The 103,173-nt window shown below is 49.8% G+C and overlaps 7 protein-coding genes across 15 annotated transcripts; 4 read left to right on the top strand and 3 right to left on the bottom strand.

Annotated features, from left to right (window-relative positions):
• Window positions 1–3,300: 3,300 nt before the first annotated feature.
• OCSTAMP (osteoclast stimulatory transmembrane protein) lies at window positions 3,301–6,423 on the top strand. The gene is made up of 3 exons (XM_053958894.1): window positions 3,301–3,364; window positions 4,257–5,295; window positions 6,058–6,423. Exons 1-3 carry the CDS (start codon window positions 3,321–3,323, stop codon window positions 6,421–6,423), a joined length of 1,449 nt encoding a protein of 482 aa, XP_053814869.1. The 5' UTR covers window positions 3,301–3,320.
• A 10,335-nt stretch (window positions 6,424–16,758) lies between these two features.
• LOC128796881 (thyrotropin-releasing hormone receptor-like) lies at window positions 16,759–21,025 on the top strand. Its single transcript, XM_053958930.1, has 2 exons — window positions 16,759–17,541; window positions 20,645–21,025. Exons 1-2 carry the CDS (start codon window positions 16,759–16,761, stop codon window positions 21,023–21,025), a joined length of 1,164 nt encoding a protein of 387 aa, XP_053814905.1.
• A 6,353-nt stretch (window positions 21,026–27,378) lies between these two features.
• Window positions 27,379–58,857, bottom strand: JPH2 (junctophilin 2). Of its 2 annotated transcripts, XM_053958795.1 has the most exons (6): window positions 58,242–58,857; window positions 50,293–51,076; window positions 36,140–36,258; window positions 32,040–32,830; window positions 30,822–30,919; window positions 27,379–29,897 (listed from the first exon to the last, which is right to left on the bottom strand). In XM_053958795.1, the coding sequence occupies exons 1-5, from the start codon at window positions 58,618–58,620 to the stop codon at window positions 30,839–30,841; spliced, it is 2,154 nt and encodes a 717-aa protein (XP_053814770.1). In that variant the 5' UTR covers window positions 58,621–58,857; the 3' UTR covers window positions 27,379–29,897; window positions 30,822–30,838. The 2 variants fall into 2 exon arrangements, with proteins under 2 accessions (XP_053814770.1, XP_053814772.1); XM_053958797.1 differs by lacking the exons at window positions 27,379–29,897; window positions 30,822–30,919; window positions 32,040–32,830; window positions 36,140–36,258 and adding an exon at window positions 39,709–39,878.
• Window positions 58,858–62,295: 3,438 nt separating this feature from the next.
• Window positions 62,296–68,247, bottom strand: LOC128796574 (oxidative stress-responsive serine-rich protein 1-like). Of its 6 annotated transcripts, none has more exons than XM_053958365.1 (4): window positions 68,164–68,247; window positions 65,771–65,887; window positions 63,851–63,964; window positions 62,296–63,104 (listed from the first exon to the last, which is right to left on the bottom strand). In XM_053958365.1, exons 2-4 carry the CDS (start codon window positions 65,848–65,850, stop codon window positions 62,417–62,419), a joined length of 882 nt encoding a protein of 293 aa, XP_053814340.1. In that variant the 5' UTR covers window positions 65,851–65,887; window positions 68,164–68,247; the 3' UTR covers window positions 62,296–62,416. The 6 variants fall into 6 exon arrangements, with proteins under 6 accessions (XP_053814340.1, XP_053814343.1, XP_053814341.1 ...); XM_053958368.1 differs by having other exon boundaries at window positions 65,771–65,884; window positions 68,164–68,183; XM_053958366.1 differs by lacking the exon at window positions 68,164–68,247 and adding an exon at window positions 68,063–68,156.
• Window positions 68,248–68,266: 19 nt separating this feature from the next.
• Window positions 68,267–73,373, top strand: LOC128796573 (oxidative stress-responsive serine-rich protein 1-like). Of its 3 annotated transcripts, none has more exons than XM_053958361.1 (4): window positions 68,267–68,329; window positions 69,227–69,347; window positions 70,986–71,096; window positions 71,742–73,373. In XM_053958361.1, exons 2-4 carry the CDS (start codon window positions 69,271–69,273, stop codon window positions 72,424–72,426), a joined length of 873 nt encoding a protein of 290 aa, XP_053814336.1. In that variant the 5' UTR covers window positions 68,267–68,329; window positions 69,227–69,270; the 3' UTR covers window positions 72,427–73,373. The 3 variants fall into 3 exon arrangements, with proteins under 3 accessions (XP_053814336.1, XP_053814338.1, XP_053814337.1); XM_053958363.1 differs by lacking the exon at window positions 68,267–68,329 and adding an exon at window positions 68,488–68,603; XM_053958362.1 differs by lacking the exon at window positions 68,267–68,329 and adding an exon at window positions 68,615–68,635.
• Window positions 73,374–77,301: 3,928 nt separating this feature from the next.
• Window positions 77,302–90,273, top strand: GDAP1L1 (ganglioside induced differentiation associated protein 1 like 1). Its single transcript, XM_053958497.1, has 6 exons — window positions 77,302–77,764; window positions 80,118–80,310; window positions 83,558–83,731; window positions 85,702–85,799; window positions 85,927–86,041; window positions 88,872–90,273. Exons 1-6 carry the CDS (start codon window positions 77,585–77,587, stop codon window positions 89,213–89,215), a joined length of 1,104 nt encoding a protein of 367 aa, XP_053814472.1. The 5' UTR covers window positions 77,302–77,584; the 3' UTR covers window positions 89,216–90,273.
• A 7,631-nt stretch (window positions 90,274–97,904) lies between these two features.
• On the bottom strand, window positions 97,905–103,002 carry FITM2 (fat storage inducing transmembrane protein 2). The gene is made up of 2 exons (XM_053958850.1): window positions 102,830–103,002; window positions 97,905–100,597 (listed from the first exon to the last, which is right to left on the bottom strand). The coding sequence occupies exons 1-2, from the start codon at window positions 103,000–103,002 to the stop codon at window positions 99,955–99,957; spliced, it is 816 nt and encodes a 271-aa protein (XP_053814825.1). The 3' UTR covers window positions 97,905–99,954.
• Window positions 103,003–103,173: the final 171 nt, after the last annotated feature.

The following is a 103,173-nucleotide window of genomic DNA, read 5'->3' as shown; positions in this document are numbered from 1 at the left end:
CTCCTGAGACACTCGGAAGAAAATAATTTTAGTTTATTTATAGTAGAAAAGCATTTCATCGTTGTCTTTTATCCCAGAAGCATTCGAGTTGCTTTACAAACTGTTCACACAGAGGAGCTGCTCTGTGGGTCCTTACAGCAGGGAGTGATTCCAGAACTGTGCTCCTCAGTTTGCACTCAGCGGCGATGCTGGAATTTCAGGAGAGGCAGGGAAAGACTTGTGAAACAAATGAAAGTCCAGCATGATAGGGAATTCAGCTATTACAGATCAGATAGCCCTGGTTCCCTTATCATATTTATCCCTCATAAAGGATATTGCTGGGATTTTCCTATATTTCTTTAGTAGTAACCTAAGAAGATATGATCTGGCTCTGTGTTACTGTTTCATTTGCAAGTGATTTTAACAAACAAAGAGCCACCCCTAATTAGTTAACCTTTCCCACACCCTCAATTTCTCAAATGGGCAGAATAATGTGATCAACAGGTGCTGATGATACTGCCATGAAGAATTCTCTTCAGACTTAAATAATTCTATTTTAGCCCTTCATTCATCTTCTTTCTCCAGCCATTTTCTTAATCTGTACAGTTCATTTACCCCACCCTCTGCCTGGGGTACATTATTGCACCCCCTCTCATCTCTGTCACCATGACAAGGTGACACTGTCACCACAAACACTGCAGTCTGCACTCAGAACCGAGTTTAAACCCCTGTCCTGGTGGGTACAAGCTCAGTGCTCATCCCTAGTCCAGGTAAAGCCAGGCTCTGTTTCCTGGCAATGATGCCAAAGGAATTCTCTGCAGTCTCACAGTTCCAGCAAGCTGCTCACAGCCATGTGGGGCTCGGGTTCCTCCTGTAGTGCTAAGAAGTCAAAATTGGTGATGTTATAAAATTTTAGAGCTTGGGCTCTACAGAGACTGGAGCTTATCAAGAAAGCAAATTCCTTTTATACCATCTGGAAATGACACAGGGTGGGAAAAGGCACCTTGAAGCACTCCATAAGGAGTGTTCCTCCTTATCTTAGAAGTCTCCCAGCCACAGAGTATTTTTTTGCAGAACTAAAATGAGCCAGACCTCAGGGTCCTGGAGCAGAGTGTGACCACAAGATGTCACAGTTGCTTTGCTGCGATGCGTGGTCCTGCCTTTCCCATGTCCCCAGTCCTGCCCCTTTCCCACTCAGCCTTCACCCCCCAGGAATCCCTATGAACACACACACTGGTATTTGGGTTTTTTGCTGCTGTGTTTTGTTTGTTGAGGCTTTTTTTTTTTTTTTTTTTTTTTGGCAAAACAAGCTTCTTCATTGTATTCTGAGCAAGGTTAGGCATTTAGGTTTCTAGCTCACTTACAGGTCGTTCATGGTATAAAATCGAAGTTTCCCCAGATTTATGCCCTTGCTGTAGGTCCAGCTAGCAGACAACAATTCTGAGTAGAGCCAGAGGAAAAAATCTAAGCATAAGTGCAAACAAACACTTCTTGGTGCTGCCAGAGTTACTGCTCAGTGTCCCCATAGGCCTCAGATGCCTTTGCCAGATGGTGTAGCCGACTCAGAAAACACCACGATGTTGTGGACTTGAGAGGTTTTTGTTCCTTATAGCCTATTGCTAAATTTATTTCTTTTTCTGCCCCAGAAAGCTGCCTGCATAGCCTGGATGGGGTCCCAGGGGCTGATGCTAATACCAGTTCACTCTGAAGTAGAGCAAGAAAGGAGTTTAGTCGTAGAAGAAGCTGATGAGCCTTGCAGGATCCAGCTATGGATCTTTTGGGTTAGTCCCTTCTAGTGTGCACATTGAATTAAAGACCTAATTCATGGCCTGTGCAAGCAATTGCTATGGATGCTCCAAACAAACAGCACTTTCTTTCCTGCCCGCCTGGCTGGTGCCTCTTCCCAGCTGGAGCCAGGCAGAGTTTCTCATCTGGCCCCTGTGCTCCAGGGCACCAGGAGGAAAGATTTGCTCCACCAGCCACACAGGAAAAACAAATCCCTCAGCTCTAAAGTGGAGCTGTTGAGTGGAGCAGCAAGGGCACCAGGGACCTGGTGCCTGCAGGAAGGGCAGAGGAAGCAGGCAGAGGTTTGCTCTGCCTTCTATGCTCATCATTCCTTGTCCTCCAATTCCTGCCACTGCCGTGGGATCCAGCCATGTCCCCTGGGGAAAGTGCTGCTCTCCCACCTTTCTCTGGAGGGCAGAGCCCCACGTGTTTTGTCCCCAGGGGTGGCTGGGACAGGGCTGACCTTGAGCCCTTTGTCCTTTCCCACCCAGGGGAGCATGAGAACATCCCGGGGGCCCGGTGGTTCCCAGCTGGCGGGGGGATTTGGCTTGGGACAGCAGGTCCCCATAGGGGATGGGCTCAGTGGCAGCTGGGTGAGCTGTGTCACTTTTGCCCACAAGTGGTGGCTTAGCATGAGAGCATCTGGCCAAGGAGCAGGTTTGGTGGGAGCCAGGGAAGGCTCCTGTAAGCCCTGAGCTCATGACTGAGGAGCAAACACTGTGGTTGGTCCACATCTCCAGGTGAGCAGGTTTGGTGCCTGGAGCTCTGCTGGGCACATTCTGGGGGCCAGGCAAGTTGGTCCCTTGGGAACTGCACATCCTGGCCTGTACATCTGTGAGCTTCTCAACAGTCTGGGAATCCTGACTGTGGCTGGGTTTTCTCTGCAGTGGATTTGCTGGCTATTGGGAATTCAGAAAGGCTCAAGATTGAAACTTCCTCTTCCTCTGCTAGGACTTGAGATGAGCCTTGAAGCCATTTGTGAACCCTGCACACAGTTTCAGCAGGGAGCAGCAGCCTGTCAGAACAGATGAGCAGTTACCAACTGGGTTGCTGGATCCTGCTGTGCCTTTTGTGCCATGACTGATGTCTGAAAGAGGAAAAGGTCCCTTTCACCCTGAGAGAGATGCCAGCCCTGCTTGCTGCTTGCTGGTGGGCAGTGTGAGGAGTAGTCATCTGATTTCCCCACACGGAATGATGACACCCTACGTTCCGTATGATCCTTGTTCCATCTTCGTCAGCCCATGTGTCATTGACTAATTTTTTTTTCACTTATGTGTCGTTAAAATAAGCCTTCTCTGCAATAAGGGTAAGACCAGAAAAAATGTAAAGCCCTAGCAGTGCTGTGCGCCCTGGCACTGTTCTGTAGGGCTGTTACTCCCTGGGCTTCACTCACCAGGTTTTGCACACTTCAGGGATTGCCAGTGTTGCTGATCTGAATTGCCTTAAAAAATCCTGGGTTTTGAGTCCTGGTTCTCTGGTGCTGCCTTGGTTTCCTACCCTGCCTCTCCCAACAGCCAAATCCAGGATCCACTCTCAGAGCAAGAAGGCACTGGAACATGGAGAGTTTTGGGGCAAGTGTGGGGCGCCTCACTGCCACTGGGTATGTAGAGTCAGCTTTATCTCTCTCTTTCCCTCTGTCTTGATAGCTATTGTATGTCTTTTTCACAGAAAACCCCCTTTCCTAGTTAAAATTGTCCCTCAAAGGATAGCTGAGGCTGGTGTCCAGCAGTGGGAGACAGAGATTGTCTGGCTGGGTTTAACCCTTGGGAGAGGCTCTTCTCCCCTCCAGGTTTTCTGGTTTCTGGAGAGTCACTCCAGATGTGAGGCCTGAGAAATTATATTCTTTCACAAATGTTTGTTGCCATTAGACATTTGAATAGCTTTATGGGACATTTCATCCTGTCTGTAGTGGCCAAATTCTTGTCCTTGGAGACTTCCTCTGGCACTGCAGCTTCAGTGTGAAACTGTTTTCTCTGTTTGTCACCCTTAAACATGTAGATTTGTGTTTGGCCTCCTCTTAAGAGGCAGGGAGAGCACCACTCAACTGCCTCTTGTCCATGTGAAACCTTTGAAATACAGAGCTGGTCTAACAATTTCCACAGGAGCCGGTAACCTCCTCTTTCTCCTTCCAACATCCCCCAAATAAACATTAAAGCCTCTACCACTGCCAATGAGGTGAGCCCTCAGAATGACTCTATTATGATTTTTATAGAATAACACAATGTTTTCCTGTACTTGCATTAACAGAGGAACAGTTGCATCGTACTTAGTATTTATTTTTCAATAAATGCTGTGAACTTCCCTGTCCTGTTGCTTCCAGGGGAGATCTCAGCCCCAGCTACTCAGGGAAGTTAGCAGGGAAGTAGAGAAGGGTGAGACCAGAGGCACCCAGAGGAGGACAATATAACACCCGCTAAGTGATCATCTCAAGAAAGCCCCTAACCAGTGTTTATGAACTTCATCTGCTAAAACACAGGTACTTGTTTTTCCAGGATGAGAGCCCGTGTTTACTGTGAAGAGTTTCTGTTCCCAAAGGTGCACAGAACTATGGCAGACCTGTGGTGGATTTACTCCAAACCTGTCCCAGCAGATGGCAGAGAGCTATGGACCTTGTTTCTGCAGTGTTCCTGCATTACAGCAGTGATAGGTGGCCTCTTTTACAACTGGATGTTTGTTTCCCTGGAGTACTCCTGGCACCTCTCCGTTGCCATGGCCATCTCCTTCAGCCTGCTCCTTCTCCTGACTCTCCTTTTGGTGCATCCTGCCCGTTGTGTCTTCAGCATGATCATGCCCACGTTAGGCACCAAGCAGGGCCGGAAGCTTCTCTTCTCGACCTGCATCATGATCGCAGTGGTGAACATAACACCCAACATCATAAGCAACATTAAAACCATACTGCAGGTCATTCAGTGCATCTGCAAGAATTCCTCTGACAGCCTTCTGAACTCAACTGCCCTGCTAGAGAAAGTTTCCTGGGAGTTTGGGGATGCAGTCCAAGAAGCCATTCCTTCCATGTATAAGCCTATGAATGGACATTTTCGCTTTTCATTACTTCAGAACAGCTCCTTGATTTACCAAAAAATGCACCTCACTGGTGAGAAAATTAGCAGAGAGTTCTTGTCTGTTGAGGTACTGGTCAAAGACTCTGTACGAGTAGCCAACAGACTGGCTGCTGGTTTCTTCATGCTCTATCTCTGTTTTGAGTCCAGCTGGTATTTGAAAAATTATCTCACCAACCTCCGCTTTGACAATTTTTACATCACCAAGAAGCTGGAACGTTTAGCCGTGGACAGAAGGGCAGCTCATCTCCTGGTGGGCTCATCCAAAAAACTCATCCGACCAACAGGCTTGAAGCTGTCCAGGGAAGAAGTGGTGCTGTGCCTCGTGCAAGCCATGCTGGTCACGGTGGCCCTGATGCTGATGCTGGTGGTGGTGGCCATGGACCACTTTGCGTTCAGCGTGGCAGACACGGCGGTGAGAAAGGCAGCTCAGTTCCCCGCCGTGCCCGTCGCTCTCAGCATCAAATACAAGGTGAGCCCTGGGGTGTCCTGCCCTGCCCTGTGCGGGGACCCACTCTGTGTCCCTTCAGGGAGGTGGTGGTGGGGATTGCAGTCTTTGTACTCTTATTTACACAATCCTGACTTCCCTCCCCAGCAGCCAGCGATGAGCAACAAGCATTGGGGGAGGAGGCAGTGCCACAACCTCAGCTGCTCAGGGGCAGCTGATGAACACTGAGAATGTCTCCTCATCCTATTGCAGGGGCTGTTTCTTCAGTAGAAATCCCCGCTTGCTGGCTTTGTTGTTGCCCTCTGCAATCCTTTCCACAAACCTCCCCAGTTTCTAATTCAATATTCTTTGGCTTGGTGTTTTAACTTCCCTCTTCTGCCACACAGCCTGCCTCCTTCCCCAGCCCAGGATCCTTAGTGCAGATACCTGCTTACAATGGAATTACAGGAAAACAGTCAGGGCTTAGAAAAAGCCTCTAACATTCAGATACTCAGCCACTAATCCCATGGTCTGGATGGTGTCTTTCACCATAAAACTCACACAGGGAATGCCTGTTTTGATGCCTGTTCCAGTGGATGAAGATGACAGGTAGGACTGGCTCTCAGCCTGCCCAGTGCTCAGTGCCTACACATGGCACTGTTACTCATCCTGAAGAGGTCCCACCCTTCAGTGTCCTTCTCTTGTGCTGTAACAGAGATTCCACACCCCCAGGCAGATATTTCTGTAGTAATCAGTTGATTTTGGTTTCTTCATACCCCATTTACGTTTTAACTCTCCTTATTTCAGGTTGAAGTAGGGATCCTGCCCTTCCTATTCAAAATTTTCTGGCGTCCCTCTGAGGCATTACTGCTCAGGGACTTCAACAGGACCTACCAGCATCACCTGATCTTCAGCTCTGCCCACTGCAGGATCAGCCCCCCCAGGCCTCCCAGCCCCTCTGTGCTGCTCGTTGTGGGGCTGCTCTTCTGCATCCTCTACGCCACCGTGTTCCTGGAAACCTACGCACGGCGCCTGTGCCGGAGAATCGCTGCCTCCTTCTTCCAGAGCTGGGAGGAGAAGAGAGTGCTTCACCTCTACAGGAAACTGTCCCGGAGGCACAGGAAGGAGCAAAACTCTGTGAAGGGTGCTTTGGGAAGTCAGGGGGATGTCTGATACCACAGCACAGGCTTCTGCCACAGGATCACACATTTAGTTTTTCCAGAGTTAGAGAAGTGTTTGGAGCTTTGGGAAAAATACTAAAAAAAAACCCAACAACTTAAGAAAAAAACCCAAAAAAGAAAAAAAGTTGAAATGTCACATTTTTGCATTAATTTGAGAAAAATGAGCTACATTTCCTTTTTCTGTGTTATTTTAATATCTAGAAGAAGGTATGGAGTCAGCTGTTGCATATCTGCAGCACTAGGCAAGGCTAACTGAGAAACAGATGGGAGTTGAGGTCTGGGAGGAGCTCATTTACCTTCTCCACTACATCTGTGCTGGAAGAAGTACATACTTCCTTTCTTTCTTAAGTTATACCTTCAGGCAACAAAAAGGGAAAGTCATGTGACTTGATTAATTTAATTTTCAATGAGTTTTTCTTTTCAGGTTTTGTGCATAGAAACCTGGGTAGGTCAGATAAATTTAGAAGATAGTTTATTCACCAAAGAAAGTGTCACTTCAGCCTGCTGAAGTAAATTCAAGATCAATATGACCATGAGAGGCACAGCCTGGGCATGGGTGGTGGAAATCAGCACATGAGGGCTTTACGAAATCTCTTCAAAATGGCTGTTCAAAATAAAATACAAATCAAGTAGCTGCAGGACCTCAGAAGAGAATGAGAACAGTCAATAAAGGTCAATTTGGGTGTCAATCTCTTTTCCCAAATAAGAAGTGATAGGATGAGAGGAAACAGCCTCAAGTTGTGCCAGGAGAGGTTTAGATTTGATATTGGAAAAAAAATCTTCAAGGTTTACCAAGCACTGGCAGAGGCTGCCCAGGGCAGTGGTAGGGTCACCATCCCTGGAGGGATTTAAACGACACAAAGATGTGGAATTGGGGACATGTTTTAATGGTCCCTTGGCAGTGCTGGGTTAATGGTTGGATTTCATGTTGGGTTGTTTCAAGCTCAGAAATTATGTTATTGCATCAGAATTCATAAATGCATCACTTGGGCAGCATCTGAAATGTGTTATTTTTGATAGAGAGGCAGATTGGACACCTCTGTAGGAGCCAGAGGAGAGGGAGATAAATCCCTGCCAGGTTAAAAACTAAGCAACTTCACAGCTTCATTTCTTCGAAGCATGTCTATTATTTTTCTTCCTTCTTCCATTAAAGTCTTCATTAAGGTAATTATTTGACATAATGTACCTCAATGAGATTAAATGACAGAAATTAAGTGGTAGCTGCTGCCAGATGCTCTGAATTTTCTCATCTTCTGTGGTACTTGAAACAAGTATGTTTGGATTTTATTTTTTAAGCATCTATCTTACAAAACCCTAGTGAATTAATCTCCCCAGCTTTTTTAATGTCCTGTTGTTTTCTGATGATTAATCCAATTACCTTTGTGCCTCTACAGCAACTGGGGGCTTTGTCATGGTGTTTCTGTAGAAAATGCCCTGTGCTCTGCTGTTTGGGTGAAAGCAAAATGATTTCCACTGAGTAGCTAAAATTATCTGGAGCTGGGGGTTCAAATAGCTGGGAGGAGAGAAGCCTTTCAGACAGCAAACCATCCCAGCAGCATGCTGTCTTCCAACAAGAACAACTTGAAAAGGAGTTTTTCCTCAGGAAGACTTATCTTTTTGACATCAGCCATGTTGTCCCTGGTGCCGAATTGGGCTGTCATGTTTTCCCCAGACAGAGGAGGCAGAGCTGCTGGAAATTGCTCTGCTCTCCTGAGAGGCATTGTTCCTCAGCCAGATAAAGGTGTGACAAAATAGAAAACATTGCCATTATAAAGCTGTATTGCCCACTGGAGGGGTAGGCTGCCTTGCCAAGGTTTGCTTGATGGTGCAAGAGAGAAATACTGAGCAAATTATCCAGCAGGAAATGTTAATTTATTCACATATTTTTTATTAAGTAGAACCAGTGTACAAGTCTCGTTATTTGCTGAGGGATTTTCATCCCTCAGAGCCCTTCCATACTCACACCCTCACTCCTGCTCATCAGGGCTCTCGTTGCCTTTGTTTTCACTCAGCACATCCCTCCCCTCCCACAGGCAGAGGAAATGGGGAGCAAGGCTTTGTCCTGTGTCAGTGTCCACCTCCTCCCCAGGGAAAATCCCTGCTGGTCAGTGCTGCTCCTACCCATTCACTCATTTGCTGTCCCTGGCTGCAGGGAAGTGTTTCAGCACCCCTGGCTTCTGGGTTTGGGCGTTGGTGAAGTTGAAGGTTCAGGGTCAGAGGTTGGTGTGCAATGAGGCAGAGGCAGGGCTGGGTGCCCCGAGGGGGCTGGGGAACCTTTGGTGATGGCTCCAAACTCCCTGGCTGTGGCTCATTGGTGCCAATGTCCCAGCTTTGCTGATGCCGTGGCCCTGCTGCCAGGGAATTGTCCCTCACTCAAATCTGCTGCAGCTGCCACCAGGAGATGTGGCCCTGGATCTGTATCCACAGCTGCCATTCTTCCCAGGAGTTACCACCACGTCAGGAGCTGTCGGCCTGGCAGGACACACAGTTCTGCTTGCCTGGTTTCTTCTTTGCACTTACTGAGATTTGAGGCTTCTTAATTACCTAGAGAAAAAATTTAATCACAAGAGAGAAAAGCCCCTGGATTGCTTTTTCCTCCACCAGTGAAAACCCAGGGACAGAAAGACACACACAGGACAAGTTCTACCCTGAAGCCCCTGATTCCCTTGGCATTTTGTGGTGTATTTTAGTGAAGGGATGGAGGTGAACTGACTCCATTTCCTCAGCCTCAGGTATATTAGGTAAAATAAATGCTAAGTTCCTGCTTATGGCTGGCTGGAAGGCAAGAATGAATGGCCTTAATATGCTGAGGTGCAAGTGTAAATAATCCAGCTCAGACAGTCTCTAGGAAAGATCTCATTCATAGCCACAAATCTGCATCTACCAGAGCAGACAGGCAAGCAAACAAAAACCTTTCTCCAGAAGCATTTTCTGATTTTTCAGCAAACTCCATTTTTATTTCATTTACCCTACCTATAGTATTTGCACTGTAATTGCAATGGAGAAGAGACACTTCCATGCACCAAATTTTAGAAAAGGAAATATTACTGGACATTAATAAAAGCAAAAAGCTACTTCATAGCATTGTGCATATGATTCATAGTGAGAGTTTCCCAAATCCTGGCTCTTTCAACTGTAGCTTGTGTCAGGGTTTCACTCTGAACTCAATGCCTCACATTTTGCAATAGAAAATTTCCAAACTAGTTGTAACTGGCTTTCAGCCTGCAACACAAACAGTGGAAATGAGGTAGAAGCAACACTGATTATCCCAGAAGGCTGCTAAAAGCTGGATTGTGGGTACAGAAACCAATAATCCTCCAGGCATGTTTCTCGGTCCCCTGATTTCCAGAACTCTGAGCACATCACTGATTCTCAGTGTTCAGGTACTCAGAGAAGCCCTGAGATGTGACTTCAGAAAGAAACTCCAGGGCTTCACAGGATAACACTGGCACGTTGAGGAGAAGCTGAGGAAATGGAGTCTGTTCACCTCCATCCCTTCAAGCCCTGCCCAAGGACTGAGGCAGAGGCAGTTCTCTATTTCTTTGCTGATGAGCAAAGACTAAATTGCCAGAAGAGATGTTTTCAACACACAAACGGAACATGAAGTATCAGGATTTCACACATTTCTTACCTAGGTGCCATTCCAGTTGAACATTTTGTAATTCCTCATCCCACCTGGAAAGATGTGGAGATGCTTTCATGTGTGAGAAGGGAGAGAGGCCAATTCTGTGAATTTATTTCCCAAGAGATTTAAAATAAAAAGGCCAGGGGTCTGACTAGTCAGGGGTGAGCCATAGCTGGGATGAGAGGTTTTCCTTTGAGGTAGATTGAAAAACTGAAGCAGCCAAGTTGAAAGGCTGAAAGCTTCCTCTTTTGCATTAGGAATTAAGCTGTTCAGAAAATCAAGTGGGAACTCTGTGAATTATAGGAGGGAGCAGGTCAAGCCAAGGTTGTGGCTGGGATGGGATGAATCACCTTTTCCCTTTACCAGGAGAGGGAAGAAATTGTTCCATGTGCTCAATGCTTTGTGCTCTGCACTGCCAGGGCATCAGCAATGCCAGGTTCACAACCACAGTGAGGGAGGGAGGAGCTTTGGTCCCATCTAGACCTTTCCTCAAAACAGATGCCTAAAACCATGTGAGTTTTGCTCTCTCAGGAGCAGCTGGTGATGCAGGTGTGGTCCTGGGCTCTGCAGGAGGTGAGTATGGTGCTCTTGATGGGGCTGATGGGGCTCTGGCATTAGAATAAATTCCTCTAAAAGCAGGGAGAGATTTGCCCCCTGTCTGGACACTGCAATGAGCAGTGCACACAGAAAAGACTAAAAAATATTTGAAACCACAAATTGGGTGGAGGCTCCTGAGCAGCAAGAGCTGCTGCAATTTCACCATCTTTTCTTTCAGACTAACCAGAGCAGCTCTGAGGAGTGAAGGCTGATGGATCAGAGACATATTTTGGGGGGAAGATCTGCAGCAGCAGGACCAGAGAGGTCAGCTTTAGTCGGGCTTTCTTCTGTCCTTTCATGCCCTAGTCAGCTGTGTAGGATGCAGGGATGGAGCTCAGTGATGAAGAACTTTACAGACACCATTTCCAGTGATGAAGAACTTTACAGACACCTTTTCCAGCGTTTCCTGGCTGTTTGCACCAGCGCCAACCAAGGACTTGGAGCATTTTGTCCCCTCCATTTTGTCACACCTGCTTGGTGTGACATCCAGCCATGGCATGAGCCCAGACCTGGACACCAAGTGAGGCTGGGCTCGTGTTTCCTCCCTGATGCATGTCATGGCTCTGCCTGCTTGGATGGGGAGCAGGAGCAGAGCTGGAGGCTGCTGTGCTCTCCCAGGGCTGTGCTCATCAGGTGTGCAGAGTGTGCTGTACCAAGAGCTTGTTGTTACAGAGTTATGGTGTTGACATTTAGATGTCACAGAATATGAAATAACCCATAATTACAGTCTAATTGTTCTGCCAGAGTTTTTATTCCTTCATTATATCGCATGAAGAGCTTTTATCTCCCCTCAGCATTATTGTGGCTATTATCCCCCCAGGATCCCCCTCCAGCATTCATCCACCCAGATTACTGTTCTGGGAACTGCCAGTCTCTGTCCTGCCTCCAGGCACATCCTCCCCTTCATGCTGTCCTCGGGATGAGCACTGGGATGGGAGATTGAGGTAGGATGTGCCACAGACAGTGCCCCAAAAGCACATCAGAAGAGGTGTCATTTTTCACAGCACACCTCTAAACCTTGTTGGTTCTGGCAAAGGCTCAGGTTTGGCTGCCCAAACCACAGTTTCCTCTTACAGACATCAAGACTCCAGAGAGAGTGGAGCTCCCAGTGCTTCCATTTCTTTGTGCTGCCCTGAAAGCCAATGCTTCCACCTGCTTCTCTCTTTTTGCTTATCCAGGCAGATTTCCTGGAGGACTGAGCACACTGGAGCAGAGCAGGTGGCAGAGTTTAGTGGTGACAGCAAGAGTTGTGAACCCTGACCTGATGCTGTGACTGATGCCCAAGTCCTGCAGGGCCCACGGGGTGTGCAGGTGATGCCACCCATGGATGTTGGGCTCACTGGGAGGGAAGGAGGCACTTTGGGCCCGTTCTCCCACGGCACTTCCAGGCTCCCACAGCCAGCCCAGAGCAGCACTGCTGGTGACACAGGGTGGGGAATACCCTGGGATGACAATGTTTGTTTTCACAGGCTTTGTAAAATGCACTGTGTCCCACGCACACTTGGCCTCACTCAAACAACCTGCACAGAGCATCCTTTTCCGTTCTGGTATTCTCTGCAGAGCTGGATAAATCCCCAGTGGTTTGGTTCACTGACTTATCAAATCAGTCCAATGCATGCTGCTGCTGATTTTTTTTCTTTTACTATTCAGGCTGCTCAGCCCTTCCAGGAGCAACTTGGAGCAGAGTTTGAAGAATGCACTTATTAAAATGTTAGTGGGGACAGTTCACAAATAAACTAAACTCAGAAATGAGAGGCTTGTGAATGGCTGGCCCTGGCCAAGCCCCTCATTTGCAATATCTGTTTTCATCTGTTTGATAATTTTGGGGCTGTGAGAGGCTTTTTCCTTGAGGTCTCAGGCTGTGAACACAGCAAGGAAGCAGGGGAAGGGCGAAGAGATAATTTTCCTGTTTGTGAAAGTGGCCTCACTTGACTTTCTTTAAAAGCTAAAATTATAGTTATTAGGTGAAGAAAAATCACCAGTTCCTTTGAGTCTTGAAGGCATTTGCAAAACATGGTGCATCAAGGATTTAATAGCAACAGATCTTTAAAAGAGATTATTCAAACTAGAGAGGAAGGTACCCAGAAGCCAGGAGGAAACTCTGAGACAGGGAAGAGAGGATCCTGAGATAACCCAGAGCTGCCTGTGCTCCCTGAACCTGAATTAACAAACCCCTGTCCTCATACAGGCATGGGGAAGCATCCTTTTCCTGGGACGGGCTCGATGTTACAAGGAGAGGCTGGAGCTCCTTAGGCCTGGCACCACCAGGTCCATCCTGTGGCTGCCCCACAGGAAATGCTGCCTGAAGATAGTCTCATCTTCAAGCCTGGAATGGTTTAACCCACAGAAATCCACATCACTGCCTTCTTCTTAATTGTTTTCCATTCCTTCAGTCTTCAGCGTTTTCCATAATGCTGCTCCCTTCCACGTTGCTGGCACAGATGTGATGCAGCCCAGGTCTGTGAGCTGGTCCCTCCAGAGCTGTTCACAGAAATCAGCAGAAAACCATCAGGGTTTTTTTTCCCCACATTTTGTGTTCATGAAGCACAAACCCAGACTGATTTTGCATCTGTTTAGTTCCTTGACAGCTGCCTTTTTTGCTTGATCTCTGAGGGCAATAACCCAGAAAGCCCCAAAGCAATTTACTTATTGGCTGTGACTCCGAAACACATGAAGGTGATTTTGACAGAACTTCTCTCTCCTTGGTCTTTCTGATCGAACAATAACTGCTGCTTCTGTCAGATTGACTCATTCCCTATCTCTAGTGGCACTTGTCAGCCCTCAGGCTGCTCAGCAGAGCCACCAGCACCTTCCTGCCTGGTCCCTGCTGAGCTGCAGGAGTGCAGAAGTGGGAATCACTTCCCCACCATCACTCACAACTCAAAATCTGGCCATTGTCTAGGGCCTTAAACCCTGTAACCAGTGTCTCAGAACCACTTGTGGTTTTTGTAATTACACTTCTCCACATTCACAGGCACCACATGACACTGGCACCTCCGTGCCCCAGCTCTAGCAGCAGAAGTTTTATGGGTTTAATATTTGTAGCAATGAAGCCCAAGGGAATGGAAAGAAGTTTTTCACAGATTTAGGTAGGAGGATCACTTTCTTTTAGCTTTGTTTATTTAATATATGAAGCCTCAGAGTTCTTTTCTGTTCATAGGACTAAGGGAGCTGCCCAGTGAGGCTGTGTGAGAAGGATGAGCTGCAAGAAGACTTCATGGACATCAGCCAGTGCTGAGCTGCCTGAGTACCCAGCCTGTACTAAGCTGGCCACAGAGCTGCACAGACACCCCTTTCCAAAAACAGCCCCGCCAGCACTGAGGGGCATGGCCATTCCCATATGGGGACCCCAGAAAAATGTTTTTTGTGATTTGTGTCAATTGGCAATGGCATCAGCAAATGCTTGTATCTGCTGTGTCGAAAGTGGATGTGTTCCCTGGGATAACTACAAAGAATGGTTTCGAAACTTTCTGTTTCAAGAAATAACCAAATAAAGTGTCAAGAAAGAAAACAGAAGAAGTATAGTAGAGTCAAGAGATGAGGTGGCAAAAATGACTCATGCTTAGAATAAAACAGAGGAAGCTGTGGTAAAGCTAAGGAATATTGCAACAAAGCGACTAAATGCTTTTGTATAATAAAAATCCTGATGCACTTGTACCAGACTAAAATTATTTAGTAGACACTAGTGAAGGACCTCCCTCCAGATGACCACGAGCAGGACAGGAAGCCAACGACCACCTGGAAAGATTATGAAATTGCTGGTCCCAGCTTATTGATATTTGCTGATTCGGACTAACACAAGCACACTGGAAAATGCTTTGTAGGCTTAAAAACAACATATATACTCTGGTGAACTTGTAGTGGTGTGTGCTGCTAGTGGAGGGGCGATTCCCTGGCCACGCAGCGCTGCTTGCTTTAAAATAAAAGATATAAAAAATAAAATTCAGTTTGGCCATCGAAATTTTGTATCAGGCAGACACAAATTCCACCCCCCCCCAGCCCAGCCCCGCCTGGAGATTGACACAGAGCAGCTCAGGGGCAGGCAGGAGGAGCTGCTTCAGTGGGGTGCTTTAATGCTGTTTTTATCTGCACTAATAACTGCTGGATTGTCTGTGCCACAGAGCAAATCGGCCAGGGAAATGATTATCTGCAATTATCCTGCACAGTGTTCCAGGTCTGAACCAAAACAAAGCGTTTTCCAGTGTCTGCAGGAGTCTGTCTTGGTTTCCTGATCCCATAAAGCCAATTCTGGGAATGGGTTTGAGGAAGCAAATGAACCCCAACTCCCTTCTCAGGACATTTGTGCCAGATTTGTCCCTTCTCCTCTCCCACACACAGTTGTATGACACAGTCCACATCCTGAGCACTTGCAGCATCACTGTGAGACAGAGCAGTGGGATGAAGTGCTGGAATTGTGTTTGTGTTAGAGTCACTCCAGAGCACCGAAATACACAACCCCTTGGATTATGTGAGCAAACACACGTGCCCACACTCCCAGTCCTTCCCACAGAAGTGCAGTGAGGGACAGGAGCTGCCATGCCTCCCAAACCCAGGGCTGTAGAGGGCAGGGGTGTGAGGCTGGCTGGGACACAGAGGGCCTGGTGCAGGCTGCCAGTGGAGCCCTAAGGAAACCAAATGGAAAGAGAAGAAGAGAATAATTGTCCTTTAAAACTTACCCAAAGGTGAATTAAATATCATGGGAAGTAGTGAAAAACAACATGGATTTTTTTGTCTGCCAAAGAGTAGCATAAGGTTTCCCAAAGCAAAAGGGAAAATATTATTTGCAACAGCAAGTCAAATACTGGGGACAGAGTGCTGCTCTTTGGGCTGAGGCAAAAGGCATTTTATCCACCCAGGTTTATGCAGCCCAGGTTTAAAAATTTGCCTGTGAAATGCTGGACTTGAATCACTCAGCATCAGAATGATCCTTCACACTTTGGATATACCACACCTCAGTGTCCGGGATTAACAGGACACCTCTGCCTTTAATTGAAATCTAATCTAATAAAAAAGAGAGTTCTCCCCTTGTCCTTTCCTCCACTCCACAGGTTAGGGGCCCCTTAGCACAATTGCTCTTTCAGTTTGAAAATGCATTTTCTGACAGAGATGTCAGGAGCAAGCATGGAGCTGGCAGCAAATTGTGGCTCCTGCTGACCACCACGGAGACACTGGATCTCCCAGCCTGACTACCAGGGAGATACCAGATACCCCAGCCTCATTGCTGGAAAGATCTGGAATCTCCCAGTGCAGGACTGGTTAAGCCTTTTCCCTCAGAAGTGACACTGTGCTTGTTTGGGACAGGGATGGCTACAGGAAAGACAGCACGAGGAAGTCACTACCCCATGCTCAGGGATGCCATTCCTCTCCCCAGCGCAAGGCAAACGGGAAAGGCTGTGTGGATCTCACTGGCATCGCTCTGCTCCCATCCTCCTGAGGATGAGGAATAAAGGACTCCTCACCCTCAGCTCCCCTTGCCCTGGGGGAACAGTGAAGCCTGTGCCTCGGCTGGGGACAAAGGCACCCACAGTCCGGGCTCCACTCACTGCTGGGGTACGTTCAGCCTCTGCGCCTCCCCACCCTGGGATCTCTCACCTGCACCCCCATCCCCTGCTTGGGCTCCTTTCCTCCTCCTCCTCCTCCTCCTCCTCCCGGCCCGGCTCCGCGGTGCGCTAGGACCCGGCGGGCGCAGGCGGGGGATGCCGGCGGGAGGCGATGCGGGGTCCCGGGGACCGAGATAGCCCCCGGGGGGCTGTGGGCTGTCCTGGGGGAGGCCTGGTGCTTCCCGGGGGTCCCGGCGGCTAAGGGGAGTCCTGGAGGGCCCCGGGAGCCTGGGGGTTCCGGACAGTCCCGGCTGGTTCACGGGAGCTCCTGGAGGGTGCCGGGGACTGGGGGGATCCCTGCCGCTCCCTGCCCCTCCAGGCAGAGAGTTTGCAGGGGAGAGGTGTGCAAGGAGCAGGGCGGCTGCGAGACCTGGGGTGAAACGTGGAGAAAAAGGGGAGGGAGGAGCCGGGGTGGGCGGGAAGGCGGGGAGGGGGCTCGGGGGCAGCCCCGGCTCCCCGCTGCCGCCGCAGGGTGCGCGGGGCTCCGCCGGCGGCTGCAGGCACGATGGAGAACGGCTCGGCCAGCCCGGGAGCCGCGCTGGGCAGCGGCAACCAGAGCCTGGGCAGGATGCCCCGGCAGCCCCTGGAGCTGCAGGTGGTCACCATCCTGCTGGTGCTGCTCATCTGCGGCGTGGGCATCGCGGGCAACGCCATGGTGGTGCTGGTGGTGCTGCGCACCAAGCACATGGTGACCCCCACCAACTGCTACCTGGTGAGCCTGGCCGTGGCCGACCTCATCGTGCTGCTGGCGGCCGGGCTGCCCAACATCTCCGAAGTGGTGGCTTCTTGGGTGTACGGCTACGCCGGCTGCCTCTGCATCACCTACTTGCAGTACCTGGGCATCAACATCTCCGCCTGGTCCATCGCCGCCTTCACGGTGGAGCGGTACATCGCCATCTGCCACGCCATCAAGGCACAGCTCCTGTGCACCGTGTCCCGCGCCAGGCGCATCATCGCCTCGCTGTGGCTCTTCACCTCCCTCTATTGCCTCATGTGGTTCTTCCTGGTGGACACCACCCAGGTCACCTTCTCGGATGGGGCGCAGGTCATCTGTGGCTACCGGGTCTCCAGAAGCCTTTACATGCCCATTTACTTCTTGGATTTTGCTGTCTTCTATGTCATCCCGCTGGGGCTGGCAACTGTCCTCTACGGCCTCATTGCCCGCATCCTCTTCGTGAGCCCCCTGCCCGGCACCCCGCAGCACTCCTTCCTGGGCTCCATGCACCAGGGCAGCTCCCTCAAGCTCTCCTGCCGGGGCAGCAGGGGGGCCCTGAGCTCCCGCAAGCAGGTAGGGGCTCCCCGCTGTCTGGGCGTGCCGGGCTGCAGGCAGCTCTGCCGGGCTCAGGGCTTTGAGGGGCATTCTGGCAGGGGGCGAGGTGCCACAGTTCTTCGTTTCCCTTCGTGGAGGGAGTGGGGACTGTTGGTTTGCTGCAAAGGAGCCCCTCAAGCCCAGCTGGGGTCTGGCAGCACAGACGGGCTTCCCGTGCTCTGGTCGGGCTTGGTAGAGCAGGACAGGGCTTCAGCCGGGGAGAGGCAGAAGTGCAGCCACTTTTGCTAGCTAATTAATTATTGATTGCCTCCACGAGGAGGAGAAGGCTGGGTCATGTTATGCCAGTGGGACTCACCTCTCAGACAGTGTCCTGCGCAGGTGAAGTCAGATTTAAAGGAGCAAAGAGAAGGGAGAACTGTCTTCCCTTGGAGCTCAGCCCTGGCTGCAGCCTCCCAGCTGGGCAAGTCACCTCGGAGTCACAGTGGTGTGCTTGAGTTTTGGTGATTCCTGTGTCTCTCAGCTGCCTGCTGTCTCCCCATGTCCTTCTCCTCCCACCTCCTTCTGTCCTCATTGCTCTGTTCACATGGACAATCGCTGCCTCGTGTCCCATCTCTTTGGACAGATCAGTATCTAGACATGGGACAGTCCCATTCTGAATAGCCAGGGCCCATTCAGCTTTCCTCTTAAAGGAAAGGGTTGAATCTGGGAGTTTGGCTTTAGTCCTTGAAATCTCTAGTTCTGTTGTGATTTCCAGATAGCCCAAAGCAGACTTCAGCCTGCCCTATAGTCCTCCTGTTTCCTGCTCAGTAGCTTGCTGCCTGCCTTGCACAGGAACCTCCATTCCCCAGGAGAGATGAGTCAGGGTCACAGAGGGGAAGCAAACAGCTCAGAGAATGTGTATTTCTTCATGAGCTTCTAAATCTTCCCAGTCCAGCTTTTCCTCCCTTTTTCTCTGAAAGGTTTAAAGCAAGTGATGACTTCTTCAAAAGCATTTGCCTGCCCTCCCATGACCACTGGCAGCTGCAGCAGCCTTGGGCATGGTGTTTGGCAGCAAAGGCTCTCAACTGGTTGATAGATCTCTCCTTCCAGAGCAGCTGCTGGAGGGGCTGTGCTGCTCCCCCTGCAATGCTGTGCCAGGGACTGGCACAGCTTGCTCCAGCACCATTAGGACAAGTGGCTGCTGGGGCATTCCAGCTCCTGGAAACATCTTGTGCTCTCCTTAGTGTACACCAGGAGTTTACTGGAGATTATCCTTACCTCCCAAAATATCCTAGCGTGCAAAGACTTCCCCTGAATGGCCTGACATCACAGTGCTGCCATCATAAGGAATAAAGATGGCCCTAAGTTTTTAAACTGTAAAGCAATTTTCCAGGGCTTCCAGCTGGGGGAGGTGTGTAGCTCTGGAGGTGCCTCTGAACAGAGGACAGGCACTCACATCAGCATTCCTGCTCTGGCCTCTCTTTATAGAGGAACTGGCTCTTCCAGGCCCCATGCCCAGAGTTCCCTGGAAAAGGTCCTAAAGGGTCTCTCAGAGGTGCCCATTTTCTCCCCTGCCTGGATGGCTGAGGGAGATTTTCTGTGGCTGTGCTCCTACACAGTCCCAGAACTGCACTGCTTTTGGGGTATGAGGATGCTGCTGTTCTCCCACTGGGGCTTCAAAGCACCTAAATCCTGAGCAGGACAACACAAGGTGTGAGCTTTGCTGTATTTATCAATCACTTCTACGAACACCTCCAAGTCTGTATTTCTCCTCCCGGAGAGGGACCACTAGAGGGAGTGACATTCCTAAAAAAAGGATGTGCAACTCAGAATGATGGAGCAGGAACAAGGAGGGAGGATCCTGGCTGGGGAGAAGCATCTGTGGCTTCCTGGACAGGGGCAGAGGCTGGACACAGCTTTGTGAGACATCACTTGTACATTCTCTCGTATCTTTCCCAAAAGACAGCAAACTGTGGCAGCAAACAAGCTTCAGTCTTAGCAACAACCTCAGCACTCACTGTATCACTTCAAGATCTTATTTTTGGAAGTGTCCTCACATTTCCATTAAACCACACACAGCAAACCCTTCTATTTTGGCCACAGCTTGGTAACAGTCCCTTTCTTCTAGGGAAAGTTTTGTTACCACACGCAATGACTCCCAGTTTCTACTCACGGCATTACAGGAAGGCATCATTTCTTTTGATGAAGTAAAAAAGTACTCCAAGAAAAGCTGAGAGACTCTAAATGTGATCCCAGTGCTTATGTCCATACTAAGAACTGGGTTATTGCACAACTCCCCTTCTGATGTTTGAAACACCACTGCCTAGACATGCATGTGGCATCATGTCATACTTTAATCATACTTTCCTCTTTGGGGATGTGTATATTTTGTTAGTATTTGTTTGAGGAGGATTGTCACCAGAAATAGCTGCTGAAATTATTAGGATGACTGGTGTTTCAGCGCAAAACCCCAATTTCCTAAAAAAGCTTATGTTGAGCTGAGGGCAATTATTGTTCACTTCTGAGTCCTCAGTTTCTTTTTGTTCCCAGTATCTTTATGTAGTACTCCCCTAGTGTGCTGAAAATTAAAGTAACCCATGGTAAGTAGCTAAGTAAGCCCTATATCAGCACAAGTAATATAAGATTCCTTACAGTCTCCTCTTCTTCCAGGGTTGCTCTGTACCAGGAGCCTATTCCCTGAAACAATATAGGTGGTGTAGGAAACCAGGAAACCCTAGGGAAGGAGATTAAGTGTATCCCATGACACCCCTAAAACCAAGGTCCCCACCTTTAGTCAAGTATTTTCCCCATTAATTTACTGTTATGTACAATTTTCAAATTTGCTTTCTGGTACAGACATTGCCATGGTTATCCCAGCCTATTTCCAGCGTGGTGAATACTATTTCTAAGGAGATTTAGATGCTCTTCAATGGTAGATGAAAACCTATAATTTCTGGTTTTATTTATGCAAGATTATTTCCTGATTAAAATGGTTTCAGCGAGAAATAAGCCCATGGCTTGGGTGTTTCTTTTAAATGCCTTAGAGAGAGAAACCATCTGCACCAGTCCTCCAGGTGGGAAAGTTCTACTGGAGGTTTAGCACCATCTGGCTGTTTCTCTTTTTGCATGTCCCCCCACCAAGGTGACCAAGATGCTGGCTGTCGTGGTGGCCCTCTTCGCCGTGCTGTGGCTGCCTTACCGCACGCTGGTGGTGGTGAACTCCTTCGTGGACCCTCCGTACCTGAACACCTGGTTCCTCCTCTTCTGCCGCCTGTGCATCTACCTGAACAGTGCCATCAACCCCATCATCTACAACCTCATGTCACAGAAGTTCAGGGCTGCCTTTAGGAAGTTGTACAAGTGCCAGGAGAAGAGTGCTGAGCACCCTGCCCCGTCCACCACCCGGGTGTACTACAGTGCAGTGAAGGACTGTTCTCACGACAGCTCTGACCACAACCTCACCGAGCAGGAGGATCTGAGCAGGCTCCCTGCACCTGCAAAGAAGAATAAACAATTCCTGTGAGCATGAAACAATGCAGGCAGTGGGAGCTGTGTGGCTGTACACACTGCGCTGGAAGAGTGCCAAGAGGAATTGCTTTGGCATTGCAGCGAGCTTCATTCAATACTTCTTCAGGGCATTTAACAAAACATATTGTTATAGGCAATTTAATTTGCTTTTCCTTAGGGCTGATTTATTCTTGTTTGGTGAAGTGTTAGGCACATGTCAATATTTAGAATCTCTGAAGCATCTGTTGTTAAATATACCAGTGCCACCCCATTTTGTGTTATGTGCAAGTGCTGAGCTGGGCCAAAGCATTGAAAGGAATACGAGGAACAGAAGTGCATTCAATGAAAAAATACACCTCTTTTTTAGAGTGAGTGTCTCCTACCCAGATTTACACCCTGTAACACAGACACCCCATGGAAGCTGCCCCTCGGGAGTCCTTTTGAAGTTAATGGGGGCAATTAGGCGCTTTCTCCTCTCATCTCAACACTCTCCTGTGAGGAATACACATCCCTAGAGAGAAGATGCTTCCAAGATATGAGGCTGTTGGCTGTAAATGGACTCTCAGGGGGAGACTCCTGCATCAGGAATAACCCAAGTTGGGTGTCATGAGCCTGGTGTCATGTTTCTGGAAACACTGCAGTGCTGGTAGCACAGAAACCCAAGGTCCAGACCAGATGGATTTGCTACAATGAACAAACTAATAATGAACAAACTAATCATGAGTGTTCCCTAATGTAACAGAAGTACTTCCAACGTTGTGGTCTGAGTTTCTTTTGGATAACTTTACCTTTCCTGTCCAAATTCCTCTGGTGGCTTCAGCTGGAAACTGCACTCTTGTCCTGTAAGCCCCAGTGTGGTATAGTCATTACCACAGAGCAGTGCTGCTCTCTTCCCCAGCTACAGGTGCATTTCAATGGCAGGTGAAGAAATTCTCTTATTTCCTGGGAATAACTTGTGAAGTGTTTTGTGATTAGTGACACAAATACTTATTGCTGCTGTTGTCTTGTAAGAAAAGTAGATATTCATACCCTGCAGCATCCAGGAGACCAGTCCAAGGACACTTGCTCCAGACTTGCAAGAGACTATCTGGACTATGAGTAAAATCAAAAAGATTACACATGAGCCAAAACCTAGGGCTCTTGCCAAATAAAACAAGTATCTGCCACCAGTAAACCTCAGGTGACTGTGAACTATTACTTGAACAGCCTCACTAGTCAACACTGGCTTTCCCCAAACTATAGTCTTAAAAGAACCTAGAATTTTGCATCCACTTGGGAAAATATGTGTATGGTATTTTCAAGGCCACAAGATGTTAATTAACCATTCTGAATCTACAGGAAGTCACTTCACTGGGTGAGTCAGGACAAGACCTCAAGTCCCCTCAGTGTGTTGGAACAGTCCAAGACCTATTTTGTTGTGTGTAGGGAGGTTTTGCATGTATGATTGTTATATTGCATGTTATTAAACCATCTATGTTGCCCCTAAAATAGATACAGGATGAAGGAAGAGAACATTGGCTTTTTGCAATTATTTTAAATGTAATGCATTTGGAATTTAAGGATTCATGCTATTTTGCACTGTTTTGTGTATATTGTATAATGTGAATTTAGGAACAGAGTTCCTATTTATTGTTGTTGAGAAAGTTCTGCACAGAGATTTGGGATTTACTTCTTGAAGAAAATGGAGTTTTTGCTAACGTGAGGATTTGCTTGTAACAATCTTTTTTATAGTACAGACCTTTATTCCCTCCTTAGAACAGATTTTTCTTTAGCAGATCAGAAGAAGCCATTGATAAAAGCATGTGCAGACAAACAGCAGTAAGGACCAGGGTAAGGTGGAGGAGGGGGAAGGGGATCCCTGGGTGACTGCTGGTGCCTCCCTGGGCCTTGAGCACAGGCAGCATCTTCTCAGGGGTGGGCTGTCCTGTGTCCTCCAGCCCTCCACCCTGAAGCTGCGAGTGCAGAGAGCTGGATGTGGGAAGAGGATTTACTGCCAGAGCTTGGAAACCCACCTGCATCCTGACCTAAGGCATTTCTCAGGCATGGGATGTGCAGCTTGACAGACAGCCTTGATGTCTGCAAACACAAGGAGCTCTGTAATTCTGAAGTATCTCCAGCAGGATGTTTTCCACCTCCTCGTCACATTTCCTATCTTCACTGTCCCCCTTTCTGCATCTCCCCCCAGATGGAGACACTCTAAAAGCATTATTTTCTTAATTCAATTTCAGCCTCAGGCCAACAGCTAATTGATAGTTCTGAAATATTTGTTCAACATACTTGAGATTCAATTAAAACCTGGTTCTCTTCTCCCCTTTCTGCTTTTAGCTGCCAAGTACTGCATGACCTTTTGCTATTTTTTGAGAAGTAATTGGCAGATAAATTCTCCTGGAACCACGAGATCTCCAACAAATGCACCAGAGTGTTAAACGCTGTAGATGAGGAATGAGTTCCTGGTCCTTCCCCCTGCATGTATTCTGACACTTAAGAGGAGCTGAGAGACTTTTAGGTGGAAGTGGAGGCAGAAGGTCACCACTCAGCTTGCTAAGGAGATGCTGCTTGAGAGATGCATGCTGCTGGGAAATAAATCACTAGCAGAAAGGAATTAAAATAAATAACTCATCACTGTAACTTCCTTTGGATATTCAGGGTCTGAATAAAAACCTTAATTCCTTATAAGAAATCAGAGAGCTCCCTTGAAGCTTCAGCCTGCATTACCTTGTACCTTGCAACATCCCACCCTGCTCGTAAAGTCTCAAGCTGTATTTTACCCTCAGCATTTATTTGTCTCAACAGCATGACTGTGGGCTGTGAGTTTATAAACATGCCAGGAAATAAAGAATCTATTACTCCTAAGTAATGTATCGCATTGAAGTGCAATTCAACATGATCTAACCTGTTACTCTCCTAATTAAAGCTCATTATTGCTAACCCTTGCCCTTTCAGGGGTTGTTAACCTGGTAAAACACCATCTGGTTTCTTCAATTACAAACAAGCAAGTCCCCTGGCAGGAGAGGAGGCATCTGGCAGTGCTGCAGAGCCCTGGGGTGAGGGGAAGAATTTGTGAGCACTGCAGAGAGGAGGTGGGAGGAGGCAGAGCCTTGGGAAAGAGCTGATGGCAAAGTGGTAAGTGAGGTTTCTGTGCCTGAAGAACCACAGGTTGGCTGAAGCCCCTGGCATTCATCAGGGAGTTTCAGTTTAGGAGACACCACATCCAGCACGTTTACCTGAACTTGGCTGCTCCCAGTGATAGAGGCCACACAGTGACTGCCTGTATGCAGGGCATGGATGGGACCTCAGCAGGGATTATTTACCCTGGCAAAACACACAGCTTAAGTAATTTACCAAAATCTGTAGTTCAAGCTCCTATCAGGTTGTCTTCTTACTTTGTCTCTAGATTTGGGTGGTGGGAAATGGGGCAAATAAGGCGTCTGTGACAGCCTGTGTCACAGGAGAATGGCCATGCAGGTGTTTTTTTGGGAGAGCCTCTCACCTACAGTGCTGGCCAGCATTCTGAAAGCCAGCCTGCTCTAGGGCCAAATTACAGAGTAACCAACAAAATACCAGCAGTCCCCTAAAAAAAGGGATGTAAAGACCATGAGGGCACCCAGCACATCCCTGCAACCAGAACAGGCTTCTCTGTGGTACCCAACCATGTTTCTCAGATAAAAGAGAGGTACCTTTAAATAAATAATATTCAGATCACCAAAGAGGTGATCTGAATAGGCAATTGCTTAAATTTTTAAGAGCCACAAGAAAGGGGGGACCACACATTAGGGAAATATTTGGATGCAGTCCTTTTTCAATCTGGTCTGGCCCCAGCTGCTTCTTTGAACTAATTAGTTCAAGCAGATCACAATTAAAAAGCTGCTAATAAAACCTGGGGATAATCCTACAGTGACATTAACATAATCACTCACAGTTACTTGTTTTTTTTTTGCAATTCCTGTTTCCCAAGGCTTCTGGAGAGCTCTTAGGCCAGCGCTGCCTCCAGGCTTGCACTCACTCAGGGCTTGCTCCTCAGGACTCTTCAAACCAAAGCAGGAGTTCCAGAACTGCCCTGGGACACAGAGTGGATCAAAGCTTGCCAGTCCTGTGTGACTGACTTTAATTGACTAAAATGCCCTCAGTTTAGCAGTTAGCCAGCCCTACACATTTCTGTCCTGCCAGGGTCTCAGTGAAGATTTCAATGGGAGGGCATTGCCTGTGCCCAAAATCTGGGGTGCTTTCCCAGATACTGCCTGAGGGAGGGAACATCATGGCAACACCACAGGTCCCTGTGCCATGGGTGATGGGCAGAAGTAATAAGGATAATTTGTGCTTTATAATTGATGAATTCTCTTTAATAACCACCCTATGAATTGGGCTCTGAGTGTGCTGTTTCTATAGAGACAGGGGATGCTGTGAGTGCACCAGTGGCTGCTCGCTGCTCTGCCAATAGGGAATTAAGGCCTGAAAACACAAGCTGTGAAGCCTATAAAAACTTTACCCTCTCAAGGAGAAGGCCCTGGGGTGGTCCTGGTACTAACATAGTTTTGAGCACCTCAGCAAGGGCCTACTGGGCTCCCAAGTTGGCTGATCCTGTCCTTAGAGGCACAGTGTGGGTGGTTGCTCAGAGGAAGTAAATTTAAAGCAGCTTTTTCGAGCTGTGCAGTGGCAGCATTTCTGACAGAAGAGCAGAGGAGAGGGTCCCACAGAAAGGCCCCAGGACCCACAGTAAGGCCCCTTGCTGCCAGCCCCAAGCTGGGCATGGGATGCCCTTGCTGGTGGTGCCTGGTGCTGGTTCCCTGATGTATTAATGCTCCTGGGGCTCAAGCTAGCTTCCTCCAGGAAGGGTCCTGAAGCAAAGGCAGTGGTGTGGAGCCAGACCCATTCCTGGCTCCTAGGCCAAAGAGGACCACAGTAACTCTTCTGCACATTTCAGCACCTTCTCAGTGTCAGGGTCACCTTCACCCCTCTCTGACCCTTCCTCTCATGCAAAGATGAAGACCAAAAGAGAGGGTGGCTCCTGAGAGCCCCCATGCCCCACAAGGACGGTGGAGTACAGCGTGGCTGTCCCCAGGATGCCTGGCCAGGTCACTGTCAAAGGACACTGAGGCTCAGATTGCACCTTCCCTCCCACCAGTGGAGGGTAAGGCTCCTGCCCTTCGACACAGGATCAGGCCAGTGCATTTAGCCTGGTTCTCACATATCAGACACCTCCCTGCCTGCCCTTGGGGACACTTGGCTGGACACTGTGGGGACGTTATCCCCAAAACCAGCAGCTATTGAGGCAGAGAGCCCTGCACTGTCCCCCCTACCCTGGGGAAGCTGCAGACATTTCTTCTGCCTTTATTAATACTTTAAAAGCAATGTGTCATTGCTTTAGCAGCAGACCCACCTCCCTCCCTGCTGCCTCTGTAACACATGAGCCAAGGACCTGTTCCATTCATCAGCCTGAGATTTATGAGGTGCACAAGGCTCCAGTTACCCTGCTGCCCCTGACTGATGAATGAGATGTAGTTCCTTCTATACCAGTAGCAAAGCAAGCCCAGAGGAGAGTAAAGCCATCATTTCATCAAACTCAGCTCCTTCAGTCTCTACCAGGGCATGAAATCTTCTGCCATGAGACCCCTCACACCCACAGAAGCCAGGGGCAGCACTCCAGCCCATGAAGGCTGAGCCCGTGTCCCCCCAGCCTCTCTGCACAGTCCGGCTTTGCTCATGTGAGACGCTCCAGAAATAGAAAAAGGATTGAAGGTTTCAGCTACTCTGGATTCCTCAGGCCCTGGGGCCCTGCTGCCCTGGGCTGGTGCTGGGCTCTGCTCATCCATCCTCCCCCATAAATCACCCTGCTGCCATTTCCCTCTACCTCGTGCCTGGCTTTCCTCTCACCCGGGCTGTCTCCAGAGGCTGAGCGAGAGGATGGGGCACAGTGCAGAATCACTCCTCCCCAAACCCAGGAGGAGCAGCCACTGACACACAGCTCAGAATGAGCCTGGCAGCAGCCCTGGGGTCGGGAGGCAGCAAAGGGACCTGTCAGCAGCCATCTGCATGGCCTGGGCAGGCTCTGGGCCAGCGAGCTGCCTTTCCTCCTCGCCCTGTGCAGTCCCTGCCAGAGGCCAGCACGATGGGAGCACATGGAGTGTTCTCAGAGAGTTGCAGAGTCCTTAAAGGCTGCCTAAAAGCATTTAGTGAAAACAACTCCCTTTGCAAAGTACCCCCATCAATTAAAAAAAAAAAAGCAAATTTTTGAAACAGATAATTTAAAAAAAGCTAAAAAACATCTAGATGCCACCAGTGAAATTCTGCATTGCTCTCTGCTTTAAAACTGGAGTGAATGTGTCACCATGGAAAGAAACTTGGACATTCCCCTGCAAAAATCCACATGGATAGAGTGAGCAGATAACTGTTTATTATTGCACATAATCCAGCAGAACAACCGACAGAAAACTCTGGACAGTAGTACACAGATTGTAGTAAACAGCTAGCAAAATCTGTGATGAAGGTACTTTTGTGTGAAGAGTGAAAGGTATCTGCATCTTTGTAAGACCTGAAAAGTATAACACAAAATCCTAGTCAGTTTTGAAAGCATGCAGTTTGAGGTAAATCTGGTATTTTGCATCTAATAAAATGAAATCCCTAAGGGGCTCTCTCTCTATGTATATATATCCATATCTCAGTGCAATATGGATAGTTATACGTCACATAAAAGCAAATCTACCTACTTTTCTCAGAAGGTTACTAGGAGGAAAGCACATTAATGAGTGCATATCACATGCATAAAAAAAAGGGGGGTGGAAAGGAATTACCTTAGCACTGTTGAAAAAGATCCATTTTTGTGCTTAGTGATAAATAAAAGCCCCTCAGGTCTCTCAATGGAAATTGTCTTGGTGGTGAATAAAAGCAGTTGGCATATTGAAACTGCAGAGTTGGCAAGTGAATGCCAGCAAATGGAGACAAAACGTTAAAGGCAGCAGAGCCTGGGGTTTGCAATACATTTATATTTAAGGAAAGAAAAAAAAAAGAAAATAAGCAATTTGCTACTAAACTATGCTCTGTGGAAGTGTAGATGATGCTGCACAGCTTTCTCAGGACTGGTACAGCCACATGGCTTTTAGGAAAGGATCACATTCACTTCTTCCACACTTAATATCACATATTTGCTACTGTGGCAATGTTCCTGAGCTCAATAAGGTTAAAAAATAGACTTGGTTCACAAAGAAAAGTACTGAATTAATCTCACTCTCTTATGCCATAACTAGAGTAGATAAATTAGGTAGGTTTTGCCCCATGTCTCCACTGAGTGTAAACCCCTGTGTGTCTGCCACTCCATCTCTGAAATCCTTTCAGACTGACCTTTGAAGCAGACCGGGCATCTGATTTTTTCCTTAACTATCATTTCCCCATTCTTTCCAGTCCAACAAGGTTTTCCCACCCAGTCCTGTGCTGCGGGACTTCAGGATACACAGAGGTGCACAACCAACTATAAATAACATCTCTGATTATCTTAAAAAGGGATAGAAAATACACATTGCTCTTAAAAGAAGGAAGAAACATGTCCAAGCACTCAGCCTCATACTAAACTGTAACTTCATCTGTGCCGACTTTCTAAGCTTACACTGCTAAGGATCAGAGCAGATCATGGTGGAAAAATCTCCTTCCAAAGGTCACTCCCTGTCACAGCTTTGGGAAAATGGGTGCAAATTGCCCAGGCCACTCAGCCTCACACACACGAGCAACAGCTACACTGCCCCACTCTACTCTGCCACTGCTGAAAGCCTGGCTGCTGCATATTTCTGAACCCAACACCCAAATACACTTCAGTCACTCACATCTCTGCACCTTTTTTCTTTCAGGAATAAGGTAGCCTCTTCCACGATAGCCACCCTGCATCCTCTGGCTGGAAAGTCTCTTTGTTGGGTGCAATGAGAGGCCAAGACCCCCCCCCGCAGCCCGGCACACCAAGGGGAGGAACCTGCAGGTGTACGGAGGCATTTCAGCAAGATCCTCCTTTTCACTGTAACTCACAACATTTTCATAGAAAAAAAGGGGTAAAGGGACAAATTCAGCACACCTACTGCCTTTCCTGTTACAGTGGGAAGCCACCCACTGCAAACTGCTTCTGTGCAGAGCATTGTTGGTTGCAGGAGAGCGCTTGGATGGTGCCTGGTCCCAAAAGAGGCCCCATCTCCACCCAGAGCACCCCCACAGGCACCAACAGCCTTGGATCCACCAGTCCCTCACACCCCACCCCGCGGCCCCGTCCGCCAGGGCCGCCGTGGGCAGGACTCAGGTCACACTTCAACAAGCCCAATTTCAACTTGCTCCCCCACTCAGTCCTCCATACATGGAAAATGATGCCAGGTGACAGGGGAAAGGAAAGACTTTTTGTTCATCCCTTTGGATGACTTCCAAGCACAGGGAGCAGCGCCGTCCACCCCGAGTCACGGCGCGGCTCTCATGAGTCATTCCGGTTGCTGTATTGCTTCATCTCCATGCCATGGATGACAATCTTTGGAAAATCTCTGACACTAAGTCAACCAAGGGAGTTACAAAACACATCAGTGTGCACGTATGAGACCTTCTCACTCATTTTCCTACAGCTACAGATAAATCCCTCATCCCTGGCATGGCAGGACAGTTGATGGCTTTGGTGAGAATAATTTAAGGCAACTGCTATTTTATACAAAGAAGAGGAGACCGCAGTGCAGAAACCCTGGCTTTTCCCTGGTAGATTGCAGAGGCCAGCCACAGCCTGAGAGCAGGAAACGGAATTGATCTTCAGACACTCTCGTTTAAGGTTGATGTTTGCAGTGCAACCTTGGGATCTCAAGTCCTCCTCTTAGGTGTTTCCAGGTGGCTGAGCTTTAATCCCCGCCAAGGTCTGAGGTCTCCACCAGCAGCGACACCTGTCCGGACACAGATAAATGGGAAAGTCAAGAGAGAGCAAAACACAAGAACAACACATGACCACAGCTGCCTGCAAGGCTTTCACCTGTGCAGGCTGAGTGAGGCTAGAAACATGACAGAAAGCAGTGCCCAGCAGAGCAGTTTTGTCCCCCAGGAGGTCTGGGAAAAGCAGCCCAATATCCTCACAGGGGCTTAGAGGTGTCTCTTGTGTTACGTTCACATGAGACCCAAGGGTCAGGTTCAGCCTTGATGGCAGATTTTGTTTGAAATATTTGAGCCCAAGACAGAAGTCTTGCGCAAGCTCAGGGCACTTTCCTGGCTGTAGGAGTACCACAGGAATGAGAAACCTCACAAGATTTTATTGCCACCAAATCCAAATGTAAACCCTTATCCCAATTCAAGTGGAAGACCTGAGCAAGCTCCAGTCTTACAGACATCTTGATTCATATTTATCTTTAGTAAAACAATTAAGTAACAACCTCAGCAGAACTAGTACTGGTGCAATTAGAGCTGCAGTTTTCACAGTTTCACATTTTTTATGTGTTCTTGCATCTTGCTGGTCTGAGTGCCAAGAAATACTATAATGCACAAGTTACCTGGGAGTAGCCATGTTGAAACAGCAAATTGAAAGTGTTTCTTGAAGCATTTGCAGCATTTGCAGTAAACAAATTTCAAATTTAACATCACACACTCTTGCAACGGAATTCTCACTCCATGAAACATGCCCATGGTACTGGGAAGGCAAAACTATATGGTGGGACTGTATCCCACCAACATGGTCTATGTTCTTAATTTTGAGAAAATGTATGAAATTATGACATAATTTCATGCAATAATTTTATGACATTTTTGAAAAGTGAGTCAACCTTAAAACATCCAGTGACATCTACAAATTGAGGATAAAATCTCATTCTGCTTCTTACCTTGTTCAAGGGGCTCATCATGTCAAAAAATGTACAAATAGGATGGCCAGACCAATGTTCAGTAAGATGACCATGCAGATCACAATTGTGTTAGGTCCCTGAAGGAAAAACCCAAAACAGAGTATTACACACCACAGCTCCAGACAGACATGGCTTGATTCTGCTGTTCAAAAATACCACAATCACCCCCTCTCAATGCACTGAAATCTGGCACTTAACAACCAGCTGGAATTTCAAACTAGTGGAATGTTTATCCTGTCCTATTCCTACTTCTTCTCTGCAAATTCATTAGAAGGAGGTTAAATCAGGCTTCTTTTGCAGCTAAATTAGATTAAAGGAGACCCTGATCACAGGAACATGAACTCCTGATCCCATGTCAGGCTGCTCCTCCCAACTCCCTTCTGCATCCACATTGCCTGTGTTTGTAAACTTGCCATTTTTAATATCATAGAATTGCAGAATGCTTTGGTTTGGAAGGGGACCTTGAAGATCATCTATTTCCAAACCCCAACAAATGAACCCATGTGAGATTGCTGTAATTTCAGACCAAAGCATTTCCAAGCTGTGCTTTTCCAAAGTCACATCGGAATCATTCATGTCCAAAGGACTGCAAGATGGGACTCAGAGGGCTAATAAAATGTCTGGGTTTCCAGCTGTATTTGCTAAGAGCAAAATTGAGTTTCAGTGACTATATTTTAAACCTGGGAAATTGGCTGGTGATTCAACACCACAGTTCAGCTCATGAGGTACCCCTACAGCAAAAATAGTAATGGGTAAAAGAGAAAACACACTTGAGCTTTTCCTGGCTTTGTTCCCCCCCAACTTTCACATCCAAGTTGGTTGGTAATGGGGTGGGAAAAGAAGGTCAGAAAAGTGGATAAAATTAATTGGAAGATGCCTGGTTTTGCACAAATTTTGAAATACCACATGTCTGAAAGCATATCTGCCCAGGTAAAGAGAGGAGGTCAAAAACAGGAGGGTTATGAACATCAGGGCAAGCATCCAGGCAGGGCAGGCTGGGAAGGCGGCAGGAGAGGGGGATGCCAACACTCCTCCAGCGGAGGATCCCAAAAAGAGCCCCTGGGCACCACATGGCACCCACTGCAGCCAGGCCCGGGGGGGGTCTGCATCCCTCTGGGTCCTTCCAGACCTCACGGGGAACAGTAAAGGAAAGACAAAGGTGGCTCCCAGGAAGCTCCCAGGGATGCCCCACATCACCTCTTCACACTCCTCCACTTTCTGTGCTGCCACCACTGCCGCCGCCTGGGCCGGGCCGCGCTTGGCCCCTGCCTTGGGCTCCGTCCGGCCTGGTGCCCTGGCCTCAGTCTTCCTGTCGGCCGCGGGCTCAGCCCGGCCCGCGGCCCTGCGCTCAGGGCTGGGGCGCTGCTGCGGCTCCTTGGGGCGAGGCGGCTCCGGCTTGGCCTCTGCCGCAACCGACAGCTTCTCCTCCCGGCCCTGCGGCAGGCCAGGGGTGCCCCCCCGGCGCTGGGGCTCCCCCCGGGGCTCCGGGGAGGGCGGCTCATTCTCGGGGAACTGCTCCTCCTCATAGTCCGTGGCGGGGGTGACCGGCGACGTCCGGACGGCGTAGCTGTGGTAGCCCTTGAAGAGCTCGACGTCGGGCTCGCGCGCCATGCGCTGCAGTGGCCCAATCTCCATCTGCTCGGCGGGACGGCCACGGCCCCGCGAGGCCGGGCGGCCCTCGCCCTCGGAGGGTGCTGGGCTCCCGCCGCCCGCCTGCCCGCCCGCCTCGGCCCAGCTGCCCGGACGGAGGGCCCCGTCCTGCCGGGGGGCCGCCTTGGCCCGCTTGGCCTCGGGAGGGGTGGCGGCCGGGCTGGGCGCCGGGCTGGTGCGGGGCCGCGGCTCCTCCTGCTCGTGGAGCTGGGGGCTCTCGGGCGGCGTGGGGGGCGGCGGGGCAGCCTCGGGCCGCGGCGCCTCCTCCTCCATGTTGACCGCGTGCTCCGCGTTCTCGATGATCTCCTGCAGCAGCTTCCGCTTTTGGTACTCGGGGCCTGCGGAGAGAAGGGCTGCTGTGAGGAGTCACTCCGGGACAGGGGACAGCAGGGTTCCCCAATGCCATGGCACCATCGTGGCTTCGGCAGCTGTGCCCCCAGCAGCAATGGGTTTGGGGACCATGGTGCAAGGGTCCAGGTTGGAGTCTGGGAGAAGAGGAACTCCCAAATGAGACCCTGCTGCCAGGAGGAATTTCCTCTAGGAACTCCTGAAGGCTCCAATAGATAAGGTTAAAGGAAAAAATGAAAATCTGCAGCCTAGCTTCATGTGGTCACACAGATGGGTCATGCTGGGGCTAAGGAGGATACAGCTCCCAATGAACTTTGTTTATTTTTTAATTTAATGGCTGGTAAACTCTTCCATGTGGCTTCCTTGGTGTCAAATAGCGTGGTAACTTCACAGGATACACAGGATGACCAGTGTCATTGGCAAAGGCAGGGTCCCCAAATTATCTGTGTGCCATCCATCATGATAGGAAAAATATGTTTCTTATATGTGGAACAGGGTTGGAAGTTATACAGCCCTCTTGTCTGCCCTGAGCTCCACAACAGCAGCAAAATTACCTGGCACCATCACGAAAGGTGACTCAGGGCTTCAGATTTCGTTTTGGCCTCATCTCACACACTGACTTGTGAGTTCCTAGCAACATTGCCTCACTTCAATTTTTCACCTATCATTAGATCTTTACTTCTTATTAACCTTACTGAAATTTGCAGCCCAGCCTGGGCCAGGGGAATTCAGACAGAGCCTGACACTGAAGATATCCACCAAAATGCATCACTAAAGAACTGGGAATATCCTGTGGAATAACAACCCTCCACAGTACTCCACATTCTGAGATGTGCTGGGAGAAGGGTCCCCACACATCACTGTGATGCTCATAGCAAATGAGAACAAGAAGAGCATCATGCTGCTCCTGTGCAGTGTGAGGTTGCAGAGCAGCTTCTTTGAAAGCAAAGCACCTGCTCTGGCCTCATTCTGCTGAACCCCAGTGATGCTGACGAGGGCTTGCTCCGTGCTCCTGAACAACACTGTAGATCCTGGAGCCACACTGTCTCTGGCTGCCTTAAGGTCCCTCCCCTCAGTTCCTTCATCTCAAGGACTGATGCAGATCTGAGTCTGGTTGGGAATTTTGGCTTGGTGCTCCTTTTGCTCTCGTAAGTCAGTGGTATGATTTGCACACTGCTACCTCCTGTCCATTCAGGCAATGCCTCCACTCGGAGGGGCAGTGGGGAAAAGGAGGGCACTGATTTCAGCTGCTCTGCTCTGCCTGCACACTCCTGTCAATCAGCAGATGACCCATTCAGGGCCATTTATTTCTGGCTGCAACTGAGTTATTTGGAAGCCATTTCAACAGTTGTTCAGACTCCTCAAAATAGGCTGCCTGCAGCTCCAGGCTCCTTGCTCTCTCCTGCTGCTTTCTTCTCTTCCTGAATACTTTACATCACAAAAAACCCCAGCTGCCTGGAGGGCACACACTCAGCTCCCTACCTTCATCTTCCAGCACATTTCAGCAAGTGCTTTGGCTTGCATCCTTCTCTAAGTTACCAGGGATGATACCCTGAAATTCAGGGCTCAACAGTTATTAGGGATATGGGGCTTGCTGAGCAGGATTGCCTGTGCCAGACACAGCATGGTCAATCTGCCAGGATAGCAGGGAGAAATACAGACACCAAACACAGCTAGGCTCTCCTGGCTGTGTGAGCAGCAGCTCTCAGTCCTAGCAAAATCCAAGGCTGGACTACTGTCTGTTTGTTCCTGGATGGTGCAACCATCCGAGGAGAGATAAATTCTTGTGCACTTGGGGAATTTAGAGGTTTAAAACAATCATAGAAGGATAACATGCATCAGGAGCTTAGAAGGCCACTGAGAGAGGCCAGGACCCAAGTGAGGCCCTACATAACAGCAGCAAGAGGATCCAGCACCTGAGGAGCCAGGAGTGGAGGTCAGGCTGCCCCAAGTATTTTACAGAAACTGCTTCAATTGTCTCATTCAATTGCCATGGGTGGAAAAAATAATCTAGCTAAATGTCCAAAACCTCCCCATAGGGACTCCAGTTTCCTTTGTTTCTGTTCTATAAATACCCAGTGTGCAAAGGGTGAGTGTAGAGCTGTGAGTGGCAGCTGGGGGGCTTATGTGAGGATCAAGCGACGTGTAGCCATTGTTAAATGAAGTGCCATGGGCTGGCTCATGCCCATGCCCGGGTGCTCTGGTGTTTCCCCACTCAAAGTCAGCTCCAACAGGCCTTGCTGGGCACTGGGGAGGAAGAGGCAGCCCTCCAGCATGGTGTTTCCCCAGCTCATAGGTGCAGGACAAGGCAAGAGTACAGGGAATTTAGGAAAATCTGTCAGCATGACTCTCCCCAACCAGCCACCAGCTCTGAGCTGTTCCCATTTCCCACTGTGTGCCCTGTGCTGGGAGTGGTACAGGAGATGCAGAGACACCGAAATCAGAGCAGGGGCAGGTGTCAGGTTTTGCTGAGCACAAGTCAACCTTTGGCTTCTACCTCCAGTTTTATCACTGTGACAGTCTCTTGTGATCTTACCTCAGTGACCATGGGACACTCACTCCAGGTTATACATCCTGGATATCCAGATAATAAGAAAGACAGGATGAAAATGTAGGCACTTGAAATTTTATTTTCTGCTCTGTTATTACCTTCCCTCTCTGTAAAGGAAAGTTTTCCAGGAAGAACATATCTCTAGTTAACTCAGTCCAGGGAAAAGTAATGGCATTCAAAATTCTGATTCTAACATTACACTTCTCATCTACTAATCCTCAGTGCTTGGTCTCACAGAAGGAACCTCCCAAGTGTTTACCCAGCAAAATAATTAGCAGTGATACTAACAAATTAAAAGAATCAGGAAAATTGTATTTTGTATTAGCTGCTGTCTTATAGGATATTACAGCCCCCAATTAGCACAGTCTGATTGTTCTGAGGCCCCACAGGATATGGGTTTGTGAGTCAATGTGCAAGACTGTTCCAAGAAAAAGCCACAAGGGATGTATCTACAGGAGAGATGCAGATAGCCACGAGCTTGCTGCCTGTCCTGCCTGGTGTTCTGAGGGCTTCAGTGTGTGAAAAAACATGAGAAGCTGAGAAACTGTGGGGTTTTCCTCCAGTGACTAAAACAGTGGTGTCACGAGGACAGCAAATCAGCCAGGACAAGGGGCTGGCTGCAACTGAGCAAAAGAGGATTTAGGATAGACAGGGGAGCATTTTGTGGAGTTATTAAGTGGGTGAAACACTTGAATGGATTCCCCATGGAAATTGCAAGATCCCTCTTGGAAGATGCCTCTGATCCTACCTGGCTGGTAGAAGTCTGGGGAGAGCTCCCTGGCCATCATTCTGGCTATGCCTGATTCGTTGTTGGCTGCCTGAGCTGCCTGCTCAGACCCTTCAGCCTTGGCTTTGGCATGAGCCGTCCTGCAGAGAGAAGAGGGGAGAACAGTGAGCGCTCTCTGAGCCAAGGTCATCCCACTCACACAGCAAACCCTGGCTGCCACCAAAACTGAATCAGCCCATCTGGCATAACAGCACTCAGAATTTGCCCACATGACCCAAAACCCTACACTCAGGGAGAGAAGAGCAGATTTTCAACATGGAAGGGGCCCAGATACTCAAGGGTAAGGTGGAAAGGCTGCACGTAGGGAACAGGGCAGGTGTATTTGCAAATGCGAGCATGTTCACATGATGCAGTGAAGCAGCAGGCACTGCAGAATGGGCTCGTTGCTGTGCTGCTCAGAGGAATGACCAGGGCATCACACAAGCATCGTTGGTGGCTGAACTCCTCTGTGTGTCACCAGCCCTGAGCTGCTGCGCCTTGCCAGAGGCAGTGTGCCCCTGCTCAGCACACAAGATGGGTTTTCCTGGAAATTTCTCTCTTGTAGCTCTCCAGCAAACAACATGCCTTGTCCAGGGGCTCCTTTACTCGCTGCAGGTTGATAGGCTGATCTCACTAGAGCTATTGTCTCCCTCTCAGCGTGGCTCTCTGAGTCCTTTCCACTCCTTCCCAGCACATCTCCTCCTTGCTCCACAGGGCTACAGGCTATGGGAGTTATTTTACTGGCCGGCTGTTATATTCCTCACATGCCTCATGCTCGGGGCCCTGTGATCTTTTTGCTAAAAGCAGGGATGGCTTTACAGCCCAGCTGCTCACAGTCTGGGAAGGAGCTGACTTTGAACAGCAACGTTGCACCTTAAAAATAAGGGTGGGTGAAGAACAGTATATTCAGCTGGTTTGTTGCACTCAGGTCTTACCAAGAGTTGCCTTCCCCGTGCTCTCACTGTCAGATTTTCCAAGACTCCCCATATTCCCCATTTCATGTACAAATCCACATATTTTTGTGTGATAAGCAGTTAGCATTCCTCAAACTCTAATTCACCCTAAATTACAACTTTTAATATGGTCTTAGGGTATCTGATGAGCCCTTTTCAGATGCAGGTTGGTATCTGGTCATGTTTTAGGACAAAAAAGGAGGAAAGATGCAGTTCTCATTCCTGCAGTGAAAACACTCCAGAGGAATTTTTGGCTGTTAGTCATGAAATGAGGATTGATTCCTTCCCATTAAACTGAGATGCAGTAGGCAGACCAGAGAAGCTGAAGTCTGAATACTCAACAGGTGCAATGAAAAGATGATAGAAATGCTGCTCTGAGACCCTTACAAGGGAGAAGATACACACATATGCCATCCTGAGTAGCTGCAGGGAAAGAACTGAAAGTAGGGCATCAATCCCAACTGATACAGGCAACAGTGTGACTTGACAAGGGGCCAAAAGCACTGCTCAGGGTTCTGTGATAGAGAAGAGGGTGCAGAACTGCTGTGGCTCAGCCTGTCCCTCCCTGGGATGACATCCCATTCTGCTGGAGCCATGATTCACCTCCCTGCCCACACTCGCACGTTATCTCCCCGCTTTCTCTGCAGGTTGAGCTGCCTGGGATTGCAGTCATTCTTGGTCTTTTTATCCAAAATTATTACAGCTCCTGAAAAACCCAGAGACATGATGAGGCAGAAAACAGCATTTTTAGGCTGCTGCTTGCAAGCAGGGCGTCTGAGCCAGTTCTGAACAGAGAAAGCACCTCCTTTTTTGGTAGCATATAATCAGCGTGATTAATTCCACTATAATCTGGCAGGGGCCAAGGGGAATGTGTCTGTGCTCTCCATGCCTGGGGGATCAGAGTGGGCTGGGTGTGCTGTGCCTGGGGCACACAGCCTGCCTGGCGCCGGCCCCAGGGAAGAGGCTTTCGAAGGGAGGATCCAGCTCTTGATCCTGGCAGGACGTGCTCCAGGCCCTGCCTTTGTCCTGCTGCTCCTGGAGGATGAGATTCACCATCAAGAGATAAAATTTTCCCTTTCAGTTGCTCTCTGAGCCAGGCAGATGCTATCCTGACCAATTCCCAGCCAGACAATCAGCCAGCTGGCCCCAGCTGGGGGAGCAGCAGGCAGCTCCTGGCAAGTGCTTTCCTCAAAGTAGCTCCCAAAGAAGTAACCTGGAAGTGCACTAGATGTGGGGTCTGCTCTCATTGTAAGGACATGTCACCAAGTGGGTGCAGATGGCTCCTGCATGCTCAGCTCTCTCCCAGCACCTGGGAACAACACAAGAGAACAGGGCTCTCTTGTGAAGGGCTGCGAGCAGCACTCCATCCCTTGGTGCCTGGGGATGTTGGAGGTTGAGGCAGCTCCCAGTTATGCTTTTCTTCTTCTGGAGTTTTGCTTTCCTCCAGAGAAGCTGCTGGATGCTATTTGACTACAATTCCTGCAGAAGGAGAGATGGCAAGACTAAGAAGATCCAGCCTGGGTTGCAGAGGGTGCAGTGAGGATGCTGTGGGTGGTGAGGAGCTGAGCCATTGCTGTGAGACACCACAGCCCCAAGGGTAGCAGGGCTCTACAATGAGGGGTGTGAGGGCAGGGACACTCTGGAGCAGCTCCCAGGCTGCACACACGGAGCAGTGACAAGAAGCTGAGCAGCACAGCTTTGGCATCCTGCACTGCCCCACAGCAGCTCTGACTCTGTGGGACACAGCTGACCTCTGCTCCTGTCCCCCTGCTTGTAAAGTCATGCAGAGGTGTTTGATTTGGGGGGACTATTGTCAATACAGCTGTACTTTCAAATCTGGCACCTCCAGCAGACCACATGTCGGCCCTGTCGGCATCCCAGGAGAGCACTGCTCTCCCAGCCAGCCTGGCCCCAGCAGGGATGCTGATGCCCTGTGCTGGGTCCCTCCGTTGCTGAGATCATTTATCTGGCAGTAGCCAGGTGATGAACGTTTGGCTTTCAGAGACATGGCATGGTGGCTGAAGTTCATCTTCCCTGACTGAGCTGCACATCCCCAGGGCACCAAGGGATGCAGTGCTTCTCGCAGCCCTCCAAAAAACCCACACTCAGCGTTTAGTAGCACTGTGACAAAGCCCAGCCTAGAGGAAAGGGTCCAGCCATAACAATAACATCTAACTGGCCTGGAGTATCCCTGAATTTATTATTTATCTGCGTGGCTGGCAGAGCCTGGGAGCTCATACAGAGGAACTCTTGGCCCTGGCAGCAAAGCAGGAGACAAACGCCAGCCACCCTGGGAGAGCCCAGTGCAGCACAACAGCCTGTCCCATCCCACGGCCTGGGGTCTGCCAGGAGCAGGAGCTAAGGAAAGAAAAACCCCAGAGAGGTTTGAGGGTGCCAGGAAGGTGATTTTCAAACCCCAGAAGTGAAACGTGCAAGAAGAAAAATTTCTTCCAAGGTTAAGATCTTCTCAAAAAGCAAAATGAGCTTTCGCAAAAAGGAAATACCAGGCTTGATAAATTTGATGCTATTCAGGCACACTTTAATCAGGGCCACACTTTTTTATTTCTTGCTGTTGCATTGTCAGCTCCCAGTAACTCTGCAGTAAACAGCCCCTGCAAAAACCAGCAGAGGACAAAGTCTGGAGATAGACGAGCTCAGCGGGAACCGAAACACAGACCCAGGGGCTTTAGAGCAGCCAGCAGCAGAATCCAAAAGACCCTTTTCAAGGCAGCAGTGGAAAATGAGCCACGAACAATAAACACATCCAGCTGGAGGAAATAAACACAAAGAGGGACCTTTACAAACCCACACCAGTGCTCCCCATCCCAAAAGGCAGTGCTGCCAGGATGAGTGCTTCCCAACTGCACCCTGAGCCATCTCCCTGGGCAGTGCTGTTAAAAATAGCTCCAGTGGATTCTTTGCAAGGAGGAGCAGCAGCTCGGAGCCGAGCTGAGGGGAGGCATGTGGGCAATGTCTGCAGCTCCTGTCCCAGCCCTGCTGCCACTGCCTCTCGGCTGGGTCACAGCAGCTGCCGGGCTTCACACCCCAGCAGGACGGGAGGGTTAAACGCATCTGCTGCTTTATTTGCTTCTCTGGCATGGCTCTAATGCTCTAATCGTTTTTGTACTTGTGCAGGACAGAGCACCACTCCTGTCCTTCCTGGCCATCTCCCAGCAACACTGCCTGAATCATTCCTCCAACTGCTGCTAAAATCCCCCACGGACACACGAGCCGCAGCTGAGCACCGCGCTAACAGGTGAGGCCCAGCCCAGCCCGCCCGTCTCTTTGGACACTTTATGCGGTTTTGCACATCCACATTGGATTAGACTGCAAATGAAATTGGAATTAGCAGGGAATACTGCAAATACCAGACAGGGCTGGGGTGCCTGAAGATGCAGCAATGACCTTGCAGCTAGAAATAGGGTAAGAGTTCAGCTCTCTGCCCTCACATTTGCTTATTGGGGGAATGTCAGACCTGTCCAGTGCTGTCCTTCCTTCTCCAGAGTCCCTCTTCTCCTGTTGATTCAGGAAACCCTGAGCAAGGACCAACTGAACACCCCTCCAGCCCAACCCATTTCTATGATTCTATGATTCTGTGATTCTGTGATTCTATGATTCTTGCCATTCTTGATATTAGGAGCTGTCTAGAAGACCATTAAGCAAAAGCAATTCATAAGTCAGTTCTAGGAAAAGAGTCTTCTGCTGATCTCCCCTCTCCTGGAAACTGGCTTTTCCACTCCCAGCCAAATCCCTGCTCCAGCATCCAGCAGGAATCATTTTGTCCTTCTGAAGAAACTTAATTGTTTGGCAGGAATATTTGCAGCACTCAGAAGGGATCAAGGGAAAGATGAAAAAATGTTTTTTTTTTTTTAATGGCAACACAGTCCCTTGTGTGCTCATCATGAAGGGCACGGGGACACAGACCTGACCAGCACACACCTGGGCTGGGGCTGGGACTGGATGACATTTAAAGGTCCCTTCCAGAATTCTATGATTCTACATCCTGACTAGAACTTTTTGGCTTCTCCATTTGACACACCATCTTCATATTTGTGTCACCTCTCTAGCTGGAGCATCCCTTTCTTTCTGCTTGGTCCCAATCCATCTCCTTTGTGTCTCTCCCTCTGCCTCCACATGCACACAGATACCAGCAAAACACTGCTACCCTCATTTGCCTTTAACCAGCCCACAGGACTGAATATCCCTCTTCAGTCCACCTCTCATGCCACTTTCCCTGCCCTCAGTCAAACCCATCCATCCCATCCCATGGGTGTCCTGTCCTGACAGACAGCTGTACCATTCATGTTCCTTTTGCTCTTTTTGCTTCATCACTATATCACATGGAGTGCATGTACCCACTCCACTTCCACTCTGACACCCCTGGGGTGCATAAGCCTTTGCTGCTTTATAATATGGGCTCTGCACCTGCAAGGTGTGATCTAAATTGTGAAATAAGCATAAATCAACACAATTTGCATCCTAAAGGAAACACTTCCATACTACTGAAGCAGAAAGCCAAAAAGAGAAACCATCCTGACTTTGCAGAGCAGCTCATGAGATGCCCCAGGCTTTTCCTTCTCAGTACCAGCACTTACACAGAAGTGGTAGCACTTTGTACATGCCCAGGCTACTTGGCTGGATAAATCAGACCTTTTCTCTTCCTTCCACAGAAAGGGAATGATCAGGCCATTCAGCCCAGAGAAAAGCATCCTTTTCTGTGCAGTGCTTTAGGAGCACAGGCCTGGCAGAACTCCCTGCCACCTAACGAGCTCAGCCTTTATGATTACTTGGTGAATTTTTAAAATACCGAAATGTTATCCTTAGCTCTAAATAGCTCTGAGCCACTTGCATCTTTCACTGAGGGACACTTCCCTTTGGAACAGTTAAAGTGATATTAATCTTTCAGCAGACAGATCTGCAGCTGTCTTCAATAAGAGGAAAACCTGCCCACTCCAGCCCCACGTACAGGAGGATCTGCTCCATCAGTTGCTGCCAGCCCGGGTGCCCCGGGAGCCGAGGGGGACTGGGTGGCCAGCGGTCAGCAGGGCCTGGCTGTGCCAGCCTGCACAGGAGCCCATGGGCTATGAGGAGCCCATGGGGCTGGCACAGCCCACAGCTGCTCTGTTTCCCCCACAGCCCCAGGATGCAGCCAGCAGCTGCCCTAGAGCCAGCTACAAAGGGAGCAGAGCAAGCCAGAGCCTGCCAGCTCAAAGGGCTGCTGGCACCAGGACGACACCATGATCCAGGGACACTGCACCATGGGCAGCACAGGCAGCTCCTGGACCTGCTGGAGCCTGTCCTGCACAGCCAGGCTGGGAGCAGCTTGAGAGAGCATCCACAGAGATATTTTTGGGAAAAGGGGGGTTTGCAGCTGCCACCTAGACCCTCTCCTTCTCCCCCTGCTTTTCAGGGCCACTCTGCTGCTCTGGGTGCAGACTGAGTAGAGCCCCCAGGTGCAGGTCCCTCAGAGCAGCACAGCCTTGGGGCTATGCCCAAAAGCCAGTGATTTATTCCAGCTTCCAGGTGTTCAGCAAATGCCCTGGGGACACTCATTTAATTAGGTACTACTGCAAGATGAAAGGAGCTGGGTTATCCCACTGACTAGGGCATCAAAACATCTTTACACCACATATGCAATCAGGGTCCTTCAGCCTTTCCATCTATAAGAGGAGTGTGCTTTACCAGACTGCTGGATCCACCAGCATTAAAATGGGTGAAAAAAAAGTCTGTTTTCACTGTAAGATTGTTGTTATTTTCAACCAAAAGTTTTAGCACCTTCTAAATCAAATGTTTTTCAGATTTCAGTAATCCAAACCAAAAGAGTGAGGAACTGTTTTATCTGTTTTGTGGGTTTTTTTCCCCAGTCAAAAAAAGAAAAGCAGATTTTTTTTTTAGGAAATGAAGGCATATTTCTTAAAATATTGCATTTGCTCAAACCCCAAATTACTTATCAAAATTTAAATTAGGTGCCTTTTTCTCCTAGTCCTGTAGGTCTTTTGAGTTGATGTTCACAGATCTGAGTCCAGGAGAAAGAAGAGATGGAGCTGGGAGCTGGGAGGTCACCCAGTCCATGTCCCAGGCTTCAGTGCCTGCAGCTCCCATGCACCTGTACCCAAGGCTGCTGAGAGCACCCAGGCAGATGGGACACCAGGTCCTTGCCAGCCCTCAGTGAAGAATCATCAGGCTTTGCAGGAGCAAAATGAAAAAACTTGGACTGAGAAAGCCAAAGGGCTCTGGCTCAGCACCAGGATAAGCTGAAAAAAATGCCCCTCCTCCAGGAGAAGGGAGGGTTTCTGCATCACAGGCTTTCTATTTAAATTGGACGTTTTAGTTAAATATTATTTCTTTTTCAAGATAAGGCTATTTCACATTCCACTTAAATGAGGATAATCTCTGAGCAAAGCATGGTTGAATTCAATGATTTCAAAGCCCAGCTCCCTGCTGGCTGATTGCAAGCATTTGGATGGGAGTCAGAGCCCTCTTGTTCCACGCAGCAGCAGATCAATTGAACGAGATGCTATCATTTTCCACAGTCATTTTTGCAGATTAAAGTCACACTTCATTTTTCCCTTTCTGTGTTTGTAAGCTATTGAGATAAGGATTTCCCACAAGGTCAGAATGAACAGCCCATTAATTCTACTTTCCCTGCCTGGCTGGCTATCTGAATTGCACCCATCCCTAGGGGTGACATCCTGCCATCCCCTCTCTGCTGCTCTTGAGGGGATCCCTGCAAGACAGAGCCTCACTTGCCTCAACCCTGATAACCCAGGAAGGCCTGGAGAAAGCTGTGTGCTGTCCAGCAGATGCCTTCTCCTTGGAGCTACTGAAAATGCATGTTCCCTCTTACCCTAATAAGGCATGAAAGTGCCTGAGGAAATTCATGAGAGGTGGGTGGAAAGCAGATAAGGCCGTGCACCCTCCTCTGGAGTCGGAGCACATCCCGTGCAAGGAGCACGGTGGGCCAAAAATGTGTCAGTGCTGGAGCTGCAGCCAGCCTGGATGAGGCTGTTCTGGGAGAGGGCTGGAAGAAGGGGGTGAAGGCATCACACCATCACTCACCCAGGGACACTGAATCCCTCCTGCCCACAAAGCCTCACACACAGCCTCCCTTTGTGGGGGGACACACTGTGGGTGTCCTGCAGCTGGGGTGGGTGCCTGATCCTGGCTCTGGACCCCAGCACTGGGGCTTGCTGCCCCCATGGCCACACCGGATCAGGAACAGAGAAGAGCTCACCCAAACCCTACAGCCCCCTCCCTGCATGGCTCCAGTGGATGGGTGGAAGGAGGACTGGGCAGAGGTTTGAAAACAGCAATATTTCTGCAGAGCTGGAGACTGCTGTGCCACACAGAAAGTGGGGGAGTCCCAGCCCTGGGCTTTGGCTGGCGCAGAAATAGATGCCAGCAACTGGGTTTCTTTTAAGCAAGGGTAATGAAACAGGATTATCCTCTTTATAAACACACCGAGCTCTGTGAGAAACATCTTTGCTGGGACAGCAGGACTGAGGAGCATCCCCTCAATGCTGTGTCCTGGCACTCAGCTATAGCAGGCAGCCACGTGGCTGCCCTTGTTTCTTCCTGTCCATGTGCACACTGACTCTCTGAACCCTGTCCATGGAATGTACCAATGGAAGTACCAAGTTGCAGATTCCCATTATGGGGGCTGTGAGGCAATCAGAATTCCTGGAGCAGCCAGAATACCCAGCCATCAAGGAGTTGTGCTCAGCTCAGGCCACTCCACTATCTCCAGGTGTGGTTGTACATTGCTAGAAGTGACCCCTTCCACTGGATCCCACAGGGAGGTGAGGGGTAGTCCTTGGTCCCCCTGCACCTTAAATGCACTTGTCATTTAAGTCCCATGAGAGCTCAGGCTGTGACATCTGTGATCTTCTATCTGCAGAAATGCTGCTCCTAACTCTTGTGTCCCTCCCTGGCAAATAGCAGTCAGTAACCCACCCGGGGCTGGGAAGAGCTCTGCCCATCTCCTGCCTGCTGCTGCCTCCTAATTACACACCCATCCCTCACACTCGGAGCTGTGGAGTCCTGGAGCAGAGAGACTGTGAGGCTGGAAGAGCACAGGAGGATCAGTTGCTCCCTCCTGTCCTGGCAGGGGCTGTCTTGAGCCACGGCTGCTGCTGCTGCTGCCCACTCTCACAGGGTGGCCATGAGCATCCTGCCCTCCTCTGGCTTTAGACCTAAAAGCTAAATGTGCTGAACTCCTGAGGTGTCTAATGCCTGTGCCTCTGGCTAAAAGCACATTTAAAAAAAATCCTTTTGCCTTTTTAGAGCAAACCCCAAGTCTGATTCAACAGACCTAAAATCCCAGGTCTGAAATTTGGTCTCAGGGGAAGCTGAGCTGTGCTGTCAGCCCCAGGAGCGCCAAGGCCACTGTGCCCACCAGCCCAGCACTGCACTGGACACACACTACCCCTCACCAAAGAGGTGTCTGAGGAAGATATCCCTTTGGTTGCCCACTTTCCCCACCAGCAGCCTAAAGCCCCAAGAGCAGTGTGGACAAGGGCAGAGCTGTGCCAAATAAAGCACCTTCCGCGTGGGAGCGCGCAGCCGAGCCCCAGCGGCGTGGGCTGCCCCAGCCCCAGCTCTCAGCTGTCACACTCAGGCCACGCTGATAAAGCCCTGCTCTGCCTGCCCTTATTTAGTCAGGAGCCTCTGCTGACTCCAGCGATTTTGGGACGTCATTTGCACCACACAGCCGCGTTCCCCAAGGAGACGCTCGCTGCTGCCTGGCCACGCAGCCTGGAAATGCTGAGCACAGGGAGACAGCGGCGACGCTGCTGGGAATGCAGCCAGGCAGAAGAGGCTTGGAAAGTGATACAGGAGCTGCCAAGTGCTCTTGTTATTTGAAGGGAGAGCTGAGATGTGCCCCAAAGTCATGGGTACGGATAGAAAACCAACTTGGGCTTCAAAACCAGGCAACAGCTCATACTGAGCAATGCCCGTGTGTTGGTGGCGGGGAAGCCACATCAATGTCATGCCTGACATTGGAGCTCTGCTGTGCTTCCACAGAGCCCAGGCTCACCTAATGAACAAACCCCACAATCAGGAATTGATGTTCCATACTTCAAAACACAAATTGCTAGATTGCTACAGATATCTATTGATACTACATTAAAACAAAAATAAATCCAAAATGTATTCACTCGCAGTTGTACTTTCCAGGTATAAACCACACAGGGGCTACAGGGCCAGCACACGAGTACAAACTGGTGAAGCACAGCAGCCATTATAGCCTCGAATATCTTGTTTTCCTGTTGATCCCATGACATCCAGCAGATGTATCTGAGGTGTTCCTGCCAGGACATCACCCTTCGAAGGATCTCAGAGCTTGGCCAGACTCGTGCCTTGCAGGACACATGGCCAAGTCCCTCCATTGATTTTGGTCCAAGTCACTGGGAAGCACAACCATGTGCAGAGGCAGATCATGTCAGATACTGCTGCAATGGGACAGAGGTGGGATTTGCAGTATTTACACTCATTTTGTCCTTAAAAAGCACCAGAGAGAAGGAAAAACCCTGTAAAAGCTGCCCAGCTATGGAGCACACAGGTTTCAAAAAATCAAAGGTTTCCCCTGCAGACAGTACTGCCCTTCCTCTTACTTTATTTTATTTAATTTTATTTTCATCTATTCTGAAGAGATGAAAGCCAACCATTTCCATGCTTCTTCTCCCTGTATTCTGTGGGACAATCCTCTCCACTTGACAGGCAAACACACGTTGCTCCCCAGGCACAAGGAGCTTCAAGTACCCGGGGTACAAAGCACCCTATTCTGTACCAGCCCATGTACCCAGAAAGCTGCAGGGCAGCTGTTTCACACCTCAGCATGGCTTTGAACCAGCTCACTCATGGCCTGGTGGTGGCTGTTCCCTCCTCACAGTCCTCCAGCCACTTTGTCTACTTCAGCTCCCAGGAGGTGAAGCCCCAGCTGTGATCCCAGGCTCTCCCCATGCTTCCCATCCACCCCAGCTTTTTTTCAAAGGAGTTCCAGTCAGGATGGAGGGTGGGAGAGGGGAGGTTGGAGGGACGCAGCAGGTGCCTTCGCCTGGCTCTGCAGGAAGAGCCGTGTCCCAGCTCTGAGAGGAGTCCCTCGGGACCACAGCAGGACAGGTCCTGGAGCATCAGCAGTACAGGGCAGGGCCAATGAACACCTCATGGTGTGTGTTCAGTGTGTTAAGCCCACATCCATCCATGGCTACCCCTGGGCAGGAGTAAAGCCGTGTCTGCCAGCTGCCACAGAGCCTGCATTCCAAGATGACTTTTCTCCTGAGTGAGAGCAGCCTGGGTGAGGATTGACACTCCAGCTTCCATCAAGTCTATCCCTCCAGATCCCCAGAGCTGCTGAGGGACGTGCCCAGGGTTTTTGCCCAATATCTGAGCAGCACCAATGGGCTTTTAATGGAGTGAAGCTGGCTGACCTGGATGGGCTGCTCAGGAGAGCTTGGCCCCCATGCCAAATGATTTCCACTGAAATAATGAAAAACAGAGCTGTTCTCTCAGCTGACAGTGAAATGATGTCCTCAGCTACTTGCACAACTGGGAAAGCAGCTGGATTGCCAACCCAGGAGGGTTGGCTATAATGAATCCAGGAGGATTCAGGAGGGAGCTGAGGAGGCCAGGGCAGTGCTGCAGGGGCAGCAGAGGCAGCAGGACAGGCAGTAGCTGGCACTGCCCACAGCCCTGGCTGGAACACCCAAAGTGAAACAGCAGGTGGGACAGGAGCTGTGAAGCACCTTGGTGCCTCAGACACCCTCGGAGCAGAGCATGGGGCAGGGGAGGTTTGGTGACTGCACTGACCATCGTCCCTGGCTGTCACCGCTCTCCTGCCCAAAGCTCCCAGGCAGGGCACCCCTCAGTGCTGCTGCCAGCCCCCGGCTGTGCACCCCAGGGCTCGGCACGTGCCTGGGATTCCTGAAGTGCAACTGGCCCAGGCAGCTTCCAGTGCTTGGGCTCGTTTTCCTCGGAATTTCTATCCCTAAAGAGCCTTTTATGGTGCAAAAGGGAGAAATCTGGCCTTCTCCTGGCATTTCACCTCCAGACAGCAGGAGGCTGGATGCTACAGCAGTTTAGTTCTGCAAGGGGCTCTCCCGAGTGCCACAAGCAAGAGAAACTCAAACATCCATGTACAACAGCACAGGTGTGCAGAGGTAGCTGGGAATTTGCACAGCCCACCTGCTGTGGCACTATAATTAGTGCCTAGTAATAATCTTACATACAGAAATGTCGTATCTTCCCCCAGGAATGGACAGATATAGCCTCAAAGGCATTTTTTGGGGTAAGGGACACTGCCAGCTGAGGAGAAACATGAATGCTCCATCTAGAAAGCTCCACCTCGCAGTTATGAGCTCAGGCAATGTTAATGGTAGTGCAGACCTTCTATAAACTGTAATAATCCATTTTCACAATCTGTCTGCAATTACTCTGCCCTGGGTGTGGAAATTGAGGCAAGGTTCAGGGCCAAAGCAAAAGTTGTGGCAGAGCTGGGGTTTAAGCTAAGGACCTTCGCCAGGAAAAATTATGTAGATTTACTCTCTACCCCAAATCTGAGGTGAAAGGAGGAGGGAGGAGTTGGATTTACAAAAGGCATCAGGTAGAGAGAGCAGCACTGCCCTGAGCAAGGTACACCAGGAATAAACACTGATGGCAATGCTGAGGTACAGTTTACAGGACAAGCATCCTGAATTCCCCTCTCCCAGCGGGTCCAGCTCAACTGGAAGCTGAAGAACAGGACTGGGGTTCCACACTGCCAGCAAGCACAACAATCCCTTCCCTGCCCAGCAGCCACACCACTGCAGGGTCTGCTGGCTGAAGGCTCCCTGGAGGAAACCAGCTTCCACATCTTATTTCCTCCAGCTCCAAGGTTTCCTTAATAGGAAATTATTCCCCGGCTGCACTGGGGAGGGATGCAGTCCCCCGCCAGGGCAGCGGGCGCATTCCAGCCCCTGACTGAAAACACTGCAGAGCCGCTTTTGATCCAACGTGTAAATAGTGTATAATAAAAAGAGGTTTGTGTAAACCAGCCAAGCTCTTGGGGAGCAGTGTTTGCAGCTCCAGCCTCCTTATTCACGCCATAGCCACACGCTTTTCCCGGGCACGGCAAAGCTGGTGTTGGGCTGAGCCTGCCCTGCCAGAAGGATCCAGGGCCCCACGCCACCCCAGCCTGTTATTTTTATCCCAGCTGGCCCTGCATGAAGCTTCAGTTGCAATCCTGCTGGGTTTTCTCCACCAGTCCCTGAGGCAACTGGGCTTTGTTAAAAAAAAATCAATCGTGCTCCCCACAAAAGTTTGGAGAAGAAATGGCCACCAGGAGAGTAAAGTGGGGGTTTCTCTAAGGAGTAGAATGGGGTTTGGGAATAGGTGTCCTCCTTGCCTATTTCCCTCCTCTGGTTGATAATGAGGTAACTGATAACTAAACAGGAATTAAAAGGTGTGAGACAGGACAGCCATGGAGTCACAGCCACTGCCCAGCAGCTGAGCAAAGCCTGTGCAGGGTGAGGTTTTCTTGGTGAGGTCAGGTGGAACCTCAAGGACTGTTACAACCACATTTTCCCAAGGAAGAGGAGAGGAGCAAAGGCTCCCAGATCTCTGTTCTCTGCCAGGTCAGCTCTGAGACTGGCAGGAATGCTGCAGGAGGAGTGTGCTGCCAACACAGCTCGGACACAGGCAGGGATGTGAGCTGGAGGAGGAGAATTTCCCGTGCCCTTTCCAGGCAGACCCTGAAGCCACTCTTATTTCCTCCCTCCTCCATCCCAGCAGGGACAGTGGAGCAATTACACTCAGCTGCTAAAATTGACAACCCTAATGCATCCCACAAACTTCCCTCAGAGCCACACTGGGGGCTCCAGGGCCAAACTGTGTTCTGCTGCAGCCCCAGTTTGTCTGGGACACGTCTGGCTGCTCATGAGCCTGTTGGATTTATCACCATCAAACCCTCTGTTTCTCAGGCTGCCCCATCAGTGCCTAGCGGCTCTGACAGCCTGGCACAGTTTCAGGATGCTCCCCATCCTGCTGCATGCCAGGGCTGGTAACAATTCCTGCTGTCCAGCACCTCCCCTCTGGACCAGGGCTGCAGGGGGACAGGAGAGGGGATGAGAAAAAGGACAGCTCCCAAACACATGGGATGGGGACCATCCCCACGGGGACCTGCGTGCTGGAGCTCCAAGCACCCACCTGGATGCCGCAATCTCTGACTTCTGCCGGGCAATGGCCGCGGCCCTCTGAGCCCCCTCCACGCTCCTGTCCACCTTCTGCCGGATCTTGGCGCTCTTGAGGGGTATCACACGCTTCTTCATGCCCTTCACCAGGACATTGTGGCGGTACTTGCCCTCCTCCTTCTTGCCGTCGGGCAGGGTGGTGCAGCCGTAGCCGTGGCGCAGGTTGTCCAGCCACTCACCCTCATACTTGAGCCCGCTGGAGCGCTCGCTGACGCCGAAGCCGGCGCGTTTGTCGTTCTTCCACTCGCCCATGTAGGTCTCCGTGGTGGTGGCGTCGATGTCGGACTCGAAGGGGGTGTATTCCTCGCCCTCGGCGCCCTCGCCCAGGCTGACGGTGGAGGTGGCATCGCTGGCAGCCGAGCTGATCCCGCTCTCGCTCTTGAGGAAGCTGACGCGGCTCTTCTGGCTGGCCAAGGATGACTTGGACTCGGACTTCTTCAGCTTGCCCAGCAAGGAGCCCCTGCGGAAGAGCCCCCCTTTCTTGGGCTTGCCGGCCTCCGCGTCCGCGTAGAGGCTGAGGGCGAAGCCGCCGCGGGTGATGGTGGGCGAGAGGGGCAGGCTCTCGGGGTTGGCGGCGGGCGAGTCCTGCTGGGGCAGGGTGCCGTTGCTGTGCTCGCTGCGCAGGGAGGACAGCGACGTGCGCAGCGGGGAGCGCACCACGGAGGCCATGCCATAGGGCACGCTCTGCCGCACGCCGTAGCCGTGCCGCATGCCGTTGGTGAACTGGCCCTGGTACGTGCCTGCGGGAGACAAGACGGGCAGCGTGAAAAAGCAGCTTGGTCCTGGGAGAGGAAGGGAGGTGAGCTGTGGGGTTGCACCGACCGCAGCTCCACTGGTGCTCACCCGCATGCAAAAGCATCAGTGCCAAGGGAGCAGAGGACACCAGCCCGAGAGCCTCTGCTGGCAGGTGACAGCTCGTTGCAAAGGGACTGAGGCACCGGGGGACACTTTGCAGACCCAAAGGCACTTACTGTACAGGATCTGGATTTTCATCCAGAGAATGGAGCGGGAAGCAGCTCCCAGGGGAGGAGTTTGGGCTGTGCAGAGGGTGGCAGCAGCCCCAGCGGGCACGTGAGCTGCAGTGGCACATCCGACCTTGGCTTGGTGACAGTCCCTTTCAGCCTGTTCCACAGTCTGTCACTTGCAGGCTGCCAGGACCAGCTCTAGGCCCCTGAGTCAGGATCCCACATATCCATGGACTGCCCTGGTGCCTGAAGCCACATCTCCTTGGTGCTGACTTATGGCTTCTCTGAGTTGCCAAGATCAAGGTTTGTGCCACACTGAACAAAGCAAGAGATGGGCAAAAAAGGGAGAAGCAGCTCTGTGTGGGGTTCTTTCAGCTCTGCCCCAGAAAGCACCACCCCTCCCCACTACTCCAGACCCAAGCTGGAGTGGGCAGATGGTGTCATATGATGGGAGACACAGAAAGGATCGTGTTCACCATGGCCAGGGCTGCACCTTGGGTACAAGACTCTGCTAAGAACCAGCAGGACTTTGCCAGTGACACCTTGAAGGACTGGGACACTTCTCCTTTCCATATTCCCTGATCCCAAAGGTGAGCACATTTGCAGGCTCCAGCAGAGTGGAGACCCCCAGTTTGACTTTTCTCACCAGGATGTCAAGAGACTTAAATCAGCTGCATCAGAGGCCCCCCAAAAAGAGCTCCTGAGAAGGGCAGGGGACAGCCACAGCACCCACCATGCCAGCACAGGGAAGGTCAGAGCATCCCTGAGCCCTGTGGGATGGGATGGGATGGGATGGGATGGGATGGGATGGGATGGGATGGGATGGGATGGGATGGGATGGGATGGGATGGGATGGGCCATCTTCCCAGCCCGACTCTCATCAGTCTCTAGAAGCAGTTGCCTCAGAAACCAGCAAACCACCCAAAACAAAGGCAGCATTCTGCTCTGCTCTTGGCATTACAGGACCTGGAATGGGCCACCCCAGACCAGCACCCTGTGGAACAGAGGCTGCCAGCAGCTCCCTCAGCCTGGGGCACAGGCAGAGAGTGATGGGGGAGCACAAATGCCTTTGGAAAGGCCACTCTATTCCTTTTCTCTCCCAGGTGCTGCTTCATGGAAGCGAAGGGTCAGCTGTGCTGGGGGTATTTTCACAGACATCTGTCCTAAACATGGTTTGCAAAAAGCAGTCACCTACCAGAAGACACATGATTTTGGGAGAGCAGGCACTCCCATGGTCCTGGGGAGGCTCAGCTGGGCTGGGCTGAGATGGAAGGAGGTGATCCATCTTCAAGGAATTAATCTCCCCCCTCTGACACTATTACTGAGCCTAGGGATGACCCTGCTCCCCAAGGAGCAAATCCAGTTCCTTCTTTGGCGATCGTGGGAGTGCATATTTTACAGTCTCCCAGGCCACTTCTGCAGCATAATCTCTCCTCCCAAGCTTCAGGTTTCGTTGAAATCCTCTTTGGACCTGCCTGTGGAGTGTTAACTTACAGTGCTGAGGGCCAGGAAAGACAAGAAGTGCCCGAGTGAGCAGCAGCTGCTGCCCTGGGTGAGCTGCCCCCAGCCAGCCCCTGCCCACCCTGCGACACAGGGGATTATGGGGTGCCTGTAAACAGTTGGTCTCCTCTACAAAAATGTAGGGGTTCAGGTAGTATGTGGCATCTGCAGAGTGCAGCCAGCCATGGGGAGCCATCTGTCAGAGCAAGGGGCCATTTTCCATTTTCTTGGATGAGTTATAACTCTTCTGGGGAAAAAGAAGTAAAAATAAGCATGGGTTTGGGCACGAGTCAGGAGTCAAGGACCATCACTGGAGATGCCAGTGATGTGGGAATGTTCCTCACCCTGCTCCCAAATCCCTCTCCATAAAATGATGATGAGTCTTCCTAGTGCAAACTGAAGTTATAGAGACCCCCACAGTGCCCCCATGTCCCTCCCTGGTGAGGTCAGTGCTCCATCCCACCCGCCCAGCCAGCAAGCAGGGCTGACACATGATCAGGGTGACATTGGAGACCTTCTCCTAGGATGGGAACAACTTCACACGTATCAGGCTGCAGCTGGTAATGCCGCCATGTTAATTCCCTGGAAAAGGAACTCTGGAAAATCTTGCAGGTTAAGGGGGTTCAGTCACTCCTCAGGGGTCAGGTCAGAGCAGCTGCTGCGCTCCAGCAAATCCCCCTCTGTCCCCCTCAACTGCACCAGAGCCAGCTGGGTGGGAAAGCCACATGGCACAATGGGTCCCCAGGGAGCAGGGATGGAGTGCCACCCTCAATGCAGTGTTCAGCTCTGCAGGCTGCTCTCTGCTCCCTGATCTCAGTCCCTACAGCACCAACATTGTCCCTGTGACCAGAGCTGCCAGCCTTGCCTGGATGAGTGCAGGGCTGACACAGCGCTGCCACGGCTGCCCAGCCAAGGCGGGGGTGAGCGGGCACTGCCATGTCCCTGTCGTGCTGCCATTCCCTGCCCAGCTGAGGCTCCCTGCCAGGGCAGGGCCATAAAGCAGCCCTGGAGTGGAGCCAGGGGCTGCAGGGAGCGGCTGGAGGCGCCGGCGGCCGTGCGTCAGGGCACGCAAGGTTTGAGCAGAGCCAAGCCCTGCCTCACCAACATGGCCCAGTGCAGGCAGTTCACAGAAAATGGGGCTCTGCAAAATCCCTCTGCAGCAGGGCTGCACATCCCCCAGCCACCACCACACCCCAGTTCCGACACAGCCGGGGCAAGGGGGCACGGGCAGCACGCAGAGCTGTCAGCCAGGCTGCCACGGGCTCGCGGGCGTGTCTGAGGTTCTTTAAAAAATAATTCAAAAGCAATGGATGTGGAACAAATAAATCTCTCTTTAGGACAGGGAGCCTACTTCCCTGCCTCCCTCATCAGCGCTGGTGATTCATCAGGGCAGTGGGACAGAGACACCTCATCTCATCAGGGTGTGATTAGTGGGGGACAGGTCCCCAGTAATCCTTTATTGGCTGCATTTTTACTTGTCCTAATGATGAAAACTGCTCCTCTGCACCCCCCAGGAATATGATTCATCACCTCTGCACAGCCCCAGCCAAAAGCAGATGATGCTGCCTGGGTAACTTCATAGGATGTGAAGGATTAAATTGTGGGATTAATAGAAATTACATCCCTGCAGCCTTCACCTCCAAGCACTCCAAAGGGGTGGCAGCACCCTCTGCTTCACCCCAGCAGCATCCAATGCAAAAGCTTCAGCTCCCAGTGCCCTCCGGCCCAGCAGCAAGATGCCATCACCAGCAGTGACACACTTCCCCCTCCCCGCCTGTCTCAAGGCTCCCATATAATTAGTGATGAATGTAAATAATACAAACAACCATGTAAATAATGCAAACAGCTCAAATCACTTCCCTGCCCTACAGTCCCCTGCTGTCACCCAGATACTGCGATGACAGGCAGGGTAGAACTCAGTGTGAGTGGCCAGGGACATTTAAATGATGCACAGCACCATGTGCAGGACAGGCCAGCAAAATCAGAGTGCTGCCTTTTGGTGCCAGCAGTACTGTCTGATGGGTTCTGCTGGAAAAGAAAGGCAAAGAAAACCACATAGGGGGGTAAAAAAATTCACTATATTAATTCATGGGTCACACTCAGCCAGGCAGGAGCTTTGCTACAGAGGCAGCAGATGAAAGCCAGCACCATGGTGGCTCTCCCAGGCCCCTTTCCTCCTTTCCCAGCCACAATCCCATGGATGCTCCTTCTGTCCTGGTACAGGCCCCTTTCCAATGCACTTGCCCTGCCACAGGAAAGAGTTGTGCTGCTCCCTATCACCCATTTCACCTCCCCAGTAAAGCAGTTCTGCATTTTTTTCCCCCTCTTCTGTGGTCTTGTGATCACTGACTGGTCTAATTGTTTCCTCGTGGTTAACTGACACCTGTTTTCCTTAGCACCCTCGAGAACAAATTGCAGTATCAAAAATAAGTTGGTTTTAGGCTGCACTGATTGCAAGTGATGTTTTTTCCCCTCCATACATACAGGCAGTTATTTGTACAGCACAGCCAGGCTTTGGGCTGGACCATGGGTATGCAGCATGATTCAGTGAGCATTTTTTCTGCAGTAAGACTTGACTCAGGGTTTTGACTCACAGTTAAATGCACAAAAGTATCCAAAAAATGAGGCCTTCCTTACAGCATGTACAAAACTCACCAGGCAAAGCCAAATAACTACATGTTTACTCATAGGTTACGCTGCAGAAAAATGAGTTCCTTCATGCTATGCCTTCCACAACCCCACTCACTGTCTGCTTCAGCCAGGGCATTCTGCCCCTCTAAAGGGCTCTGAGCTCTCCCCTGGTGACAGCAGCACACACGAGTATATCCAGCTTGGATACACAAAGAGATGTACCAGAATGTCACTGCATCTGCACAGCCACACCAGGAGCTCTGAACCCCTTGGCTGATTTCAATCTCTTTAAAGCCATCAGTCTCCCACAGCTTTTACAAAAATAGGCTTTTGGTAGTGGGGAGAAAAGCAAATAACCCACACAGTGCCTGGGCTAAATTGTACCATGACCCTGGTTCTTATCAGACACTAAAAATCTATATGGGATTTCAAAAAGCTTCACTCCAAATTTAGGCTTTTTTAAAATCTTGGCCAGACATAAGGTTCAAACACAGACAACCTATATTTTAAGTGTATTTTGAAATGTAAATTTTTATGTATGTCTATATATATGTATGTATATATAAAAAGTTAAAGTCTATTTTAAAACATCAGAATCAGCTACATTTCCCTGGAATCTGCAAACAGTCCAACTATGACCTAAAGTTTCTGACAACCTGGCAAGGGCTGCACATTCCCAGAGCCCTTTTCCTCGTGTGGCTGGCTTCCAAGGGGCTTGGGAATCATGTCCCCTACTCAAGGGACAGCAGATATCCAAAGCCTTTCCAGATGTTTATATTGGCAACCTCAAATTCAAACATGAACAGGTCCCATTAGCAGTCTGGTCACATCTGGATCTTGCAGGTGGTTGCTGTGTGCAGGTGAGGAAACAAAACAGGAAAAGGTCTTGCAGGTCAGTGAGACCATTTGATCCCTGTCCTTCAGATGTGATGCTGGATGGTGATCCCTGGCTTTGACTGAAGTTTTATCCATGTTGCTGTGCCATCAGAGAAGCTCATGTGTTGAATGAACAGCTCAGATCAGCCAGGGTGTGATGACCCAGCACATGGAGCAGCCACTGGGCACCTCAGCACAGCCCTCGTGAGCCTTGTGGGGCTGAGCTCAGTGTTTTGGCAGGGCACATCTTCACGGATCAGGGCTAAAGTGCCAGCCTCCAGTGGCACCAGGGACCAAGCAGCTGGCACGTTCTTGGGTGAGGGACAGCACCCTGGGGAGCGCTGTGCTGACAGAAGCAGGATGTTCTATATCCCTGCAGGAGAGAGCATTGGCTCATCTCTCCCACTCTTCTGTCCCATATCTAATCAAACCCCTATGTCACATCTTACCACTCAAAATTCTCCCCCAGAACATTAACTGGAATTCCAGTAGCCCTTCACCCTTAGAAGGATTTACATTTTAGGAAGCAGCAAGGAAGCAACCATTCAAATTCAAAGGAGACCTTGACATCTCCAGAATGAAATTCCCAATGGCAGCTGCTGCTGACAGTTACCTGATTGCTGCTCTTTACTCATCAGAGCACACCTTCCATGTCACCTAATCCTCTTATGGCCTCAAATGAAGGTTCTGTGCACACAACCTACACCCATTAAACCATTCCATGGCCACAGGACAGAAGGGGGAAAAATTTAAGGAGCTGGAGGGATGTGTCAGTTTGTGTCTGTACCTATGATATCCAAGGGGACAGGGAAAATGGATCAACTTCAAGACTGTATTCTCAATCTTAAAGTTAGCCACAAACCCAGACAACTCATTGAGAAATATTTATGAAAAACATAGCTCTGGAAGCCAGTCTTGAATTAGTCCGTTTTTCTACTGTCTATAAATGTGATGCTTTTCATTCTGAGGATTTATATTAATTTTGCTTTATAAACTAACTCCAATGCCTGTCCTAGACAAATATAGATGCAATTTTCATCCATATTTTGAAGGGTATTTCTTTCAAATCACCCTCTCTATTTAGCTATCCTAAATGTGGCAGCCCAGAACATTACAGTGCTGAAGAGCTACTAAATTACTTGCACAGAAATTCTTGCCATATTTCTAACCCCAGAATTGCCACTAATGCAAGAACACAATTAGACCAAGCATTTACAGAGTGCAACAAATATCTGACTACGTGGTGCGGTTGTATAGTGGCGGAGGTTGAAACCTTCCAAATAACCAAATGGATTTATTTTGGGGAATATGTGTGGCTACATATTCTAAACAGCTTAGACAGACTCAGTCAAAACTCTTTGGCAAAGCAGATGTGCAGGCAGCTCATCAGAGGCATGCAGGCAGTGTTTGATGCATAGGGAAAGTGTGCTGGGATGCTGTGGGTGGTTTATTTCCGACACGAGAACATTCACAACTCCCTGCCTGGTGAGCGAGCACACAGCTCACTGCTGTGGTGCACCAGCTGGGAATTTCTGGGCTGGTTCAGCCAGAAGCTGCAGTAATCAGTCCCTGTGGAACCAGGAGTCAAAGACTACACAAAATCAAGTTGGTTGGCATTAACTGCCAAAGCAGACACTTCAGGGCAGCTTGGGGCAAATGCTCCTGCTGCTCCTCCCTGATGTCTGCAGACAGTGAGCTGTGCATTCTGTACCCAAATGGGAAAATCGGGGCACACACACATGGGCGAGATGGCTGCAGCCCAAGCTCCCCCTCTTGACTGAAGCACCCCAGTGGCTCATTGTAGAACACTGTGCCTGTCTAGTGGGAACAGGACCAGGTCAGCCCTTCAGCAGCGACAACATGCAACCTCTGTTGTCACAGGCTGGGTGTGACACTGTTCATCCCCCTCCCATTGCTCTGGAGCCACCCTTACCTCCGTCAGCGTAGGTCTCGGTGCCGTAGCCATCCTGCAGGCCATTGTTCCATGTACCCTCGTACTTGGCTCCGCTGCTCATGCTCTGCCTCGCGCCGTACCGTCCCTTAAAGCCATGGGTCCACTCGCCTCTGTAAACCCACCGTCCTTTGGTCTCGATTCCCAGCCCGTGCCTCTTGCCTTGGGACCAGTAGCCTTCGTAGGTGTTGCCACTGGGCCACGTGTATATGCCCACCACCTCGAAGCCGTAGTTCCAGGAGCCCGAGTACTCGCCCTGGCCCTTGGGGCCGGTGCAGATGCCGTGCCCGTGGGCTTTGCCCCCCTCCCAGCCCCCGCAATAGGCGCCTCCATCATCGAAATCAAACCTGCCGCCGCTCATGGTGCCCTCCGGTGCCCCTCAGCCGGGCAGCGTTCCCAGGGGCAGCGCTCCGGGGCTCCCGCATCCCCGGAGGGAACGGGCTGGGCGCCGAGAGCGGCCGCTCCTGCCTCGCCTGGCCCGGCCGAGGGGCTGGGGCACGGGAGGAGAGAGAAATTGGACGAGAGGGAGGGGAGAAGGGCGGGCCGAGCTCCAGCCCCCCCGCAGGGGCAGCCGCTCCGCGCCGGTACCTGCCCCGCGGGCACGGGCATGGGCCGCCCGGGGAGCCGCCCCGCGGCCGAGCGAGGGACGGGGGTCCCGATCCCCGCGGTGGAGAGGGAATGGGGGTCCCGATCCCCGCGGCAGGAGGGAGGGATGGGGGTCCCGATCCCCGCGGTGGAGAGGGGATGGGGGTCCCGAGCCGGCCGCTCTCCCCCGCCCGGCCGCTGCCGCCCGCCCCGTCCCGCTCTCCTCCCCCGCCGGGAGAAAGGTCAGCGCTGCCCTAACAAGGCCATCGGATCCCAGGAGCTGCTCCCAAAAATAACCCCCCTGGAGCCCGGCCCCCGCCTCGGGGCCCTTTTATGAAGGAGGGTAGAGGCACATCCCACCCCCCCCGCCACAGTCCCCCGCCCCGGGCAAGGATCCAGGCGGAGAAGAGGCTGGGAAAGTAAATGTCTGCTTAAAATAGAGCCTGGGAAGGGGCCGCCGCTCCCCCGGGCCGGCAGCCGCTGTCCCGCTCCGCAGGAGCTCCGCGGGATGCGGGGACGCAGCGCCCGGGGCCAGGTCACTCACACCCTGTGTAACTGGGCAGAGGTAGAACAGGGAGTTAGAGCACAGCAAACAGCTCACTCAGCCCCTCTGCTACTTCCGAAAGTGACCTTCCAGAGCTGCCTTAGGGCAATCAAAGAAGTTCAGTAGTAGTCATTTACCCCTCTCTCCCAAACAACAAACTTCCCAAATTTCCTTCTGTTTAATAGCCAGCAGCATAATTCAGTCTGTGTGGAAAAGATGGTAGACAGCTGCAGACACACGGAGTAGTGACAGGACACCTTGTGTGTAAAAATGTCATCAAATACAGATGGCAGAGGACAAGGGCTGAAAGACCAGGCTAATCCAAGCCCCCTCTTCTTCCAGCACACCCATCCCACTCCTAAAGACACTGTCCCAGCAAGACCACGGAGAAATGCCCCTCACTTACTGACCACCACACTGAGAAGCTGCAGGAGCTGTGGGGTGTTATCAGCCCTTCCAGGGGAGATCCCAAAACCCCACCAAACTCTGGGGCAAAGCTGCCACAGACAGTGGTGGGTTCGGACTCAGTTTTTCAACTTTCAACCTCCACATTGGCATTTCTAGGAAGGAAAGGCACAGAGGAAGCACACAATATGTAACTGCAAGAGAAGCTCTGTGTATGGACAGCACATAAACACAGAACACCTGCAGGCACAGGTGAGAAGGACCAAGTTAGAAAGTTAATTACAAGGGGCTTCACTTTTATTCAGCCACAGGAAGGAATGAGCTCTTTGGTAACGGACTCCGACATGACTCAGAAGTGCCACTTGGCAGAACCAGCCCTCTAAAGCCTTCTTTAAAAAAAGATTTTGAAATTGGCTCAAGTTAAATTTTTTTGTTGTTTTAAACTAAGTTTTTGGACTACTTAGGCAAGTTTTCAAGGTTCTTGCTGCATGATTAAGGGCCATAAATTCACGTTTTCTCAAAGCAAAACCAGAAGGTTTTGCTTTACGGTTTCTGCAAAGACCAAAACATCTGAAAACAACTTGTGGTAACAGAAGAGAAAGCGTTAAGGCAGCGGTTGCAGCAACTCATGGTCTTCTATTCCACGGTGTTCCAGCACTTACAAGCCCAAAGATGTTGTAACTGTCCCAAGAGGATGCCAAGTTCAGGACTACGTAATTATTTACTTAGCAACTTTTCCTAATTACACAGCACAGTTGTGAACTGATTGCACACTTTGTTTAAACATTAATAACTTATGCAAATTTTGGCATTTAAAGAGCTTTTGTTGACCACCAACAAACCCACACAAACTTCAGAAAGCACTGATAGTCTGTGTGAACAAAGGCACCACACAGAAATAAGAGGCACCACACAGAAATAAGAGCTGCTCTTATTTCTTGGTTTTGGCAGAAAAATTCCCATTCTCCCCAAAGACTGAGCCTGCTGCAGCAGCCAGCCCCAGCCTGGGGCTGACCTCTAGTGGCACTGCTCATCTCCTTTCTCAGTCAGCACCAGCTCACATTTTTCTACTATTTTTACATCTCCTGGATTTCAATCCACTTTAATGCAGTACTGAGCAGTGGACAATGCAATCCTAAACCCTGCAGTACAGGTCTGTGGTCACTAAAGAATGAAATGGTAAAAGCAGTGCAGTCTTGAAAGGCACTTTCAGCCCCATGACAGTGCTGTGGTTGGAATTTGCATTTGAGAATAGTTAAGAATAATTATTTGAGAAATAAAGTAATTCTGCACTTTGTAGCCCAGTTTTTTTGACAACAGTTACCAAAAAAATTGCCTTGAATTCAGAACACAGGTGGCAGAAATGCAGCTATTGCAGAGCACAGAAAGAGATGTGGGACACAGGTACATCCTGCATGGTGTAGGTGACACTTCAGAACTGGCAAAATAGGTAAACTTACATGGCCACCTGTTCTGAGACACCAGGTGCTGCCACAGAAATTGCAAAAAACCCCCAAGAGAAACACCAAATGATTTTGCAGGAAAATGTTGTCTCCATTCCTTCTCCACATCTTACATGTCAGAAAGTTGAGGTACCACAAATAGTAAAGACAAACCAAATGCAACTTTTCTCACCCTCAACCAATTATATTATTTGATGGGATGCTCCTTTGCTAGACACTCATAAAAGAGACACTGTGTTGATGCACACTGTGTCTGGAGAGCTGCTTGCTTCTGAAGCAGTAAATGCCAGGAGAATGCAAAGCTAGACAGGGCAGCTAAAGTGATGATGCTTTAGCAAGACTGGAGTGGAGACAGTGCTCAAGATTTCCCTACAACTAACAACTGTTCACTCCAGTCTATGGATTTTAATGCCTGAAGGAAGGGTAATACTTGGTCCTACAGAGTAGGCTAAAAAAGAAGCTAAAAAAAACCCAAAACTGATAGGCAGTGTATGAATTAAGACCACTGAAATGAGCAAGTTCTGGTTTGGTCACCATAACAAATACAGTGAGCAGAGCCCTTGCCCTCACTTTTCCTTTGGTTAACCACAGCAGCAACTCCCCTGAGGAATGCAGGGTGTTTCTCTTGCACACAAGGCTCTAAGGCCTGTTGGAAATTCAGTGAAAGGTTTGCTTTCCACTTTTCCAGTAATAGTACGTAGGGGAGGATAGGAGATGGTCACGCTCCTTTATGAAATAAAATCAGAGGCACAAACATCCAAAACCACAAGCCTGAGTCTTACAACCTGAGGTCAAAGTGATTTCAAAGGAGCTTAATGACACCAGGTGTCTCACAAGAAGAGCTCTAATCACCAAGCAATCTAGGGACTCCTCTCCAACAAAGCAAAAAGAGGATTTTGGAAACAAAGTAGAATTAAGTGTTGGGTCTCTCAAGTACAGGCAGATAGGCTCTAGGTTCATTTACCACATTATCTATTCCAAGCTTAAATTATAATGCTGAAACTAAACTGTTTGTCCAGCTTAAACAATCAACATCAGCTGAGATGCAAACAAGTGTTTTTATTGCAAGCACAGTGAGCAGGGAGTGGGTTGCATATTCACATGATGTGCCTGAGGGCAGATTTAAACCAGCCGCTCTTCTGGTTTTAGTGCTGTTGCTGTCAGGTGTACATCATTTCTGCCATGTGAGACATTTTCTTTGGAATATACAAGTAATACTCCATGTATCCCGAAAGATCTTCGATTGTCACATCATCCACAAAGGCCCTGGCTTGCTCAGAGCAAGAGCGTGGAGAACTTGAGGGAGTTCTTGATGGCAAAGGCTGGGAGTGATCCTCAGAAACCGTTCTAGCAGGTGCCAGTGGGAGGGTGTTCTGCAAGCCAGAGAATTTGTACACTTCCATATCTTGCCACAGTTTGCACTGACAGGTTTTATCTGCACATGCACACGGCTCACTTGTGTTCAGCTTGGACATAGACTGGAAGTCAGAAAGCTCTGTAGTCTTTAGGCCTGTTTTGGATACTGGAGAAGCTGCAGCTGGAGAGCTCTCCTGTGTGTTCTCTGATGTTAACTGTGCAGCAGAAACTCCCAAAGACTCCTCAGCTCCCTTCTGGCCAACGTCCGGAGCGACACTGCAGCGTTCATGTGCACAAGGTTCCTTTGGGACTGGCATCCCAAACCCACTGCTGTCCTCCTGGGCATCAGCCTGGCTCTTCTGCACCAGCTGGCTGCACGTGGAATGTGATTTTGTGCTGCAATGGATAAACTTTGGGGGATGAAGAATTGGAGACTTGGAACGCCTGCGACGCTGGGTTCTCACACCTCCTCTTGAGGGTTTCTTCACAGACCTGCAAGGGAAAGACACAAAGGGAATGAAGATTCACCAAAATACTTATTGCTGAGTTAAAAGTAACACTGGGCAAAATCTCTCCTGCATTTATATTGCATGCATGAGCTTTAGGTTTGGAGTATTTGCTCAGATTAGTCTGCTGTCTTGGAACTTGACTTAGTTCTAGACAAGCAGTTGTATAAAATATAAAAGGAACAGCACAGAAATGCATCCGAGAGAGTGGGCTTTAAAGGTCAGAAAATGAGTAAAGCATGTGAGACATGACAAAATAATCACTACAAGAAGGACAAAGCACAAGAAAAGAGCACGAAACTAATGAATCAAGGGCAGAGGATGGTTTTGTTTCAGATGAGCATGAAGTTCTGCAGATTTCTCTAGAAATCAGTTCTTTATTTTAATCTAGTTTTCAAGGCACAACGACAGCTTCTGCAGTGTCAAACAATGATTGAAAGAGATGCATTCATGATTGTCTGATTCAAAACCAGCAGCTCACATTTGCATTGAGAAATATCTACAACGTTTAGCCACCTATGAGTGACCAGCATCTCCTTTCACTTCACCTAACTTAAAGAACTGCAGTCATATATGAAGTGAAAAAGCTGGTGTGAGTATTTCATAAAGTTCTTTGCTAAAGACAATTCAGGTCTCTTGTTTAGAGGGGCACCAACTAGAAACTGTCTACTTAATATTCCTTTTCAATGCAGTATCGTTGGAAATAGTCTGATAATCCCAAGCTTCTCTTACCCATGCCAGGTTTCCTTAGAAGCACACACATTCTTAGGTTTGGTTTCATCTGCCACTGTTCTAACTATTGCTCTGGGACTTGTCCCATCACCCACAGAGAGAGAAGTGGTACATCTGTGAGAGACAGAATGAAGAGTTAACAGCCTACACTGGTTAGCATTATGATTATGAAAATAAACCTTTGTGCATCTTATTTCCCAGAAAATACTGCTCCAAATCATTTAGAATACACCTTCAAAGACCTGCCCACAAAGACCCAAATCAGAAGGATGAGTGTTGACACGCTCCTATGCCCAAGGTTTGTGTAACAGACCCTTCGACCGAGAGATGCCGTTCCCAGCTCCGCTGCAGAGCCAGCCCCACGTGTCAGTGACAAACACACACAATGGCCAAATCTCAGCTTCCCAGGAGAGGGAAGGCAGAAACACCACCACTGAAGAAACACGTCTCTTTTTCCAGAGACAAATAAGCCATTCTTTCCTAAAAATAAATGTTCTTTGGACATAAATAGACTTTGTTTAGCTGAAGAACACTTAAGCCTCTGTCTAACATAGCCTGTCAACATAAGCTAAAACTCTTCATACTCCTGCAAGTTGAATCATTTGAGCCACAGAGTTGTGTCAGACCTTCAGCTTCTATTCAAGGCAGGGGCCTTAGTAGATTTACTAAATTTTTTGGGGCTATGTATTCATTCCACATTCCCATTTTGAAGGACTCACAATAACCCAAGAACAATTCTTTCAAGTTGTGACTTCACATATTAGACTGGAAGTTCCAAGAAAATTATTTTCCAAATCCTATGCTAAATCAGTTTGTACACAGAACGGATTCCCTGAAAAGTGAAAATGAGTTCCCACACACTAATCTAGGACGGGGTTAAGAGAATCCAAACTATTAATAAAACTAATTTCCATTTAAAGGACAATGAATACAGAACATAAGATGAAAAGGACCTAAAAACTCCAAAGTAATCAACTATGCCCAGCTGGAGGATGGTACTAAAGATACTGAAGAAATGAGAGGTAATTCATTACTAATGAGTTTAATTAATATAAACAAAAGATAACTTTAGAAGCCCATCTACTCACAATCTCAGCTCTGTGCTAATTCCAGTTACCACCTTGATGCTGCCTTACCTACCCTTTCATTTCAGTGACAGTGTAATTGCATCACTAACAACAGCTTATGGGATCCCAGATTCTACAGGTAATATGCAATGGTGCACATTTGTCAGCAGAAAAAGAAGCATTATTATATGGAAGCCTTCCTTTATTGAATTTCCAGTAAAAATTATCATTACCAACAGAAGACACGTGGTGCTTGTGTTCTGCCACCTGGGACAGTGAAGGTGAGTGCCATGTGTCATATCTCCACAAACCATGACAGCACAAAAAGCATTCCTTCCCATTTAGTGATTCTGATTATAAATAGAAATTTTGTGACAGCAATGAAAATAGTTTGTGTGGGAATCATGCACTGAATCTAACGCTCTCCCTTACTGACATGGAAAGAAAGTTTCTCTCCTGGGAAAAGATCTGATTTTATTCTCATGACAGGCCTTCAGAACCACGGTAATAGCCTAACTTCAACAGCAGAGTTCTAGTCCTATGGACTCTAGTACTGGTAACCTCTGGCAGCCAGATTCATGCCAAAATTCATTTCAAGCACATTGTCAGCTGATCATGATTGTGAGGTTTCTTTCAAACCTGCTGCAAGCTGACAATAATCAAACAATTTACAATTCCTTAAGAAGTGTAGTCTGCAGGTAGTCAATTTATTTCTGTCTGTTTAACTACAATGAAAGCTTTCTGTCCCAAACCTTTTGCAATTACCTCATTCCCTCAAATTTCACAGCAAGGGTGTTCCCTTTGAGTCCATTTGTAAGATGTTAGGTCTGTGTCTCCCTGTGGTGTTACTCACCCAGCTGTGTCAACTCTCAGCTTTTTGAATGCTGTCTGCAGGCTTTCCTCTTCTCCATCCTTAGCTTCTGATTTCATCATTGGGATGGCTAGGAGGTGATGGAATTACCATGTACTGCTACAATCAGAAAAAAGACACATGAAAATAAGGGCCAAATCCTTGTTAAAAACATTAGTTGCCCAGCAGCACCATAATACATGAAAATAAACTCAAAATAGCACACTGAGCACACAAAGCTGAGGTCATTCTAGTAGAACATTTTTGAAAGCTGACTCAGAACAAGCTTTATGATACCCAAGAATGAAAGGAACAGTCTCTTGTACGACTGCAGGTGAATTAACAAGTCAAAGTCAAATTTAGTGTCAACAGCATCTTGCACATACATTACAGCCCAGCCAGACTCTTCCACTTGTCTTACAGTGCTACCAGAATAATTGTAGAAGAGGTGAAAGTGAGAAGCAAAAACACTGTTAGAAACAATCAACCTTCTACAACTCTTCTTTCCAAATTTGGGACTCAGTGTTACATATGCACTTTAAAAAAAACCCAAACCAAGAGATTTTTCTTGAAACAAGATAAAGTTTTAAGCCAAACAAAAGTTTTTGACCTTATGTCTAGGTCGCAGCAACAGTTACACAGTCCTATCAGAACATGGTTACAAATAGTTGTTAAAATTTACCAGTATCAGCTTGTGCACAAGTACAAATGCAAACAAATATAAAAACCAATCAGAAAGCCTTGCTTTAAATAAAAAAAAAAAAAAATTGGCTGATGTATTTTTTTTTATCTACCTTGGCCATCATTTAATGTAGCTACAAAGGACCTCAAATCTTTCTAAATTTGATGCTCTTTGGGTTTGCTGGAGGTCAGGCCCCAGTGGTGTATCCCAGGGACAGGACTGTCCAGTCCTGTTTAACATCTTCATTAACATCTGGACGACGTGGCAGGGTACCCTCACCACATCTGCTGATGCCACCAAACTGGGATGAATGGCTGAAACACCAGTGGGACCTCAACAGGAACCTCATGAACTTCAGCAGAAGGAAGTGCAAAGCCCTGCACAAGCTGTTTTTCCAGCAAGGAAAAGAACTCTCTTCACCGAGTCCGTTTTTGTCGGCTGCTCTGCAGCTCAGTTACTCATGCAGAGGGATGGGGATAATCTCTGTTCCCTCGTCCTCTCATTGCAGCTGGGGTGGCAGCTCTCCCTCTCACTGCTGCTCTGCTGTGATTTCACCTGGCTGCCCTGGATTGCACACAGCTATTAATGACACACACAGAAGGATAATGTATCATAACAATTTCAAGGCACATGGTGTCCAATGAGTCAGACAGGGAGTAAACAGGAGAGGAAGCTTAAACACTGACAACATGATGTTCATCTGAGCAAGTTACTATTTCATATTTTCCCTTAGCCAATTATTACTGCTCTGGTGAAACAGATGGTCTCTACTTCACTTTTATTCCTTGGCCCCCAAGTCATCCTCAGATGATTCTTTAAAATGAAAAAAAAAAAAAATCAGGCTATGTAAGTTTGTTTTTTTTTTTTTTTAACAGCAAACTCCTGTATTACATAGCCTTACCAGAAAGATGAAAGTAAAAGTTTTAAAGTCACTGTACATTACTCAAAATAGAGTACCAGTTTTTAGACTAAGTATTTTATTGTGCTGCCCTTCATCACCAACACTGCAAACCCTCAAAACAATGCAGAATTTATTTAGATAAAAGTCGCACCGGGTGACAACAAAGTATAAGCTTAAGCATTTTAGATGCACGCGCCAACGAGCACACACGTAAAAAAATCAATTACTGTGAAAACCAGCTAAAGCTTACCGTGTCAAAAAACACACTGAAACTTACGGGTTTTACCTCCCAGGAAAAGACAGATCTTTCCTTTTCCATTTTATTTTCGGCTGTTTCCCAGCACCACCGCACTACAAGCCCAGCGGAGCGCGGTGCGATGGGACGAGGCACGGGCACGGCAAGGGGCGGCCACGGCCCGGGGGGCAGCACACGGGCCGCGGGACACGAACTTGTGTATGTTTAATTCTTGCAGTATTTTAACTCTGCACTTTTAACCGCTCGGACTTCCCTCCCCAGCCCTTCCCGCCCGCACCCCGGCGAGCCCCAGCAGCCCCCGCCGCTGCCCCGCGGCGCGGCTCCGGGGCTCGGCCGTGACTCAGCACCGCCCCGCGCCCCGGCGAGGCTCCCCCAGCGCCCTCCGCCCTCACGAGGGGACCGGCGGCGGGAACCGCGCGGGAAGGTCTCGCCGCGGGGAGACGGGACGGCGCTTACCGGCCCCCGGCGGGAGCAAGGAGGACCCGCGCAGGGGACTGGGCTGAGGACGCGGACGGGATAAGGAGGAGGACGGGCGCAGGGACGGCAGCGGCACTCACCGCGCTCCGCGGGCCGGGCCCGCCGCCTCCCGCCGCCTCCCGCCGCCCCCCGGAACCGCCGCCGCTCGCGCACGCGCACCCGGCGGGGCGGGCGGGGCCGGGGCGCGCCCCCGCGGCGGTGACGTCACGTCCTGTTGTGGTGCGCGCCCCGGGCAGGCGGCGGTGGGTGAGTGGCGGCCCCGCGGCCCGAGGGCAGCCCGGGGCGGCGGAGGGGCCGCCGCAGCGGAGGGGCCGCCGCGGGTCTTCCCGGCGGGGCGGCCGGGGGAGGTCCCGGGGCGGGTGGAGGAGCGGGGCCGGCGCCGGGCGGCCGCGGCTGTGGAGCCTCCGGCGGGCGCGGGCAGCGCGGGCCTGGCTCGGGCCTGGCTCTGGTCCCGGCCCCGCGCCCGTGCCAGCGGGGGTGTCACGGCGGGCAGTGCCCGGCCGCCCCCGCGCTGCTGCCGGTGAGAAAGGGCTCGGGAGGGATCTCAGCAAGGTGTGAAATGCCTGAAGGGTGGGCTCGGAGGGGAGAGTCCGGCTTTGCTCGCTCGTGCCTGGGGACCGGAGCAGGGGCCGTGGGCACACATTGGAACGTTGTCTGAGCATAAGGAAACGCTTTTCTCTGAGGGTGGCTGGGCACGCGCTGTCCAGGGAGGCTCTGGAGTCCTCCTTCTTGGGGTTATTCAAAGGCTACCTGGACATCGTCTGGGAAACCAGTGTGGGATGGCCCTACCTGAGCAAGAGAGTGGCACCTCCAGGGATCCCTGCCAGCCTAAACCGTCCTGTGACTCCTGAAACCTTTCTAAAGCATTGCTGCAGGTGCCATGCTCACAGCTCAGAGTTACGCAGGTTGCCAGGATCTGTGTTCACCCGTTGATAAAAAGACACTTTGATATTTCTGACACAGGCTGTGCTTGTTCTGAAAAACTCAGACTTTGGAGTTCACAGGGAAAAGCCCAGGGTGGGTCTGGTCAGAAGGCAGTGACACTGCCCACAGAAGAATGAGCACCCATCATGCTGTCAGTCAGTTCTGTACAGAGCACCTGTGTTCAGACCTCAGTATCAAATCCCAATGTCTGTGTTTCAGTTTATTCTATATGGCACGGTTGGTTACCCACTGAGAGCACATCCATGGACTTGGAAGCTAAAGATGAAGAGGAGGAGAGTCTACAAACAGCGTTCAAAAAGCTGAGAGTGGATGCAGCAGGGTAAGTGAGCAACAAAAAAGGCAATGTAATTCGTCAGGTTTCTATTAAATATTTGTATTTTTTTCTATTATTTTACATTTCAAAAAGTAAAAGCCATTTGGTGAAAGGTTCTTTGCTCTCTCTGAACTGCATCACTTCAGATGAAATACAGTCATTATAACTGTCTAGTATGCAAAGCAGTATTTTATTACAGAGTAATTTTGACTAGTATCCAACTGAAATCACACAGTGGCTGCATGGAAGCATGAAAAGACTCACCTAAAGCTGTGAACCCACTTTTAACTGTCACAGCTGTAGTCACCTGGTGTGATACAGGATTTGTTTGTCTGTCCCTCTAAACACTGGTGTGTGCAGCCACATTATAAGCCTTTATTTAGTGCACAAAATTTTGCTTGGAAGGCATCTGGACAGCAGCACCAACACCTCAGAGTGTGCTGGGGTGCCCAGCACTGGGAAGGGTCAGGCTGAGTATAAGCTCTGAGCATTCTGATTTCAGGGGTCTTTGTGGAGTAAAATGTTTGCAGACATTCTTACAATAAAAACTTACTCAGTAACATACTGGGTGTGTGATAATATGTAGTGTAAGAGCTGATAAAATTATGCAGTCTAACACTCTGAGACAGTTCACTTGAAGTCTTTTGGGAATTTACAAACACAAGAGGAAGTTTTATGTCGACAGTGTTACATTGTGAATTCATCCCCACCACCATCAACACTGTGAATTCAGGCCTTCCTCTGCATGTGGAAATATATTTTGCTTTGCTGCTCCTTCCCTCTACTTCAGGAGGTCTTCTGAGCACTGTGGAAAAAAATAGCTGTTCTCTATCAAGGAACTGTGGTTATTAATCATAACGCTTTTGATGTAGTACCACTGGCAGACTGTGTGGGCTTTTGGTTGATTCCTGATGACATCTTAGGCATGAAAAGATCTTGTTTTTCAGGCATGTGTTGTGAACAGCTCAGATCTTGTGACTAATCCGTTAAGATCAACTTTGGGCAGAGTATTTGGGTTCTTTGCTAGAATTTCAGCCTCATTTCTTACAATTTCCCGTGTTCCAAATCACACCTGCAGCCACCATAACTAAAAGCACAGATTCATGTGCTGAGGTGTTTATGTTTGTCATCTAGACCTCGAGGGTCAGATGCTTTTTTCATTCCATGCTTATCTTAAAAATTTAACGAGAACTAAATAAATCAGCAATCTGTCCTTGCCTGTTGTACCTCCTCCACTTCTCCACGACTCCCCCTCAGCCTGCTGCTCCAGGTGCCTGACTTAGCATTTCAGAGGAGTAGGAGGCTATCTTTAATGACTATTGTCTGACAAGAACGTTTGGAACCTGAGTTTACATTCCTTTAATGCGTCATTGTAGTACAAATAGGGCATGACATCAACCTCTGGGCATTTTGGCTGCCTTTCATTTCATCTCACCTATCTTTAGCCACTTGATGAGGCCAGTATAGTAAGAGGGGTTGTATAAATCGCTCTAAGGCCCTGTTTCTACCCACTGACCACAGAGGGAGTAAATGCAGCAAATTTGATGGGCTTAGCTGAGCATCCAAAGCACATAGGCTGAATGTGGGCCTCTGGAGCCGTATGTTCAGGCATTTCTGTGATGTGGCATTTCTCTTTTTACCCAGATGTATTGCAGCTCTGTCCGTGGGCGACGGGACCATTCTCAGAACAACGACAAGAGCAGCCACGGATGGAGCCAAGCAGCAGACTGTCAGCTCCAAGGAAGCATGGCATGGGTAAAACATGACACATTGAACAGTTGCAGGCTGCTTTCAGTGCGAATTGTTAATTAGTTGCTTGAAGATATCTTTCCTTTCTGTCACAGAATGTTTCTATAACTGATAAGTTGTTCTTTGATTTCATCAAAGTTTTTAAAAACAATATTGCATCTTCTCTTAGAGAGGGTTCCCAAAACTTTCTTTTCTGTTGATATCATCAGTAGTACTTTTCTGCAAGTCTTAAACCTTTGCAACCCCCTCTCACCTCACTCTTGGGTTCTTTTATTGCTTTTGAAGTACCTGGATATTCAGTGTGACTCTGCCAGCACCTCCAACTGACCCAGGTTCTGCACTACAGTTCAGTTTGGGATGACAGAGTATCATTTGCTTAAGGCAGAAGACTTGGGGGGAAGCACCTTGGATAAGAAGACTTGGGGGGAAGCACCTTGAATAAGGGTTCCTTGTATGTATCTTTCCCTTGGGGGAACCCGAATTTCTTCAGAGTCCTCCACGGTTTGTGTCAGAGATTGTAAGTGTCCAGACATCTGGTATTTCCAAGCAGAAAAATAATCTTGTAAAATGTTTTTAATCACATTTTAGAGCTTACTGAGCTGTTGTGTAGATTCTGGAGTTACCCACTTGCTCACCTCTTGAACCCTGCAGGTGTGTGAGGAAGCCTTCCCGAGGATCGGCGAGGGTCCCGCGGCGCCGGCGCTCCAAGTCTCCGGTCCTGCACCCTCCCAAGTTCACCTATTGCAACATGAAAGCCAACAGCCAGCTGAAACACAAACCCCAGGCAGACACTTCGAAGGGTGTCATCAGCTCAGATGTTTTTGTCCCAGCAGAACATGGTACGAAGGACGGGCAGGATTCTCACCTTGAGGCCAGTAACGACAGAACTGAACCGTTGGAAGCTTTCACCGCCGAAGAGCCTTTGCAGAAGCTGGAGGAGAATTGCCCTTCTCTCTGCTCATCCTTTGAGAACAGCTTGTGTTCTAAGCAAACCTCAGATTTCCAGTCCTTATCCATGCTTAGCAACGGCAGGCAGTGCCCCTGTACGGACAGGAAGTGCCAGTGCAAGCAGTGGCGCACCATGGAGGTGTACTCCTTCTCCGGCCTGCGGAGCGTCCTGTCCGAGTGCGAGAAGGCAGTCCTGGGGGTCCATGCCCACTCCCTGCAGAACAGATCTCCCTCTGGGACAGCCTCAGCAAGCTCTCCCAGGTCTTGTTCTGAGCAAGCTCGAGCCTTTGTGGATGACGTGACTATTGAAGATCTTTCGGGATACATGGAATACTACTTATATATTCCCAAGAAAATGTCTCACATGGCAGAGATGATGTATACTTGACTGTAAGCAATAGAGAATCCTGAAGCAGAGTTTGATACAATGGTTGGGCTAATTGCCTTGTCAGTGCCATGTTTTCACTGTTGTGTGTTTGATTAAATGTATCTTTGCCTCATACAGTTTAGTTTTCTAATAAAATGAAAAATTAAATATAGTTTCTGAGCTTAGTTCTAAAAAGAATGCACTAAAGTCTCTGAATACCTTAACAAAAGCACTCTAGATCAAATGAGCTCTGTTTGGTTTTTGGTTTGTGCTGTGGATATTGAAGCTCTGTATGCTGTTTTCACTATGTTTTGGAAAAAAACAAACAAAACCAAAAAAACTTAGGTTTTTTTCTGATATTTTGACGTGTTTGGAATGTTCATTCTTAATGTATCTCTGTACTTAGAGAACAGTTTCACAGCTACAGCTCCATCCTCTTTATCCTGCTCTAGAGAGAAGGATGAGAAGGCATTCAGCATTTTGGATAGGATGAATCTCCTTTCCTTGAACACTGGCTGGCTCCTTTTTTAGTTGGATCAAGTTGTGAATGCTTCTTCCGTACAATTTTTTTGGGAGGTCCAGAATGTGCGGGTGTGTACTTGGACCCTTCCTTAATCTAACTCGCTCACTCTTAAGCAGTTCTATTTTTCTGCAGATAAGTGAAGCTCTTAGAAGTAAAAATATATTTTGTTATTTGTGCTTTACAGGTGGAATAATTTGGGGGGGAGCGAAGCAGGCTACCAGGTTTTTTGGACTGTGCAGTCTCAGAAGTGTAGAGGGTGGAACCATCTATACAGGATGTTTCTGAGCACGTCTGATACACAGAGTGGTGTGGAAAGGGGGTGAACAGGACGTGTGTATCATCCTGGCTTTGTGCTGTAGAGCTATGACATTCCTGCTGGTTGAAAATACTGCAATAAAAAATTCTTTTGCCGAGACTTGCATTAATAAATGTTTGTCAAAACCCAGCAACTTAAAGTCTGAATAATTTGGCACATATTCATCTTCCCTCAAGACCTTTTTAGTTTAAAAAAACCTAACAAAGCTCTGGTTTCAGTGTCAGCTGTACATCCTCAACAACCATGTCTGAGTAAAGTACTGTAACTTTTACTTACATGCTGAAAAATGAGTGGTCAGCAAGCCAAGGAGTCACAAGCAGTTGTGTAAAAATGGATGAAAAGCAGATGTGAACAGTTGGCCTTGTATTCTGTGCTGGAGAAGGCTCAGACATTCATCTCAGATGATAATCACTGTAGATTTTCTTCTCACCATTCCTAAAATTTACAAGTCCAGGAAGCTGAGATTTAAAATCCAAATAAATCAAAAAAACATAAGAATACAACTAAAACTCATTTTGCTCTTAAGTTTCATGTGTATATTTAGCATGCAGCATTTGCTCTTACTCAAATTAAATGTAACTGATTTCTACATTTTCTCATGCCACCTCCCTCTTCCAGCTCTATCCTGCAATACCCACACATGCTTCAGGTTTTTCCACTTTCCCTTCTTTCTCCCTACAGAAAATCTGGTATCATATGTACTTTGCTTGTAAACATAAATATTTAGTACCAGCTATCTTTGCTGCTGCTATTTTTTGGAGGGTGTTTCTGCTTCAGCAGAGAGTATCTGCTCCTATTTTTATTCATGTTTTGGTTCTGTGCCCTCTAACACCATGGGAATGGTTGTTTCCCTGCCTCTTGGTGAGCACTGATCCAGAGTCCATGTGTGTGAAGCTGAGGCACAGCTCTTCCACGTGCACAAAAATGGTTATTTAAGCCTGGTATTGGTTGTCCCCACTCCTCTCTGCACCTGGAGCCTAGTGAAGGGGCACAGCAAGGCCCTTCTGTAGAAGTGTGCAGTGGCAGCCTGCTCAAGGTCACCTTGGGGCAGTTTCTGCTGTGCTGCTCTTTAATAGAGTGTGCAGAACCCCGAGAGGTGTCTGGACTGGTGTTACATAAACCCAGCACGGATGGACAGCGTTGGAAAGGCATGTTTTCAGTTGTGGAGCAGGACAATGTGCCACAGACCTGCTGTGTCCAGGGAGAGAGAGGAACTGGGCAGATCTTGTCAGTTAAACTAGTCCAAGATACACCCTGAAACTGAGGGATGAGAAGTGAATTTAGGTTGCCAGAACACCAGATGGGAGGGAAAGCCTGAGAGCAGGTTCTGAGGGCACACCTCCATTGTGTCCTGTGGAGGACTGGAGTAACTGCTAGTGAAGGAGGAAGGAAAAGGGCAAAAAAGACAGTAACTCAGTCATTTTGTTTCCTTCCTGAACCCCTGTTTTTGCTAGTGTTTAAACACATTTAGTGCTGCCTGTGGCAGAGCAAGGGCAGATATTTTGGTTCTTCACTGCAATTGTAAGGTTTGCAGCAAATGTACTGGAACATTGCTGGTGACATTTGCACAGCACAGACCAACCCCTGGGGGTGAATGATGGGCCCCTAAGAGAGGCCCAAACTTATGGTCTCCATCAAAACCTTCTCAATTCAGCTCATCCATATCACTTTGATAATGCAGTGATTTATTTTTGCTGCCTGCCTGAAACCTCAGGATTTATTGGAAAAGTGCATTTTCTCTGGGAATGCCTGCACAGCACCTTTAGCCTGATTGATGAGTAGAGATGCCCTGGTACAAACAGTGCTGAATGCAGCCCTACTGCTCCCAGCTGCTGCTGTTCCTGCCCCAACAAGCCTGGGGAATTTTTTCTGTGTGTGGATGCTCTAGGATCTGTTCCCAGTCAATCTACAGAATATGTCTGAAATATTCTGAGAAAGCACCAGTGGACTTGCAGTGCTCCCAGGACTTTAATCAGATCCCAACTCTCTCCTTCCTATCTCAGCAGACCCAGCCTAGGTGTTTTCCAGTAGCACAAGTCCTTGTCCCTCTAGTTTCAGGACTAGTTAAACTGAAGCAGGAAGCAGAAGGGCACCCTGGATCAATGACATTTCTTTCTTGTCTTTCAGAAGCTAAATCAAATCTGAGCTGAGCTTTACATTGGCAGACACTGAATCAGGCCACTGGGAAAAAAAAAAAAAAATCAGTGGAGCCATTTCTAGACCCTGTTTTCCACCCTCTCCTTCTAAAACAGGGAGGGGTCTTCTGTGCCTGCGAAGTCCCGTGACCGACTCCATCCTCCTGTTCTCTCATCTCTGTAACCTTTGCATCAGCTCTGAGATGAGACCCTCCCCTGGATTCAGTATTCCCAAACTGCCAGCAGCCACAATCCTGCTCCGATGGCACCTTGTGCCAGGGCTCTGCCAGTGCCGAGCGTCCCATGGGGCAGCCCCGCGCCGACCCCCCTGGCACTCAGGGAGGCTGTGTTGAAGAGCTGGGGATGATCTCAAGGTCACACAAGGTCAGGGCACCCCTGAAGGGGGCTGGCACCCCTCGTGCCCTTCAAGCCTTCCTCAGTTTAGCAAGCCAAAACCCAGCTAAATAAGTAGGGCCCTACAGAGGCACCGCGTACCGGCAGGACCCAGAGGGATGCAGCAGCCTGTGATGTTTTACTCCCCACGGCGCAGCACTAATTCATCACAAACTGTGCCACTAGATGGGGCCTTCTGGACAGCGATCCAGGGAGAGCAGCTGCTGCCTGGCCAACCTGCTCCCTGCCTTTTCTACACCCACCGTGTCCCCTTCCAGTGCAAGGAGCCCCCAAAGACGCCTGCAACGAGGGGAGGCTGTGGAGCACAGGGCGGGGTGGTGCTACATGGGGTGCCAGCTCTTCAAAGCTCAGTTTTCCCTCTTTTTTACAGCCCCAAAGCAGAGGCCAAGCAAGAGCCTGTCCCCGTGGGTGACCCCGAGGCCAGTTCAGGGACTTAGGAAGACCTGGGCTGGGAGAGAGGTTGTCATTAGGGGCTGTTGCCTATGAGGGGAGAGGACAAGGAGGAGCCAGGGCAGAGCCCAGCACATCCCAGCTTCACCCCTCTCATCACCTTCCTGCACACCCTGAGGAGCAGAACATCACAACAACCAAAAAATTCATTTCATCTCCCAGTCCCTAGAAAACTGCTCCTTGCACTATATTTATGCAGCTGGGTACCAGTGTGGCCCTGCTCCCTCCCACTGCTCCTGGGTGAAGCATGCCTCAGTTTCCCCACTTGAACCAGCTCTTCCAAACCTTCCTGTTTCTATCCTCACCAGCCCCAGTAGTTCACAGTGAGAGCTCTCACACAGCCCTGAGACACAAGGTGGCTCCCTGTGCCTGCAGGGCCTGTCCCCTACCCTCACCAGAACCTGCCCCTACAACACCCCTAACAGGACTGGCTTTATCCCCTGGCACTGGCAGTAGTTCCAAGGGTGGGAAATTATCTCCAGGCTCCCAGATTGCTGGAGATGGAGCATGACAAAGCCAAGTGTCATAAAGCACAAGTCCAGATGTCCAGGTCACTGTATCCAGCTGCCTACACGCCTGTGCTGCAAACCTCTGTGTGATGCTCACAGGGCTTGGGGAGCAGCAGCAGCTCCAGACGCCCCAGTGCTTCTGAGTCTCCTGGCCAGTTTGGAATTGTGACACACATTGCTAATTCTGGAAGTGATGCCCAGCTGTGCCTACTTTGTCCAGTTTGGGCAGGCACCCTGGGCTCTGGTATGCACCACAGGCTCCTGGGCTCTGCCCCTGTATGGGCTACATTATACCCAATAGGCAGAAATTAATTTGTGCACTCCTAAAATAATTGAATACCTTTAAAGAGCCATTGCTGCTTCTTTCCATGAAGGTTGCAAGGCAGGCACGACACCTTCTAGGCATTTTAAAGCCAGTGTCCATCACTGTGGCTATTTATCACACATCCGCCATATCTAAAGCAGTCAAAAAAAAAAAAATAATCTCTGCTGAAAAATGTTCTTAGGAAGCCGCAGGGGTTGGAGCTGCCCCGGATTGCCGAGCTGGCAGGCAGCAGGCAGGCAGGAGCCTCCGCTGCTGACTCCTCTCTTGAAGCGATGCCTGCACGTTTCCGTGGGAGCCCCGCCACGAGCGGGGACGGGCTGCGAGCCCAGCCACAGCCCCGGCGCCGCCGCCACCAGCCGGTGCTGTGACCCCGCGCCCACCGCCCCGCGCTGCCCACCGCGGCCGGGGAGCTGGAGCTGCCCGGAGCGATGGGCTGGCAGGAGCCCATGTGATGCTGGGCTAGCGCCGCTCGCTCCCCGTCCCTCTCCCGCTCGCTCGCTCGCTGTCATGGCGACTCCCAATAATGTTACTCCCACCAACTGCAGCTGGTGGCCCATCTCGGCGCTGGAGAACAGCGCGGGGAAATCCACGGAGGGGGAGGAAAATCACGACCCGACAGACCCCGCTCTCAAATCCCAGGACAGATTGGTTTTGTACCACTGGACCCAGTCTTTCAGCTCACAAAAGGTAAAGAAAACCGCTCGGCCGGGCTCCCGGGCGAGAATCACCTCCAGATCCCAGAGCATCCCTTTGCCTCGGGAGGGTGGATGGATGCACTCGGGGGAGAGCGAGGGGCTCAGCCCCGTGGCTGGCCGGGGCAGCAACGTGCGGCCAGGCAGATCTTTGTACCTCTTAACAGCATCTGCCCGGGGAGGGCATGGGGATGGCATGGGGATGAGAATGGGGGGGGGGCTCGGCCAAATCTTGCCTTTGCTTTGGTATCACGGCTTGCGCCGGGAGCCGCCTCGGTGCTTTTGTGCTCGCTCCCAGCCCCACACTGGCGCTGCCGGGAGCGCAGACAAAGGCAGAGCCGGGCCCGGGACCACCCTGCTGCTGCTGCGGGAGGAGAGGCAGCCCCGAGCCAGGCTGGTGCCCAGGAGAGGATCCCGGACCCCAGCACGCAGCGATGATTCACCCCTCACACTGCAGCAGTGCCCTGGAAATTCTGTTCCCGGATTGCCCCAGCAAGAAATCCCGCTTTCCAGACAATAGTAAATGCTCATTTCGCAGCACGGCAGCTGCGTAGCAAACCCAACCTTCTCCCCCGGCCCCAAACCCCCCATCATTCCTAAGCCATTAACACCATATGGAGAATGGGCTGTTCGGAGGGGTGGGTGGTGGAACACCAAGCTCCCCGGTGCCAGGGCCTCCCCGAGCTCCGCAGCCCGGCGGGCAGGCCGGGGCAGAGGTGCCCGTTCCCGCGAGCCGACACAAAGGAGGGAGGATGCCCAATGCAGCAGGGTGGCTGCACATGGTCGGCCCCGCCACCGTCGGCAGCACGGGACTGACGGGCTCGGGATCCGCACTGGCGGGGGATGCTCGTGCCCGGCTCCCCGCGGAATTCCCCAGGAATGTTTTGTCACCCCAGTCTGGGATCCCCCTTTGGGGTGCTGGCAGGGGGTCCCCGTGCCTTCAGGCACTGGGGTACCCTGGGACCCCGGGCTGCCTCATGCCCAGCAGCTGCCTCCTGCCAGGCCATCAGCTCCTGAAAGCAGCACAGGGAGCTTGGGGCTGGATACCCCAGGTGGTACCGGCTGAGGTTCATTTATTAGCTGGGAGGAAAAGGCCAGGAGCGAGATGCAGTTGAGGAACCCAGGCTTTCTCTTGTTTGACTTTAAAAGAAAAAATTAACTTGCCAGTCCTGTGAATAATTAATGACTAATTCCCCGAGAACTCTGAAGTACTCACAGAAACGGTTATATATGTTAAATTGTATTTTTAGCTGCTGCTAGTTGGGTGAAAACAAGTACTTTTGCCTCATTCAGTGGTTCTGTAAATCATGGCTTTCTCACATCCCCCGTGAGTTTTTTTTTTTTTTTTGTGTGTTTGACATACTTAGTTCATAATAGTCAGGTTTTATAACCCAGAAGCCTAAAATGCCATCCCTGAGTGCATATTCAACACCGCCTCATGGACAGAGCAGAGCAGCAGGATCTGCCCTGAGGGCTGGTGACTGGGGTGAGGATGGTGATGGTGTCCCACATCCAGCCTCACTCCTGCCTCCTCCTGCCCCTCCACAGGGCTGGACTCACCTTTCCCACCCCTGAGATGTGTGGGTGTCACGCCCGCAGTGCTGCTGGTGGGCCCAGGGCTGGAGGAGGGCAGGGGAAGGGGAAGGGGGAGGCAGCAGGTTTGACACAAGAGGTGTGAAGGTGCTGGGTGATGCCCTCAAGCTAATGTCAGCATGGAGGAAGAGGAGGAATGCTGTGCAGGGTCACAGGGGCTGGCTGGAACTTCCCACAGAACAGAGCCTTCATCTGGTAAAGGCAGAGTCCACTCCTGAGGGTGGGACATACCTGAGTCAGCATCCAGGTCTTCTTCAGCCAGACAGCAGCACTTACTGGGTGCACGTGTAAGGCATAACATTGCTGCAGCCTTGCTTCCTCCTCTTCCTCATCCTTTTCTTCCTCAGGTATGTGCTGGGCCATTCTGGGATCCACAGCAGCATCAGCTGGATCGCCCAGCTGGACAGCTCCTGCCTCCCTCCACCCACTGCTGAGGGATTGGCTCTCAGCCCTCCAGCTCCTCTGCCTGTCACACAGGCCACCAGGACCAGGGAGGATGGTCCATGATTCTGAGAAAACAGGATGGGTTTGGGTATCCCCTCTTTGCCAGGAAAAGAAATTCTTTCGTGGCTGCCTGGATTTTGCAGCTGTCCCATGGCAACAGCTGCTTGGCTTCTTGCAGGGCAAGCCTGTGATCATGGCATGTCACTGTGTTTAAGTTTTAGGGAAGGGTCTGGGGGTGTAATGGGGTAGGGGGGACTGGAGACCAGCTCGGTGCGTGGGGCTGAGCCCTTTTCCCTGGCTTCTTGCCCCAGGTGCGGCTGGTGATCGCAGAGAAGGGGCTGCCCTGCGAGGAGCGGGACGTCAGCATGCCCCTGATGGAGCACAAGGAGCCCTGGTTCATGCGGCTCAACCTGGGCGAGGAGGTGCCCGTCATCATCCACAGGGACAACATCATCAGCGACTACAACCAGATCATCGACTACATGGAGAAGAACTTCACGGGAGGTAATGCAAGACTGGGCTGTGCCTCAGAGGAAATTCGTGTCTAGTGCACATTCTGTTTACTAAACGAATCCACTTTTTTCCTTTAAAGTTTCATCTTCACCCCAGAAGATCAGCAAGCCACCAGCCCTCTTCAGAATTTTATGTTTTCCCATGAAATTGAAGAATTTCCAGCAGAAACCCATTGCTGGAGGGCTGTGGGGTGTGTGGTAGCTAAGTGCCCCCTTTTCTGTCCTGGAAGTCACGCTTCCAAACCAGACAATTTCTCTCAGTCCCCATGGTGCGTGGTGGCATTTCACCAGAGTCCCCACTGGGGCACAGCTCATGGAGCACTTCTGACTTTAGGCACATCTGTGCTTTGTCCCTGGGTAATTGTATAAAGGGCCTCTGCTGAGAGAATGTGGGTGTAAGCTGTTTGCTGCTGCTCCTCTCCCTGCTTCCTCCAGGATTCCTGGGCCATTCCATGGGCAGGGGACCCTGCTGTCCCTGCTGCTGCTGTGGCTCAGAGAAAACAGCCTCTTTAAAGTCAAAAACAGCCAGCAGTGCTGAGGACCATGGGAGGATGATGTGACACAAACCCAGAGGAAGGGACAGCCAGGAGAGGGAAGCTCATATTCCCTTGGAAAAGGGCTGCAGGCCTGCTGAGCCCAGCACACCGGGATGCTGAGACAGAGCTCAAAGTCAGCTTTGCTCAGCAGCTGTGGTGAGCAGCCTCTCCCTGGCATCTCACACTCCTTCACCCTCATTCCCCCAGTCCTGGGGGCTGCTGGGCTGGGACACCCACCGGGCAGGCTTCAAAGCTGAGCAGGGATCTCAGGCTTTGCCATCACGATGTTTGCCCCAGCATCCATCCCCTTGCAACAGAGACATCAAAAACATCTCAAAATAGCTCCGGAAGCAAGGGCGCCTTGCCAGCTCAGCTGCTGTCCTCTCCCGGCCCCGCCACTGCGCTGCTGCTCCGTGGAGGCACACAGCTCACTCCCCAGTGGGGCAGCAGGGATGGGTCCATCAGGAGAATCCCACACCAGCAGCACGTCCTAGGGAATGGCAGCTGCTTTCCTGCCTGGCAGCAGCCCCAGCACCAAGGGACATCAGGGGGTGCCAGACCCTGCACTTCTCTTGGTCTCTGCGAAGGGCAGGTGGTCTGACATATGTGACAACAGGCTGTCCCCAGCAGGAGGGGGACACAGAGCTGTCCCAGCGCTGGGAAACTCCTGTCGTTGAGATTTTCCAGCCAGGTGCAGTTTCTTACCTTTCTGCTGGGAAATGGAGAGGGGAAGCTCCAGGAAAGAGGGCCCAGAGCAACACTCCCTGCTCTGTGCTCTGCTCCATCCTATCACCCTGCAGTGCAGCTGCCAAAAGCATTACCAGGATGTGGCAGTGCTGATCTGAGGGGGAATCAACCACCTTGCAGAAATGTGTACAGTTTGAAAAGGCCTTTACAAGGAATTTTTACTGAGCTATGTTTTCCCCTGGGCTAAGGGCATGACCTTTATCAGCTGCTCACACACACTGGGGGCCAGCTATCAGTAAAGGGTAGTGTGTGGAGAAATGTTTTCCTTCCCCCCAAAATAGCAGTGAATAGTGCCAATAAGCCACATTTGAGGATGCTTCTCCCTAGGACACTGCCCAGCAGTGCCCAGAAACCACAGATCAGGGCAATATTTCTTTCATGCAAGAGTGTCCTCCAAGGTCTGTACCCTCTTGCACAGCCATAGAGTGCATCAGCAGCCCCTATGTGCAGGTTGCTGTGGCATGTAAAGGCAAGTCAGGCCATCCCAATGAAAAACTTCCCTGGAACGTGCTGAAGGACGTGGGCTGGTGGCCAGCATGCCGCTATTTCATTGTGGTTGCTCCATCTTCCTGCGGGATGGAGCAGTCCCCCTGGTTGTGCTGTTCCCAGCCTCAGCCCCAGCCCGTCAGGTGCTGGCCAGGAGCCCTGTGGAAGGAGCACACAAGCTATAGGCCAGTTATTGCTTCACTCATCTGGCCACTTTTCTCACTTTTCCTGATTTTCCACGAAGTGGGTGGAAAATCCCCACTTGGAGAGCTGGAGCCCAGGCAGTGCAGGCAGCGAGCTGCCCATGGCAGGGAGGAGCCACCAAAACCTCCCTTTGCTCAGGGGACAGTGACACTGATACCTATCACTGGGAACAACTCTGTGGAGCCTTCCAGCAGGGGCAGTCTGGGTCAGAGCCACGAGGAGATTTCCAGTACAGGAGGTACCAAAATTTGCCTGGTTCTCATCCAGCCATGGGCACCAGCAGGCACGAAAGTGGCATGGCCAGATCCCTGCCAGGCTGCATTGCCTGCAGCAGGGCTGGGCAGAGCACAGCTGTCACTTCAGGCCCTGAAACAAGGGGCTGCCCTGCTCACATCTGCCAAAGTCCTTCTGCCAACGTGACCCAACTCAGGTGGGGGCACCGGCACACGGAGAGCCCAGTGCTGCAGACGGGATGTGGTCAACAGAGTCCTGGTGGTGGATTTACTCACTGCCTCTGAACTGCTTTCTGCAGACACTATAAACATTTATGATCCCTTAAAAAACTGGGAGAGTTAAAAATCTTGGGGGAGACAAGAGCAAGGTTTTGCTTCTTCTGGTGTCACCTGCCATGTATTTCGATCTGACAGTTAATAAAAGGCACGATGCAAACCACCGTCCATGGAAAGTGAATAAACCCAACAAGGCAGGGAGGAGCAGAGCCAGCCAGGGCAAGGGATGTTCCTGCAGCTGAGACACTGGCTGAGCATGGAGGGAAGATACACTGGGCTTCTTTGGTCATCTACTCCTATTGCCCATTTTTGGGATTTTCAAGGAAGCCCAAGAAAATGAGGTACCTCACTGCCACTGGCGTAAAGAATACGTAACTCATCCTAAATTCAAATCCCCATCTTTTAGCTCTTTTCTGCAGACCAGGAAGATTTTTCTCCCATTCTAAGAGATGTGAAATTAGAGTGTGGAGACTCAGGGCTGGCTGCACTGACCCCAGGGAACATGAGGGCTGTGGGGCTGGGTAATGACATCCATACACTCCCCTGTGATCCCGTGGGTTTGCCCATCTCGGGGCATGGGCTGGCTGCACTCCTGACCGGGATGGGCAGCAGGGAGGGCGAGGGCAGAGCGTGACAGGTTTGAGTGGAAGCTCTGCCTCAGCCAGCCCCGCTGTCTCAGCAGGATTGCACCCTGCTGTCCGGAGCAGGCTGAGGAGCCCTCCCAGGGGCCGCTAACACCTTTGCCTTGGCCCTGCAGAGAACGTGCCGCAGCTGATCCCCGAGCCGGGCAGCCTGCTGCACTCGCGGGTGCTGCAGTACCGGGAGCTGCTGGACTCGCTGCCCATGGACGCCTACACGCACGGCTGCATCCTGCACCCCGAGCTCACCACCGACTCCATGATCCCAAAGTACGCCACCACTGAGATCCGCAGTAAGTCGCCTTTCCAGCGGGGCTGCCCAGGGCTCCCCAGCTCCTTTGGGCTCCACAGCCCAGCCAGCCACCGTGCCCCTGCTCATGTCCCCTTTCTGCCAAAGGACAGGGGCAGAGCTGGGAAATGGCAAAGCACAGCTGATCTGGGAATTGCAGGCATCCTAGAGAGACTTCCTAACTCGGGGGGTGTCCAGGCTCCCATGGGCTGTGCACGCTTCTCCTCAGCTCTTTCTGGGGCATGGGAATTTGCCCCTTTCCCTCCAATAACTCTAAGGGCAAAGGCAGGGGAGAGCAGCCAGACTGAGTTGCAGGCAGTGGATGAATCGGCATAAGTCTGTGTACCCGACCTTCAAGTGCTCATGAAACATTGACAATGCTTAATATAACTCAATGGCAGGGATTGCTCCTGGAGAGAATTCCTCACCAGAAAAGTGACCTTGTCAGGAGGGTATTGGCATGCCCCAGGTCTCTCCCTTCCTTTCGGCTCTGGCCCCAATTTGAGCCCGTAGAAAACAGTGTTCCCACCTCCATCCGTTTGGTGTCCTGGGTCCCAGATGGTCCTGCTGAGGTGGGATGCACTTGTGCACAGAGAAATAGGCAGTTCCTGAGGTGTAGCTTGTGGTCTGCCCTGCCTCTGCTGACACCCGTCACAGACAGCTTTCCCCATGTCACCAAGTGTCACCTCCACCCCCAGACCTTGGGCTGACATAGGCCAGAGCCCATCCCTTCCCCAAAGGGTGCTGCTGTGATGGCTTCAGCCCCCATCTGCCTCATATCACCTCCCCAGCACTCTGCTGAGGTCTCTGAACACATCTCCTTGTCCAAACCTCAGCACTGGTGGCATTTTTCCCAAGCCACGGGAGGGTACGAGCAGGTCCATGGGCTGATGGTGTCCTTCCTCCCCAGCCCATCTTCTGCACTCAGGCAATGGCTCAGCTGCCCTGTTGCGGTGGGTGCTGAGGGGAATCGATGTCGTTGTGTCCCACGGAGAGGGTGAACTGAGGTTTCCTTCCCAAGGGGAAGGAAATCAGGATGATATCCAGGTTTCCATCTGAGTTGCAGCCCCAGGAGAGCTGGTTGGCAGCCTTAACAAGCACAAGCTGACAGCAGAAAACAGGGGATTTCAGCATTCTATAGCAGTGCACAGCCTGCTGCTGGCTCCCACCCCAGCCAGCCCTGGCACCTCCTGCATCAGCACACTGGCAGAGCCAAGGCCTCCCTTGTTGGAGGGAACAAGGAGGGAAAGACAGATGGTCCCTGGCAGGAAGACATTAGCCCAACTTTGGGTAATTTATGCTATCCCTTAGGTGTTACTCTGCCTCTAGGATTCCTTTCTTCCTCTCACTCTGCTACTTTCCCTCCTTTAGCTCCTTTGCACAAAGCCCTTCCCATCCTCCCTATGCCCAGAGAGACAGAAGGGTGAGCATCTCTCCATGCTCATGATGGGCCCCACACCGTGGAATTGCAGCCCCAAACACCAAGCCAGGGAGGGACAGCTTCAGACAGGAGGGAGCACCCCCCCCGTGCCCCTCCCTGCCCCACTGCTCTGAGTGTACACCCGAGTGTGGGCAGCCAGCTCGGACATCCCAAAGGTTCAGCCTGCTGGGGATGGAGCTGCAGGAGCCCAGGGCTGTCCTTAAAACAGCAAGCAACAGACAGAACTTCCAGCAGCTCTAGTATGAATCCAGCAGGGGAAATAAAGAGCTGAAACTCCCCCTGAAACTCCCAGGGAGGGGGATTGGCCATACCTTGGAGCCAGCACTGCCCTGTGAGATCCCTGTGTGCAGGGACAGCTGACGGAGCCACACGCCCTCAGACGTGGAAGCACAGTGGCAGCAAGCTATGCATTTGGCCCATTTTAGCTCTCTGGGATGTTTTTTGTTGGTGCTACAGCAATATTTTGGCTGCAGGATGAGGTGATTTGCTATCAGACACTGGTCATCCCAGCCTTTCTGTCTGTCCCCCCCCAGGACATTTAGCTAACGCCAGCACGGATCTGATGAAGCTGGACCATGAAGAGGAGCCACAACTATCTGAGCCTTACCTCTCCAAGCAGAAGAAGCTCATGGTGAGTGGGTCAAAGCCACACACATCCCTGGTGCTGGGGGAACACGACCACAGACCTGCCATGGGCACCTGATGCTTTATGTCCCTGCATCCATTTATTCCACATTCTAACCCTGCTCTCCACCCAGGCCAAGATCCTGGAGCACGATAATGTGAACTACTTGAAGAAGATCCTTGGAGAACTTGGGATGGTGCTCGACCAGATTGAGGCTGAGCTGGAGAAAAGGAAATTGGAGTACCAAGGTAGGCACTGGGCTGTGTTTATGGGGTGTTTTTCCACACGAGGCTGAGGTGCAACACCAGAAACAGCCAAAAGCTTTGCACCTGATGAACAACTCCCATGGAGCAACCACTGGTGGGTCTGGGGCTGCCTCTGGGCTCTCCTGGTTTTAGGTACACTGATGTTGTTGCAGCCATGGTCTTACTAACCTCTGGCAAACCACCCCTGCACCCCTTGCCACAGGGAATAGCAGGACCCCTGTCCTCATGGGTGCTCTTTGAGAGCCCCAAAGTCATCACAGGGGGATGGCAGGAGCCCTCTACCCCAGCAAGGGACTGACAGTGACTGTTGTTCTGTCTGGTTTAGGAAGGAGCAGGCTGGCCCCAGGCACTTGCACCACGAGGAGCACTGGCTGCTGAAAGTGCACAGATGGGGACACGTGCCACAGCCAAGCCCTCACATCACCAGGCTGTGGCACATCCCAGAGGAGCATGGGCAGGGAAACCCAGCAATCTGAGGGGCCCTGGAGGGGAGAGCCTTTATAGAACTTGCGTCACATGCCAGCAGGTGGGAGAGAGGGACACCAGCCATCCCTGACAGCAAACACACGGTGCTGGGAGCCTGCCGAGAGCAGCCCTGGCAGCCAGGGGTGCCTGGGCACAGCTGGGCAGCCTTGTCCTGCCATCACCCCTGGATGACGCCGTCCTTCCTCTTCTCTTCCTCACTGCTGGCAGGGCTCAGAACCCCGGCCCTGGGAGGGCTGCCAGCACCACAGTGCCAGGTGCAGAGCAGAGCCCAGACACAGTCAATGGGGATGGTCCCACAGCTGCCCCTGCCCTCGGGGCCAGCCTCGGCCCTGGGGAGCCGTGCGTCACTCTCGGGCCCACGCTGGAGGGCCCTCGGAGGTGCCAGGGTCAGACCCTGCAGGGCATCGGGCTGGGGATTTGCCAAGAGCCCTGGTGTGCTCACAGTGGCATCCTGCCTTGCCCTAATTTCCTCAAACACCCTCATTAACCAGCGTGAGGGCTAGGACAGCAGAATTCAGCCTAATGAGGTGCCTGGAGGACATCCCAGGTGCCTGGAGCAGAGGGATGGCTGCTGCTGTTGGTGCTCCAATGCCTTCAGTCCTTGTGTGCTGTCCCTGCCCTCTGCTCCAGAACCCCAAACTCCCACACTGTGCCCATGGCCTGGTGAGGATCTCAGCTGTGGGCATGATCACCACTTTGGCAGCTTCCCAGGAGCTGCAGTGCAGCAGCTCCACTCCCACGCAGCCCAGGCTGCCGGCGGTGCAGGCGGGAGGAGGGTGGGAGCTGCTGCAGGAGCACCAGGGGACCCCTGCCACGGGCACCCCGTTCAGCTGGGACAGGCTGATCCCAGCTGGGGCTGCCGTGGATGCAAAGGGAAGAGCTGCCTTTGCCGGTGCTTCCACCCCACTCAGTGCTGGGCAGGCGTGCAAGGGGCTGGAGCAGCCACATTGGGCTCCAGACCTCAGCAGAGGTGCAAGCCCAGGGCCAGGAGAGACAGGGATGGATCACAGCTCTCTCCCGAAGTCACCATCCTCACACGTGCCTTCTCCTTCACCTGCAGCAGTGCCTGGAGCGAGGCAGCTGCCTCAGCCCTGCTCCCCTCACCGCTCAGCAGAAGCACCCACAAGGTCCCCACCACACCCAAGAAGCTCTGGCTGCAGCACCCCCACAAGCCATTAGTCACTGAAAATATTTATTGATTAATTAGGCACAGGCAATCTGTCCACTTGGGCAGTGCCTCCAGCAGGATTAGGCAGGCTGCCAAGCAGCTACAAATGAGGGTTGCTAATTACCCGTAATTGCCCCAGCCTGGTCCTGCAGGCAGCCCTGCAGCAGCAGTGCCTGCCCTGGGGTGCTACACTGGAGCCTCTCTTCTCTTTCCTGGTACAATAGTCACAGGACAATGAAGAGCTCCAGAATCAGGAATCTGGAGCAAAGCTGACTGAGGGTGGATTTTTGTGTCCCTTCTGATGTTCTCTACCTGCACCTTCTTTCATCTCCCTCAGCTCCATCCCAGCTCCTCTGTATTGAAAGGGCACTGAGGGAGTGCTTAACAATCCTGGCCTGAAACTGCTTTTTCCAGCCTAACAGCAGCTGGGTTTATTTTTGGATGTCTCTCTAGTGGGGTTATTTCTGGGATCACCCATTATCAGGGGCTCTCAACCCTTCAGTGTCTTTCTTCATGTCCTGCACTCACACTGAGCTCTGTCTCCCCAAAAGCCTGGCTCTGGCCACAGAGGTGCTGCCAGTTTTGGTGTCCTGGAGCAGGGTCCATGGTACAGGAGAGAGAACAAAGGCAGAACCTCCCCAGCAGCACACAAGGGAGAGCAGCCAGGCCATCCAGCAAATTGTTTTGATTCCTGAGGATTTCTCACATCCCTAAAATAGGCCAAGTTGACGTGACACTCCTGAAACAGCTCCTGGTGCGGCCAAGGGCAGACACTGCTGCTCTCTCTGCACTGGCACAGCAGAAGGGGTCACTGCACAGCATCTTCCTTCAAGGGGGGCGAAGGGCCCTTTTCCAGGGACCTCCTGGGTACAGGAGGATGCCATTTCCTGCTGCTCTTGACTTGGGGGAGAGGCAGCAGAGCTGCTTTGCAGCCAGAAATTTGTATATTCACCCAGGCTATCTCATATTCCCAGCTTTTGGCAGCCCCGTACTCTTCATCATGTAACCTGGTAGATGGGCTCTGAGCTCCTGGCCCATCAAAGAGCTGGGAAAAAACACCCCAGATCTACAAATGCTCCTGCCTGTGTGGACCTTTTGAGCAAGATTTTAGGTGCTCACCCAAGGCATTCTTACCTTTGCTCTGTCTCCTCTCTCCAGGGCAGAAGTGTGAACTCTGGCTCTGCGGATGCGTCTTTACTTTGGCCGATGTCTTGTTAGGAGCCACCCTGCACCGCCTCAAGTTTCTGGGACTCTCTAAGAAATACTGGGAAGATGGCAGCAGACCTAACCTACAGTCCTTCTTTGACAGGATACAGAAACGCTTCGCCTTCAGGAAAGTTTTGGGAGACATCCACACCACGCTCCTCTCTGCAGTGGTACCCAATGCCTTCAGGCTGGTCAAGCGGAAACCTCCCTCCTTCCTTGGAGCCTCCTTCCTGATGGGATCTCTGGGGGGAATGGGATATTTTGCTTATTGGTACTTAAAGAAAAAATACATCTAGTGCTGACTGCTTGGTGTTTAGTTTGGTGTCTCTGTGCTGTGTGAAATTATGATGAAGCCTCAGTAACTGTAATGAAATTTGAAGCAAGGTAATGAATAATTATATTGTTTAATGTAACATTCCATAGTCTAGAAGTAGAAACCTATACTGCAAGGAAATAAGACAACAACAACAACAACAACAAAAAAGCGTCAACTTGTAAATGCCTTTTTTAGGTTTAGGTATTCAACTCCAGCGAGAGCCTCAAGGGTTCACAGGCTCAGCCGTGCCCACCGGGAAGTGGCACTGCCTCCAGCACCAGCCAGCTCCAGTGGGACAGACAGAATCCCAAGAGGCTTCCCAACACCCAAGTTGACTACTGGGACTTGGATACTTGGTCCTGTGCGTTTGTGTTTCCAAATTGTTCACTGGCCACATTTCACACATGCAGGTAGTGGGGACTTTCTTCTTCTAGAAGGCGTTGTGTTGTCGTGCTCGGAGGCTTTCCTGAGAGCAGGGTGCAGTAGCTGGTCACAGTCAAGGTGGATTTTTGTTCTTCAAGTATCCATTTTAAAAATTATTTTCATTAAAAGGAATATTTTTTATTGAGCTGCTCTTAGAATGTATCCACTTTCTACGTCTGGTTTTGGTGGGCTTTTTTTTAAAGAATTTAATGTCTGTCTTTAACTGCCGCACTTTTTTCTTGAGATAAATCATTTTGACTTTCATCCTGAATTCTGGCACATGAAGGAGATTATTGTTTTAAGCCTTTTGGCTCTGTCTCTTGAGTTTTCTTTCACGGATTTGCAAAGCATCTTTCACCAACTGAGCATATTTGGACTCTGAAAAAGTACAACCATTTTCAGAACTTTTCAGCACTTTCCTGAAGGCGCTTTGGCTTTCTTCCATTGGGGGCTCTTTTCTGTCATTTCCTCGCTGTGTGTTTTCTTAGGGACACTTTGCACAGAATCACATTGATGACTTTCTTGTGCCTTTTGCATGCTGGAAAGAATAACAGGCCTCACTGCTACTCATGCTTTGGAAACTGAGATCCTCAATAAACCATATGGGAGGAGTAATGGCTTCGCATCTCTAAATGTGTTCCACATCCTTCTGGTCCCAGTGCAAGGCATGCCCGAGGGCAGTGGGATGTGCAGGTGGTTTGTGCTTTGCCTCATGTACTGCACTGGTATAAAACTTGCATGGAAATTATATGTATTCCTCTTCCAATCACTAATTTCTGTCAGTGCTCAGCCTGCTGGCTTTCCAGGCACTCCAGTAATCCCTGGGAGCCATGCTGCATCTCGGGGCTTGGGAATGAATGCCAAGTGTGGCTGAAATAACAGGAATTGCATTTGCCTGGAATTCAAAGGTTATCTTTATGCACTTGAAAGCAGCAAGCTTTGCCAGGACCTTTTGATACAACCTGGCAGCCACAGAATTGGGAATATTTAGCAGGAATTAAAGGGGATGAGCACATTGAGAGTGCACAATGCACACATTTGTATGGTGCTTGTCATAAGGCTGGTCTGACAGGCTTTTGGAATACAACAGGCTGCATAGCTGCAGAGGCTCTGTCTTATCCTTGTTACCCCCCCCGTGGATGGGGCCACACTTAAAATTGGTGTGTGAGAACCCAGACCCACCTGGCTCCTGCAGCTGAGGCTTCTGAGGGAAACCTTGCAGACACACATTCTCCCAAATACATTCAGTATTTGCTTCATGGAGTCGGTGACTTCAGAAGAAATAGTTGTATTTTCCTTCTTTTTGAACAGGGAGGCAGGAGGGTGCCCTGAGCTCCTCCCTTTTGCTGAATCTGAAAGGTGTAAGAAGATGAACTAGGGGTAATCCTCTCTTCAGTCAATCAATCTGGTCAAACCAGTCAATCTGGTGATAAACCCCCCAGAAAGATTTATAAAGGTATACCAACATAAAACCCTTACCAGGATTTCAGCCTTTTCCCTTTGTTTGTGGTCCTACATGCACATTCCCTGGGGATCTCCAAAAGCTGATGAAATGCACACACCAGGTGTAGAAAGGAATATTAATGGGTTACAAGGCCAGGAAACCCGGAGGGAAGGAGAACAAATACTTCCTCCATTCTTAGGATTTCAGTCCAAGAAAGATGCAAAGGAAGCTGCTTCGCAAGACTGCTGCTGGTTACTTTGCTCCTTAATTTTATTTATTTTTGTATTTTAAACCACAGAATAAATTTAAAGTCACAGAGCAAATTGGATCTCTAAACACTAGGTGTGTGTTTTGTTTGGAGCACACTGTTAAAATGCAGCTGTTACGAGGAAGCCGGGCAGATCCAGCAGCTGGAACAAGGCATGGACAGGAGCTGTCACCAGTGTTGCAGTGTGGGCTGCTGAGAAGCCACTGATGCTGTAGTGGTCGATTTTTTTAGAGGTTCTCAGCTAGAAATAGTGAATAATAAGCCTTTGTTCTGGACCAAATTAAAAAAAAATAAAAATGGCACCACTCCCTGTCACTAAGCCTTGTTTTCCTGTCCTGGTAATGAAAAAGTACCAGGACTTTGCTCCAGGGAAAAGCAATTGGCGAGAGTGATAAAAGACAATGACTGTGGCAGGCAGAGGCTGGATTGATGTGTGAGATCCCTGGAACCAATGTCAGAGCCCCGATCAATCCCGGTTTGGTCCGTGTCTATAGCAGCCCTGGGGTGATTACAGGCTGTCATCATAAAAAGTTGCTCTTGCTCTGACTGATCTCTGCCTGATCAGACTTTTTCTGCTCCAGTTCCACTGCAAAGGGGAGCTCACTGCACGACCTGGCTGTAAGCCAGGCACTGGCCTGTTCTCTGCCCAGGACATGCTCTGTACACAGAAACATGAAAATGATGGCAAAAATCTGTTTTCTCACTCCAGGACTCTATGCTTTGCTCTCAGCAAGGTGTGGGGTAACAGCAGCACCCAAGGGGAAAGGCTGGAAGGTGAAGCACCTCAGAGATGCTATTTTATATTTTAGACAAGAGGGAATGGCCCCTGCTGCATCCTGCACCCAACACTCCTGTGTGCCTGACCCAACCCCAGCCAGGGTCCTCCTTTACTCTAGATGTACTCATTTACCCAAATTTTTATCCTTCAAAATCCTTGTGTTTTAGAGGTAAACGTGCTTTGATGCACCTCAGTGCTTCAAAATCTGTGTCTGTGCTGAGGTGTGGAACTTCTAAGTATCAGAGGGATGAAAATCAGGGGCTTTATGTCAAGTCCAAGCACCCCTGAGATGCAGCTTCATGACACAGTCTCTTCCTCCTGCCTCCCGAGCCTCTTGTTTAACAGGCTCCCAGTGGTCACATTTGCAGAGCTACAGCTTCTGAAATCTTTTTACTCCTACAGGATTTGCTCAAAAGACTCGATTATGAAAATTGAAAATGTACATGTCAGCCTTACTGCTGGCTGGCAGCGTTCTCCTTTGCTTGGCAAGGGATGGAGAAGACCTCTCCATGCAGAATAAAGGATTTCAACACCAAGCTGGCCAGAGGACAGGGAACACACCACAGAGCCTCTCACAACTAGCCAAAGAAATCCAGTTGAAGAGCTGCCTAAGAATGTCTAGTGACCATTTGGTGGCCTCTGTCAAAAATTATTTGCCAAGTGTTCCTCTCTTTTTGATTAAAAAAACCATCCTTACCACCCAACTGCAATTTCAGAATCCAGGCTACAGAGCGAATAAGGATGATGTAAGAGCTGCCCCTTCCTTCCTTTCTTCTGTGAAAAAAAAAAATAAATGAAGGATTTCCCCACATAATACCAAAACATTAAAGCTTGTGAAAATATTTAACATCAAGTTGTGTTTGGTGGCATTCACTGCCATCATTAGGATCAAAGCCAAAACCACCCAGACTGGATCCACAATGCAGGCAATGACAGCAACTAAATCCCACCGGCTGCTGAAAGGTATATGGGATTGAAATAACATGGGATAATATGAATAGAGTATCTTGAGATGGCTAGGGATAATATAAAATATGATAATATGAGATTAAAACCCCAAAGAAATAGGAAATAATGTAAAACCTAAGAGCTTGTAACCCCAAACTTGAAATTACCTGTGACATAGCTGAGGATAAAAGGGCAATTTCTATTCACAGCAAAGCTGCTCTTGCTACACTGTAGAAAAGCTCCTTCTGCCATGGTGGCATAAAGTCCCCAGGTCAGCAGCAGTGCCCAGGGAGAAGTTCAACCCCACAGGTGTGAGTGAGAGTGAAAACATCTCTGTATGTAGTGAACAGGAACAGATTTTGTACACCTGAAAGACTTCCCAAAGCACGGCCTCAGTGGCCAAACCTCAGATATTTCAGACCCAGCCATTTCTACTGAATCTAAAGTTACAAGCAGTAATAAAAACACACAGGAACTTTGATTCTCTGATAAAGCACATTCATGACAAATACATTTCCTGGTTTTCCCCTGGTGCTGATCCCCAAATGTGCCCAAAGGACATTTCACTGTTATTGTCTTTCATTCTTCTTTTAACTTGCTTTCCTCTGGAGGATTAAAGAGAGAGAAAACAGCCTGCACTGAACAGCTCTCAGTGGAAGAAGGAATAGCAGCTCTGCCATAAATAATGAGGATGAAGAATTGCTCTGTCAGAACACAGGTGTCCACCACTGCAGCAGTACCTGTGTGCTGCTGGCCAGGCTCTACCTGCAGAAAGAAGACCATTTCCATTTCCATTTCCATTTCCATTTCCATTTCCATTTCCATTTCCATTTCCATGTCGCTTTGGTGCTGAAGAGCTTCAATAAGCAAAATGTCAACCTCCACCCCACTTCTCAGGAGCTCACAGTATTTTTTCTTCCTTTTTGTTCCCTCTGCATAATGATCTACTTTCAGTCTCTTTTTTTTCTTTACCTCTCCCTGCTGTCCTACCCCTTTGCTCTCTCCTGGGCTCCCTGGTGTCACTCTCCTGTCGCAGGCAGCAGGCCATGCGTGACCATCCCCCAGAGACATTCCTGTTGTCAGGAGTCCCTGGGTTGGCAGGCTCTGCATCACCTCCCATTCCCCCTGCCTGAGGAAGAACTGCTGAGAAAGGAAGGAGATGGAATCTTGCTAAAAATCTCTTAACAAACAGCACAGATCAATGACTTCTAAAACATTCCTTTAAAAATAACACCATCCATCCCCCTACTTGCATTGCCTCCCTTCTCAGCCCTTTCCTACCAGTGCCTCATCTCTCTTGCGACCTAAATCATTTTTAGCTCCAGGAGAGTTATCCAAATAAAGCTACTTTGCAATCAGGACAGTGTAACCAGATTTGAGGGTGCTGTGTAATGCTGCAGGCAGTTCTTGACACAGAACCAAGTATCCTGCATAGTTAAGTGCAGTTTCGCACACGCTCTTTACATCACAAGGTCATGTCACTCCACCACCAGCCTCCTCAAAACTCTTCTATTTTTGCTTACCAGAAGCAATTTCTTTCCATTCTGTGCCCTTGGATCCAAGCACTACACAATAGCAATAGGTTTTTCTTCCCTTGGCCACAAGAAAAAAGCCCAAACAAAATAACTGAGAACAACAAAGAAAAATCCCCTGTAAACAAAATAAACCAAAAGCCGTTTTTTTTCTCCTAACTTCCAAACTATAACAATCAAGACAAAAAAATACATATATTCTTAAAAACCTCAAACCTCTATCACTCCTATTCTCCTAAAAACTGAATCAGGTCAGGCTATGACAAAGCTGAAGCACCAGAGCTGTGGTCTAGAGTGACACTGTACCAAGCCCACACCAGGTCCATGCTCTCTGCCATCACCTGTAAAACCTGCAGAGGGCAGGCCCAGGGTGCCATTCCCAACAGCACAATCCTGCTAGGTGTGGGAACAACAATTCACACATTCGGATAAGGCCAACAGGCTCTGTGGGCTGAGCACTATCCTTATTTTCCACCCCTTTTGCATGGCTTTCTCCATCACAGTCGGCTGTTGTGAGGCACAGCTATTAATGGGTCACGACATTAAGGCTGTCACGGACACGGCCACACCACGTGTGACCTCTTGGCACAGAACCCATGAGATGGGAAGACAGGGCAGGATCCAGGGAAGGCATTTCAGAAGAGCTGACATTTACACTGAGGATGTGTCCAGTTCCTGCTCTGACATCAACCGCGACTGAGGGAATGCACAGCCCAGACCTGCAAAATTAACCCGGACTGGACATGGGAAAAGGCTTCGGAAATGTGAAGAAAAAAGTAATTGTTTGCATTTATTCTTGTTGCACATTTTCCTTTCTTCAGCCTTCACCACCAGGGAGATCCTCAATTCTGTCACAGGTCTCCTGCCACAGCACACATTGTCAGGAAGAGCACAGCAGGGAAATGGCATTTTTCCAAGGGCTGCTTTCCCGTGATATCCAACCCTTCTGAAAGGCTGGTAAAGCTCTTCCCCTACTGTTCATTTTCTGTGCCATCTTTTAGTCCCAAAGCTTTACAGAGGAGTTATTTGGTTTGTTACAAGCACATGACATTGTCTTTTGTTTTGTGATGGACAGGGGGTAGTTTAAAAATAAATAACCTTTCAGACCAACTAATACAATTATGTAATTGCCTGAGATTTCATGGACTGCACTCAATCTTGATAGCCATTTCCATGTCTGCTTTTTCAGCCTTTAAACTTTATGCTCTCATTTCATCCTTCATTTAAGCACTAAGGGACTCTTCCCACATCCAAATTATTTCCTGCTAAGCACCTGGATGGAAGTACCCTCTACTGAAGTGAGCACTCGGTCCCCAAGAGAAGGACAAAGGTAACTCTCCTAATGCATCGAGCTCTGCTGTCACATCACCTTTTCCTTCCCTGAGCTCAAGCACATCAGGTGCAGTTCTGCTTAAATTAATAAATCATGTGCTTTTCTCCAGGTTTTCCACCAGTACAGTGTCAGAGCAGCTCTGTTTAACAACAGTTAAACATCAGTTCAGAGTCACAACAGCATTTTTGTGTCTATTAATTACTTTCACCTTAAGCTTTGCAAAATACTTCAAAGAAGGGAAGGCAAAATACTGAGAGAGCACACATCCAGCAGAGGTGGAGAGCATTTATTACTAATCTGTGCTCCAGGAGGGGAGATGAAGCTATGAAAAGAAATAATCCCAGGTAACAGGATACTGGGCTGAGCTAATACAAGGTGATCAAAGAGCTGGGGAAGGCAAATTGCAGAGAAACTGTAGGGAGCTACTTTAAGTGTCCTGGTTTGAGGAACATCAAGTTACAGTGGAAAAATCAGTTACTATTTCATGAAGTGACCACAGACTTGTGTTCACAACTAAAGACTGATTTCCCAAAATATTTAACATATCACAGCAGTTTCTTCCATTAAAGTGCACTCCAGGGCATAACTGGGTGTTTCTCACTTTGTCACCAATTGCCACACACCAAAACAGAAAACAGAATTCTTTTTTTTTTGCAGCCACCCACAACCCAAGTTTCAGCACACACAAATAAATTGGGAAACCAGGAATATAATTTAGCACCAGTGAAGCATTCATGGATGACATTTGCTTTGAACAAACTTGGAGGAAGACTCAAACCCTGAGTTCAGACATGTTTAAGGTCTGAACTGCACACATGGCTCTTATGAAACACCTCAACTTTCCTGTTTGCCTGATCTCGTCTGCAGGGACACCAACATTTGAAGAAGTCCCAGGTTAAGTGAAGAGTGAAATGAATCCTAAGGCAGTTTTCTCTTCCCACTGTGCTCTACCTGTTCCCAGCACAGGAAAATGTTTTAAGGCACCAGGAGCTGCCTTGGCCACGCAATCAGGCCAAATGCTGCTCCTGTGAAAGAACTGTGAAACAGGGCCCACAAAACAACTCAAACACAGGAAATGAAAGATTAGCAGACAGATGTTGAAATATGTTACTAAGATGTTGGAGACAAAAATTCCCCAGGTAATTCTACAGATAGAAAGACAGCTCTGTGAGAACAGGAATACTTTAATGCAGAAAAAGCAAAAAAATTCCTCCCCAACACTTGAGACAAACCAGTAATACCTGTTGACAGCTGATTTGTTCCTTTGGCACAGGATACCAAATGCAGCTGCTCCCAGCACTGTTTCTCCTTGGCTGCAAACCTATTGTGGAAAGGCTGCAATTTTTATTTTAATAATAAAATTTGGGAGAGAAAGGGAAGTCAGATAAATGTGATGGCAAGTATGTGAACAAGAAATTTGCAACCTTAAGTTTCCAGATGAAGCACAAGGAAGCAGATTCCTACTCTGGAGTAGAGTCAAAAAGCACAAATAAGGTCTGGAGCACAAGGGAACCTTCTGAGGCAAGAGCTGGCCCATGGAATCTGGGCACTGAAAAAGACCCCAAGATTTCCAAACTCACAAGGACTATTACAGCCTATGGGAGTTTTCCATACATGTCAATGGATTAGGCTTTCCCTCTGCTACAATAAACAAATCTCCATGCTTACAAAATGAACTGCTTGGTATAACAGGCACACATTGGGAAACTGCTTTAGTCAGCCATGAGTTTTGTTTGGTTTTGTTTCTTTTTAAAACCCTGCACTCCTTAGAACCCATCCTCTGTTAACCTTTTCAAACAGTGCAGAACTTTCAGTGCCAGTTTGATCAGACATATCTCAGTCGTCACACAAACTCTGTGGGGCTGGGTCCTCCAGGGATGTGGAGAGTAACAACAGCATCTTTACAGATAGCAGGAACAGATTCTCAAAGACACAAACACTGATAAAGTTTTCAAATGTTTTTCTTTCATTGTTTAAATAAGAGAATAACCATATCCTACATTATTTCCATTAAAAAAATAATCTGCATGACATTGGTTAAAGTGGACAGAAATATCCACAGTGATTGCACAAAACATTTGTGAAAATGAACATCATTTCAGCAAGTCAGTTGGTTTAAGTAAACAGCATTTCCTGTTCCAAGGGCTTGTCTATACAGCAAAGTTACATAAAGATAACCTAAAATAGGAGCTTAATGAAATTAATCATAAAACCTTCTGGGTATATAATCCTTTTTCATGGTGAAAGTGGCTTGCAGTCTAGCTTAGCTCTATTGGGAGTAGGCTTAAATTACATCAAAAGAGTGTCTGCAAATACATTTGCATTGTTTAAACAAATTTAGTTAAACCCAATATGAGTTAACCAGTGCAATTTTCAGAGTCAGCTTAAAAGGCAATTTAATACAAAACCAAGAGGAGTTTGGCAGAAAATACATAACCGCGTGGACAGCTTCTTTCTGAGAGATGAATTGCTCTTTGTAAGGACACACAACTCCCACCTGCCACCAAATTCAGTGGGAATTCCAGTGAATGTAGCTCTCCTCAGAGGCAGGCCACAGCATGGAACTAACACTGCTGGAGGAACTGCAAATGCTTCCACTCTCTTGCTGGAAGAGAGACATTGAGCTGGCAAAACGTGCCAAGATTGCCTGATGGGGCATCACACCCTGACTGTATCCAGAAAAGTCACCCTGCAGTCTGAGTGACCCCACTGTGGGGTCAGTGGAGGTGACCCACAGCCTTGCCCACAGACCTTCCTGGCTGTCCTGTCATCACTGTCAAACACACTTCATGCAACTGCATCATGAATGAGCCTCTATGAAATAATTAAAAGCTTCTGGAGATAAAAACTATGCTAAACATCTGACTGATATGATGGCAAACCCATCTCACCCCTGTTCATTATCTAATAGCAGTGTTTTGTTCAGTAGTGGGTTTACAGCCACATCAAAAGTGGCCACAGCTTTATGTGCAATCAAAATTAAATAGCTTATTGGTATTGCAAGAATAAATATTGCTTCAAGCACACTCTGCAGCTCCCAGGATAAACAATGCATTTCACTCATTACCAAGCAGACTATTTGGGAAATAGCAGGATAAGCTAGCTTATTCACAACACCAGAATTCCACTGTTGTTCTAGAAAAAAGAACAAACCCAAGGAATTTGTTGTTGCAAAGGGTGTAGTGGATTAGATTTTTTAAAAATTAAAACCCCAATCCTCATACTAGACTTTTTAGCAAAACAGAAAGGAGTTTGGGTTTTTAGCATCAAGAATAAAATGACAAAATATTATTACATCTACCTCACCTAAGGAGAAAGTTAAGGCTTGTTTTTTCAAGAGTTTCCTTTTCAGACATGGCATGAATTGAGAGTCACAATCTGCTTCAGACACTGCACCTCAGATTTAGTCTCTGTTGCAGAAGCAGCTATGAGGCATTTCTGGCAAGTTAGTGTTTTAAACACTTGAGAACATGAGATGTTCCAGTTTCACAACAGAACTGCTTTCCACAAGAATTTATATTTTTGCAATGGTTAGTAGCGATGTGATTATTAGAGCTTTCCCATAAGGAAATATAGGGACAAATAGGAACATTAAAAAAAAACCTGAGGTTTGGATCATCCACAGCATCTTGACATAATTCAAAAAGGAAGAGGGAGAATTAACTGAGATAAATCACACTACTAAAGATCAAAGGCCTCTTTTAGCCTTGGGTCTGCTTCTCCATTTCTTAGTAAGAGAAACAGATTCAGCTTCTGATTTCTTTGCTGACAATCCCAGTTGGCAGCTCCTAAACAAGAGCAGACCTCTTCCAATCCTGATTTTTTTTCTTCTCCCAGGGAAGAAGCTCATTACCACCTGCCAGCCAATGGCTAATACAGATTTGGTTTTCTCCAACCCATCACCTTGTTCCTTACAGTGGAAATACAGTAACCATTCCTACGCTCAACTACTCCAGTACTGAAAGCAAAATCCAAAACATTTCAAACCTTATTTTATCTGCTATAGCTGTATTTCTTTGAACTCAAAGGTATATTTGGAAGAGGCAGTCCAGGAGAAAAGGGCTTTAAATACCAAAACCTGTATGTCCCGTACCAAGCTGACAGACCTATCAGCACACCGAGAAGCTTTTGGCTGAAGTCATGGAAATACAGGGCAGTACAGAGGAACATGAACACCCAGATCACGGTGAGGAAACACAGGGAAACAAGCAGGACGTTGATCACCACACGCAGCTTGGAGCTGTGGTCTATGGACAGCGCTTCCAGCACGGCCAGCTCCTCCAGGATCATCATGGCACAGTAGGAGAGCAGGAAGCAGTGCCCCGAGATGTCGAAGCCGTTCCAGACGCCGCTGTCCTGGTGGCACTCGCGCTTGGAGGCGTAGAGCCGGGGGGGCTGGCCGGGTTTGCCCTGCAGGGAGCACTCCCCAGTGAGGTTCTCCACGTAGATGAAGAGCTCCGTGCACAGGTACCACACGGCCGTGCCCACCAGCAGCGCGCCCAGGCGCCGCAGCACCAGCAGCGCGCTCTTGGTGCGGCCGTACAGGAACTTGCTCCGGGCCAGCTCGTACGTGGTGAGGGTGATGAAGGGCAGCAGCAGCCACAGCGTCCAAGCCCAGGCCACCTTCACGAAGTATCTGCCAGAGGAAAGGCAAAGGAGACACCAGCACGGGTGAAACGCCACAGCAGCGGGGCAAGTGGTGGAGTAAGTGCTCAAGGTCAGTGTTCAGAACCATCTAAATTAGGGATTTGTGCCCTCCCCTCAAAATACAGCTTAGCTACAATCTTAACCCTCTCCGCAGTACTTCCCTCAAGCCCAAAACCTGAATACTTCCTCAGCCAGGTACTTGTTCCAAGGTGGCGTTGCCTTGGACCTGAGCCCTCATTCATTGCAACAGGCTTGCAGCTCAGCTTTGCAATCACTTTTACCCTACAAACCAGCTCACCTCTGCCCTACTCAAAATGCAGCTGCAAAGAATGTATTTTTAGCTTGCCACCCTGACCACAGTAACCCCTTCTCTGACTCTTCCACCATCTCAATTATCCTTGCTTACAAAGCCTTTCACAACCTCAGCCTCTGAAGACAGCCAGGAGGGCTGGCTCTTTCCCCTCATCAGCCTGAGAAGCTTTTCCTCTCTCATGTCCTTCTAAATAAATGAAGCAGCTCAATGTTGTTCCTTTGCTGTCCTTTCAATTTATGAGAGCCTTCTTTAGCCATACACAAATCCTTCCATCTCTAAATTCACTCTCTGCCCTGAAAACTTTTGCTGTGATGCCCATAAAATCTTGAAACCCAGCTGACAATGTGTTGATATCTTGTTTAACAGAAAACAGCACTGTGTTAACTCATTCTCTTTTCAAATCTTAAACTGGAGCACATGTAAGTGAATGTATGAATGAGTTAAGGAGGCCACAGTCCAGGATTTTGCTTCTTTCATCAGCACCTTCCAATGGAGCTTGCTTCCTATCAGCTGGTGGGAGAGGGGAATTGTGTAGCCCCTTTGTTACGCAGAGCCCAGTTTGAAAACAGAGACAGCTGAACTCTGCTCTGTGGCTGAGCTATGGACAGACACACACAGTCATCATTTAATCCTCACCTGAGCATCAAAGGCAAAGCCAAACCAGTCTGGAGTTCTGCATCTTCCTTATGACCCTAACAAACCTGTCAGGGCCTTGCCCAGCCTTTTGAGGAGTACTTCCTTCAGTCTTTTAATTTTACAGAAGTGATGCCTGCGTGGTAACTACAGCTGCTACCATGAATCAGTAATTGAAAATAAACCCCCCATTTTATTTAAAAGCAAGAAAGGCTACCAAGGTTACTTCTGACAAGTCAGAAGGCAAGTAATTTGGAGGGAAAAAATACTTGCTTCAGGAACTGTCAGTATAGATCACCTTCCTCTATTTAAAAGGGAGAACTGAACTGAAATATGCTTTTACTGTAAGATCAATTTCTCTCTAAGTGCTTCCTGTCAATGCTCTTTCAATCACACTAAAAACTGCTCCTCTCCCATGTGACCAAATGACAAATTTGAATCAGTAAAGTCCAAAGCTCCCCAAGTCACAGAGGAAAACAGCAATTTTAGTTTTACTTTCAGACCTGTAGCAGGACAGCACATGTGCTCCAGCCCAGCTCATTGCTTCCTTCAAAATGCTCAAACTAGTTTGACGGAATGACTAAGCCAGTTAGCTCATCACCCAAGTGCTAGAAAAGGATGGCAGCCACTCTGCTTTTAGGAAAGATGCTAAAAGACCTATTTCCTTCAGCTGGGTTTAGATCAGCTCAGTAACTATCACACAGTCACAGAATATGCTGAGTTGGAAGGGACCCACAAGGGTGATGGAGTCCAACTCCTGGCCCTGCACAGGACGGCCCGAGAGTCACAGCATGTGCCTGAGAGCACTGTCAGAATGCTGTCAAAATGTCAAAATGCTGAGCCCTGTCAGCCTTGGTGCTGTTACCACTGCCCCGGGGAGCCTGTTCCAGTGCTCAGCCACGCTCCCGATGAAGAACCTTTTCCTAATACCCAGCCTAACCCTCCCGGGACACAGCTCCAGGCCCTGCCCTCGGGTCCTGTCAGTGCCTGCCACAACAAGTGAAATCAGTTTACTCAAATACGAGGAATTATCTGCGAAGTTAAGAAGGAAAAAAAAAAAAAAAAAAAAACCCTCCTTTTCCCCCTTCCAATAAAGACCGAGTCATAAACTCCCGACATTCTGAAACCTTTGAGTCAGGAACAGGAAACCTCATCACCTGAAGCAGGGAGCCGCGGCACACGCGGCCAGCACCGACCCCCGGCGCCCTGAGGGCACCCCGCCCGCCCGGCCCCGTCCCTCCCGCTCGCTCGCTCGACCCCCGGGCCCCTCCTCACACGTTGAGCGGGTTGCGCTTGTTCTGCAGCGGCGTGTCGGGCACCAGGTCGCTGTCCTTGAGCGCGGAGCCGAGCAGGGCGATGGCGAGCAGCAGCGCGGGGAGCCGGCGGCGCACCCGCCCGCGGGCCAGCGCGGCGCGCAGCCAGCGCCCGCTCCGCTCCAGCCGCTCCATGGCCGCCGCCTCAGCGCCCGCCCGGCCCGGCCCGGCCCCCAGAGCGCCCCCGCGCGGACACCGCCGGCACCGCCCCGGAGCGCGGCCCCCACCGCGCCCTCTGCTGGCAGCACGCCCGCAGCGCCGCGGGGCCGTGAGCGAGGATCCGTCCGCAGGGACCCATCCAAAGGA

This window comes from Vidua chalybeata, chromosome 17 (assembly GCF_026979565.1).
Source record: "Vidua chalybeata isolate OUT-0048 chromosome 17, bVidCha1 merged haplotype, whole genome shotgun sequence".
Taxonomy (NCBI): domain Eukaryota; kingdom Metazoa; phylum Chordata; class Aves; order Passeriformes; family Viduidae; genus Vidua; species Vidua chalybeata.
This window is presented reverse-complemented; position numbering and strand designations above follow the sequence as displayed.

Bases quoted from the DNA above. Each gene is read 5' to 3' on its own strand.
- OCSTAMP (XM_053958894.1), top strand. From the start codon at position 3,321: ATGGAGAGTTTTGGGGCAAGTGTGGGGCGCCTCACTGCCACTGG. The intron at 3,365-4,256 runs GTATGTAGAGTC...TTGTTTTTCCAG, and splicing joins GGGCGCCTCACTGCCACTGG to GATGAGAGCCCGTGTTTACT. The intron at 5,296-6,057 runs GTGAGCCCTGGG...TCCTTATTTCAG, and splicing joins CTCTCAGCATCAAATACAAG to GTTGAAGTAGGGATCCTGCC.
- LOC128796881 (XM_053958930.1), top strand. From the start codon at position 16,759: ATGGAGAACGGCTCGGCCAGCCCGGGAGCCGCGCTGGGCAGCGGCAAC. The intron at 17,542-20,644 runs GTAGGGGCTCCC...CCCCCCACCAAG, and splicing joins CCCTGAGCTCCCGCAAGCAG to GTGACCAAGATGCTGGCTGT.
- JPH2 (XM_053958795.1), bottom strand. From the start codon at position 58,620: ATGAGCGGCGGCAGGTTTGATTTCGATGATGGAGGCGCCTATTGCGGG. The intron at 36,259-50,292 runs GTGGGTGCTTGG...TTCTCTCTGCAG, and splicing joins TCAGAGATTGCGGCATCCAG to GACGGCTCATGCCAAAGCCA. The intron at 30,920-32,039 runs GTGATGTGGGGC...TTTTTCCTTCAG, and splicing joins AAGTGGAGGAGTGTGAAGAG to GGACCTAACACAATTGTGAT.
- LOC128796574 (XM_053958365.1), bottom strand. From the start codon at position 65,850: ATGATGAAATCAGAAGCTAAGGATGGAGAAGAGGAAAGCCTGCAGACA. The intron at 63,965-65,770 runs GTGAGTAACACC...TGTCTCTCACAG, and splicing joins CTGAGAGTTGACACAGCTGG to ATGTACCACTTCTCTCTCTG. The intron at 63,105-63,850 runs GTAAGAGAAGCT...TTTCCCTTGCAG, and splicing joins TCTAAGGAAACCTGGCATGG to GTCTGTGAAGAAACCCTCAA.
- LOC128796573 (XM_053958361.1), top strand. From the start codon at position 69,271: ATGGACTTGGAAGCTAAAGATGAAGAGGAGGAGAGTCTACAAACAGCG. The intron at 69,348-70,985 runs GTAAGTGAGCAA...CTTTTTACCCAG, and splicing joins CTGAGAGTGGATGCAGCAGG to ATGTATTGCAGCTCTGTCCG. The intron at 71,097-71,741 runs GTAAAACATGAC...TGAACCCTGCAG, and splicing joins TCCAAGGAAGCATGGCATGG to GTGTGTGAGGAAGCCTTCCC.
- GDAP1L1 (XM_053958497.1), top strand. From the start codon at position 77,585: ATGGCGACTCCCAATAATGTTACTCCCACCAACTGCAGCTGGTGGCCC. The intron at 83,732-85,701 runs GTAAGTCGCCTT...GTCCCCCCCCAG, and splicing joins CGCCACCACTGAGATCCGCA to GACATTTAGCTAACGCCAGC. The intron at 85,800-85,926 runs GTGAGTGGGTCA...CTCTCCACCCAG, and splicing joins CCAAGCAGAAGAAGCTCATG to GCCAAGATCCTGGAGCACGA.
- FITM2 (XM_053958850.1), bottom strand. From the start codon at position 103,002: ATGGAGCGGCTGGAGCGGAGCGGGCGCTGGCTGCGCGCCGCGCTGGCC. The intron at 100,598-102,829 runs GTGAGGAGGGGC...TTCCTCTGGCAG, and splicing joins AAGCGCAACCCGCTCAACGT to ATACTTCGTGAAGGTGGCCT.